Below are 144,179 nucleotides of genomic sequence, written 5' to 3' on the forward strand. Positions count from 1 at the left end.
CACATTGCTGGGATAATAATCGTATTTAATATGTAGAATGTCTATATTGAACCTGATTATTCAATAAAAGAATCACCCTACGCGATATTAGTGTAGGCCTACACGTTGACTGGCATTGTACCTATGGCTGCCTGGCTCGGGCCCGGCGAACGCACTGCATAATCATCAATGTGTAGAATGTCTACATGACTTCATTATTTATTAAAGAATAACGGTACGTGATATTACTGTACATGTCGGCTAGCTTAACCGAGCGGCTGTAGAGCTCTGCAGGGCTTGGGCCCGGCTTTGGCCCGTTGTCCACTGCTACACAGACAGCAAGCCAGGCTGATCTCCCAGCTGCGTGCTCACAGTGAAATATGCTGTCATTGAGACAGTCGGGCCTGAAGTGAAAATTTTTTTTCCACTAAGGTGAAAAAAGTTTCAAAGATATATCGGAAAAAAAGCGATTATTATCGCTTTCTTAATAGCGTTTTAAATTTAGACATTAGCTTTAGTTTAGAAAGTCTGGCCTGAGGTGAAGTCCCGCAAAGATTTCCAAGAATATGTCGGAAAAAAGGTTGACATTCCGTTTCTGTTGTCATCTGTATATTCCCAAGTGTTTCAAAGTAAAAAGTGTGAGCTTGTAGGAGCTTTCTTGTAGAACCCGGAAAATACTATCAGTTTCCCCCAGAAGTAAGTTTTAAAATCCAAAGCTCAAATGTGACTTGTCCAATAGACCAAAAAAATAACCATACTGCCACAGTTCTAATGACCAAGGTGTGTTCCATTACAATCACGTCAATTTGTGCTGATGAAGCAGTGATTCAAGTTAATGCTAATGAGGCATTGATAAGGTTATTAGCACCACAATGGACGCGATCGTCGTGGAACTAAGATAATCTTGGTCATTTGAATTGTGGCAGTATGGTTATTTACATTCGTCTTCACGTCACACTTCTGGTTTATTTGTCATTAATTATATATTCAAAACAGGTAAATCGCTATTTTTGGTTGCCTAAAAACTTTGTTGAGTTATGGCATCATGTATGAAGTAGTGACCATTTGCTTGCTTATTGAAGCAGCTTTTTCAGAGGTAAAAATAGGCGTTGTGGAAATTGTGAGTTTGAGACTAATTGCAGTCTAAAAAAGCCAGATCAATGAGTAATCGGGAAGAAATTTGCAACAAATGATTCTGTTTTATATTTTGCGTGGATATTACTGTAAGGCATATGAAGATTTTCATTGAGGTATAGCAATTAAACCAGAAAATCAACCATATTAGACGTTATGGTGTCCATATACATAACAAGTAAAGAATCTCACATGAATTTCATTATCATGCTGATTATAAAAAGCGGTGGCTATTTCATAGTCTTTGTTTTTGACGGTAAAAAAATAAACATTCACAATTTTTCATCATCAAAAGATATCAATTTTTAACAATGCTTACAGCCACACTTCTCTACTTCATGACATTCAATTCTTGCCCGTTGCAATGATCATTTCAATACGAGGTATTTTCTCTTGGATCTATGAAAAAAGTCACATTTGAGCTTTTTTTAGGGTCTATGATTTGAGCTTTGGATTTGCCGCTTGGGAAAACTGATATAATATTTTCCTGGTTCTTTCCGATATATCCTCGGAAAAATGTTTTCATTAAAGCCCGACTTTGTAAACTACAGCTAATTTCTAAATTTAGAACGCTATTTAGAAAGCGATAATTATCGTTTTTATCCGATGTATCCTGGGAAAATTTTTTTCACTCGAGGCCCGACTTTCTAAACTTCAGCTAATTTCTAAATTTAGAACGCTATTTAGAAAGCGATAATTATCGTTTCTGGCTAAACTTTCTAAGTTTAGATTTAGACAATTCTAATTTAGCTTTCTAAACTTCTAGCTAAACTTTCTTAAACGATAAAAACATAATTCCGCACCTTAATGGAAAAGCGGCACTATTGAGAGGGAAGGAGCCGGGCAAAGTCTGAGAACTTGAATAAAAAAAAACATATCCACCCTCTGTAAACAGCAAAAAGGAACAATTCTGGTCCACATTGATTAGTTTATCAAAGAGCAAGTAGCTGTTAATTTTGATGATCTTTATCCACTTCATTTATTTATTTTTTATTTCAATTGCAAGTTTTTGTTCTCCCAAAAGTATGATAAAACAACAGCTATTTACCTTGCAAACATGGCGTCTTTACACGCAGAATGCTCTGTTGTTTACATTTGAATTCTAGTCCAGAGCAGAATTCACTTCTCAACGATAACAATGCGGTCTACACATGTACAGGCTGAGTTGACTGTGTATATCAGCATGCTTTTGGAGTGGAACTAGGAAGTGTCCAAAAACAAAAACAGTGGACGAATCATCCAGCATCGGAACAGTTACTGCCCAATCAAAATGCCGAGTATTGCTAAGCTGGTTGGCTGGTGTTTTGCAAACATTGGTGACAAATATAAGAGTTCAGTGCAGACTTGTTGTAGTTTTGACTATCATGTAATCCTTAATCTTTGTGCCTATTATATGCATCCGATACAACAGAAGGTAGGTAGAAAGAATGCAGCACAAAGCTGTGTTTGCGACTGCGTTGTCAGGGGAAACCACTCAATCGTTTCATACAGAGTTTAAAAAATCATGTAATTAAAGACTATGCTTGACAGACTGAAACACAAGTATAATGTGGGGTTTTTCACATCTAAAAGATACAGTCAAGGGAATGAGGACAAAGTTTGTGAATTTTGTTTTCGAAATGGTCATTAAAGGGACACCTTTAAATTTTCATCGCCCTTCACTGAGATGACTTGAAGCAAAGTACTATGCCAATGAAAGAGTCCAGCAAATTTAAACACTAAATTGATTTATTAATTATATTAAATTAATACGATGATTATGTATCAAACATTTTATAGTGTCAGTGTTTATAAGTACCCCCTCACTCTCCCATAGTATTTTAAAAGAAAACATTCCACACTTGTTAACAGCGCTTTAGGTAAAATTTAACATTTGAGCTGCTATGAGCTTATGGAGAGTTGATCAGTCAGGGAAAAAATCTCAGTCATCGATTGATGGCAATAATCAATGGAAGATTTAAAGATTGGCAACTATGAAAGATCTAGACAGTTTTCCTCGGAGATAGTGGGGGCAAGAAGGTCCTTTCCTACCTACTTGTTGAGGGGACACCTGAACAGCACGGTCCCTCCACAGAGGGACCGTGACTACAGGCACACGCTCTCTCTTGACGTGAGCCAAATAAAACGAAAGAAGTTACTTATTTCAACTCCGCCGCATTTATGGCGTACGTGAGTAATGTACAGAACTCATATCGTGCAGGGCAACGTGACCTCACTCAGTGACGATAGGCGACTCCTGTATGCACATCGCCTACGACAAGGTCGCGACAAACAGAGAACAAGATGACTTCAATTAACTCGAAGAATTATCGTACTTTCAACAATGTTAACGGTCAGAAGCCTAGTTCACCATCGGACCCTGCAATTGTCAAAATGACACGAGACGACTCCGGTGTGATTTCGGGCAGCAGCGCATCATCAGATCCAGAGTTTCGCTACGAAGAACTTCACGATGGACTGACATGCCTGACGTGTCAGGGAACGGGACGGATTCCTAGAGGTAAAGACTAGAGAGAAAAAAAGGTGCTTCCCTTATTTCTGATGACACGATTCATTGGCAATATACCTTTAAAAAATATTCGTCTTACTCTTTGAAAATAAAACGCGATGAATGTGACTTCGCACAGCCTGCCTTCTCCACCGAGTCTGGGACATATGGCGTCAAGCGCAATTCTTGTTTGTTTGTTACGTAATGTTCAAACTGTCTGCATCAGCCTTTCGCTTCACAGCTGCACAGTTCCCCATGTTATATTGCGCATATTCGAATATTTTGACGTGTATTTACTTTCTTTTCACTGTCCCATATTTTTGCTCGAAAATTGATTTTCAATCGCCATGAAAAACACGGAGTCGTCATGCAGCAGTTAACCGCGCAGACTATGCCATTGGTAAACAATGCAATGCTCAGTCAATGTCGGTCGTTCACTCGAAAGGTCACGGTATTTCAGGTGAACGACCTCCAAATATCTAACTTGCCTAAATTCTACTCGTTTTCATAGAAACACACGGTTTACCGTTGTTTTAATCGAGAATGATTGCTACAAGAATACATGTAATTGATTATGAACTTGATGAATATGCGTCTTTGTTGTGAGACCGTTTGGTATTTATAGACTGTCAATGCCACGTCCTTGCATTGTGGTATTCTATAGCTAGAAGTGTAGTGTAAGCATGGACGTGAACAATAGACGTTCATGGTGTAAGCGATATTTTGAAGCAATGAATGTGTGAACAATGGCGTAACTATATGGAAATGATATGCAGCGTTGTTTTCAGTTGTGGAAGATGTTTGACAATTTAAGCTGCAAATCAGTGTACACTATTCTCGATTTTGCAATCTATTTCGTATCTTGACCGAGTTTAACACATATAAATATCAGGTTATCCAGGCTGAGATGTTTTAAACGCTAACAAAGAGTATCAGGCATATTTAGGTTGTTTCTCTAGATAAATGAGTTTTCGCATACACTTAAACACTTTATTGCATAACAACACACTTTGGAAAGTGCCTGAGTATAGCAAAGTCCCTCCACAATTAGTAGCCGGTGAATTTCTAAAAAATAAAAATCATTTGCAGTTGTTTCTCTTGTGTCTCTCCTATTTCATACAAACCAATTTGGAATTTGGCAGCCCAGGCCAGGTTTTCCTAGCGATTGAACGCGTCACCTTTTAGTCTGTAGTGAGTTTGTTTCTGCATGGTTTCTGCCATTCCGGGAGAAACTCCCCAGTAAATAGCATTTGCCCCACTCATCGCGTTCACCCCACTCACGCATTTCACATGAAAACAGAATGCAAATCATCACATTCACCAGACTTGAACCAAGTCTACTCCACAGTGTGTGGAGGGAAAAAAGCAAGAAAAAGCAAGAAAAAAAACTAAACATTGTATATTGCATTGTACACAGTACAAACACATGCGGGTGCATGGCTTACAGTAATACAGCAATCATTGCTCCTTTCATAGCTCTCCTATTATTGCAAGGAATTTGCATACTGTTGTTTTCTTTTCACTCAAAAATCAAAAGCCAATTTCTCCAGGATTTTTGTGACTGAAAAGCATAGAGACAATTAAACCCATTTACATGTTAAATTCATTGCAATAGGTACTCACACAAATAGCATATCCTGGATATGAAGTGAGCATATGGTATTACTTCATAGCAACAGAAACATTTGAATAACTTTGCAAATTGTGTGACTTAGATAAAGATACAGCGGGCCAGTTGATCATAAAAAATTGACAAGAGTCAAAATTCCTCCTCCTAAGGTGGAGAGGTCAGTTTCAACCCATTGTGCTAAAAATCATAAAAAAGAATCACCTTGCCAGCACAACAACAGAAGACAAGTCACTGTAAAAGTTCCTTAGAAGAGGACTTAGTACCAGTGCTTGAAAGTTTGCTCAGTAATTTTTAATATCAGTGTTGTATGGTCTCAATATTGGCTATGAAAGGGAGGCTTGGAGGACGATATGCGTGACTTTTTGTGTAATACTATCAGTACAGGCATTCATAATCAACAGCCATTCTCAGACACTACTTTCCAACCTTCATGCTGCTACCATTTAAGGTACACTATGGTTTTTCACATCCACAGAAGAAGAGAAAAAGATCTGTTCTATGTCTTTGTCTGTTTTTATGTATTTGTCTCTGGCAAATTCTATCTATTCTTATGTGGTCTTCGAAACCAGTATCATGGTAAACCATGGAGGTACCACAAAATACTTCCATGGGTAAACACAGACGTCCTTGAATCTTGCAAGGTCCACCATGCAGTCATCATTCATGATAGAACCTCTTCTTTATTCTTTAGATAGCATTGTGAATCGAGCCTGTCTGTCAACATGTACATTTTGCTTTAAATTTGTGATTTTTTGACCACATTCGCCCAATCTGTGACTTGCTCAACCATAGGGTTGTCTCCAAACCATTATGTACATCACATTTTGCTTTTCCAGCACAAAAAAAATATTGCAATTGTGAAAATCAAAATGTCCTGGATTGCTGTTTCCCAAATTCTTTTGTGAAGCATGCATTTCCAAAAAACACCAGAAAAACAATAAAGAACACTTTCAGTGACTGAGGACTCTTATAAACAATGACCAGATTTTGTAAAGCTGTTACAACTGGAATTTGTAGAAAAGGGGCGGTTTGCCTTATCTATTTTCACAGTGTGGTCTCAGAGTTCAGTATTGGTTGATTTGATGGTCTGTTTTTGTATTTTCCCAACAGGACAGGAAGATGCACTGGTAGCCTTGATTCCGTACAGTGATAAAAGACTAAAACCAAGGAGAACGTATGTATCATATTCTTCTATCAACTACAGTGTATTAAACCATGGTACTGGTAGCTCTACTTATATCCTGTGGTCCTGTGCCATACTGAGTCATGTGTTCGCCTCTGTTACGTTAGAATAATTATATACAGGCTTATATCCATTATGACAACTATAAGTGACCTCAAAGTTCCATAAATTAATTGTACTTACCCACTAAATCATTATGTAAAGGGCTATAGAATTTTTTCTGCCGATATTGTCACTCTGTTATCTTTGCATGAACTGACGGACTTGTCACATGTTGGTCACATGGTTAGACATATGCCGAGTATATAGCCCAATTCTCAGAACAAATAATTGTCAGTGTATTTAACATTCGTGTTTTATAGGTGTCACGTACTAGCAGAAGTTTCCAGCACTCTAAAGCTTGCCATAATTTAATTCCAAAGGGATGTTGTCCACAGTCTTGGAAATCAAAGGGACAATAAACTGACATAACAAGGCATTATTTGCACAGTCCTTTGTTTTGTTGGTTATTTAACATTTGGATAGATTGTTCAAAAAAGAGGGGTGGCCCACCCTGCTTGGATGTAGTATAATACGGGTGTTGTGTTTCCAAAACGAACCCAATGTCAGATCTGATGTCCAATGGTGTGCGTGTATACAGAGCAAATTCAGTCTTTGCTGCAGTATTGAAAGTGTTCATCAATGATGTGCTTCTGCCATTTCTTGAGATCAAGTCTGACATTAGACAGAAAGATCCGTCGCTCGAGGGTGTCCTCAAGCAACGGATCTTCAGTCAAGTCTGACATCAAAGTGGATTCAAGGGTCTTGTTAGAATCTTTCATTGAAATTGCAAAAATGTAACACAGTCATGCGTGTATTCACAGAACAGATTATATCAAGTTGGATTCCTTTGACATGAAAGTTATTGTACTGTAATTCCAATTTTAGACATCAAATTTACAATACATTTTCATTGTAAACCACACAGCTTTCACCGTTGCCCAAAGGAAATCACAGAAATATTATATTTTTGTATTTTTGTTCTTGGTTTTCTTTCAAACAGGACATTGTATGTGAGCATAGCTATTTTCACAAGTCTACTGGCAGCAGGTCTGCTTTTATTTTTCCTCTTTCCTCGAGAAGTGACAGTGTCCTTGGACAGAGTGGAGACGTTGGCTGTGTCACTTAATAAATCAACAGGCCATGAGTCTCTGTGGCTGAATTTCAAGGTAGGGATATCATAGGCATTGCAGTTTGGTAGAAATTCATGCAAGAAAATTTGCATTATTCTTCAAATTATTTAATTTTCTGCACTATAATGAGAGAGATTTCTTTGAGGATGATTAAGTAATTATGGTGGACTGGATTCTATCATTTTCTTGATAAACACAACACCATGCAACTTCTGATCTTTTGTGTAAATTTTCAATAGCAGTATGTTACTTTTTGTTTCATTTTTTGAAAGTATGTAATGAAAAAAATATGAGGCATTATATAATAGTTTGGTTTTGTCATGACAACCCTGGATTGAGAGAGACTGTTGTAGAGACATTTTCACAACCTCAATGCAGAGAGTGTCATCGGCAAAAAATCACAAATGCTCAGATGTAGAACACCACCATTGCAAACACGTTTACCTTCTACTGTTTATTATACTGCTCTCTGGTAAACCATGAAGGGTACCAATTTTGCCTGTGGCATTTGGGTTTGAAGTCAACAAATATCTTGTGAAATACACCATGGTGACCAATTTCATAGTTATCTTTTCACTTGCTGCTATCGGTCTTTCATAAAAAGTTATTTGGGAATTTTATGCTAAAAAATTGATGTTCGGTTATGCTGACATCACAGGCACAGTCATAGAATGGTGCATTTCCCTCTAAGTTTTGTAAATTACATGGCCTTGTGGTTTTGTTATGTTTAAGTTTATCTCACATGTGAAACGTTAATATACTAGTAATCATATCTGCAAAGAAATCAGGACCAAAACTGCTGTATGTTATTTGGCTGATTCTTTTGTCATTTTCCATCTACATTTGCCCCAGTTATTAATCCCCTGCATTCTAAAGTTTATACTGAAAGACACATGATTTGCATAATATGAAATGTAATTTACTGATATTTGAAATTTATAATTGCCATTTTCCCTTGGATAAATCTCCCACAAATGTTAAATTGCAGATTGTTGCAATAACAAGGCAATTGTAACTTAACTTTCTCTGTAAGTTTCAAAATGGGTGTACATTATTACAAGTAAAATATAAATATTTTGAAAGAGAAAGTAGTAAAATACCCGTTGGAAAATTAATGTTTTATAATGCTCGTTTACAATAAATTTAACCTTATCATGGTATGAACACTAAAATGAAAGCAGCAATAATGTTGTTGTACTTAGCTTAGAGGAAAGTTATTTCTCGGTTTGTTTGCATATTTTAGCTGTTTAAAACTTGTACTTTCTAAAGAAACAATTACATTTTTAGCAGTGTTGTACATGCTTGAAATAAGTAATTTAGAGTTCAAATATGTAACTGTCAGAGTTTGCATGTAGATTGTTAAGATAATACATATAGTTCATGCAAAACAGTGGTTATATTGAAGCCTTTGTTCAACATTTTTAATTGGAAGTGTTTTTTGTGTGTATTGCAGAATACATTCAATATCACGAATACAAACTTCGTATCGGCAACACTGAACACAATTACAATGCAGGCGTTGTATCGCAACACCATACGAGGGACATCAGTTTCAGCACTTGGGAGTGCAGTGCTGCCGAGAAAATCAGCCCAGGTAGGTAAACCATCTGTGAATGATCGAGACCATCCATGCTTTGTCAGAATTTCTTCCTCTATCCATGTCCCTGGTGTTCGACTTGTCAACAAAGCCCATTTGTGTCAAATCTTTGATATCATTGTTGACAACTGAATACAAGTCCAGACTAGAATTCATCTGTCAACAATGACATAACACCCAGCTGTACACGATGCACTTAGTTGGCAATGCGAACATTTTGCATTTCTGCACTTTTCTTGAAGAAGAATAAGAGGATGTAAAATGTTTTACAGAATAAAAATGATCTTACTATTTTCAGAAATTAGAGCTATTGTTCCTTCAAATGTACATCTTAAAAGTAAGGCAAACAAACAGCAATGACAAGAACAATTCTGAATGATAAAGAGCAGAATGTATCATTCACAGTTGTATCTCTTGATATGCATGGCTTAATTAGTCGCCACGGACACCGTCCGGGGGACTTATAGGTTAGGTCATGTCCGTGCGTGTGTGCGTGCGTGCGTCCGTGCGTGCGTCCGTGCGTCCGTCCGTCCGTTCACGCAGATATCTCAGAGATGCCTGGAGCAATTTCATTCAAACTTGGTACAAGGATTACTTCATATGTCATACAGACGCACGTCGATTTGTTTCGTGATACGATCCAATATGGCTGCCAGGCGGCCATTTTGTTACGATTTTTCATGTACAGAGCCATAACTGAGGCCTGTTTCAACTGATTTTATTCAAAGCTGGTACAAGGACATTGACCAATGTCATAGATATGCATGTCAATTTGTTTTGTGATACAATCCAATATGGCCGCCGTGCGGCCATTTTGTTACGATTTTTTCATGTACAGAGCCATTACTCAGGCATGTTTCAACATATTTTATTCAAAGTTGGTACAAGGACATTGACCAATGTCATAGCTATGCACATCAATTTGTTTTGTGATACGATCCAATATGGCCGCTGTGCGGCCATTTTGTTACGATTTTTTCATGTACAGAGCCATAACTCAGGCATAACTCAATCGATTTTATTCAAACTTGGTACAAGAACATTGACCTATGTCATGCACATGCACATTGATTTGTTTTGTGATACTATCAAATATGGCCACCATGTGGCCATTTTATTACGATTTTTTCATGTCCTGAACTACAACTCAGACATGTATCAAGCGAATTTATTCAAAGTTGGTGCAAGGAGATTGACCAATGTCATACACATGCACATTAATTTGTTTTGTGATAAGATCCAATATGGCTGCTGTGCGGCCATTTTGTTACAATTTTTTCATGTACAAGCCATAACTCAGGCATATCTCAACCAATTTCAATCAAATTTGCTACAAGGACATTGACCTATGTCATAGCTATACACATCAATTTGTTTTGTGATACGATCCCATATGGCCGCTCTGCGGCCATTTTGTTACGATTTTTCATGTACAGAGCCATAACTCAGGCATTACTCAATCGATTGTATTCAAACTGGTACAAGGACATTGACCTATGTCATGCATATGCACATTGATTTGTTTGTGATACGATCCAATATGGCTGCCGTGTGCCCATTTTATTACATTTTTTCATGTCCAGAACAATAACTCAGACAAGTATCAAGCGAATTTATTCAAAGTTGGTACAAGGAGATTGACTAATGTCATACATATGCACATTAATTTGTTTTGTGATACGATCCAATATGGCTGCTGTGCGGCCATTTTGTTATAATTTTTTCATGTACAAGCCATAACTCAGGCATTTCTCAACCGATTTTAATCAAATTTGCTACAAGGACATTGACCTATGTCATACATATGCACATTTATTTGTTTTGTGATACGATCCAATATGGCCACCGTGTGGCCATTTTATTACGATTTTTAGCTACTATAGACTATAGTCTATAGAAGCTATTGGGATGGGTATCCGTCCGGCGTCAGTCTGTATGTATGTATGTATGTATGTATGTATGTATGTATGTATGTATGTCCGTTTGTGAGGCGTCCGTCCACTCAAATATCTTGAGAACCGCAGTACTTACTGATTCGATATTTGTTGTGTAGATTAAAAATATGATTTTGAGAAACTTTTTTTTTTAATTTTTTGATATTGTTGAAAATAGGCAAATTAATGCCAAAAAAGGTGTTTTTGGTAAAAAATCTTCTTCTTCATGACCGCTGGTCAGACAGCTTTGTTATTTGGTATACAGGTCCCTAGGGGTAACCCAACTTAGATTTGTTCAAATTGTGATGAAATATGCAAATGTGTATTTTTAAGGAATTTTTTTGTCATTTTTGGTCAAAATTTGACTTGCATTGTATGTAATTCTTGTACTGTATAAACCCTATCAATTCACCCAGAAAAAAATAATTAATATGATTTTAAATAATTGAATTAATTAGGAAATCATCAAAGCCAAAATAATTTTTATGTAGAATTATCAGAAAGTTCAACCTTTTTTGACAGTTCGAAGTGAAATGCTTACCATCTTGGAGGATTAAAACATGTAAACGCAACTTTCCTGAATCCCAACTTTGACATATTCTGAACCGTCATTTATTGTGCCCTGTATGTTATCTAACAGAAATTGCTCAAAATAGTCAATAGAGATAGAGATAGAGAAAGTTCTAATTTCCATTTATGGTTGACTTGGTAAGGATAAAATAAAATTACTTTTTGAGGAAAAAATAGAGTGGTCAATTAAAAGAGTGGTCAAAGTGATAGGGTTTTTATGGTAAAGCTTCGCTGTAAGATTCCTCGTGCTATTTATAGCAATTGTGCAATCTGTGTAAACAGTGCAATGAAAGTTACATGATTCCTTATAATGCTTTTGATGACCTTGAACTTCTTAAGTTTCAAACATTTGTCTCTTCAGTGTGCTTTCTCTGCGTATGTACAGTCTCAACTTATTCAACAGAACTCACTTACAATGTTAATGAAAGATATCCACCTCTTCATCAATACATGTGTCACAAAAGGTTATTCTCTACATATTACACAGCAGAGCTCTGTCAACTGTTGAGTTGCTTGTTTTTTCAAAACCGCTGGTCAGACAGCTTTAACATTTGGTTTTCAGGTCCCTAGGATGACCTATTTTTTCATGTCTGAAGTACAACTCAGACATGTATCAAGCGAATTTATTCAAAATTATTTTTATCACAGACCTAATAAAGAGGACTCTATCCTCTCTGAGGACCTGTAATCAAAGTACCCATTAATAAGTGGGGACTGTGTCATCAACGATGACTTGTTGTGGGTATTGTGTGCTTCTCTCATTATTCTACTCTTTCACTGTGTGCTAATCAGTTCATTCTTTGTCATACCTATGTGAAAAGACAGTTCTGTGATTCATTTTGTTGTGTTTTGATTACAAAGGATACCCATCACTGGATGAAAAAGGCCAAAGTTTCAAGCCTAATGTATTATGTATATGAAGACCATGATGTATTGGAGTTGATTCAGATGTGTGACTGTCATCTGCTCTTTATTAAGATTGCTAAGGATGAGTGCTTGACATGCCTAATGCCATGCCTTTAAATTTTAAACAAGATGTCTGTTTCCACCAACTCTGAAATAGAACATAAAACTTAACCCTTTTCCCCCATTTCCCTCTCTGGAGGTCCAACTGTACTGTAGAAAACAATGAGATTGGTTCAAACCATTGTGGTGAAAGGGTTAAAACAAGGACTGACTGGGAGTGTGTTTCTGAAAACGTAAATTCAACATCCCTTTGAGACTTTGCAGAAATTTATGAAAGTGAATTTGGTGCAGTAAATTCATACTTGCTTCAGAAAGATCCAAACTAGAAGCTGACAAAGTCTACTGAAAGGAGAACTTGCGTTGTCTGTGTACAAGTTTCATGGGAGGTGTCCCAGATAAATTGACAGATACAATCATAGACAATCTTTCCCCTACTGTCTATGATACAATTGAAGTGTTTACTTGAATTATCAATGATTTTAAAATGATCTACCAAACTGTGATTTTATGACAGGTGTCGACGGAACTCAATGTGACTTTTACTGGACCTGATGCCGTTGTAGTGGCGTAAGTCTGTTTTTATCAGAATTAGCCATTTCTCACTCTGCATTGTTAAATGCACCGGTATGTGTATGTTGGCCAATTTTCCCTTGCACAAGTATCTAATTTCTTTTTTGGCGTTCCTGTCGTCATGGAGATGTGAAAATGTATCATCGCTGGAACATGCACAGAGTGTTTCCTGGAAGAAGGAAGCCTTGTAACAACTGACTTGCATACGACTGCGTGTGTGATCACAACTGGCAGAATCGGCGTGGCTTCACTTTTTTAGGTCAGGTTGGGCTGACCTAGTGACCTTGCTTGTAAAGATCAGCAATTGGTGTGTAAGCGTAGATTCTGCATAGAATTTAAAAATTCTTTGGCAGGATATATGTGTGGTAATCTGAGTATTGCAATCAAGGATGGGTTGTGGTGAATAATACCTGTTTTGTTTTATTTTGTCTTCCAGTATTGTTTGTGATCCAAACAGACAGATATCTCACAATCTTTACTTCAAGTTTCAGTAAGTATCATCAAAATTTGTTTCTTTCTCTTGAGAAAAACAAACAAACAACAATTTACTGGGTGTATTTTAGTATCAGTCATTCACACAGGATTAGCATGCAATGTTTATACATGTCTGAACCCAGAAATCTTGTATGCTTGGTAAGGATATTGTTGTTCAGCAAATGTTGTGAACAGATATGCTCCTACGTGTTTGAAATGAAAGAAGTGCTTGCATTTGTCTCATTGACTATAGAGTCTATCATCTACAGTTAGGTACGCTGTTGGAATGGCAATCTCGCTAATATTTCAGTTGCTTGGCAGAGTCTGTTTACCTAAGGCTGTCGATATGAACAACTACTGGTGTTTGTAATGTGTTAGGGTCAGATTTTATGGCAGCTAGTAGCAAATTTATGCTTCTCTTTAATTTAAACACACATGATGTGGTTACTAGCACATGCAAGCACACTGATACATGGTTTTTTGTTTTTTCAGAATCACATTAAACTCCACATTTCTGTCACATTCTGAGGAGTCCACCATCACAGCGGATCTTTTCGCACCGTGTGTGATCAAGAAGGACTGACGAGGACGCCATATGGACATGCCTTTCAAGGATGTTAGACATTCAGTGTCATGAGCGACTTTCCATACCTCACTGACTGGCAAAACAAAAACAGTATTACCAGAAGTGGACTTGATCTTGAACATGTATCACCTGCTGGATGACCGCGATTGTGGTGGAATTAACGTCAGGTGGTACCACGAGACGATTTGTTCTGACTGTAATACAAATACAATACACTGCAATAACATGGGTTTACTTTTGCGAACGTTCAGGTCAATTCAAGACACTTTTGTATGGTCTCCTGTCTGTGCAAAACAAAACCTACCTCTTAATGATGTATTGTACACACCTGTTAATATGATATTGTTGACTTGAAGGAAGCTTTATAAACAAGGCAGATTACTCAATTACTCTACTGTTTATTTTAAGAAAGGCTTTGCCCATTCAGTCTCAATGATTAGTATTGCTGAAAGAGATTTCACAAGAGATGGAACCCTGATGCAATATGTGATTGGGTTAGGTAATACTATTGCTGTTTTGTCCGGACTGTAATTCTATAGGGGAAAAAAGTGATTTCAAGCAAATAATGTATTTAACTACTCCGCATTCTTGGTATTCCAAAATATTTGTGGCTTGGATTTGTATACTGAGAAATTAGGAAAGTGGGTTGTTGAAAAGTCCCCAGCTTCTGATCTCAGCCTTACACTGATGTGCCGTCAACAGTCTAGCCAGGCAAAGTTCACAGTGAAAGTGAGGAGAAGGTTGCCTGAGTTTGGCAAGCCAAGGGTGAAATTGATGATTTTACAAGCTGGCCACATCAGATATCTTACACAAAGGGGCTGTGAAGAAATCTAACATGACACCTGACATGATACGGTTGTTAAAATTAGTCTCTGTGTCGTATTTCGGCCCAACAAATCTTTAGAAATGAGTTATACCTTAGGGTAATTAAGGAAACCTGAGAAGTTGTGTGTGCATGCATGTGTGCTCTTAGCAAAATCACCAGCCATTGCTCCCTTATGTTTGACTGAACATTCCAACCTAGTTATACCGGTATGGTGTAAATGCGCAATATTCTCAGGCTGGTAAATTCAAGTAAATTTATTAACTAACCTCAGAGTCTAACTTTATTAACAGAGGTGAAACTTTCATTTTAACATTATCAAAGGTTAAATTTTAAAATATTATTTTTATTGCATATATATAATTTGTTCATAATGTGTGATTTGTACAAGAGGTAACGGTGAAGACAGACAGTGCCATATAGTATTTGCATTAATTCCATGTTTCATTGTATCTCTTGTCCTCGAGTAAACTTGCTTGACACTTTATGCTTTGCGTGTTTGTGTTGTTAAGGTAGTATGCACCTCGAAAGTGAAAGACTTAACATTTTGCTCTAACTTTCCTCAAAGAATCTTTCAATTATTCTCTTTCAAAATCAAGAATAAAAATAGGGGGTCACCGTGCAAATTTTGGTACTAGAGAAACAAAAATACCCAAGATTTACCGATATTAGAAATTCAAAATGGCCGCCATCCCTGTGTTAACGCTATGGAGAGAATAAAAATTTTCGAATTTTGAAAAACTAAGCCAGTGAAAAGTTTTCTTTCACCGAGAGCTTTAAAATGAACCCCCACATGTGGTATATCAGAAGAGAATTGTAAAAGTTTGAGAGTCCGAATGTCTGTCCCCGAGGTGCATTCTACCTTAAATTTGTCTTTTGAGCCTATGGCTGGAAGCTTATGGTCAGAAAAAGCTGTCATGACATTGGGATTTTCTTGCATTTTACTGTTTTCCCACCATGCCACCAGTATAATTTAACCCTCTATGTGTTGCTGATAAATTTAGTATAGAATCTGTAACGATGTATGTGAAATTAGAAATAGATAATATATAGTGTACTTATGCCTGTAGTGTTGTACTTCTTTTGCCTGTATTTATCAGTTTTAACTCTTTTGTGTAACTGGTTTTATTGCACAAGCTAACTCTTTGTATGTAGTATCTGTGTGACTCTGTACAAATAATTAAGAGCTCTGTGCCCAAAGCAATGTTCTTTGTAAACTCTGCAGTTCCGTTTTTGTGTTCTGTGTATGCCTTCTAGAGGGTCACAGTTGTGTACAGCCACACTAATTAAAAGAATAGTGTTTTTAGTTGTAATCTTATGTTGTGTCTTCATTAACTATATTTGAAGTGGTAAGATACAGAGCCAAAAATGTCTCATTGTTATCAGTTAGGGAGTATACTTTATGTATACATCTTGGCATTTTTTGTAAAGTATGTTTTACATGTCAGTGTATTCACAACCAAGCATTTGTACTTTACTTTGTGTCATTTTGAGTTTCTCTTTAGACTGAAATTTTCAACAGCTCCATCTTTATAGATCCTTGTTTTATTGTCATTTACAAATGTATGGTTTTGAATAATTTGTCATTATTTACGGCAAGCACCCAGAAAAATAAAATCCAATTTTGATTTCTGCCGCAGGTGTTTGAAGTTCTTTTTTTTCAGGCAGGACTGTTGTCAATTCATTATGAATGTCTTAGGAGACTCTCTGTGTTCACGATTACTCTTGGCTGAATAAGTTTGAGGCTTTTATTAACCCTTTGCACCCTGACTCCCTGGTACTCTATGACATCATCGGACATTTATATCCAAGCCGGGTTCAAAGGGTTAAAGCCCCAATAGCTGCAAATTTTATGCATTATTTTCATGATTTTATTTTTAAACCAAAATTGGTTTGTGTGAATGTGCTAACTGAAGGACATGTACAGAAGTATCACTGTTCGCTGATTAGGACCATGCCTAAGTGTTTTAACAGGTTTAAATAATAAATGGGTGCCACACTCATAAAGTGGCATCCCATGGAAAAGTACAAAAGTGCAGTATTTCCTGCACATACACATTGTGATCATAAAAGAAACAAGCATGATGCCATGTACTTGAATGTGCAACACGAGATGGCCAACATAATTGTTGTTGTTGTAATCTTTGTTTTCTCTGTCATGTGATTAGTTTTCGCAAATGGCGGGAAATCTAAAATGAATTTACATGCCACTTGACACTTGTGACAGTGTTATACACTTTTCAGTCTTTAAAGGGTCTTATTCACAGAAAACTCTTGAGTCTCAGAGGATATTTTGAGGTCAGTTTATTACAAATTCGCAGCTATTGGGGCTTTAACTCTTTTGCTTGATCAAAGTATAATTCTAAAAATGTACATGTAATCATTGCCATAACATTAATGAGATTTGTGATTCAATCTTGAATGATTCATAAAATCTTTTCAATATGAGCATATGTTTGTGTAAGTATACTTCAAGAATGGTTTTAAAATTCCCTTTTTTTTAACACAAAAGAGAATGTTAAACTATCATTTTCAGTCACTTTTAATAAAAGATATTTGAAATGTTTGTATTGTCTATCAGTGTGACAGGGTATTATCGGAGTGGTGCCTGCTATATATGTCACAAAACTTGGAGAATGAACGGTGATAATAACAAATGAACGGTGATAAAAACAAAGTAATCAGCAAGCTTGTTTGTAGGTGCGCACTCAGGGCTCGACATTAGCGGTAGTCCCGCGTCCATGTCCACAGACTACCAACTTTTCCCTGGGGCTACCAAAGTCCATGAAATGGTAGCCCACACGGACTACCAAAGCCTTGGACATGAAATACTTGGCGTGCGATGTCCGTCACTTTCGGACGAGCTAAATGCAGTCAAAATGCAGTTTCATTTGTTTGAAGCAATTATCCTTTCATCTGTGAAGAGTTTTTTTTCTGGTCACTATTACAATTTTCACTGCTATGTTGTTGTTTTCACAAGATGCAGAGCGTTTGATACTAGAATGTTGAGTTGCTTTTCCGTGTGCAGTCTTTGCATGCCAGTTCACACTATGCTGTTGATCGGCAGCATACAAGACGTACATGTGTCAAGTTTTAGGGTTTTGATGCTGAAATTTCAAAAAACTGTCACTTCTATATCAAGAGATTGTATAATCAGTTTGAAATAGTAATATAAAATACTGTGTCGGTTAAGCTTGGCTGAGTTTCGCAGTCTTTTGTCTATGGTTGTCGATCAGTATCAATGTAGTACGTTCTGTATAGAGAGACACGGGTGTAACAAGGCATGCAAGTTCATAAAGATCATGAGAATATTTTTTTTCTGTTTTTCTTTACTCAAGTTACAATTTCTTTGGATGTGTATGCCAATTTTGAAAGTGATAGAAAGTGTTAAAATGTAAATACATTAGCAATAGTTAAGCGTTCGTGACACATAACATGGGGTTTCTCGAGTTGAAGCCCCTAGTTTTACTGCTATTTTGTGTTGCTGAACCGGGGCTTATACTCGGACGAGTACAGTATCCCTAAACTAAAATATTCATGGACTACCAGCCATTGTCACTGGGCTACCAACTTCAGAAAATGGTAGCCCAAGTGGACTACCAGGGTAAAAAGTTAATTTCGAGCCCAGCGCACTTGTTAGGTTGTACGGCTGGCCGCTTGAAACAAGTTTCGAAGTATGCTGCCAAATAGCCATACCAACACAATGCATTCCTCACGATACTGCAATATTATTACACCGATGGAATCTAGTCCAAATTTCAATTGTCAACAGTGACAATAGGCAATACACACAGACACACACACTGGGCGTTTCCACATTATTTTCAGGATAGAACAGAACACGTATTTTTACAATTGGAACAAAGGTTCTTAAAAACACTTGAGGTTTCACCGACTGATGCTGAAAGTCTGAAACTGACACCTTTAGGCTATTAGTACTGGCTTTGTAAATCAGACCTGTGCACAATGAAGTCTGACCATGATCCACAAAGCTCAGAAAGATGGATTTGTCATTGGAAAGTGATAATGAAGTGGATGAGCCAAAAACGAAACAGAAACATGATCTTTTACTGTATTATTGATGAACATTTTGGTTGTTTTTAAGTAATATACAGTTTTAAAAATCACAATATCTGTAACTTGAAATCCAAATGTGATGAAAATACAAAATCTAACATTTACGTGATTTGATTTATATAGTTGGACAAAGGGTAATTGTCGATTAGCTCCACAGAGTATCGAAGTATTTGAAAATTTTCACCAGCAGCATACTCGACAAAAATTCCACTGCGTGTATCCCAGGTTAACTGGTATAAGAAATATCACATTGATATCATAATTATGAAGTATAAATATCATCAATAAAACTTTTATTGCATCATGGTTGAGCTTCATTTTTGTCCAGCAATACTTGATAAAATCACTGAACGTATGTGAACTATACTTGACTAGTTTACGGTGTCGAATGTATATCAGTACATGTATACTTTCACCGTATAATAATGCGGTGTATACTACCATGTCAAGCATTATTCATAGACGTTCAGTGATCTGATCAAGTAGTGCTATACAGAAATGAAGATCGACCCTAATGTAATACCAAAAACTTTACCGATAATATTTTAATATTTAATAATTATGATATTGATATCATATTTCTTAGACTATATATTACTAGCTCGCCTGTGACCGTATTGGTAAAATAATTCCCACGGTATTTGAGAGAAGCATAAGTTGTTCAGTTTACGTCTTTTAAATGTAAAAGTATACTCAGGTTTCGAGACTCAGCCTGGCCTCAGACCCTGAGGAGGGCGTAACCAGCGCCCTCAAGCAATATTTGCCCATTTATCAAATTGAGCGATGACATGTGATGCTTCTCGATTATCTTATCAACTATATTCGTACTAAATCTATTATATTTCATTTAAATAATTGCCAGCACATATCTCTGATCAAATAATCAGTGCCACAACTATGAAGGACTTGGCAACAGGAGTACTCAAGGAAGTTTACTGTTGCCGTATGACGTCATCCAAATGCGGCTGATGTCCCTGCTGTTGAAAATGATATACCTACCCGTACAGTGATTAAATATATCACACATTTTGGGAAGGAAGGTCGTACATTAATCGAAATACCATTCTGAGAAATATTTTGTGAATAATAAGACATTTTGCAAGTAATTTTCTGGAAATTAAGCTTGAAATGGTTCGTTTTAGGTCACACTGCTGCAAAATCTTTGGGGAGTACCTTTACATGATACAATAGCCGATCACACAACTTGCGCCTTTGGATGTATACCCTTGATTCTTGGATGGACGCGGACGTTATGTTTAATTTATTTCGCTAACTACACAATGACTGGATAAATCACTATAATTGGCATGATTTCCTGTGAAGGATAAATTCACATAAGGTAAGGTGCAATCTAGGATTGTTAAAGAGACCAAAATGCCACACTTTAAGCGGAGAATTTTTATGTCTTGAAAGACACGCAATTATTCGTTTGATCGACCATGATGGATACAGGACCCGGATACAGGATACCACGTCACTGTCATGGTCTGGAGATTACAACATGACAGTGTTTCGACGGACAATCTGTCAGAGAATTCTACCTTCAAAATGTTTCGGAGAATCTTGGGTTTTATGACTCCATCGCCATTCATCCCGAGGCAAGGGAAGTTGGTTGTAGAATCTGTCAAACGCACCACTGCACTGCACTGTCCCCCAGTATCCCAGGACTGTGAAGGCTATTTATTATGTAATACCTGTTGCTTCATACCTTCTTAGTTTCTGCATTCTTGTTGTCATCTTCGAATTTGTCACATTAGTTACTGTTCATTTTAGTGCGTAATATGCATGTGTGTAGCAAGGATGAGACGAGATGTCATCATTTGTCAGACAGGCTGAAAACTCAAATATAGTCATCTCTCTTTCTCGAGGCTTTGTCAATAGTAAATTAGTTAATTGTACCATTTTACGTTCTGTCTTCACATAGCTCTACGTAACGGACGGTTGACTTGGCTTTAAACATGCAACTTGAACGTTAAATGTTTGAGGAATTGTTAGTTGAACAGCTGAAGTTCTTTTTTGAACACAGTGGCAACCATGGAAAGGCACCGCAGACACAACTCAATATCGTCGTGTGTGTACAGCCCACTGGCATAAACTGCCTCTATTGTTCGCTACACAACTGTGTTGGTGAAGGCCCCTTTACACTGTAACAGACACAAACGCAAACAACCTCCAAAACAAAACTCAGTACGTAACCGGTGTGCGATATTCAGGGGGTAACGAACGTGTAGTTGCTGTGGTGACAGTCTATTTGAGTTCACAGGAAAGTCATGTTCCTCATCTATCTAGATGCATGACAGAGAGATTGAAACTCAAGCAAAGCAAACAAAATATTAACACAAAATAATAACCTATTGTCTACGAAATACATTTATATGCCACCTTGCTGTGAAAGGTACCAGGTCCTGTTGTTATGTAGGTTTTCTACATTGTAAAAATGTCCTCGGCTCTGACACTTCACATATCAGTGTACCGGTACATGTGTTTTATTTTTGATCTAAATTCCATACCATATCCCAGGTGAATTACCACGGTCCCTCCACAATTTTGTGGAGGGCCCGTGGAATTACCAATGAAATAACTCCTGTAATCCCTAAGAGAGAGACTTCAATGAAAGCATGCTCTACTTTTGTTCAGTGTGCTTAAGTCCTGCTTTCTAGAAAGAGTTCTAGGGGTGGGGGAGTGACACTAATTGCTTGTTGATGTCTGTGAATGTCAAAAACAGACAAAACCACAAAATCTTTTGATATCCAATTCCCAAGTTTCATTTTCCACATCACCAGTAAAATTCTTCACTTATCAGATTACAACAGACTTCAGCATCAAATAACCTGCCATGGTAGGTCCCCTCTCTTTCTACCCTCCCCCTCCCCATTCATTTGTGTGACTACCTCTCTGAAAACCATTATCTACAGTTAGGATTCAACCACTGTGGGCCATTGATGCATCAACAGGTTTTTCCTCAAATACTGACTGACCCACCATTCAGCAAATAGGCTTACCATTGTGTGGACACCATGTATTTGCCTAAATTCAGTGACCAGAAATGGGGCCAAGCATTTCATTGCCAGACCATAGCCCTATCGCCTTTTAATCAAGTGTATGACTAGAACCGATTACTAAATGATTAGTTGGCACAGAATAGCTGTCAAAATCTCAATGGTTTTTAGTTACACTTGTGTGTTTGAACATCCAGGATTCCTAGGATACAATCCAAATTATGACTGTCAACACACATCTTCAAATAGCCTAATTTTGACTGGAACACTTCAAAACCTAATCTTGCTATTGTCAATACGTAATAGTGCTGCACGAAGCTGGAATCTATTTATATGCCGACGCCATATTGAAAGTGTGAGTATGGACCAGTGGATGCACACTCACATCAGCTCAGCTGTTGAGAATGTTGCAAAAGAACAATATTTCTTATTTCTCCATTACAGCTGAAAAGAAATAGGGCCACATCAATTATAAGAAACAAAAGAATCTGCCCATAACCAGAATCTGACCAAGTTATAACCTATCGTACCCTTTTTAAAAACAAAACTGCCAATTAAAGATATCAAAAAAATGAGTACTTCATTAAGAAAATTCTAATTTTGCTTTTTTAGTTATGTTGCATGACAACATTTTGTAAAATCATTTATATCAAATTTGACCAAAGTAAAGCCAAACTCGAAAATCATTTAATGTAATGTTAGGAATATTTACTCCGTAAAGGGAAACAGTTGTCTGAACTGCACCTGTGTGAGTTTCTTGTTCACAAACAATGTATTTCGTGCACGGTATCTTGATGCACCTCATCATCATAGCTGCAACATTTAAATTATAAGATGTCCATTATGACAGACATGTTTAACTTTCATCAATCACCATCGTACCTGGGATACAGTGTCGCCATTGGTCATATGGGTCCTATACTACCTTTGAGAGCAGTTGAGACAACTGTATCCCTTTCACCGAACTACTTTATTTCAAATTTGAACTTTGCACAGTAGTGACTTGTTGTGTTTCTGTCATATATAATATCGCAACACAATAGATTTCGTGTGTCAGATTTTTCCAGTTGCTTTACTTTGATACATGACAAATGGTGTACATGAAGGACACTTTGTCATATTGTACTATTTCGTTTTAATCACACTTAATTGTGCAAGTCTTTCAGTTTTGTAATGGTTCTGGTTCTCAGCTTAGTTTTACCTGTATTGAACAGCTTGTTTTGTGACGTAAAATATTGTTGAATTTGAACATGTATCAAAAAGTGATGCCTCTATCAGGTAGTGGTATGAATAATGGTAAAGCAGGGGTCTCTTACAGTGTAAGGATATAAATTAAAACTGTTGTAACAGTCTCGAATATCAGGCAAGGCTATGGTTGGTATGATCCACAGTGTGCCTTGATTGGTGTTCAGTGACCTTTCATAATGCAAGTTAGAGGGTCACAATTTGATTTGCTCTGTCAAGGAGTTCTCAAGTTACAGAGATCATCTTGGAATGTCTGTTCCAGTGTTGCTGTGCTACACAGAACCTTCTATCACAGGGAAAATTTAGATTCAAGATGTGACTGATACATATGTGCAATTTGTATATCACAGTTCTATCATAAAATGCTGAAATAAATATTGGACCTGAAATTTTTTAAAGACTTGTAGAAATAACTAATAGAAAAGAATGATGAAAATGTCACTTTTTGATCAACAGTTGATGTTACGATCAAAATCACAAAAATCACAAGTTAGACGTTGTAATGTAATTGTTGAAGAACAATTCTCAAATTAAAAATGTACTTTCAAATTCAATCGAACACAAAGGCTTTAGGTTTCTAATGACTTCTTTGTAATCACACCCACACTGTGCTTTAACTTTTGTCACTGTCAGTTTCTATACAACAAGCTATTAAAGACACAGCCATTGATGACTAACAGCATTAACCTGCCCACAGTCCCTCTATCCATAGAGGGACTGTGACCTGCCTGTACAGCTAAAAATGCAGCAAATCGTTTCCATTAAATGCTTTTCTTCCAGAACGGCTATCACACAAACAATTTAAAATCCTTTCTCTGAGTGATAACTTTGTTAACTCCAAGCTTCCATATCAGCCATGTTTCGTCAAATGCAAGTAAATTTCTTTTAGGGTAGCCATATCTGACATGAAAAGGCTGTCTGACATTTTACAGACATGCAATACCTGATTGCTGAGGTGTGGGCAGACAACGATTTTCACACTGTTTACAATGACTATTTGTTACTGAAACCTTTAGCGTGATTGGAGCTTGCATACAACCAGCCAATACATTGTGTATATGTTGTTATGAACAGCGACGTTGATACAAAATTTTTCTGTTAAATGTTGTTTGTATGCTACATTGTGCTTTGGTTTCAAGAGCCGTCATGAGCAATAGAATCACATTTTAACTCCTTGCAATGCACAGAATAGGACTTTCTGACGACCAAATTGAAAGGCATTTGAATAGATCCGTCACACTTCACCTTTTTATTGTGCAGGGGCCAAGATACTTCAGTGTCACTCTGTCAACGTTTCAATCTCCATGACAACACCGGCAGTTCATGGCCTAACCTGCAGTGCCTATGGAAGTAACACATTGGCTGTCACTTCATTTTCCCAACCAGTTAACACAATTTAATACCCCACTTGAACTTGTAAATGGCCCTTGAAGGAGAGATACCCAATTGGTTGCCACACAGTGGATACAAAGCCCCGACAATGTTATTAAAGACATGTGCACATAAGCTCCCTGTATTAGATCTATTCTGTCTGTATTCACTTATGTGTGTTTACTGAAAGATATACATGCTGTTACAACTTTTGTTGTTCATTTTGTTTTCACAACAGAACGACCCCTATGTCCCTTAGCTACTACACAATGCCAAGGGACATGTTTATGTGATCTTACAAAGTGAACACCACATGTTTTAAGTGATAGTAGTTAGTATTGCAATAGCTAACAGCTATATTTCAAGTGTCACCTGGCGCAAGCAGTGAATTTTAACCTTTGACCTCTCACGATTCTCCCTTCTGGTGCTATTATTCCTTGAAAAGGTGTGGGAGATTTGGATACACTACCTTTCACAGCTTTGTATGTTCAAATGTGACAAAAGATTTAGCAAGGCAATTTTGTCTAACTCATTGCATGCAACTGACGTAGGTGGCATGTTTCTCATCATAGAAAGCTGTCAGGTGATCACCTAAAGACATGTATGTACATGTTTTGTTGAAGCTTACAATGCTACTTACATGTAGGGCAGGCTATTTTTGTCAAATGTCCCGTGAAAGGTGAACAGTTAATGGCCATGCTTGTGCACTGAAGTAATCTTGATCAATATTCAGTGAGCCATTTTGTTGTTACTGAGATATTGCGAAAGAACCGTATTAATAATAGATATTGATATAGTTTTGATCTTTTAAGCCGGGAAAGAAGTGAAGAATGATGGGAAAATAATCCTAAAAAAACACTGTAACATGATCCGTGATATAATACCAAACTTGCTGATACCCAATGCTGAACACTGTCACGTTGTTGATGTAATAATGAATTCAGTTACCCAAGAATTTCAAACACCCTGGTAGGCATTACAAAGATTGTGAGTAAACATTCACCAGTCTGTAAATCTGACGTACCAAGATATTTTCAATATATCTCCCACACCATTAAATTGTGATACATTACATTGAATTGTTATTATACATTCATTTTGTTTTATTTGTACACGCCACTCATATTTCTCAATGTGTGTTTGGAAGTAGGCAGAAGAAAGTATGAAGGGTGCCATATATGTGCATGGCTCAAGTCAGGTTTTACTTTACAGATATTTTTCTGCTTTGTGTACCGCACACTTGAGATCTTGAATTTAAAATCAAACATCTCTTGTCTCCAGTGTATACAACAGGTCAGCCATTTTCAAGAATTCACTGCATCTACATGTAAGTGCTGGCCACTGATATGTTTGTGCTTCTGATCAATTTTTCAAGGCCAGAAACCCGGCAGTGAGCTTGCCAATATGCCAAAGATCACTTCATTTAATTGCAGACAAGCCATCACTATGGCAACCACCTGTTGATTTCCTTGGTGCCTGCGCATAGCAACTCTGAGTGAAATGGATCGATGCTCTGGCAAATGAATTAAGCAGCAATTTTAAGCCAAAAGAGAACAAAGAAATGAAAGAGTATGTGACAGTATCAAATTTATAGACATAATGTTAAACACATACATGTACATGCATGTGCACTTTAGTTTTAGGTTTGATTTTTGCTTGTTGCCGTTCTCACTATAATATACAGTACTAGTTATTTACATCATGCTGTAAATTGACGCACATGTCAAACTATGTCATTATTTAGCCTCCGGCAAACACTTGAGTGTGTGGGAGGAAAAAGAAATTGTGATTTGCAATTATATTATGGATTTGTAAGTTTTATTAATATGGATGCAAGCAAGGTGTATTGCTACTATGTTAAATATTTGACTACTCATCATGCACTAATATTCAAATTCAATGTCCAGCCATCTTTTAGATTATAATCACAAATCTCTGTGCATGCATATGTATATATGAATCAGTTTATACTGTTATATGTTTAATCCAATTACACCCTGACAATAGTGTCTTTATGATAATATGCAACTTCACAGTGTCAGCTTTAAACTTTGGCTGATGCTACAGTGTATTCAAGAAAACTTAAACTGAATTCTGATTTATAACCACAAAGCGGTCACTGTGCACATATTTAGGATTTGAGTAACACATTACATTTCTGCTTCTTTGCAAAGACAAAATTTGCAATAGCGAGGTTTTTTTTACATTATTTTTTCAGAAAATAAAATTTTTGTTTTCACCGAAAGAAGACGGTTAAAACATAATTTTTCTGTACATGCTGAAAAATGAATTAACACAAGCTGGTTGACAAGCAAAGAACACACCGCTCAACTGAAACATTTATTTATTTCAGAAAATCACATTCTGCCTTACAACTCATGAATTCAGTAATTGTAACCCTTTGAGTGCTGTAATTTTTCCCGCTAAAATTCTAGTGCAACATTTAACCAATTTTTATGAATTTTTCTGTATTTGTTTTCATAATTTTGGAGCAAATAGACATCAAATTTCAAAGGCTACTGTTTTTTATCAAAATTTTGGCAAAAATCTGAAAAAAATTTGACCGCGGTATATTTTGCAAAGGTGACAAAAAATGACTTTGGTGCTCAAAGGGATTTTTATTTTAATCCTTCACTGTGAAAATTATTCTCTGCTGTTTGATTTGAGATATGTCTCAAGGCTAGCCATACTCTGATTTATTATACCATAATTTCAACGCAGCCATTACAGTGCAAATATTTACACACTCAAAAAGGCTGCTTTGTAAAGGAAATAGTTGACAGGACTACTCTTATTGGAGTGTTCATGTCATGGTTGCACTGGCAGGAATCAAGTAATAAATGTCTTGTTTACCACTTTTTGTACAAGTTTCCTCTTGATCTTTGCTGGTGCATTACTGTACGTACAATTTCCAAAGGTCATATGATATTTAAAGCTTGAGAATAATTTTTGTGTGATTTGTCTCAGGTGGCCATTTTCTAGACTTCCTGTTTTTTGCTGAAGATTCAAGTGTTGTAGAGTTGGTGCATTTTTAATGATCTGAAAGTGTGATGTATAGATTTTGGTACAGAAATGCTAAGACTAATGTCACTGGAATGTTTCAATTTTATGGCCTATAAATAAGAAAGTGCAAAAGAAGTTCATTATGCCTTGACAACAGTTTTGACGGCTACTTATATCTCTGATGTTAGCCAGAGTAAACATTGCTTCTACTAGTTCCAGCCAGTGATGTCATGTGTATGCTTTATATGTATCTGCAGTAGGTTGTCAAAACTGGCCTTGGTGTCAACAGGTCAAAGGTCAATCAGCAGAACTGTTTAACAAATCCTGTCAGATTTAAATTTGATCATATTTATGATGATTCCTGCAGCTGTACTATGGTATAGTCTGATGGACTTTCCAGGTTCCATTACAGAACCAACTGGTACAGCATCATTTGACGGTGACTTTCAGGTACATGAAAGTTGTAACCGGGGAGACCTGTACATACATGTATCACAGACATTGTATCACAGAAGTATAGGTGAATTCCCGTCATAAATCTATCTTATATTTGGAGTGTTTCTCATGTTCACAAGCATGCTCCTTGAACATGTACATACTAGCGAGAGACACGAACCAGACATTTCTGTGTTACTAATAGTCCCATAGACAGTATACTTGTACTATGTATGCAATGGTATGTATGTTCAGATCTACATTCAAAAGAATATCACATTAGGTCACTCAAAGAATGATATTCATTTGTTACAGAATTCACTCTGAGAATATTACAGCCACTGTAGTTTTACAGCACAAACATGACAGTGTGAACTAACAGAGAAGGATACACGAGATGCTGCAGTACATTTTTGTCAGGCATTTACAAGTAAAATTGTATAGGTTACTATCATTACAATTGTAGGAAACCCAAATGACATCACGTCATTGCTGTGTGTTAGATATTTTGCCCTAAATGTAAGTAGCTCTCTGAGTCAGATTTGAATTTTACCAAATAGACGTCATTTCTCACTTTTGAGCTTCTGGTTCTCACACAACTTAGTGGTTGATGACAAAAATGTGGTTGTCTTTAATATAATAAATTAGAATCCATACACTCCTTACAAGTCTTTACAAGTCCTTGAATTGTAAAGTCTCCTGAGGAAAGTCTTGGAAAAGTCCTTGAAAATGAAACTGAGTCCTGAAAAGTTCCGGAAAATTGATAATAAGCTGTCAGTTTTCAAAAAATGACAAGATCATTGGTCCTGATACCGTAAAAAAGATATGTAAAACAAATAGATATAAAAATAATATATTGTAAAAACGATATCCGGAAAATGATATTTTGAACCTCAATAAGTCCATGAAAATTGCTGGAAAAATCCTTGAAGGTCCTTTAATTTGAAGTGACTTTGAATGTATAGATCCTGGAATGTTGAATTATATGCAATGGTAATAAAGCAATGTCTGTTCATTTGTTACATGTATTATTATTTATTTAATTGTTTACCTCTAGTTACATCGTGAGCCACTTAACCAATTATTCAATCAATCAGTCAGAAAATGGATCGATTAATCCTCTTTTGTACCAGGCTCCATAGACAAACCATGGACATAAGTACAACTTGGGAGAAAGAGGATTAATTGATTAAATTTTTTGTAAGATTTTCACTGTTAATGCAAATAATTAAACCGGGATGTATAATGTTTTTTCAACCATTCTCTTCCTTTTATTCAGGAATTTTGTTTTGTTGGTCAGTATTTACAAGATGAAGAGGTACTGTGCTGTTGAGCGAAATTTCCATGGTGTCCTGACAGTAATATTGCTGTGTGCGGTCATAACCAGGACAGATGCACAGTGGTATGGGGCAGACTATTGGAACACTAGATACAGTGATCAGGGAATTGACTACGACACAAGTAAGGCATAAGACTTGTAAATTTTATGTTCAATAAATGAAAATAGCTGGAATATCCAGCATTTTCTAAATACATGTTTACCAGCATTCATAGCAATGTTGTGGTGGTGAAGTTTTGCACACAATTTGAACTTTGACCTATTGAACTCATCTTTATAATTATCAACATCCCTTTCGTGTCAAATCATATGAGTACATTTTTGTGCAAAAACCCTTCTCTTGGTACTATTTGTGAATTCTAATATATTTTTGCCTCAATGGCAAGTTAGGCTACACATGAAAGCGTCATCAATGAAATAATGTAAACTGCTACAAAGTTTAATACTTCAACTAGAACAACAGCAAAAATTTCTGTTTAATATTGTGATGACTCAATTCACATAAATCACACAGCTCTTGCCTAGTACTCTAATATTAGATTTGACTGGATATTTTGTACAGGTGATAGGTGGAATGGATTGTGGTCTCACCAATCTTCTCTTAATGGCCCTTATGGAAGATCAACTTCTGACTACTCCGGATCATCGTGTTCTGGGTGTACCTGTAGCGACAGTGATCAGACCATTACATGTACTGGCACATCCATGTAAGTAAATCACACATGAGTTAAAGATGGTGATGTCAATACCCTGGATTGTTCTACAATTTTTTTAAAGACTTTGAGGTTTCTTGGTTTATTTTAGTTATAAAATTTTGTAGTCAGATCAATGTTATTTGATCATTTACTCAATATTTTGAAAATATTGACTGAACTTAATCTTATTATGTGGATCAAAATGCTTTAGCTGTGTCTACTGTTTTTTGTTTTCAAATTAATGGTATTTAAAAGGCAGGATTCCCTCCAAATTAATTATTTGTAATTCTCAGTAAAGATTAAAATCAGGCTTTTGATCAGGCATACATAAGTCATTATAATAAATATTAATCATTATGTCATGACACTTGGGTAAGAGATTTTCAAGTTTCGGTGATTTCTTCTCATATTACATTGTAAGGTATTTGGAAGGTACAGATTATAATGAATCCTTGTTAAGGCAGGTATCGTACTCATAGTACCCTTGCAGAAACAGGAATGATGCGATATTTATGACCAGTGTCTTATTTTTGACACACTGTATAGAGTTATTAAAGGTATTAGGTTCATTGCCACCATTTAGAATATTATGTTTCCAAATACTACTGTGCTGTACAGTGCTGGTATCTGTTGATAGGTAGATATGACAAAGAAGAACACTTCTATTGTTGTCTATTGTGATTGTAAAAACACACCACTAAATAGTGTGTGCAATAGTGCAGACAGGGGTCAATGGAAGTCGTACCGTATTCATCATGAAGCTTTCCTCAGCAATGGTATCGTTTAACTTATTAAAAAAACAGGTAAATTTATCTGGGCCTGTATTCACAGTTACTGTGGCAGTCATTTCTTTCACTGTGAACATTTGACTGTTTTATCAAATTGTGCAAGAGTCTGTTTTGAAAAAGAAGTGTTGAAAAGCACAGCAGATTTGAAGATGACACTGAAGTACTGTTTCAAATCTGTCTGGAATGCAACAGTCGTAGTGAATCAAATAATATCTGATATAAAATATCAAAATAAAGTTTTAAAAAATGTGATACCCTTGAGCTCAAGAACACAGCGCCAGAATTTCCTTGTAAGATAAATAAACTTTTCTTAAGGAGCCTCCCCATACTTGTAGGTTTTTGAAACAACTTTACCCCTGTAGGATTTTGTTGATTTGTAAAATTTTTGCCACCTTTTTAGGCACTATTCATCATAAATTATAAAAAAACCTCTCTTCCAAGGGGCCTCCCTTAGGTTTGTGAACCAGTATGACCCTCTAGCATTATGTTGATTTTTAAAATTGTTCAATGTGGTCCCAGTAATCTTCAGTCTTACCAAATTTTTGTCAATTTTTTAGGCATTGAAAATTACCTTCCTACAAACAGAGGGTCATCCAATTTACATAACAATGCATAATTTGCATATTGTTTCAATGCGGAAAGTTATTCTTTTGTATTTCATTAACATATGAATAGATATCTCCAGAAATAGAGGGGTGTCCCATCCGTAAAAATCCCCTTTTTGAGAACCCTGGTGACTGATGAAATTTTTAGGCTTTGAGAATTACTTACTAGTGACTGATGATTGTCCAACAATGTATAAAATAGAAATGAGAAGAGATTTCTTTGACATCCCAAGTTCACAGCCACTCTTACTCTTTAAACACTTCTTTGTTTTCAGTACAATCAAAAACAAAAACTACCTGACAGAGTTCTCCTCTGACATGTTCAGCAGCAACCTAGCGTCTATTACTGATATGTAAGTATCATGCACTTATTTTTATTTCAGTATTGTCTTTCTGTGAAGTTCATATTTTTTACCTCAGAGTCATCACATATCACATGTCAAATATGAGTACCTGGGTATACTCTGTCATGGCCATTTGCAAAGTTCGGTGTGCATGTATTGCTGGTTGTAAGATCACCTCAAATTTACCTGTCCTCCACTTCATGTCCTGTTACTTCATTTACTCTGAGAATCATTATAGTCACAAAAACGCTGTACCAGCAAGATGCCAAGTCCTTCACTATTCCTTCTGTGTTGTTCTCTTGTAAAAATTCAAAGTGTTTCTCTTTTCTTCCATCCAGTACCATCATTGGAGGTGGATTGAGTACTATCGAAAACAATACATTTGACCAGATGACATCGTTACAAAAATTGTAAGTAAAAAGTGAATTTTTTAATTAACACCCTCTGAAAAATGGTGAACTGTAATGGCAGACGGTGATAGAGTGCTTTCAGATAGTTTTGCTGGATCAGTATACCATACTGCTGTAGTCCCTCTATAGACATCCAACTTTGTCTCAGAGAGCAGTAGGTCATACCAAACCAAAATCCATTCTTGAATGATTGAAGTGTTGGTGAAGCAGAAAAACAAACTTTCAATTCTCTTCGTGAAACATAATAAAGCTTCAAAAACATGATTGTACTGTACCTCTGGCAGCTGAAATATGCCTGCTCCATTGATTGACATCTTTTCATTTTCTTTCCATTTTCAGAACCATTCACAATACAGATTTAGTTGAAATACCAGATCTGTCGTATTGCACTTCCCTGGAACAGCTGTAAGTCTGCTCTTTTATTTGTCCATCAAATAAATTCTTTCGTGAACAAAGATGCTGAGAAAATTTGTGATTAACTTGTAGATCTTTTGGTCATTGGTGATGTGATTCACATTGGAAGAAGAGTAAATTGCTTTTGAAGTTCTCAGTCAGATCTCCTGTTTACCCCCCCCCCCAATAAAAAATAAATAAATAAAAATATGATAAATGTCTTTGCTTCTCTGAATGCAACTAGGTTTTCTATTTTTAAATATCAGTTCATCATTTATTCCATAACTCTTGGTACAGCATAGATGTTTGTTTCACAGAAGACATGCCTTCCTTTATGTAAATTACTCATTAAGTATGCATAGCCGACATGATGTTGGTGAATGTTAGAGCGTGTGGAAGAATTATTTGTGTATTTCTACTTGTCAGGGATCTCACCCGGAATAAAATTCAGTTTTTCACCGCCAACTACACAAGACTAAGCTGGCCATCCACTCTTACCAGGGTGTAAGTATGCTGTACATGTACTTTGAAAATCTGGCTCTGCCACGCTCAAATATGATTCTATTATTTTTCTTTTGAAGAAGTTTTGAATGATTGTGGTGTTTTCAGTTAAAATTTACCTCTGGGGCTTTTTTCCAGATGTGAAAATATGTACAATACCTGAACGTTGAACCATAGTGATCTAGTGATCTTTATAATACGTGGTTAGGGCGACTTTCTCTGTATTTCTTTTCATTGAAATATTAAAGATAGGATTGTTTCCATAAGTTCTATAATTTTCAGTCCACCAAAAATATTTGACACTGACATTGAAATTTGAAAAATCAATCGTACCTCGCAAAACTGTTATCAGCTTACCGGAAGTATGAATGCCAATGATATTCTGTAAGTGGAAACTTTCATCAGTGCTGATAAGAAATTTTATGCTAGACTGTATGTTGAACAAAACCACACTTTAACATCATTATTATTACAAGGTACATGTAGTCACTTGAGCTGAAAACAATCAAATTATTTTGTCATAGTGTGCACGATACATCTCAATTTCATCATTTGTTTTCATATCTTTTGTGTAGGAGTTTGATGGAGAACAACATAGACTGGGTTCCAGATAAATTATTCACAGGCTCCAGTATTGAATACCTGTAAGTTACGTCTACGTATAACATCAGTTTGCATCTTGGAAATAGATCCACACTTCCCTGCCAATCCTTGATGTGTAAATGGTTGTTAAAGCAAAAAGTTGGGTGGAGGGGGGGGGGGAGCAATAGCAAATGTTTATATCTTGGCACCAATAAAAAATTGTCAGTCAGGAATTGAAGTTACAATGCATCCTTGTGGAAAACCTTCAAGTTGGTGATCTTGTAAGCTTACATGGTTAGGGATTTGGGTTTAAGGTATACATGCAACTATCGGTAACTACTCTTACCCTGTGGAGCTGATAAAATGCCAACCAATATCCTTGTTGACACACAGCATGTCATGTTTTGACATAATGATACAGCATATTATTCATCATGGTTCATTGTACTTCAACTGCTTTTCAAAATGATACAGTCTGTTATCAAAAAATTCTCCTCACTATTTTTTTTTATTTCAGTGGTTTAAGTATGAACAATATTCCAAGGTTTCCAACTGCGGCTTTAGAAAACATGGACAGCTTGGTCTTCCTGTAAGTTTTTCCAGACATTCGTTTTTCTTGCACTCAAGGAGAACCTTTCTTGCAAGCATATACAAGGATAATGCAATACAGACTTTGATGAGTATTTTCAATCAGGCTATATTTGTATAATTGCACATATAGGCAGGGAGAAACGTAGACGGGATTAGTTTTGAATTCAGTTTGTGTGGAGTGTGTGATGTACAGGTACATCTTTACTTTGCCGTATGTTACCGATAAACGTATTTAGTAATCAAAGCAAAAATCAGGATTGTGTTTTATGCTAATGATTTTCTGACATGTAAGTACATACCCACAAAAACTTACGACATGTTGCTCACAAAATTAATGCACACAAGTTGTGTTATATATGTGGACTGCTCCTGTTTAATTGACCAGCAGGGCAGTGTGTGGCAAGCATAATATATCTTGTACTAGTCTTATAATAGTTGTATTCTCCTGGTGTAAGCTCTTTCTGTATGTTCCTATATGTTTATCGATTCAGATCTCTGGATGACAACCAGATAGAGACAATCTCAAAGAAGAACCTGGGTGTATTTTCAGGGGGACCACTGCAGCACTTGTAAGTAACACAAGCAATCTTGAAGTACAGAAATGAATTACTGTGTCTGAAATGGAAATCATGTTTAAAGCTCATCATACTTTTTAATTATTTTTTTCAGAAATCTGAGTAACAATGCCATCAATTACATTGGTATCAATGCCTTGAGTCAGCTGAAGAACTTGAAGATATTGTAAGTGTTTCTTGAAAAGATCCACAACATGTATTAAATTACCTAGCAATATTGTAATATATCCATTCTACTGATACTTCCTGACATTATGGGAGCTAGTGAATAAAGAGCTATGCTACATTTTATGCAAAACATTTGGCAGCAAAGTAAAATAGCAACATCTTGTTCACAGTCATACTGTGAAAGACTAAATTCAGCACTTCCCTGTCGCTCCAGTACTTCTGTACTTTAGTTCTTGTCTTTTGATATGATCATGCAGGATAAACGTTTTCCTTTGATCACTGCTAGGTGCAATGTCAATACCATTTTACTGAGTAATGATTAAATGTGTAGTATGGTACTATTTAATGATTGATGTCATTCATTCAATGTGTAATCTCTGTCTTTTTTTGTATTTTTATTTTAAAAAATGATATTTAATCGCCTTCAGGCATGACAACATTAAGCTTTACAAGAGTCCCTTTGTACAAAGCCAAAATTTTGTATCTGTTTTCAACACATTTCATGAACAATATGTCGAACTAGAAAATCATTTAATGCTCAATTTCCTAAATAATTGTGTGTGACCATTGTTTTAGTATGCAAATCAACTTAGAATTGGTCACCATCGACAGAGATAATCATTGGCTACAGAAAATAACATAAACCCTATAGGACTGCTAGTGGATTACTGTTGCAGCTCAGGCAATATCATCTTTACTGTATTATAGCCTCCTAGTGGTATTTTTGTTTATTTTATTTGTTTGTTTGTTTATTTTCAGGGAGTTACACAACAATGAACTGAGCAGTCTGCCATGGAAGACCATGAACAACATCCCAGAGTTGCTTCACATGTAAGTTGCTTTTCTATGCTGTATAATGGATACAGTTCTCATTTTTGAAATCATTTCTCATCGTGAAGTCATCGCTACGAGTATGTCATCAAGACTAGCGATTTCAGTCCAAGTATTTCACATTTAATTTTCACTAACAAAAACATATGCAAGCGAACAGTTCTGGACAGCTGAAAGCTGCCGTATATTGTATATGTTTAAAACCTTCAGCTAAATCCTAAGCCAAGTTTGTCTTTCAATAATGTTTCCGTATTTGACATTGTAGGAATCATTTCATAAATGGCATATTTTTGATAGCTTTTCTATGTTAATCAGTCTACGTTCTGTTTGCCAATTCTGCAACATTATCATATAAGATGTCAGTTTACTGAGTTTTTGAGTTTGCAGCCCTTAAAATGAAACAAGTTTCCTGACAAAAGTAAACATTTATACATGATGTCTATTGTCAGCATTTCATATATTTTCCTCAGTACGGGTCAGTGTTGCTTTTTCCCTCTGTACATAATATTGTCACACACAAGAGCTATAAACATATTACATAGGTAATCCATTGGCAATTTCTGGCTGAGATTAGCACAAAAGTGCAAGCAGCTGAAGGCTTTCTGTGATATATATGTTTTCCTGTCCCTAGGCATTAATAAAATATAAATCTAATGCATTCTTTGATTGATAAATTAACGTATGATATGCAATAATCCATTATTAAAGCCACACTGTAAAGCATTCATTAATAATTCATAGAAATGGCTTCAGTCATGCGAGAGAGTTGTCAATAGGAATTGAAAATCTCAAGCTGTGTATTGTGATAGTAAGTCACTCAGTCAGGTCTCACATGTCACAGGTTAAGCACGGCTGTCCACATTCAAAGGAAATGAAAGTGTACCAGCTTACAATGTGACTTACAATTGATGTAGTGGTTTAGTTTACACCCAGCATACAAAATTAAACATTATTAAGCAGCCATGTATAGGACTTTATTACTATTAGGGAGAGCTTAATTTTTGCCTCCCCTATTTGCATCAAAATACATAAAAAATTCTCAGCTGCATTAGTAGGGCTGGATTCCTTAAACTGAAGTGTAATGACAGGGAAAGCAATACTGAAAAATGGATGTTCTTTGAAGATCATAATAGTTATTGATATCACAGTACTCCTGAAGTGCCAAGCATAGCTGACAAATCTGCCATCAAAAATTACTTTCCAATTTTATTGTTTCACAAGATTTATACCAACACATAATAGTCTCTGTCATCTGTAAAACTCTCACTTATTTTAGTGCATATGGCTTGATGTGCATTTTAAAGAGGCACTCCCACTTTGTAACATTTTTAAAACACATTTTTTTAATGCCAACGGTCGATATTTTACTTGGCGACTGCGGATCGCGAGATATCGATAAAAACATGTCATTTCCCGAGCGTATTTTTCACATCCCGAAGTTTTACGATCGTTCTAATTTTGACTCGAAATCCCCCGAAGGTTTGTTGTTGTGCTGATTGACGATATTCTAGGGAGTCTACAATAAGTTCGAACGACGCAATTAATTTACTTCCCACTGCAAAGACTTTATATACAGCATTATGCCTTTACCTCAGGTAAGTTTTTAAAAACTTCTCCTTAGTTTTTGTCGTTTTCATTATTCTAAATCGGTTGTACTATATTTTTAACCAATACCACATAAACATCAGTTTTTACATGTCAAATATTAGCCGCCTCCGATGACTACATTTTGTCGTCTGCCACACAGTACGCCGCGCGCGTGGTATGCGCGCGTGGCATGCGTCTATGCATATCACGCGGCGGCCGCTATGTATCAACCGCACGTAACTGTGCTAGTCACCTTTGCCAATTCTGGTGGAATCAGCAAAAATTGTTTTTCGTTTATACGCGAAGTCAGTAAGACTCAGCTTTCTCCCACAGGCCATGACCGATCACCGACGGGAGTGGTACTGTGGCGTACAGCAGCATCAGCGTAGACTCGTACTCCATAGCTTAGTTGACAATGGCCCCATGGCCCCAGTGCCGAACGTTGATGTTCGGAAGCTGAATTTAGGTGGGCCACCGGAATTCAAACTTTTACTTTTTTGAAGACATGTTTTTATCGATATCTCGCGATCTGCGCGCAGTCGCCTCGTCAAATATCGACCATTGGTATTAAAAAAATGTGCTTTAAAAATGTTACCAAGTGTGAGTGCACTTTAAGCTTTCAGAATGAGTATTTTATTAAAATAGGTAATGATTGTTTCAATGCAATTTTTTCTCATCAAAGAGCATCAAAGAGTTCTCAGTGTTTTAAAATCACAAAAACGTCACTGGTCATTGTGCATTATCTTCACCATTAATTTAATAATGCCTTCCATTTTAAGCAAATATGATATTGTAAGTAGTTGCCATTGCCTGTGTGAATTCAGTTAGGCATAAAGACATCATTGATTTTTTACCATATGGATACAGTGAGCACTGTGCTGGATTTTCTGGTCTGGTTTCGAGATATCTCCACTAACAGTAAGTGAAGCAAAGATCATTTTAGATTTTGATGACAATTTTCCTGGCAGTCACTCTCCATGTGGCGCAATTCTATCTCAAAAGATATTATCCATTATATGACTTTTATTTTCAGTGACCTGAATCGCAACAACCTTAAGACCCTGACTAGTAAAAGTTTCACCAATCTGCCAAAGCTTAGAACTTTGTAAGTAAAGATTTGATTGATATTCATAAACAAGTGTAACAAGTTTAACAAAAAGCATAATATTCTTCTTGTCAAATCTTTATATTCAAATGTGTTGTAGATTATAGTGCAATAGCTCAGGGTTTACCGTATAAATGTCATAAATTTAAAGGAACATATGAGTTTGATCCGAGTTTGAAATCCTGTTAATTTCGATTACTTTGTGTAGCTGTTACTTGTGTCACTGAGCAACTTGAAATTGTGTTTAAATGATTTTTTCAAATTATATGATTCATACCCTTCTGTAGCTCATATATTAGGCTGATCTGAAAGGTTTTTGGATTTGCGGTGAATGAATGTTCTCCACTAGAAAAAAAAATGTTCTCTTCTATTTTCAGGATATTGCACTCTCAGAAAAATCCCAACGAGATGACAACAATAAAGTATGACGCATTTCAAGGCATTGGTGATGAACTTGTCACACTGTGAGTTTCTTCTCATGTTGCTTCTTCTCTCCATTTCAGTGAGAAGTATCTCATTCTTATGGCCTCTTTCACAACAGGAGATTTAGTCACGACTTTATTTCTATTTACTATAACAAAACACCTGCCTGTATTGAGGCTGCTTCAAACATTTCCTGCATACAGCAAAAGTTTTCAAAGACATGAACAGTATTGAAGTATGATGGAAATACTTCAGTTCCACGTGTATTTACCTTGGATACTTTTTAGAAACACATCAAAATTGATAAAGTCACGGCAAATTAGTCATCATAAGTAATATTCATATTCAATTCATGATAATACCACAATGCATGGAGAATATCCACAAATTTCATATAGTAGTTCCAGGCTTAGGGTAAAACCACCTCAGACAAATCTGTTTACCCATAACGCAATCAGATGGAAGGGATACCGTACACCTTACACTTTGCCAAAATTACAGCTTTGTCTATCATCCCATGGAAAAGTATCATTGTTTTGTTACCTAGTCACATTATATATTTGCATCTTGTCACAGGTTCATCAGTGATAATTTATTGCCGTACTTCCCACATGCTGTCTTTGAGGAAGAGTCCTATCCAAACCTACAGTACCTGTAAGTCCAAATTAGAGTGTATACCTATACTAGTCTGTTTTGCCATAGCATCTGTCTGATTTGATGCTATTAAATGCTTGGAAATGTTATGGGAAACAAATCCAGCGGCAGACATATATACATGTGTACGATACATGCAAGAAAAACAATACCAAAATCAATCAATACTAACAATGCTCCTTTTCAGCAGTATTTATTTGGTATCTTTTTCTACTGTCGTTCATCTGCAGTTCTCTTTGCTGTAAAATTATTTGCAACTGCTTGATGAAAACTTTGGTTACATGGAAGATTGTTATTTGGGGTAAATTCATGCACACAACATAATCAAAGACACAGATTAGATCTCTGTAATGTCTGAACATGTCTATCTTTGTTTCAATTTTGTTGCCACAACTTTGTTGGGCAATTGAAAAATATCCATGCTGTACAGGTATTGAAATGTGTATTGTATTGTGCATAAAATATAATTTTCCAATATTGCCAGAATAAAAGAGGTGAAAGATAGAGAACTTGCACAAGGTGTACCATCTCCCATGTTCATTTGATGATTCAAAGATGCATATCTTGTCAAGCCCAAATTTCAAATGTTGATATTTAAACCTTTGTTTGATAAGTGCTTGTTTTGAATTCACACCATAGAAACTCGTCCTGTTTTTCATTAATTTTTTTTTCTAGCTTTGCTGACCACAACGTGATCAGCAACATCACAGAATTTTCTGAGGATCAGTTCACGGCCACCACCCTGATATACTACAACATCAAGAAGGAACAGTACGATCCATTCTCAACAATGCCCAATGTTTTACAGCTGTAAGTGTAGCTAGCTTTCTAAATATGACATTTCTCAATGCAGATTTTCAAAATGGAGATGATGCCAGAAATAATCCTCTGAGCTGGCAAACCTCAATGCTAACATAGAAAGTTTTTAATGAACCAATTTAATATTTTTACCCTTGAGTGCCCAAAAAAACTTTTGTCACCTTTATAGAAAACACATAGCCAGCAACATTTTCTAGATCTAAACAATTTTTTCCAGATTTTACCCGAAATTTTGGTCAAAAATTGTTGTATTGAAAGGCTGTGTCCATTTGATCCAAAATTATCATGAAATTACCTAAAAAATTCATAAAATCAGTAAAATGTTACACTGAAATTTTGTTGGGAAAAATTACAGCACTCAAAGGGTTAAATGAATACAAATGTAGATTAAATGAGGTGCAACTCGTGAATTTATTCAAGTGTATGATTTGGCCAAGTGGTGTGAATAGAGGGCGTACAATAACCTTTCCCCTACCTTAATGTGAATTGAATCACAGATGAAGTAAATGTGGTCTCTTTGATGTTACTAAATTGCAAGACAATATTATATCAGTGGATGTACCTTGCTTGTCTTGTGAAATATTATTGTGACCATTCCTTAAAAATTTTTCTTACAAGTTGACAAGTTGAAGTTTATTTTGGATCAGGCATTTTGCTCAAACTTGCGCAGTTTATTTTCTGATCAAATATTCAAATTTTTAAGTTCTTTACTTCTGTAATTTCAGGTATCTTGGGACCAACACAATAGACCATCTGACTGAGACATATCTGTGCAACTTTGAAGTAATCCAGGATTTGTACCTTGAAGAGAATCAGCTCGATGAAACCACTTTACATCCGGAGACGTTTGCCTGCATTCCAACCCTCACAACTCTGTAAGTTTTCTCATTTCAACATTGCTTTTGTCTAATGTTAGATATTGACAACAGGAATTTCTGAAGCAAAATTTTGCAAATTATTACCTTGCCACTATAGGAAATGGTGTTACCATTAAAATGTGTAATTTTTTCATTGTCTTTTACACTGCTGCAAATGCAACCACCTGTGAAATCAATGTTTGATGGAATGTTGCAACACCAGTAGCGCCCTCTAGTGTCAAATCTTTGAAGAAATTATTATACTTTTTTAATTTATTATACTTTTAATCTAGCTCTCATCTCACATGATTTAAGGAAAACAAGTAAATTTATTTACCATGCAAACTTGTTTTTACCTCAAATAAGTTAAAATGTGTTTTGATGTTACTCATTGTTTTTTCCGAGTAATATTGAATGCATAGAAGCAAAGCAAATTCTATGCACCTGTCAAAAATGTTTTTATGCAAGTGAACTATCACTTTTTTGGCATTAAGGAAGAAATTTAATGTAAATTAATTTTTCTCTAATTAAGATACATTTTCTCTGTTTTCACAGATGCCAAATCAGCAAGTGTATGAATTCCCACTGATTATTTTGTAAAAATCAAAGATAACAAATAGTCATTTTATTTGAACACCAACAATAACTGGTGACGTTTCTTCCATGTGCAGATCTTTGACCAGTAACAATTTCCAGTATGTACCTGATGCAGTCAAGAGCGACAGCTACCTGCCTTCTATTGAAAACTTGTGAGTAAATGGACAGTGCACCAATTTCATTGGTTTTATCATACTTGATAAATGCAAAATCTCCATACTGTGTTGACACCATGGCAACATGTCATTCAAATTCTAGAAAGCACAGTGTAACAGACTGACAAGAGTCAGAATGTTTTTTCTGTAAATAGTATATATTATAGCCCAAACATGGGACTGTGTGCCCGAGGGTAGGTGACCATTTGCCCGATGTAAGGAGGGCAAATTGTCTCCTGCCTCGAGGGTACATAGTCCCTTGTTTGGGCTATAATATTTTTATTACATGCCTCTCTTACACAGTTTTCACTCAAAATTTTTAGGTTTATTGACAAATCATATCAAAATGCTTTATTTCCATTTTAGACGAAAGTCCGTTAAAAAATGGAACGATTTCATCATCGAATGGTGCAATGATATATTTAAACTACTGTTCTGCAGTTATCAATTTTTTCTGCAAAATTTTCAAAAAAACCTGATTCCTAGGCAAAACATGAGATTTCCAACATATTTACATCAAAAAGTTGTCGAGTTGAAAATAGTTCTGGTTGACTTTAAGTCCAATGATGACTATGCGGCCCACGACGTCATCGATGAGTTACCATTGAATCCTATGGAGCGCGCGACTTTTGATATGCGAGGCATGTAATAGAGATTATTGCTGGCGCAATAAAACTTGGAACACCGAAGTCCTATATACATAGGGAAACCACTGGGAAATCCCTATATCGGCAAGTAATTAGCCAACAGCGCTATCGCTAGTGCATAAGATAATCTTACAGTTTGTTTATCAAAAACACTGCGGGGTGCCCATGCTGTGTCTCATAGACAAAACACCATAGCAGAGGCCATTCATTTTGTGTGAACGATGGTACAATAAAGGATTCATGTCTTTTCGTTGTCTTTTCTGTCTCCGTATTTTGTGGTCATTGTTCTCGATGAATGCGAAGGTAGTTTGCGTTCTCGCTGCAAAGTTGCACTTCGAAAACACGCACACAAAACAAAATGAGCTTTTACCCCCTCCCCCCTAAACGAAAGAATTATGTTTGTCATGTGTCAGCTTTTTTTATCGACGGCCCCTAAGAGTGACAGTGAGGAATACGGTAGATGGTTATGTACATAACCAATGGTACCACTATGTTATTGGCCGTGCACCGATGTAGTTTCTAAAAAAGTTGCTGGGTAAAACTTCCAGGCTTCGACGTGCTTTTATCAGACATGTCGTAGCAAAATTCTGTGAGAACTAATACAGACAAGGTTTCAGTTTTCTGACAGTTTCAGTGTATCAGCTGATTATCAAGTTGAAATAAAGTGCAAGTGTGGATAGTCCGACTCGTTGCTGCTGGCGCACGGCATGGCGGGGAATCTATGTTACAAACATCAACCTCTACAGTTGTCATCGACGGCTTTCATGATTTTGAAGAATAAAGTAAACCGTAGATAAAGCCAGACCTTTTTCTCGGCTTTATTTCTGAAAAACTCTCCTCAGAGGCAAAGACGATGTCGTCTCGTACACCCTGTCCGAGTCTTGGCCTTGACATAGTGCATGACACAAGAAGTCATAGTTCAGTTACATTTATTTGCGTGCGTCATACAGATGATATCATTATTCATAGGGGTATCCAATGAAGTGGGCACATGGTATTCTCAAGAAACGTACGATGAAAAAAGACAATCTAAATAATAATGATTCAAGAATAAATGAATGCAAAGAACGCTGAAATGCTGCAGCTTTTAATCGCTATGGCAAAGTTTGTTTTTTGACCTAGACGTATGCGATCGAGAAAGTAAACTTGGTTTGACCCAAAGTTTGATAACGTGCTTTCTAATCTCCTATGGCCTGGCCAGCAGCCAGTGACGTCGACGTTTCGTACTTGGAATTCTGAGAGCTACATCAAATCGCCACGATCAGCGGAGGAGAAATTTCTATTTTTGAATCGCCATCACCCAAAAATTACAGAGAAATGAGACAAACACAGTGAGAAAAAAGGCATATCATCAATGATGTTGATAATCTAAATCTACCCAGTGCAAAACGGGCACCTTTTCAAAACACCAGGAACCAACTGCCCCGATTTTAGCTCGCCTGATACAAACTCGCCCAAAGTCAATTTGTTGGACAAGGCAACGATATATAGCTTTTTCCTGCAAACGTAGACAGACTTGCACTGTGCACTGAAAGAAATAGTTGGCAATATCTTTTCCGAAACTGTAAAAATAGCTTAAGAAGTAGCCATCTCTCGGGCAGTACGGCCAAGGCAAACCTGAGCGTTCATACCGAATAGTGGAGCATTTTCAATGAAAACGGGCGATGTCAAGGAAAGGGGATGACTTATTTTTTTAATTTGAAGAAAATGCTTAAAATTTTGGTTGTGTTAGTCATATTGAAATATTTTTGTTCCAATTGATAAAATCATAGACAGTCTCGATTCTACCATCCAAAATTGGTATTTACAGACTCAATCGACAACCGGGGGGGGTAAATTTACAACACAAGGTACGCGGTACGAACGTGTAATCTCAAACAATGGGCGAGTTGGTTTCGGGCCAATCTGATTAAAATCAGATGTAGGTTCCCTGGTCATTGAAATTTACCAATGTAACTTTACTCAAAACGTCAATCCTTTATTGTACCATCGTTCACGCAAAATGAATGGCCTCTGCTATGGTGTTTTGTCTATGAGACACAGCATGGGCACCCCGCAGTGTTTTCGATAAACAAACTGTAAGATGATCTTATGCACTAGCAATACCGCTGTTGGCTAATCACTTGGCGATATAGGGATATTCCCAGCGGTTTCCCTATGTATATAGGGACTTCGGTGTTCCAAGTTTTATTGCGCTAGCATTAATATGGCATGCATACTTTGTGATTCAAAGTTGTACCAGCTCACAAAGTAGCTGTAATAGCGAAATACATGACCTGGTAAATTCAATGGAAATACCAACCTTGATAAAAGAAATAGTTATTATATTGAAAATCATAGCTGCTTTTATTAAAAAAATCACCACAAACAAATTTAGAAAAGAACAGTATTAGCTTACCATACTGCTAGTCTTCCTGGTCACCATGGTAACTTGCCTTTGTATTGGATGTACTGTCTAATGTATGAGTGTATTTGTGTGTGTGTGTGTGTATCCCTCTATCTATCCGTCTATATTGTGTAAGAGAGTGCATGTCTTACTGCTCTGACTGTTTCCGGTACTTACCAATGTGATGCTTTTGCAGGTACATGGGCAGCAATGAACTGACATTCTTGCTTGCTGAAACTTTCACCAACTTGACAACACTGAGAACGCTGACTTTGAATAACAATGGCATTATCTCCATAGAGGATGGAACTTTCCCCGCTGACATCCAAAGCATGTATGTTATTTGACAAATGGCTTTGTACATTTATAAAGGAGGAATTTATCTTGTTACACAAATATGGAATTCCCATGATAAACTTTTTTCTCAGAAAACAGTCATATACGTACCCTGAACTTATCATGTCTTAATGGAAGGCCATTATGTTTTGTCTGTATCGATCAATTTCCTTGTTATAAGGATATTTTGTAGTAGAAAGGCTATCACAATCAAACCACAAGTACTTTGTGGGGTTTATTTTGATAATCAGGCAAGTGTCATCGCAACATGTTTAAGTTTGTGTTAAACAATTAGGTTTTCTGTACTTCTCTTAATAAATCATATTTATCAACTTGAGCATGCTCTTTTGACTCAATGGTAATGCCGAGCAAATCTATGGAAATCTATGGATACAAAATCTGGGCCACATCTCATTGTTTGATTTGATCTGCTCACTTGATGGCATCCTACTCTCCCAGTTTTACCATAAAAATATTTTGTTAATTCTACTGGTCAGCTAGGAATTCACAAGGAAAACAGATAAAAAGTAGAGTCTCCCATGTTGGCTGCACTCGCAACATGTATAGCTCTGTTCCACTCTCAACAAGCTAAGAGTAGCCTGGCCCAGCAAATCGTCGCAGACAGAAAGAAGCAATGATGGTTTTGCTTTGCAGCAGTGGCAATGTTCATCTGTTGGCGTAACTGTTCTTTCCAGTGTACAATGCAAGATGGAGAATGCCGGTATATGATGTATGGCTTCAAGAAATTAGTCAGTTACAAAAGCAGTCAGTTTTCCAATGATAGTCTTATTTGTGAATCTGAATTTGGTGACTTTCCAGCAATAACTAATTTTATTGCCGCACTTTTGTAATTACAGACAGCTGGGCACCAACAGCTTCCACTTTCTGCATGAGAATCCCTTCAGAAATCTGACCAACCTGAACACCCTGGGTCTGTCCAGCAATGTGATCACCCACATACCAGACACTGCGTTTGACAACTGCACAAGTCTGAATAACCTGTAAGTATATTTGTCCACTGAGAGAAGGAAAACCCTTGTGGATAGAATACTGTTGTTAGACCAGGAAACATTTGCATGCATGACTCTCCGCACGATGTGTACCATATTGCTCCATAGCCATACAGCAGCTAAGAGCAGATAGGATTTGCTGAAGCCACAGATGCTTGAAAACTTCTCTAATGTGCACAGCCATTTGGATCATCAACAGATAACATTTACACCTTTTTCGGTAGGAATCTTGGAAGTAACCAGATTGGCAGAATCTTGGTAACCACACTTGAAGACTGCCCCCTGGGAACAGCTCTGTACTTGGGAAGTAATGAGATTGCGTACATTGAAGATGGTGCGCTGGCCCACCTGACATCATTGAACACGCTGGACTTGTCCGACAACGAACTGACAGAATTACCCAATGGTGGAGATTTTGTTAATTTGACAGTCAACAGCCTGTAAGTGTCAATGTATCATAAATTCAAAACCGTGGTTGATTGCAACATTTAAAATCCTATCGTGTCACATTTCTCGAAGACACTGCATGTGCATAAAGAGTGGAGCATGCTATCACATCATGCATGAAATGCATGTGAAACTTTAATTTCCAAATCAGAGTACACTCGGCCCAGAAATAATTGGTACATATTTGGGTGATTATAAGCAGTATCTTTGAAATCCACTGCCAGGGAAGTTTCCTTTCAGTGAAAGTGGAGCATATTCCAGGCAGTGTTGTGTAAATATGATAAAGTTCATGTTCTTGACATCCTGTTGTCAGTTGAAAATATCCAGCTGTAAATATGAGAATATAGAGAGGAGTTTAGTTATCTTGTGTTGTAAGCGTGTTATGATTTCAACATGCAGTCATAATAAATGACCCCTGCATACGTACAGTGTAAAGAAGCTACAATTTTGAATTTGTCTAGAAATTTTCTGATCCGGGGAATGACATCATTTAAACGTGTGAAAATTATTGAATTATTGTTCATCAAATGTCAGATATACCAAGTAATTTGTCAGAATAACTGGCATTTGATTATTTTTTCTCTGCACACACTTACATCTCTTTCAATTGTAAGATTCAGCACTTTTGCCAAAACAAAACTGAGCAACCGCTTCGTGGAAATTTGTCTGGGTATGCTTTCTGTAGTGTGAGAAGATTACAGCTAGTTGACAGTGTTCTTGACAACACACATGACAAATGATTGTTTTACTTCATAAACATGATGATGTAGTTCCCCTTTCTATGGCAATTATGCTGCTAGCACGTGATGTTTAATTTAAGCCGCTGTCACACAGTTAAAAAACGTTGTATACCAAAAAACATCCTGTTCATTAGTTTGGTACGTAATATGTTAATCTCAAAGTCATGTTGGCTCTAGCTCAAGAATAAGATACAAATATTTGATCTGTACAGAAACATTTTTGCATTGAACATTTTAACTTCTTGCACCCAGTTTCCAGGATGGAAATCAACAGATGATGTGCCGTGTTATGAGAGGGGTCAGAGGGTTAAAGTTCATGTTCCCATACAATTTTCAATGTTTCCATGCAATTTTCAATGTTTCCATGCATTTTTCTTCCTCAAATTTCACCTGTCACAAACCCCACCACAGTAACATACCACCCACTCAACATACACCACGTGTGGTAGTGAAGATGACTCACTGAGGCCCTCATGCTTTACTCCACACAAAATCACACAATATGTGTTGCTACAAATGCTAACATCACAGCGCCTACATTGTTGTTGCTGCCATTTTTTCAGGTCATTATCCAATAATCGAATCACCTCCATTGCTGCTGGTACATTTCAAAATGTGCAAGGTGTGAATACATTGTGAGTATTTCAAGGGATAATAAATAGCCATAGTTTTTGAATATTCTTTCACCATTTTTGTTTTGTTAAACATTTTCTAATTCTTCATTCTATACATGTTGAAATACCTAGCACTATAAAATGCGCACACGAGATGCAGTGTACAGTATGTAAAGTAATTGTTGACAGTTAAAGTCCTGCCTGGACTAAAACCCAGTTGTAAGCAACAACCTGCGCATTACACATAATACAGACTGTGTGAACAAGTTGAACACTTGGTAATTTGATTTAATTTTGAGAGTAGAACAAGAAAATATATGGTGTTGCCAGCACAAAAATGTTGAAATTATGTGGAAATTATGTCATAGCTAAAGAGGCATGTATCATTACAAACATAATTTCACAAATTCTTAGCTGGCAAAAGAACGATGCAGTTTTATTCTGTTATTTAAATGTAGTTCTTCATATTAACCCTTTGAGCGCTGTAATTTTCTCCCACCAAAATTTTATAGCAAAATTTTACCATTTTTAAGAATTTTTCTGTAATTTTTTGATAATTTTTGACCTAATGGATATCACATTTTATTTGCAACAATTTTTTCTCAAAGATTTGGCAAAATCTAAGAAGAATTGACTGGGGTTTATTTTATAAAGGGGACAAAAATAGACTTTGGCGCTCAAAGGGTTAAGTATGTCTTTACATCTTACCATAGTGTAGAGTGGCTTCTTGGCTTGGCTGTTTAATTAATAAAGTACATCACAGCTACTATTAGTGCAAGATATGGGGCATATTAGTTTTAATTTATGCAAATTATATTAATGAGCATTGTTTTGGTATTGAAATTTTATGCTAATGATTCTTTATGAAAGGAATATTGATGTGCCCTGTATCTTGCATTGTATACACAGCTAAAGAGGCATGCATCATTAAAAATCATAATTTCATAAATTCTAGCTGCCATAGAACGATGCTATTGTGTTCTGTTAATTAAATGAAGTTCTTCATATTAAATTATTTCTATACCTCTTACCATAGTGGCTTCTTTGCTTGGCTGTTTAATGAATAGAAAGTAACCCAATTCCTTTTCAGAATAAGATCATGACATTTAACACCTTTTGCTTTTGTATTATATTACAAACAACTTTAGCAATCTTTCTCAGCTATATGAAAGGATAAAAAATTTTGAAGCTTTACCAAGAACAGCTGATTTCAAGTTACGATTTTGTTCTGTCACAAAAAAGTAATCATTGATGTGAAAAATATTTGTTGATATGATACAAATTACTACGCCAAATTCTGACGGTATGGTTACACCATAATGTTGTGTGATTGACGTTTTTAATACTTTCATTTCTTTTTGCAGTAACTTGCAGGGAAATTCCATATCTACCATTGGTTCATATGCCTTTGACACCATAAGTGCCACTCGTTTGTAAGTCATTGAGAATTTTGATTTACACTAGTTTAATTTTGTTGGAAGTGGATTTAGGAAGGACTGATTCTTGTCTTTTTCATGGTTTGCATTCAACTTGATGAGTATTTTCGAGATCTTATCTGTCCATATGGTTTTGCTGTGATAAGTACCATTTTTGGTGGTTTTACACTGTTTATATATCTGGCCAGCAAAACTGTGAAATCAAATTATAAGCCATATACTGAGACATTGTGATACATATCTGGCCTGCTAAACTGCCAAATCAAAATATAAGCCACACTGAGAGACTGTGATGCAGAACGATGACATTGCATAAAGACAATATTGAGTGTACAAATCAAGACAGATTGCCACTTTGTATCGAAATCGGGATGTAAAAGCTATTCTGTAGATCAGAGCTGGTCAGTTTCATGCTGGAAACTGACCAGGCACAGTCTCTATGCACAACAAACTTGAATACATTAACTTTGATGAGAAACATTAATCCTCTAGTAGAAAACTGATGCCGTCATGTGGTACCCTCTTAAAATTTTTTTCCTTCTGTGCTTTCAGCTACGTGAATAACAATCCTTTGAAGTCAATCTCATCTTATTCATTCAACTCCATTACCTGCCAATATTTGTGAGTATATTCAATGTGTAATATGAAAATGTTTCTTGTTTTCATAGTGCAATTTAAAAACATTATTGATGTCCGTCTTGGTTTCAGATTTATTAAAGTCCATCAAGTTCTTGAAAGATTTTATTTCATCCTCATGATCCAAGACGCAAATGAATCATGACATACAAGTGCTTGGCATGGTACAGTATGGGGTGGGGGTTGAGGATGGGGAGGGGAGGTAGTGTCCCTGTTTACATAGCTTTACATTTGGAAGGGGTGTCATTGCCTATGACTGTCACGTCCTGCTACTTCATTTATGTAATAAATTATGCATTGATACCCTCCCCCTCAAAAAAATAGACACACACACACAAACTCATACTCTTGTCACATTTCATCTGCATATTCATGGATCAAAGTGACAGTCAGGGGTGAACGCATCTCTCAGTATTGATGCCTTGACCAGTGTTGGCTTACATCCAGTGAACTTGCACTCTGGTTTACCAGTCCTGCTTGTCTTCTGTATTGTACAAGTCCGTTTTACCTTTGGTCATATTGTACTAACAAATTAACCAGTCATTGCAAAACATTCCGTAGTCACTGACCACTGGAACCACTGGCTCTGCCCATCCCCGGCAATGGCTTTATGTGTAATGACTGCCTGCAGGAAACAAATTAATCCATTCTCACAATCCTCGGCAAAAATATTTATTTATTCATTCATTTAATTTATACCTCTCCAGGGTTTTCTCTCAACTGAGCGATTGCACAAATTCCACATTTCGAGCCATCGTCTGCCCTGAAAAAGTTACTGACAGCGCGGAAATCGTGCAGAAAACGCAGCAATCAAAGACGTCCACATATACTGATTTATGAGGGTGACCCAAGCACAAGGTGTAGCGAACTGTTGGGAAAAGTTTAGCTTTAGCGTTGTGTAGGCACACGTATCGCAATGCAACACAATTGTTTGATCGGCGCAGGGGACTGGTGCATATTTTCATGGATGTAAACCCCAAAATTCGGACCGAATCATGTCCAAGGGAACAAGTAGTCAAAGTCTGAGTCAGGGAACTCATGGGTCACGAATCGACAGAAGATTCGAGAGCAGCCGAGCACATTACAAGCTGACAAACATCATGATGTTGATGTTAGTACAGGTGCTGCATGCTACATATACCCGGTACAACGCAATTGAACTTGGTGACGATCGTAAACATATCGAGGAAGCACTTCCTAGGAAGGCAACACGGCTTCCCCAGAAAATGTCAAGTCTGCCCCTCATTTTGATGAATGGGGCAGAAAGTGCCCCTTTCAATGAACATGAAGAGAAAACACTGACTATCTTCTTAAAAGTCAAGACTTAAAGTAGACCGAATCGTAAACGTTACCTCATATATATGAATGTGTATTATTTTGCAGCTACATCGATAATATGGACCTGACAGAACTGCCTTCCTATGGGTTCCATGATATATCAGTTTCCTATTATCTGTAAGTATCAGGGTCCTTGATTCTTCTATTTCAGTTAGGGGACTAGCTCTGACTTAAAGTGGCACTCCCATTTGGTAACATTTTTAAAACACATTTTTTTAGTGCCAACGGTCGATGTTTGACTTGGCGACTGCGCGCGGATCGTGAGATATCGATAAAAACGTCGTTCAAAAAAGTAAAAGTTTGAATTCCGGTGGCCTACCTAAATTCAGCTTCAAACATCGAACGTTCGGCACTGGGGCCATTGTCCAACTAAGCTATGGAGTACGAGTCTACACTTACGCTGCTGTACGCCACAGTACCACTCTGCCTCGGTGATCGGTCATGCCCGTGGGAGAAAGCTGAGTCTTACTGACTTGGTGATAAAACGAAAAACTATTTTGCTGATTCCACCAGAATTCGCATAGGTGACTAGCCATTACGTGCGGTTGATACATAGCGGCCACCGCGTAGTATGCATAGACGCATACCACGTGCGTGGCGAACCACACGTACTGTGTGGCAGACGACAAATGTAGTCATCGGAGGCGGCTAATATTTAAGACATAAAAACTTATGTTTATGTGGTATTGGTTAAAAATATAATACAACTGATTTAGAATAATGAAAACGACAAAAGCTAAGAAGAAGTTTTCAAAAACTGACCTGTGGGTAAAGGCATAATGCTGTATATAAAGTCTTCGCAGGGAGGTAAAATTGCGTCATTCGAACTTATTATGGACTCCCTAGAATATCGTCAATCAGCACAACAACAAACCTTCGGTGGATTTCGCGTCATAATCAGAAACGATCGCAAAACTTCAGGATGTGAAAAATAGCTCGGAAATGACATGTTTTTATCGATATCTCGCGATCCGCGCGCATCGCCACGTCAAATATCGACCGTTGGCATTAAAAAAATGTGTTTTAAAATGTTACCAAATGGGAGTGCCTCTTTAACATGCACTACTGGTGACCTGTATGTCTGTGTATATATTTTTCATATTTTGAATTCAGAGTAGGCAGTTCTGTTTACTTCCCCGTCTTGGCAAAGTTGTAATGTTGAGTTATTTGTGCTGATACAATGTAGCATCCCATTTCTTCTGATGTTATTTGTCTGATTTTAAATAAAACAAGTTTAGTTGAATAGACAGTTCTATGTCTTTAGAAACAGACCATTCCCATAACATTGTTCAACCAAATATATGACTGCCTTGCTGTAGTATTTTCTTAATTCTAGGTCAAAGTAAAAATTTGCTTTTGCATTGTAACGGAAACAATGGATGAAGAAATTTCAGAACTGTTAAAGTACATGCAGCTACTGTTTTGTTCATTTAAAAATCATTGAACATAATGAACTGAAGGTAGTTTACACCTTGAAAGTGAAAGACAAACTTTTGCTCAAACTTTCCTCAATGAATCTTTCAACCATACTCTTTTAAAATCAAGAATAAAAATCGGGGGCCACCGTGCAAATTTTTGTACAAGAGAAACATATTACCCAATATTTAACGATATTTAAAATTCAAAATGGCTGCCATCCCTGTGTTAACTCTGTGGAGAAAAGTAAAATTTGTGATTTTCAATAAACTAAGCCAATTAAAAGTTTTCTTACTTCAAGAGCTCAAAAATGAACCCCACAAGTGGTAGATCAGAAAAAAATTGAAAAAGTTTGAGAGTCCGAATGTTTGTCCCCGGGCACTTTCTACCATAAACATGTGATTTACATGTATGTTTCTTTTACAGATACTTGAACGGAAACAAGATTAAGACTATTTACAGTGAGGCCATCACAGGCACCATTAGCAGTGGCTCTACTACGCGTGGCCTGTAAGTATAGACTAATAAAAGTGCCAATACAACTGTAGCGTTGCTTGGTTTGTCAAGCCAATGATTTTTATAAATTCAAAGACATGTGTCAATCATATTCTTTTGATCCAAAATCCAGCTTTATATTTGTTATTGTCAGCTTTATCCTTAAAGGCCAGCTCGAAATGGACTGGGATCAGGCTTAACACCATGTTTGAGTTACTAAGGTGGTTATTCCATGGGCATGGTTGTGCATAATTGGAGTGTACATAACAATTTGAGAGTTGGTGATGTATCTTTGTAATCTGTTTGCTAGTCAGCTGCCATTCTTGTAGAAGTATTGCAATAGGTTCACACCGTACCATAGGCAGGATCAAATTTCTCAAAAGTGTTAGGTGCTCTTTGACTGATTGTCGCATTATTACAAATTGCTCATAACAACAAGTGTGTAACTTATATAAAGAAAGCAGATGAGCTTACATTTGCAGATCAAACAGGCATTACTTCACCATCCAATTATCCCAAATTAGTTCCAATCGTGTTGTGTGCAGATACAGTGAAGAACAAGGGTGATAAATCGCTGCCCGGTCGTACGCAGGCGAGACTCGCGTCTTCGACACTCGCCCTCAGCCATGAGCTCTCGGCCGCCGGGCCGGGGCTCTCGGTCGTCGGGAAAGTCTTATTCCCAGGACCCTTGCCACAGTGGCTACATTTATAGTTATATAGACAAATTGGACTTCACTCTACCATGGGCCTGCAGACTACAAAGCAGGCTGAAGTCGCACCGAGTAAATCAAGCTCGTCCATAGAGTGGCGCTCCGTAGTCAGTAGGCTAACCCTGCAGGTTTCACGCTATGCTAATATCGTCGTCACTTTTATGATTTTATTTGCTCATGTATTTCTTTTAGCACTTTTGTCAGTCACACTGGGTCCAGAATGCGAAATTACTGACAAGAGCTTCGGCCTCAGCGAACTTTATGTCCACTTGTTGTGGATATATCGGCCTGTCAGTATAACAGCGTAGGACTGTGTGTTTAATAGTACTGTTACCGGCCTCCCACCACAGCTAGCGCCGCGGACTTGCGGCGCGCGATTTCTCCACCGAAAACAGTCGATTTGGAATCCAGAACTTGCTTTGGTCTGCGTTTTCGAGCACACTGACCTCGTCTAGGTACATGATATGCTAAGCTGCGCTTGTAAACTCATGCAAAGCCCACTTTTCTCCCTATATGCGAGGGAAGCGTTCGTATCGCCGCCATTGTGGATCTCCTTCCCGAAAAGCATGCTGGTATACTATGACAATCCTCGGCCATCGCCAAATTGTGATTTTTTTCTTTTTGAAAATTTTTGCTTGTGACACGACGGCCGAGGATTGTCATTAGACTGCATGTAACTCTATGGGAACCGAAAAGGATGCTGGTCTACTATGACAACTGTCGGCCATAGTTGAAATACATTTCATTTCGTTTTCATTTTACTTTGAATTTAATTTTCTTTTTACTTTGAATTTACTTTTATTTTCATTTTACTTTGAATTTTTATTTTCAATTTTACTTTAATTTTTTTTCATTTAACTTTTAATTTCTTTATTTCACGTGAAATGTTTTTCATTTTAATTTCACCTTATCATATTTTCATTTCAATTATGATTTTATTTTTTTGTTTCTTAAAAAATGTTTCAAATGAAATGTTCCTGCTTTTTTAATCAAAATAAAATCATAAAACAAAAAAATTTTGTTGCCAATGTCTGTTTGATTTTTTCCTTTTCAAGAAACAAAAAAAATATTTTTTTCAAATTTATTTTGACTTATTTGCGATAGTGTTTCGTTTTTGTTTCGATATCACTTACTACGCACGAATTCGTTTGTTAAAAAAATCGCTTTTTAAATAATATTTGACATAAAAACAAAATACAATAATAATTTAGACGTATTTTTATTAGTGACAACTCCAGGCCACCATACACATGGTTATGAACATAAGAAGTTTACATCAGTAATCTGAAATCTATCTATCTATCTCCCAGCATTATATGTTGAAGTTCAACTCAAGAAAAATGATATTTGTCAAGTGAATTGTTCTCTGAATAGATTAATTTGCATATTCTATATTTCAGTCAACTTGAAAACAACATGATTGAGAGAGTTGATGGACAAATGTTTGGAGATGGCTCTACCATTGGATTACTGGACTTGGAGTACAACAGACTGACAGCTTTACCGGCCGCAGCTTTCTCTGGGGCTACCATGAGTGCCATGTAGGTTACCTTTTTGAAATGTAAAGACCCACTAATCAACGGTTTTGGTTTCATGTGGACAATAATTTTAAAAAATGTCGTTGGAAATTGAATGATTTCTTGTACAAAATTGTTTGTTCAGGTACATTATTAAAGGAGCTACTTGGATGAGTGTACATCGATTGTCTTTGTATATATGCACGTAACATCTGTTTATGTATTACTTCAGCATGTCTGTCTGTTCACTATAAAAAACTGAAAACAAGTGTTGTCTTTGCGTTTTGATATGAATATGGAGGTATGTAAGAGTGCCTTCAAAAGCATACTCCGAGTTCCAAAACCGAGTCGGACTTCATGTCCGAGTACTCGGACTTGCATACTCCGAGTAAAACTGCTTACTCGGACTTGCATACTCCGAGTAGGCCCTCAAACTGCTTTACTTGGACTTGTATACTCCGAGTACATGGTCTACTCGGAGTTGAATACGCCGAGTTACACATGCTTATAGAAAAAACAATGCTGGAAAAACACAGGAAATATTCGATCTTGTGATAAAAATTTGCAAACAGCGTATGTAAGAGTATACACACTGCAGTACTTCCAGTCGCTCAGAGAAAGAGTTGTTTAACGCGATCAGCCTGACCTCTGATCTAGCTGTGTATCTTGTTAAACACGCTCAAGTCATTGTCGTTGTCGAGTGTAGCTACCGTCACGCAAATTATGAGTTTGTCTTGTCTTTTCGCTTCATTATCGGATCAGATCTTGATTTGATACATGACTTGAATTGGGCCCAACAACGTTTCATGATCACCGAGGTGCAGCGCAGCGAGTTATTAGAACATGGACGCCATAATTGAATGACCTGTCAACGTGTGACGTCATGGCCTTGGTTTGCTAGAGTGGCAAGGCCATGATAGACTTGCACAAGCATTTTAGGCATATTTATGTCTTGATAAAATAATTAAACTAATAATTTTTCAAAATAAAATGAGCACAGTGCGCTCGTGTATGGTATGAACCGAGTGCGAGTGACCATTTGGTCGTAAATAATGACCCGACTTGACCTGTGATGTCATGCATTGATTTCGCTAATTAACGATGGTGCGATATCGGACTGATCCATGCTGTATCCTTCTATTTTTTACATCCATGGACTGAGTAACTGGCTGGACTTGCTGAAGTTTATTGGTTTTACTGTAAATGTTACGTCGGCCCGCTGTCGAAGTCATCTTTCAAAAAACTTTGGTGTCGGCCGTGATAGCAGCTTTCTTCTGAGGGTAAAATCACGGTCTCTCCTTGTGGAGGGACCGTGGTTAAATATACATTGCACAACAGATTTATCGTGAAAATGATTGTTTTTTTCAAAAGAGCAGATTTTCGACATATCAATCAGCGCTAGCCGTAATCTCTGTTAGTAATAAAATACTTTTTTTTCGACGATCGTTTCTTGTCTGGCATGGCAAAATGTGCATTTCTAGGAACACATATTACTCGGCGTATATTCAAGTCCGAGTAGGCCATGTACTCGGAGTATACAAGTCCGAGTAGGCCATGTACTCGGAGTATACAAGTCCGAGTAAGCAGTGTTACTCGGAGTATGCAAGTCCGAGTACTCGGACTTGCAAGTCCGACTCGGTTTTGGAACTCGGAGTGTATGGTTTGAGATACTCTTACATACCTGGAATATGCACAATTGGTTGAAGATAGTGTTTCTTATGAATGCATATAACCAACGTTTTACTTTCATTTATCATATACCACAGTACTGGCATCATTTTGACATGATTTTATGAGTTGAAAAAGGAACTGTATGTTACAAACAGAACAAATGCACTGGAAAATGTACTGAAAGTAATGGCCAATAGAGCTTTAATACCATGTGGATGTACTTTTCTTCTACAGTGTTTTGCAGAACAACTTGTTCCCTGCCTACCCTGGTGCAGCTTTGGCCACTCAAAACCTGCAGTCTCTGACGCTATCAGACAACCAGATTGCAAAGATACCGGACGGCGCCTTCACAACCCAGACAAACCTGCAAATTTTGTACGTATAGAAATTAGTGATATCATTGAGAAATATGTCGTTGCAACAAACCAAATGTATATCTAACACCTGCAATTGGCATTGTGCCACTGAATGTTTTAAAATAGGAAACTTAAGCTCCATGCTACTGTGGTGGCCTATGGGAAATCAATCACAGGTCTTGTGTCACAGTAACAAAATTGATCTATTGCAAAGATCATGGTTGATTGTTTTGTGTTTGTTTCCTCCAGGTACTTGGATAATAATCAGCTTTCAGAGCTTCAGGCAGATGTCTTTGATGGGCTGAGCAGCTTGCTAACATTGTAAGTGTCCATGATTTTTCATAGACAAATATATCTTTGATTGTAGTTGCTGGTTTGTATTTGTTGACTTTTAAAGAGATTTTAAAACTTTTGGGGTTTCTGTTTACCTGAATCTTTTTTCAAAATCAAAGTTAAATTTTCTCTTTAATGACTTTACTTTTGTTCAAATTGCATTTTCTGTGTTGTCTAGTGCAATCTCCCATATTATTGATGAAATCTTAAAAATTTTTATCTTAAATTTTGTATATTTCACTTATTTCAATACAGGAGCATAGATAACAACAATCTGTGGTATATTGACCCTGAAGCCCTGTCAGGACTCAGCGTCATCAGATCTCTGTAAGTTTTTGAATTTACCCTTTGCTTGACTTTATACATTCTCATTTTAAATTCAACAGACTATCTCACTGTGAAATGTTTAATAAAGTAACAGATTACATTTTGTAGTATCAAAAGGATTGACGGAGGACTTAATGACTGTGTTTACTTTCACCTTTGAAGTTCCTGTATGAAAGAGGGAAAATTTCTTCGCAAGACATTGCCCCAGTTATTATTATAAATTGCTCTGATTTGTGGAAAACAATATCTGTTACTAATATATTCTATGATTTCTCACAGGTCCCTGTCTGATAATGCATTGGAATACTTTCCTCCTCTACCACAATTCACACAGCTGAGAACGTTGTAAGTATGGACGGCTACAAGTTCCTTGCCAAAGGCAAAATTCTGTATAAACACTCCTAAACATCTGAATGACACAGAAAGCAATTGCCAGTATTTCTTCCAACAAAACTAGACTTAATACTGGATACATGTACAATTAAAAGAGTTCTGAAAAGGGAAAGTGTATATTACTCACCTCATACAATAATAGGTTTTGTACATGTACTCTGTCAAGTTCATGAACATCTTACCTTTAACTTTCTATTTTAAGTGTCCATTATTTAAAATATCTTTAGCATAGTATCAAGCTATGATCACTGTAGAAAATGTTTCTGTCACACAGGGATTTGTCCAATAACGACATAGAATCCATCGGTGTAGATGCATTCATTGGTGTGGACATCGACAAATTTAGTACTCTGTAAGTATTGCATTAAATTGTGTATTTTTTTCAAATGAAAAATATGATGTTGAACATTGTAAAGATAAGAAACCAAATTTATTTCAATTTACAATATGGGATGAGTATCTATTGACATCGTTTTTATAAAAAAAGATTACATTTTCAATAGTAGTCAACAAAATGATAGAAATATCCAGTATAACAAATGAAGTCGGATGATAAAACCTCAGGTATGACTATCTCAATGTGTATGGACGATTGACAAACATCTGGATTTTCATGCAACAGCTGCCAATCACCATCCACAATAATATGACCATCTAACATCAACTCATCAAGAGTGCACAACTTTTGCAAAATGTAAGATGAATTAATATATTTTGGTTTCACTCACACACACACAGGAACCTCGGCACCAATCCGCTTGGCTGTGACTGTGAGCTGTACTATGCCCTGGCCTACATCAATGACACCATCAGTGCTGCAGATTGTGACACGCCGTCGGCTGCCAATGGAGTCACCTTCCGATATGCCGATAAAGATCTCTCTACTTACTTTGGTGCAGTTAGCAAATCTGTATTCCAGTGTGGTGAGTTAGAAAGTGTCCAACGTCAAAACATGTGACAGAAAAATTAAAATTCATATTTTTAATGTGGAACAGCTTTTCCATTAACATGACATTGCTTATACTAATGTGTCAAATGGCTAGGACATTGTACAGAATGAAAAAAATTATTAGAACAAAGAAGTTTCTCGTAGCAATTCTGATGATCAATAAAGAGTGGTATTATATTTTTGGAGAGATATAGAATTTGACAAATTTCAGCTAAACTTTGTTGAAATCACTCTACAGGCGGAATCACTATACATGTATGATAATTGGCTTTCATCAGCACCAATATTGCTCAGGTGCTTATGCAATACTCATCACTTGCATATATGAAGGCCAAAGGGAGGATAACCAATGAGCAGAGATCCACGATTTAGAGAGAAAGTCCTTTGAAAGTAAAAATGTGAAAAAAATGATAACTTTTATGGTATCAGATGTAATGTATTCATGTAATCAATGGCATAGTCAGATAGTTCTTTTGTTCCCAGTAATCTTTTAATGACAGAAGGTCATTAACAAAATTCTGCAACATATAAGGACATAACCACAGTGTGTTACCTGATGTAAGGTGGAGGATAGTGCACTGTGGTAATATGTCAAAGTGCGTAATTTGTGGCATTTTCATAACAACTTTATCATTATACATCTCACAATCATGACTTGGGTGTGAGGTTGACCTAGTTGTGTCCATTTTAAAAGACTGCCTCAACGATACTTTATCCAATTTCAAATGCCAATATGAAGCAATATGATCAAGTACGTGCATTGGACAGCCTTTGAAACTATATACAAAGCATGAGACAAATACTTGCATCCCTATACCATCCACAGTGAATGCACATAGGCACCTACTGTGCCTGAATACAGAAGTTATAGAACAGGTATACCATTTTTAGCACGCTGAAAGTTCTTTTTATTCTACTTGATGTTTCACACATCAGCTGGAGCCAATGTCACAGCAAGCACCCCAGCTGTCAATCGGTTGCTAGTGGAATGGAGTGAACCAGTAGAACTCTACCCGGGAGGACCTGATAGTGGTTCATCATCCGCAACCTGGTGAGATAATAAATCATTGTTATTGTCCATTCTTTGACAATATAACCCTTACAACCCATTTCCATTGTAGGGGCCTACATTTGCCAACAAATACAATAAAATTGGACAAAGCTATGGCATTAAAAGGGTTCTTTTTATTTACGCTTGTTGTGTGATAAAGTTATCACCATATTTGATGATCGCGCTGTTTTGCAGCTTTTGCCTCTTTACAATTACTTAACCCTTTGAGTGCGTTATTTTTTTCCACCAAAATTTTAGTGCAACATTTTACCAATTTTTATGAACTTTTCTGTAACCTTTTTGATAATTCTGGACCAAATGAACACAACATTACATTGGCCACAGTTTTTTATCAAAATTTTGGCAAAAATCTGACAAAAATTAACTTAGGTATATTTTTAAGGGTGACAAAAATTGACTTTGGCGCTCAAAGGGTTAATCAGGGATACTGTTTGGCTGGCATGCATCAAAGGGTAGCTCATATCTATGAAACACACATCTCACAGAAGATAGAATTCATCGTAGAATGGCCAGCATGTAGCATAGACTAGCAAATAATACATCACAGATCATCTGTATACACAAAGCATACTCTATGCACCATCTATATACATCTAGCATAGATCACAGACCAGGCATATATAGCATACATCACCTATGACCATTACCAGCATCCCCTGGGAGCTACAACGTATAGAATAGCTATAATATGCCACAGTAAGTGGCAAACATGCATTCTAAGCAAACTTGTAAACATCTAAACAAGTGATCTTATGTGCCAGCCAGGCTGGTGTATATTAGTACTGTAAGTGTACAAAGATCATCCATGAAAACTGAATTGCCAAACAATTTTTTATCTATGTTTTATGCTCCATGAGACACTTGAGGGCTAGTGGAATGCCATTACGCTAAAATTACCTTATAATCCAGGTATGACTCCGCTTGTAATAATAACTGATCATGATTCTATCATCCATTGCAGGGAATATGATGTCAGCTGTGAGGATGAACATGACACTGTCTTGACAGGCACGACAACGGACTTGACGTACTCCTTCACGGCCAATGCTGATAACTTACTAGCAGGCACACTGTACACATGCACAGTTCAGTTGAGCGTTAACTCTTCTACCAGTGCTATTGGCCAGCCAGTTTATATCTCCACCCTGGAGGACCTCTCAGGTTTCAATGGCACTGTTGACCCCATGGATTACCTCCTACCCGTTACCTACTACGACTTCAGGTGAGGGCATTGGCACATTACACTCCTCACCATTCACAATGGTATGACCCATGCACTTTCAGTATGGATTGTACCATTGGTGCATGTAGGGGAGTAATGAATGTTTTGTGCATCTGAATGTTACCATTTGTAATGTGAATAGTGCTTGTCTGTAGTCTAAATGTGTAAAGTCTATGTAATGCATTACCATCTAACCAGCACTGGCATAACACACTTCCACTGCACTTTTCTCTCTGTAGCTGCATGCAACTCATTCTAACTGTCATAACACAGCAAGCTTGTAAGTTGTAGATTTAAATATTTAAGTCTTTAACAGTGGTATAATTACTGCAGGTTGTCACTTTTGATAAAGCCCGCAGGCAATGACTCTTATTTACTCTAAATGCAGCTTTGACATGTTAACAAACAGCTTACAGGGGTAAAAATGTTGCTGACTTTATGATTACATGCCATCAAAAACAAATCTTACTCTATTTGCAAGCGAAAACAAAGCAACAACTGCAATTCAATTTTCTTGGCACTGCTCACTCTATTACTTAAATGCTTGGATGGATAAATTTCAGGTTTTAATTTGCTCAATTAAAGGTTGCTATGGTAAAAGATAGTGGTATTCAATGCATTGCCAACAATTAAGCTACAATTGGCACCCGCTATTGAATTAAATTGCACAGGTAGAATGAGAAAAGGGCTATAAATGTGCATTGATTTCAAGCTTGCTGTAGTGTATCCACTGGCAAATATCTGCTACATTGTGGCAACATTCTGAAGTTCAAAACCATAATTTGTTGTGTCAGTCCGTCATCACCAATCATTGTGCACTGTTACAGAGTTAACATCAGCCTGAAATGTACATGCCCGTGTCAATCATGACCAATGTTTGTCCGCTATCATGTGTATGCTACTTATTCTAAAATCAACAGGCATCTAATAATAGAAACAAAGTTGAAATATCACACGGGATATAAACACACCTTCACCACACATATCAGTAACCATGACTAATGTCTGATAACCATAACATTGCGACTATAGATCCAGATGTCCAATAACTGAGAAATGTCCAATAATTATGAAGGATGGCCAATAACCTGTTGGGGTATACCATCAATTCAGCGTATTTGCAGGCATTGAAAGCAATGACTGATGTCCAATAACTTCTCTGAGGCATCAAATAACATGGAATAATGTCCTATAACTACTTCCAGCCAACCAATAACCATAAATCAGTATTAAATAACCATTTACAGATATTCACCAACTGTCACTTATGACCATTATAAAGTATCAGCAAAGCCTTTGTGAGAGAAAGAAGCTTGCTGAGTTTGTGTTCTTTGCATTGTCCAATGGCAACTGAATGATGATGATGATAAGCAAAATACCCCTTGAATATAGGATCAAATAATTATGGTTGACCCACTGGTCTAATGCTGGTATCTGGTATAATCTTGCATCACTGCTCAACAGCCAATGGCAGACATTTAGTGGTCAGTGATTAGTGTACAAAGTGTAACATACAAATTCCGCTGACCAGTAAAGCAAAGTCATCTTTTCAGTAACAAAAGACATTCACAATTCCATTCCAAGTGTGAAATGTATGTAACCAGCATATATCCATGTGACTTGCAGTGTCATTGCACTTCAGTGTCTTTCTGTCATCCTGTCCATCTGCCAACCAGTTCATATTTGCATGTGATGTTTTTTTTCCCAAAGAGTGTACCATTTGTTCATCTACACCTTGGTTTAACCCTTTCACCCCCAGTTCCCTGTATACAGGTCCAACTTTACCATAGAAAACAATGTCTTTGGGACAAACCATGGTGGTGAAGGGGTTAAAAAGAGTGTATGCATGCACTTTGTGTTTCTTTTTTGCATGTTTCTCTCTTTAATAGCAAGGTCTCCTCCAGCAAAATAAACAAAACTGTTGAGAGAATATATGCTTCAAGTGGTACTTTACAGCATGGAGAAAGTTATACTAATAGTTCAAATGTATTTATACTGACATGGAAACTAAACTGTGAAGGTCTTCTTTGTACAGTATTTTGAAAGTTCAGATGAAACTCATCAAGCTAACGCAAATTAAATAGACATTGTATGGCATATGATTGTGATTAGTGTGATATTGCCATGGAGATGTGACTGTTATAGTGAGATAGGGTCTTCTGTCTCTTCAATCCGAAATTTTTCATCCTTTCAAGTGCAATTTTAGAAAAGGATATGATTTTACAGTTAGGCAAAAAAGTTATGCTAAAAAATTATGTTAGTTTTATGAAATTTTTATCATTCCTTCACTGTAAAACATCGTGTGACCTTGTGATTTCTTTCGGCATTGATAAGACGTATCTTCAAGGAATTGCATGAGATGGTTTAAAGTACATATTCATTAGCCTGTGTAGTGTCTCAGCTGTTACTGACCTGTCCAAGAAACTATTCATTGCAGTGTAACGCACACAGACTTCACAGGCAGTGACAACACAAAGGTTGACAGACCTGACTATGTAGCAAGTCCCTACGGCTGTTGGCTTTCCATGTCTGACAATCCTACTGGGGATACGTTCTCTGAGTGGTTCAGAGATGTTGATGACAATTACGCCTTTGAAGATGTCTTCCACTTGCCTTGGAACGAGAGTTCTGGAAACTCAAATCCAATCAATGTGTAAGTATGGATATATACTCTGTTAAGGTTCAGCACACATGAATTATAATTACCATCAGCTTTGCCTGTTTTTCTTTGTGAAACGATACAATAGATCATATTCTATATACCTGTAATTTCACATAGGGGTCAGGAGTTGGCAGGTGACTGCCAGTGCGGTAGAGTTTGTTGGAACTGTTTCTGTCCAGTAAAATAAAATGACATAAATTATTGATGTTCATCACTGTGACCACTTTCATTCCTTGTATCAAATTTGTCTGTCATCTGAAATTTGTGTGAACTTCCATCCATCAGATGGATTCATGAATTAAATGTATTCTCTAACAGGTAAATTGTTGTTGGATTTTTACACATTGATAGACCCTGTGGTTATGACAACAGTGTATTTGAAATTTGCATGTTCGGGTGTTTCCACACAGCTGATAAATATTTGATAAATATTTCAGATCTCAGCACATGTTGGTATGTACGGGAATATACTTTTGTTTTAATTTAGTTTACAGACATGTACTGCATCAAATTTTGTCAATAAGGATCTATAATATATATATATATATATATATGTGTGTATGTCTCTTTGTTTCAGGTACTTCTCAGATTCCTATTGGCCGGTAGATGGCAAAGGATACAAAGCAGAGTTACAGAGAGACTGTGATTTACATCTCAGAAATCTTGGGTAAGTAGACAAACCTGAGTTTGTTCCTGATTCCCTGTAAACAGGTCCACACTCACCATTTGTAACAGTGAGGTATGACTTAACCATGGTTTTCGGGATGTCCACAGCAGGGAACCTCACACAGTAGATTCTGATCTGATGGTAACATGAGTTAATTGTGTAAAACAACAGGTTTTTGGTCAATTGGTGTGTCATATTGCTGTAGAAACGGCTATCTTGAAGAAGTGATGACTGTAGCGCACAAGAGGTTGTATCTGCCAGTGTGATCTGTATCAGGGAAGACAGGCCTTAAAAATAAATATAATATTTTAATGTTTTATTGTTTTGCAGGTTTACACTAGCAATCCGTGCTGGATTTAGGTTCAGCGGCACAGAGCGCATTGTCATAGGTGGAGGCGATGAAGTGTGGCTGTACATCAATGGTGTGTTGGTCCTTCAAGTCCATACTGATGCCCAGGCCACTAATGTTAAATGTAAAGAGATCAGCTTGGCCAATGCTCTCGGTGGGTGTGTCATTATCAGTGTGCAGTTTTATATCAGAACCATAAATTCATCAAAGTATAAGTGATTTGTTGGTAGTTGGAGTCTTGAATATGCATGGTTTGAATATCAGCATCCAATCTTGCCAGTGTGTTCTAGAGCCTAATGGCATACCGGTATGTGTTTGGTCACCGTAACTCATATTGATTGAGTTAACCCTTTAAGCGCAAAGTCAATTTTTGTCGCCTTTACAGAATATACCTAATAGTCAAATTTTTCAGATTTTTGCCAAAAATTTCATGAAGAACTGTAGCCAAGGAAATGTGATTCCATTTGGTCCAAAATTGTCAAAAAACTTACTTGGTAAAATGTTGCTCTAAAATCTTTTGGTTGGAAAAATTACGGCACTCAAAGGATTAATTACTCTTTTCTAAATCTCTTGATGTTTGATTTTCAGACAGCAGCAAGCTTGTTCCTGAACAAGGCACCGTGGTGGGCAACAAGTGTGTCATCACAGAGGTGACCAGTGGGGAGAAAGTCAATCTGGAACTTGAGGTGAATGGGAAATATTTCACTGCTGTTTGTCACAGCAATTTGTCTACTCGTGATATTTTTTTACTTTCCGTATATATTTTTATGTGTTTGTGGATGTGCTTTTCTTGCCACAAAGCCATGATAAATTGCTCTGCTTGAATTCAATAACAACTTACATTTGATATAAAAAAAAAATCAATATTGGATTATTCAATCATGAGGTGGTAAAAAGTAGACAAATTTATTACTAATACATGATAAAGTTGTGTTTGTTTGACAGTCGTATACTGGTACCAATACACATTTTGTCAAGCAGGATTCTCTGCACTCAACTTTCTCATTCCAGACTATGAGTAGAATTATTTATGGAAATTATTAGATCAGTGTTTAGATACATGCAAATATAGGAAACCTGATAATTAAGAATGATATGTTGTGTGCAATTGTAGAAAAAAAAATGCCTAAGTTTTTTTCCTGGTGCCTGGTTTTAATATTAATCCTCAGCAGCACCTTTCATCAAGCTTGTTTAGTTTGCTCGGGTACTGGTCCAAAGATAGTAGGAAAGTTTCGGTCCAAATGTCAAACAAGTAAAATTTTGGTATATACCAATCATCAAGACTACATAATGATACTGGTAATAATGCCCCATACCACTAACTATATTAGTTCAAAAAAAGCCTGTATATCAACCTAACAGTTAGGCGTAAATATTTTATCTCGAGTTCAAGAGATATTTGCTGTATCTTACAGCTTGAAATGCTAACTTTCCCTGCAACTTATTTCACCCCCAGACTGGCAACGTCTACCACTTTGATCTGTTCCATGTGGAACGCGAGGGCTGTAGTTCAGCTATCTACATAGAGACCCAGGGAGTGGAGTTTGTGGACACCGACGTTGAACCACCCCTGGATTACCTCAGTAAACCGGATGAAGATCTTCACATCGATGCAATCTTGGAAACACTCACACTGACCGATGCCTTCTCCACTGGTCCAAGTTACAATGTTACCATCCTAGAAGGTGAGTCTATTTCATTACACTTAACGCTTTGTGGAACCTCTGTACAATTTCATGTGTGTTGTCATAGTAACAAGCCAAAAAATAACACCAGAATGATGGGTATGTGGAATTATTGAGTGAATTCAGTGCAAGGCTTATTATAACAACAAAGCATGGTCAACTAAATCTGTCCTTTAATGATAATCAGGATTCATGTATTGCTTCAATGATTCACAGTACCAATACATGTTGAGACTCTTTCAAAATTCTGATGGTAGATATGTCCAAAATTGGATAAGATTGAAGTTTTGTGGACACAGACAACAGTTTTCATTTATTGCAAGCAGTCTGTCGGGAGTTGTCGGTGAATTATGTTTACTGCAGCTCAAGGCCTGTGAGGAGTTGTAAATTAGAGTTTAATAGGGATGGAGAACACAGCTTGAGGCCGCCCAGGAAAATGGTTTTGGTTAGTGTAAGTGTGTATCCAAAGGTCCATGAAATTAAACATCTTCACTTGTTCCTGAAATTATTATCATTTGTCATGAAAAGAACTATTTGCCGTTTTTAGTTTGTTTAGATACCAAACAATGCATTACCGTTGTTTACACATAATTAAGCATTCAATACTATTCAGTACATGTAGGCTTGTAGTAACTCTGAATTATTCTTGAAGAATAAATGTTACCATATTGCCATTTACTTTGTTCAGGTAATGAAGCAAGGCACTTTACACTCAAGGACGACACCAGTGCAAACAGACAAGCTGGTCAAGCTCCAACCACTGTATCACCACCGCCAACAGACACTGTCAATGGAACAACATTTTTACTCTGCACTGGCCCAGTGGTTATACGTGAGTATAGACCAATAAAAAGCTGATCTTGTTCATCTCACACACAACAAAAACAAACTTTAAAATTTAGCAAAATTATCAGGAGACTTGAATCCTGTAGTCTCGGTACTTTTCAAATGGTTTTTGCAGATATTTTTATCCTGCAATCGCGTTCACTTTAATTTTATATAAATAAATTGTTTCAGTGATATTTTATGAAATGTATCCATAGATGTTCAACATGCAGTCTATTGTACAAAAACCCTCCTTGAATATATGACCATGTACTAATTTTGATTGTAACATTGCATATGTGATATTAGTTTCTGCTGGCAGAAATTCAGAAAAAATGAGATTCGCTTTGTGTTTTTTGCCAGTGTTTGTTGCTGCTTCTGATGGTTTTAGGTCCTCATGAAATTTTTTTATAGTTCCCCATAGATGACAGTAGTGGTCCCATCTTTTAAACAAATATTTGAAATCCTTGTTAGAGCTTTTTTAACAGTTATTTATGATATCATTAGACATTGGCAGCGTTAGCAGTAATGGCACGTTTTAATATTTTGCTCAGTAGTACCTTTCACCACCATGGTGTGGCCCAAACCCATTGTTATAAAGCGTGAGTGTGGACCTGTTTACAGGGTATTGAGGGTGAACAGGCTGAAAGAAATTGAACTTTCGTATATCTCACTGCAATCCGACTTAAGATTTGAGCTGGTGTTGTTCATATTAACTGTTTTTTAAATGTTTAGATATTTTATACTCATCTACTTGTGTCTTATTTTTTGTAACAATAGCAACTGAACCGTCACATTCAGGGGGTCAAGAGTTCACCATCACCACAGACACAGCATTGTTTACCTTAGATACAGCTCTAGACTACGAAGTCGAAACTGAGTACCTAGTTGTGATTGGAGTTATTGATACCAATGCGTCTCCCGCTCTTACAGGTCAAATAGTTGTCAAGGTAGGGAGGGAATAGTCTTTGTGATCTTGTTGACGGAAGATAATTTTCATATTACATGACAATATTTTGATAGGTATTGGTATGCGGTAGACCAGGGCAAATTCAAGAAATCTTCCTAATTGTCTTAAAGAGTTAAAAAATCTCAAAGGTTGGAGTGAAAACCTGTCATCTTTTCTACAGTTCACTTTGAATAGTTATGCTAATGCCTACAGAAGTTGTTCATGTGTCTCTTGACACTTTATTTAATATCAGGTGAATAGATAACCACTGATCATTGACCCAGTATTCTTTCAAATGTTGTCAACATAGGGGGTCCATTTTAGGTAGGACCCCTTAGGAAAAGCTGTAAGTTCATTTACTGTTCTGTTAATGTGATAATGTTTTGGAGTCTGTGCCAAATATTTATGACTAATGTAAGTCAAAGTTCTGGAGTAAAATCAGGAAGTGTTATTCAGTTATGCTTATCTCTATAATCAGACTCGCATATAACTGTCTACTTGGCTTGCCTCTGCAATTTTCCTACAGGTACAAGTCCAAGATATCAATGACAACTGTCCGGTGCTGAGTAACTCCACCATCAGCTTATATCCACAGCCAGTCCTGCAGTTTGCTCCACTGTTTGAAGTCAATGCTACTGACCAGGACTCAGGAATCAACGGAGAGATCACATACCATGTCTCAGAGTTTACAGAACGGTACTGTATAAAAGTTCATTGGCATTCATCAGGAGATCTTGATATGCCCTTCCCTGGGCTTGACTTGAGATCTTGTAGTCATGTGGTTTTTGTAAGACAGTTTGTCACAAAAGAAGATAGACCTCACACCTTCTACTTTTGTGAACTGATCAACAGTTACTAACTTACGTTATACCATACTTGTACCATACTTTCCCATAAAAACTTAATTTGTTTTTCATTAGAGTTGTATATTGCATCCTATACTCTAGGATGAAATTGTTAGAAATATTGTCAAATATATCAAATATTGGGAAAGTATATTTCCTTCCCAAGAAATTTCAGAGCAAACCTGTATGTCATGATGATCCAACTTAACACGAGCCAAAATAAACTTATGCAACTTTATTTATCCTGATATTTAGGTACCACAGTAACGATACCACTGTTTTGGAGTTCACATTGGCTGCTATAGATGCTGGCACACCAACAAAAGGTGACACTGCAACCGTTGAGATCATCTTGCATAACAGCTGTCTCTATGACACCAGGGAGTGGCCGATACAGGTTGAAGTGACAACTGGTTACACCTCGGGTGAAGTCTACCTCAGAGTGCCTAAGTACTACATGCTGGAATTCAGTACGTTACATTATATTGCAATAAGTTGTGTTATTAATCATTTTAGCACTGACATTTTTTCCCACTAGAATTTTAGTGCAACATTTTGCCAATTTTTACGATTTTTTTTGTATTTTTTTGATAATTTTGGACCAAATGGACATCACTTTTCATAGGCTACAGTTTTGGATCAATATGTTGGGAAAAAATCTGAAAAAAATTGACTAAGGTTATATTTTAGAAAGGCGGCAAAATTTGAATTTGGCATTCAAAGGGTTAAAAATGGATGTCTGTAGGTAGAGAATATGTATTATGGTGAGAATGTTACAGCCTATCCCAGTCAATCTATTCAAGTGGCAGCCATCCATGCTTACATGATGATAGCATGTCCTGTCGTTAAAATGGACACAGCAATCTCAGAGTCTCATGTTCAATTTGTATGTCATGTTAGATGTTAGCGATTGTTGGACTTAACAACAAAATATCTGAACTTGATAAAAGAATTAAGCCAGATATGAATCTCTGCGATGATGGTAAATGTTGTATGTGATATCCTAACAAAACTTTTCTGATGGTTCATTTGTGTATAGTATCAGGAGAGAGTTAGTTTCACGTTGTACCTATTTAAGCATTCTGAAAACTGTCAAAATGCTGCCAATTCAGATCTTTAAATTTACAGAAATAGCTATCGTATCGAAGACATCTAATAAGTATAAACAATTCAGTTTTATAAGAAAGACTCTTGAAATTAACAATTTTCTAACAGAATGTTGACATGATTTTATGATATTTGTTTGTGTTCAGACTGTCAGCTGGAGCTTGGAATGAGGACGTACGTGATCCGTGATGAGCAGCTTGATGCATCATCTGAACTCAATGATGAGTTTGGCATGCACAGAGCTAGACTGACCATCACCAGAGATGATACCATACCAGCTGGTACAGGTATGTCCACAGTCAGATAGACGTTGGAAAATTGTGCTTCCTTCTAATGATCTTAGTCAAAAAGGCCAGAAAGAACCAATTGGGTGCACTGCAATGTACTGCAATTGCGTCTCTGCAAATTAAATCATGCAAACTCGTTTTTCATATTGACAAGAGGACCAGATTGAAGAAAATGTAGACTCGAAGGATCAAAGAGTCAGTGACTTGTATGGAAATATTCAACAATAATCCATTCTGTTTTCATGATTAAACTAATCAGTTTATTTCATAATGGCAAGTGAATTTTTAAAAAAGTAAAAAAATCCAAGTACACATTGAAGAAAATTTTCAAATCAGAGTCAGTGAACATAAGAAGAACATTGTAAGGTTTATATGAGTTGTTTATGTTTATGATAAACAATAACAAAAACAGTGTCAGCTTTTTTCTTATCTAAACAATTTTTCTATGACATGTATCATGGTAAAATACATCTCAAGTAATTTACATAGTAATCTATTACACCTGGTTAACTCGATAAATGTGCATGTACTACCTTTGTGCATTGATAAGGCCATCGTGTTGACAATGTAGCACTTGACTATTTCAGGTTGGGTGCCTGCAACAACTGATGCCAACCAGTGGGTGTTGGTCAACATGAATGAGCCTCATATATTCACTGGTATTGTGACCCAAGGCAATCCAGATCAATCGTCCTGGGTGAAGACGTACAAAGTTCAGTACAGTGGTGATAATTCTACCTGGTTGACCGTTCAGAGTGGTGGTTCTGATGCTGTAAGTCAAGTGTCAATATTTTAAGTTCCTGTCGCAGGGGAAGATTATATTGGAATTACATTTAATAATGACAAATTTAACAGATTTTGCGAATCTGTGTAAATTTTCAAACAATTTGTCATGAACAGGTTTTTTCTGAAAAAATGTAATTGGCGATCAAGGAAACACAAAGTGGTTTTGAGAATATTTGCTTGAGATGCTCATTTGTGGCATGAACAGAGTAAAGACAAAAAATTGGAAAATGAAAATTTGAAACTGACATAAAACATAATATATTTTCAGGAAAAAGAGCGTCTCATGCATTTATAAAATAGTAAACAATTGAAGTAAAGTACAAGAACTGTAAAAAAAATTTATATTCTTCAAAACTGTTACACCTCTTAATTTTCAATGTCTTCTGTAGGTTTTTACTGGAAACACAGATACCAATGGATATAAGAGAAATCTCTTTGATTCTCCTGTGATTGCTCAGTACATCCGTGTCAATCCACAAACCTGGGAAAACGACATTGGATTGAGGTTTGAAATTCTTGGATGCACTCCAGCCAGGCGACTGTTGCGTAAGTTTCCCACTGTTAAAATCAGGTCATGTTCTTGTTCAGAAACTAATAACCACATCAGTGTAAGTCATTGATTTTTTGAAAAGTTAATTTATTCCTTTATGTAAAACAGAAAATGTACAGTTTATGAGAGGGTGATTTTTTCGTACTCCTCAAAAAGCAGGATTTTTGTGTATTTAGTTGAAACACTCAGTGACTCAGCAAACTTCGTCTATGCAAATTTCCCAATTACAGTTGACCTGTTAAGTTTCAATGATGGGCTGGGACCTGTCTTATCAAAACTTAAAGAAAGTGGAAGATTTAAGTTTATTTTCTTACAAATATGACCAAGAAATAGTTTCAAATATGAATGTGAGGACATTTGTCAGAGACATTTTATGTAGACATACGGTTACTACAACTTAAAACATGTTCAAACACAGTCATTTTACAACTACATCTGGGCTAACAATAATATATTGTGACAGAGTATAGCAGCAAAATTTTCCCTCCACAGTCAATGACAATTGGTTTAAAGTGATGCTGCCACCACTTGACCCCATGTTGACCTTCCTTATAGATGACACTGAGTGTGTGAGGTGTGAAACCACATACTACTGTCTTGGAGATGGCATACAGCGTCCCTGTGGTCGATGTGACCCCCCTGACAACAACTGTGACAGGTCACCAAGTGAACACTCCTTTGGGCATGCGTCAGAGTGTGTCCCTTGTCCCGTTGGTTGGGTAAGCTTTTGACTCATTTCCAAACTCAATGGAAAAATGGATAATATTTTGTTTCTGACAAATTTATGACAATAATTTGGAAGCTGTTCAACCCAAGTTTTAGAAAGATTACAGGTATGTAAGGGTAGCTCAAACCCCTAACTGGGACCGCCAACTGGGACTCCCAGTTGGCTTAAAATGCACTCTGGGACCGGTCCCAGTTCACTTCTGGGACCGGTCCCAGTTCACTTCTGGGACCGGTCCCAGAAGCGAACTGGGACTGGTCCCAGTTGGCCTCTGGGACCGGTCCCAGTTGGCTTCCAGGACCAGTCCCAGTTGGCTTCAAAATTAACTCTAGGACCGCGGCCGCGGTCCTAGTTGGCCTCCAGGATCAGTTCCAGTACACTTCAGGGACACATCCAATTTGTGAACTGGGACCACTATGAAAAAACCCAGTTACTGGTACTTAATACTAACAATCTGTTAATGTTTTCATCTTTTTACTCTGCCATAATCGTAGGTATACGCCACATTTAATAGATCCCAACTATTAAAGGCCAAAGTAATTTAATTCTTTGTTTTGTCTGTGTGCACATACTAGGGTTTTTTCTACTGCCAATGGTTTGAATAGGATTTTACTGAGTAGCTTTCCTGTTTACTAAATTTCACATCTTGTAGTGTAACTTATGATGATCACGATGAAAGGAAGTTTCTGATGATTTTTGCATAGACACTTATGTTGTTACATGGAAATAATCAAGAAAATATAAGGTGTGTTTTGATTTTCTTGTATGTGTTTTAGTACTGCCTTCCCGCTCATGTTTCGAAACATTTGAGTGGGCGCGCTAAACAAAGAATTTGATTACTTTGGCCTTACTGCGATGTACTCATTCTTAGCACTAGTAAGTCCTGTGCTATGGTGTGTGTTGAAATCTTACTGCACGGATCACGTTGATAGAGAGACTGTGTACTGAAGCAGATGAAAAAGGAGATGAAAATAACTGTGCAAGACTAGCAATTAACTCATCAAGGCTTTCATTACATTAAAAACAGCAAACAAAACATTTAACGTAAACCCGCTGTGTTTTAATAGAATTGCAATTCACTTGCAGTATATGACTGATATCTTAATTTGGACTAGATAGACACAAATAGGAGAGGGGCAACCATTAGTGCATGCATGTACTGTTACAGCAGAATCATTTCATTGTTATGCGAGGAAAAAATAGACATCAATGAGGTGATAACAGTCCCATTACATTTTAAGACAAAGGGTTTTGAATACATATACAAGTCAACAACATGCACTGCTTCAAAACTTCATTGACAGCTAGTAGCTATATGTAGTATATGCTGTCTCAGTGTTTTCTATTTCAGTCTGTATGTCTGTCATAGCTCTATGGAGCTACGAGTCCCAGAATTGAAATGAGACCTGACTGTCCTTGAATGAAACTGGGAGATGTTAGCTTTCCCACACAAAAAACATAATTTTCACAACAGTACAGAGAATATGAATAAAACAAGTGCATACAATTGCTACAAAAGGCATATAGTGGGATGGGAAACTTCTTTCCCATTAATATTATGATTTCGTCATTACAGCATGGAGGTACCTTACCTCCATGGTACAGTTCATTAGATACAAGTGTGTTTCCCAGCAATCATAATGGTCCCAGTTCACTTCTGGGACCAGTCCTAGAGGCCAACTGGGACCGGTCCCAGTTCGCTTCTGGGACCGGTCCCAGAAGTGAACTGGGACCGGTCCCAGAAGTGAACTGGGACCGGTCCCAGAGTGCATTTTAAGCCAACTGGGAGTCCCAGTTGGCGGTCCCAGTTGGGGGTTTGAGCTACTCTTACATACCTCAAAGATTATCATGAATTTGTAAATGTGCCGATCTGACTGGCAAACTTTCACTGTTTTATAAAATTTGTGAAAAAAATCACAGACAAAATGACAAAGAAGGTTGAGTTTTCTTGTGGACAGTATTGTCACATCTGATTTACTGGTCATTGAAACTACAATACTATGATGGAAAATTTGTCCTGGAGTTTTCAGCTCATGAACTGATTCTCTGAACAACAAAAAGGTATATCTTTTGACAGAATCTGTTTGTCTAAATATTCACAGTTGTGTGTGGACGGATATGCCACCAAGTGCCCAACCTACCACCATGCCCACTGTAATGAAACATCCGCATGCCCATCAACATGTACACTGTGTGAGCCAGGTACAGCTTGTTTCAATGGCGTACCGACAGTGTGTGGGCGAGGTACCTACTCAAAGGGTTACGACACAGGTATGGATAGTACAAGATTGATAACACATATTATGAAAGATTGTGAACACAATTTATGAGATGCAGCTTAATACACTAGGTGATATCTTGCATCTTTCATCTTATTCTTAGATTACGGAAAATAATGTGAAGTTGTTGTCGTAAGCTTTTTTCTTCCTTTGTGAAGTTCATAAAGGTGCTCATGCTAAAAACAAAAGAATGAAAACAAGATGTACAGCTTTCCAGAAAATCAGTCCTGATGATGTAATTCAGACACATGGAGATAGCAATGTTCAAAATGGTACAAACCACACAGGAAATAGTAAAAACTTAATTTACTCAAATCTTCAATTGCAAAATCTTAACAGAATAATAAGGTTGATTAGTTACAGTGCAAATAATTTTACTTTTTAGGGCCTCCATTTTAGCCAAATGTACCTCTAATGAGTATTGAAAGTCATACCAATTTGGATTGCATATTTTCTCTTTTTTGTGTGGCGTATAGAACACTGTATTCTATGTGAGCCAGGCTCTTACAATAACCTGACTGCCCAGGCAGAGTGCCAGTGTTGTCCATCTGGTTATACCAGCACCAGGGCCAAGGTGGAGTGCGCCCCCTGTGAGCCTCATGAGTGGTCAGCTGGAGATTGTACACTTTGTAGATCATGTAGCTCTGTCTCACAGTGTAAGTCATCCCCCACTTCAGTCTCCCCCTCCCCCCATGTACATGTAGATGCCCCAACTGTAGTACATGAAGCAATGGCTTGAATCACTTCGTTATTGGGGTCTGAGAAGTAACACCATAATTTGTTAATTGTCTTGTAACTACCAGTATGTGAACCAATAATGTGTGCCAATTATTTGGTAAGTTTACTAACGGTTTTTATCTGTGAATAAAATGGAAAAATTTCAAGCAAAAATGTGAATTTATAGTGCATATATGGCAATTAATTCAAATAAAATATTCCAGCAGGTGAATATTTTTTATCAGAATTTTCGTTGCTTTGCAATTTATCATTTTGACAAATGCTTATCTATTCTTTGCATTGCTGCTTATGGCATGGCTGAACTTACGATTAGAAAGGCAAGTTTAATCAAAATAAGTATGATGTGAGACTGCCCAGTATAATTAATTTCAATGAAACAATAGCAACCAACTTACATACATATACTGTGTGCTGTATCTATAGGCCCGTGCCTGGCAGACCCTGGTCCCTGCTTCGATGAGACTGTTGTCTGTGTGAACACTGGCAGTTCATCGTACCTCTGTGAAGGCTGTCCAAATGGATTTACTGGTGATGGTGTCAATTGTAATGACATAGATGAGGTAAGGAAATCAGAGAAAGAGAGAGAGAGAGAGAGAGAGAGAGAGAGAGAGAGAGAGAGAGAGAGAGAGAGAGAGAGACAAGAGGCAGAAAAACAGAGGGGGAGGGGAGGGAGAGAGTGAGGGGAACATTGGGATATGGGGGCATGGGTTGGGAGGGAGACCGGCCAATAGCTGAGAGAAGAGGGAGAGGTAAATTTTTCCATATTTTTACAGTTTCTTTCACATGCTGTGTTTTGTTACAGTTAACCCTGAAATGCCCTGATCTGTGTATTTTAGTCTGACTATACGTACCATAGTCACCAATAGTACCAGATAACATGATGGTGGTGACTGGGTCATAAACCCCAAATTGGTCCTGTATAATTTTCTTGTAATGTTGTATTCTTACAATTTCTCTTGTATTTTGTATTTACCCAGTGTGCTTATCACAACCCATGCTGGGATCCATCTACTTGTACCAACTTGGCTCCAGGATTTGAATGTGCTGGATGCCCTGATGGCTATGATGGCTACACCCCTCATGGTATTGGATATGAAGATGTTATGGCTGGTGACCAGGTAAAGTAACCAAAAAATCTGAGGATGCACTTTAAATCTAATGAGAAATCATGAGTGATATCATTGAACCCTTCTAAGATTTTTTAAGGCATATTGTCTAAATCTGGAACTTTTACTGTGATTGGAAGTGGTTTCGTGTATTAGGTACTCTGCTACATGTTGTGATCTTTATGTGAAGTTTCAGAAATTTCTCCTCTGTGTTCCCAATAGCTAGAATAACAGTATTTTTGTAATCTTTGTATTTGCATGTGTAAATTAATATCAAGATTTTATTATATTTGAATTAAACACCTCTGTGAAAGTCTCATTTTCAACTGAAAAGTTTACATTTTAAGGACAACAGTTTGTGCAGAGATACCCGTACCTGTACAATACTTGAATTGCAAAGAGACCTGTTGAAATGCATGCAGTGATTATATCAATGGTTGCTGTGTTTTTGTTCTCACCAACAGAACTGCACTGATATTGATGAATGCACCAATGGTAACAATGCATGTGATGGATTATCTATCTGTACCAATACAATAGTAAGTCATCATTTGTCAACGTCAGTATCTTTTCTCAAGTTTTCCTCTTGTCCGATACAGTGTTCACATCAAGTCAGTATAACCATTGAATGATAAGTGTTTTATCTTATATGCCTACATGAGAACATTAATAACAGGAAAATTCATACCTAACAGTGGTATACCTGTTGTATTAACTCAACAACAATCAGCTGTATATCATTTGTTACCTTCGGACACACCTCCCTAACTTGCTGAATATTTAAACATTGCACTGCAATCGAATATAGCATTTACCATCAACCTGTTAATTTCACAAGGCATATACCAATGCATTTCTGATCTTTGTCTTCCAATTCTGATTTGCAGGGCAGTTACACATGTGGTACATGTCCCTATGGATATCTGGGCAATGGCTACATCGGCTGTATCCCTGGTGATTACTGTGAGTTGGGTCAAAACAACTGCGATGTCGATGCTACTTGCATATCAACAGGGCCTGGCACATTTGTTTGTGAGGTAACCATTTTAAATATTCAACTCATGAGTCACATTTTATCAAGTGTCGTTTCATCGATGGATCGGAGAGGATAAGGTATAAATTTCTTTCCAGCGTTAACTCAGAAAACCCAATTTATACACTTTGCAGCACTACGAATCAAACATAACAGATACAAACCAAACTTAAGTTTTAATATGAAAAGTTTTATAGGGTAGAAGAGGAAAATGTACCTAGGATGTTAATCACAGCTGGTGCAGGCCTGAACATGTGGAAACTCTTCCCTTTCAAGGTTTTGTCAAACAGCGCCATCTAGTGGTGGTCACTGACAATGAATTTAATGAACAAATCATTTCATGTTCAGTCCGTGATGCATGTTGATTTCAACTTCTGAAAAGAAATCATTTGTAACCTTTTCCAGTGTAATGATGGCTACGCTGGTAACGGAGTCTACTGTAAGCTGGACACAGACGGTGATGGTTACCCGGATGAAGCTCTGTTCTGCAACGATGAAGGATGCCAGGCTGATAACTGTGGAGTCATTCCAAACAGTGGACAGGAAGATAATGACAATGACAAGAGGGGTGACATCTGTGACATTGATGATGATGGGGATGGTATATTTGACATTTCTGTAAGTGGACTGCTGCCAAATTTGTATGAACATTATTTTGAATTTCATGTTGAAATATTATTGACATGTGTCTCTTATGCCTTTCACCTCCATTTCCCTGTCTAGAGATCCATCTTTACCATAGAAAACAATGGGATTGGTTCAAACCATGGTGCTGAAAGGGTTAATGCAGCTTGTTTCTAGTCGTCACATGATAAAGCTGCATTTTTTCCCAAGCAGCCTGCCTCATTTCTGAACTCTTTGCGCCAGTTTTGAAGTTTGTGTGTATCAGGAGTGTACCAGTACATGCAATATGTAAAATTTCCTTGAATCAAAAAGATCTTTCTTGAGTTAGTAGCAAGTCTTTACAAGCTTTAAGATGGCCCATTGCTCTCAGTGTGTGTTTTCTCTCATCACTTTTTACACTGTTTCACTCTCTCCTTGATCAGGACAATTGCCAGTTTGTGAAGAATTTTGACCAGACTGACACAGATGGAGACGGCGTAGGTGATGCTTGCGACAACTGTCCAAATGATGAGAATCCAGATCAACTGGACACGGATGGTGATGGAGATGGTGATGAGTGTGATACCGATGATGACAATGATGGTTAGATTTAATGTTACCATAGTTATTCTGACATTTTCTTGCCAAGTCAGACATTGTTACAACAGACACAGTATTCTTTGCAATTGGTGATGTTACAGTTTTTAATTGTTACATGTGTTAATTACAAGTGCTGGTAGTGCTTGACAACATTCACTTCATAGATCTGTTACCATGTATTTCTATCTCCAGTGACATCATAGTGCTTAGGCTGTTGTGTTTACTGTCTTTGATCAAGGCAAGAGTAAAGACTAATGACACAGGAAGCATTGTGCATCACTCACTGGTACCCAGGGTATTTAGGGCTATAGGATCAGGGATAGTACATATCTTGAGACCCTTCACAAATCACCTTGTAGTAATTCACATCCACAGATCAATGACCACTTATCTGCACTCATGTCTTCAATAATATCATAACATGCATTTATTGCTTACAATAGTCCTGCAATACAGTGTACTGGTAACCACACCGCTTTCATCCGCTTTTAACCCCTCCTACACCCTGTTTATGCAGGGCTTGACAATTCCTATTGCCCGACGCCCGGAACAAGTGAAATTTACGTTCAGACAAGTGAAAAATAAAATCTGGTCGCCCGCCGGACAAGTTGTTTAAACAACTTCTGGCGCGATCAGCCTGAACCTAAGTTGCGGTTTGTGCACGTGTCGCCCGATTGCGTTGTAGTACACACAACATAAATGTCAATCACGTTTTTTTAGATACAACTGTTACGTTCTTCTGAGATTCACTTTCTGACTCACTCAATGTTGCACTTTTTTGATGATCGACATGAAAGTGTTTCATCGTCCAATTAAAATAGTCGCGTAAAATTTGGCGTAAGCAGCATTTCTTTGTTGTATGCTGACTACTCCGCCCCAACAAATAGGTAAAAAATTGCAAAACCCAATCATATTGCTTATCGACGATCGACTATGTTGTACTTGAAAATCATTTATGCGGCCTCGCGAGGTAGAAGAACATTGTTGGCAGACAGTTTGTTGAATGATCGCGGTAAATGTGAATATTTTATGGTACTTTTCCACTAACGCCAACAAAGCATTGTGCATTCTCACAAGCCAGAGCATGATTTCTGCTCCATTGACCCCGTGCTGACCTACGCAAAAATCAAGCAAAGCTGTTGCTGTAAAGAGGCATGTGGTTTACGATAATTGGCATTGTGTAACTCTGAGAAACGACGCTGTGATGATTTACGACGGTGCCACAAGTGCCAGCGTGAGTCAGAGTGGGATCATCTGAGAATCGATGACTCGATGTGATGATTAGAACGATGTTTCTGACAAAAGATCTAAACATAAGCGTTATGATGAGAAAAAACGCTGTAGATGTTATCTCCCGAAATGGAAAGTACATTGGCCTTGGTTGAAATATGTGTTCTGTATGTCGTGTCTCAAATACCCATCATTGGAAAGCGAAATGCTTTTCTTGACAGATGCGACATATTGTTTCGCGTTTAAACGATAAGGTCTCACGAGTCCAGTCAACCACATTTGGACTGTTTGGCACATCATAGATGTGATCGTGATGGGGACAATGATTGTGGAAATTTTGTGGGTCCCGGTGAGCCCAATACGGTTTCACTTGCCAACACCCTGATCACATGCACTTGCAATGCATAAACTGAATTAAAATTACCAAAATTACCAAAATAAGAAAGCCCTGAAATCTGCTACAGAATTCGTCGCAAGTATTGTGGCTGTCCTGATTAATACAAATAGAGGACAAGTAAAATTTTTGTGAGGACAAGTGAAATTGTAAATCCTCTTGTCCCATGGGCAAGTGAACTGAAAAAAAAATTGTCAAGCCCTGGTTAATGTCATGGAGCTCATGTGGAATGATTGTATCTCTCATACCAGGAATCTTGGATGCTGCACCTGATAACTGCATTGTCGTTCCCAATGCTGACCAGGCTGATGGGGATGGCGACACTGTTGGTGATGCATGTGACAACTGTCCGGACGATGTCAACACTGATCAGCAAGACAGCGATCACAATGGCTGGGGTGATGTGTGTGATGACCCTTCAGCAACCAATAGAGACAGGTGAGAGAGATGTTGTTGATGGCCATGATGGACTATCTATAACAAAGAGTATACCATATCACATACAGGTCTCAAATGTCAACATTTATCATTACTTTCTATCTTCAGAAAAAAGTTGTATGTACACATTTATATAGTACATATTTTCATCTACCGCTTATGTGTACATTTTATTACAACCAATTATGGTGTCATAACTATTTCATTCCTAAAGTTTGGTATAGACCTATCCTTTTTGATTCAAAACTGGTCTTCTCTATAAAAGCTGAGGTACACATTCTGAATGAAAGACTTGAAATCCCAATTCTGTCATTTTCAATGTTTTGTTGGAGGATTTAACAGATTCAATTCTTCTCAAGTTCTGTACCTATTGACCTACTAGTGAGTCTTTGGCAAAGATTCTCACTCACTCATACAGGGTTAGTATTTACTTTTAATATTTGCGACTATACACCCTTTTACCACAGGGATGGTGATGGAATTCTAGACTTTGTGGACAACTGCCAGGATGTTCCCAACTCAGATCAACTGGACACAGACGGTGATGGTGATGGAGATATGTGTGATGATGACAAAGATGGGGATGGGGTTGCCGACAGCTCTGATAACTGTCCACTGGTTGCTAACCCATCACAGACTGATTACAATGGTATGTATTCAACTTTGAAATGATACTATTGCAATGAAAAGTATGTTACCTTCATAACACTTTCAGCTTTACCATAAATACAAAAGTATGTGCCAAAACTTTGCGTTATCAAAAAACTTGATTATGCAGTGTTTACCCAACTTTGCTTTAACTCCTCCATCAGCTGACTGTGTCATAACCCTGCATTTTTCTCGCATTCGAATGAGGAGGTTGCAACACTTCAGTATGCTTTTACCATAACAGGTGAAATCTAGGCAGATCCTGTCTACAGCTTGATGTCTATATGTGTTTAAGTTGGTCAGATACTGTTGAGAGACAGTAAACCCAGTACTGTGGACTACCTACATGATTGCCACGCTTTCTACCAAGATACCAAGATAATGTCACATAATTCTCCATATTCTGTTTACAAAACACGAATGCAACTTCCTACTATTTGCATGTTACTTTAAATGTGAATGTATAATATTTGTATATATTTTTGCATATTTGTACGTCTATTTTACTTTCCTATATGTATCTGTATCTTATTTTGTCACCAGGCAATGGAATAGGAGACGCTTGTGAAGACGACACAGATGGAGATGGAGTGGTTGATGAGAATGATAACTGTCCTAAAAACAAGGATTATAACACAACCAGCTTTGAAGATTACATCTCTGTAGATCTGGACCCTTCACTGACTGATGCCAATGCTTCCAGCTGGTACATTGCTGATCAGGTAACATATTTTATACTGGTTTCGTGGATTTTTTACTGCACAATTAGAAGCAGTCACTAGGAAAGTAGTACCGGACATGTGTTTGTAAATTGATTGCAGGATTCCTAGATATACTGCACAGTTGTGAGAATGCTTGATGTATTTAAATATGTAAGTTTGTATTATTTTGCGTTGGATGACCAATTCGAGAATAATCATACACTGGTCACTGAACCAACCTTTCCTCTCTGTGTTCCTGTGTACAAGGCTGATAACACCATTGAAAATGATAGGGCTGGGCCAAACAGTTCTAAAAGTAACATGTCAACAAATCAATAGGTTGGATGACCATTAACCAGGCTACCTCAAATAACTAAGATTTCTGCCTTTAGTTGATATGGTTTCAATAGTTCTAATTTACAAAACACAACAAAATTCATCATCCAATCATTTTGATGCGATGCCTTTAACTTTAACAATAACATTGTGTCTCCTGTGTCAATCACTACAGGGTAAGGAAATCCGGCAGTTAGTGGACACGGAAATGCCAGTCATGCTGATAGGAACTGACTCCTTTGGTCCAGTGGACTACTCTGGCACTATGTTTGTCAATACGGACAGTGGTCAGGACTACATGGGATTTGTCTTCGGCTATCAGAGCTCCTGGAGGTTCTATGTTGTGATGTGGAGACATGAGAATTTGAATTATGTTGATTATAGGGCTGGTATCAAGGGATTGCAAATCAAGGTGAGAGAAAGCTATCACTGTTCATTAATCTGATACCAAAAGTTGAGAAATCCATTTTGACCATTCTGATTGCTTACAATCAAGACTACATGCATATACGGATATAAACATATGCATAGTCTTGTGTGTACTATTTATGTTTGCTGCCGTTTTGTACTGTGGTCACAAGATTTCTCATAGATGATTCTATTGGACACTGCATAAGCTGCATTTCATATCATAATTGGCTGAAGCAAGGCTTATTACAAATTTTTAAGTGTGATTTCATTCAGAATTCAAAATCAAAAGACAGGAAGAATGGAAATATTAGCAAATTTCCTAGTCCAGCACTTTTGGGTTCATTCCTAATTTCCTCATCTGCATATATGTATATTGTTCCATTATAATTAACATGTTCATCATCTGACTTGCTAAGGTACCAAAAATGTGGTGTTACACACAGATATCGAGCAATCGACTGGAATAGAGAACAATGTGAACAATCACTCATTATGGCATACCTGAGAATTGAAATATTTAGAAAAAGTATTTAGTATAGGCTTAATATCCAAGCAAGCATATCAAAGATTAGATTCTCTGACTTGATTTAAATAGAAATACAGTATTCATTCAGTTGAGAGCTTACTGTACTTTTTACCTTCACAAGGTATATTTTGATATGTCTGTGGAAAGAATGTGTTACTGTTGTGTTTAAAACTTGAATATATGACAGAACTTTTTTTGTTTTGTGTCTTTGTCATCAACAGAAAGTGATTTCAACAACGGGACCCAGTAAGGACCTTGGAGATGCCTTGTGGCATTCCTATGACACAACAGACCAAGTGACAATGCTATGGCATGATCCGGCTATGAGAGGATGGGAACATCACGTAGCTTACACATGGAGACTGACACACAGACCTTCCACTGGACTCATCAGGTGAGGCAGCGTGGGTGTCTCTGTAGCTCTGAAGGACACCATTGTATCATGAGGATCTAGCTGACAAGTTGGTGTGATTTGTTTCTGTATCTTGTGAATTTATATGACTATTTTATGACTATCATGTGAAATCATTATAGATAACTCTACAATCTTTTTGTAGAGTATACTTCTATTGATCAGTTTCATCTATTTCTGCTTGGCTGAGAGGAAAAGAAAATTACTATGGCATTTTGGACATTTGTGGTAATATTTCACACCACAAACATGGTATCTGTTGCAGAATTTCTTTTCCATACTTGTCACAATACATTGTGCTTTCTGTAAAACAAAAACATTGATATGATATTAATAATTATCAAATTATGGCGTTCTTCATATTTCCCATACCTTTGTTTCAACACTATCACTTGCTTATGTGGCGGTACCATTGTTTATCAACTGGTCAGTCTTTATTAGTCTAGCTTTCATACATTGCACATATTTGTAAAAATTAAATTTTACGAATGAAACAGAGGATATGATGAAATATTTTTACTTGATATGCAGACACTGACTTGTTCTGTACTATTGACAGGGTTGTAATCAAAGTAGCCGGAGAGACCATCACAGATTCCGGCAATATCTATGATACATCCATCTCAGGAGGTCGTCTCGGAGTGTTTCAGTTTGCTCAACCTGATATCATCTGGTCAAATCTGAAATACAAATGTGCAGACAGGTAAGTGTTGCAAAACAGAGTATCTTCATCATGCAGAGCTGTAGAGCAGGGCAAGTGAAAATATCACACTTGGTAATTTTAACTTCATCCATGAGTTGATCCAGCCCAAACTGTCTGAACCAAAAAGTGGTTTACCCTGTAAAACCGGTACAATATAGTTCATTCCCATTTATTTTGGGGCTTACACATTAGAGAAAAGGGAACGATGAAAAGGGTAATCATAATCTCTCCATCATGATTAATTGCATTAATATTCTACAACAAGTTACAGTCAGCTCATCAGTATTTAGTGAAAGCTGGGTAAGTGCCTAGCTAATTCTGGTAACCCTGCAGTCTAGTTTGCTTGTTTTACGCTAGCTATTTATCATGCGAGTGAGAATTTTCTGGTCCATCAGACTTGTCAAATTGAATGGCAAAATTCACCTACTGAACAAATGCATTTGGATGTCTGGGACCTCGGACCACAGGATTTGTTCACTCTATACAAGTTACCCACATTGATCTATTTGCATTGTTGGGATGCTGTATTTAAAAGTGGTTGATATCATGAATGCTCTCTGCATTGTAAACTTGAACAACAGTCAAAAATCCTGATTGTGTTATCAAAGTTTTTGGCTCTTCCTGACCAACAGAATCAACCAGGCATTGCACTTTGATGGTAATAATGATTATGTAACAATGAACACAGTACAGGCATTGCAAGTGGAGCTGAGTTTTACCATAGAGGCATGGATCTACCTACCTGACAACTATCCCAGTCGTAAACTCCCAATAGTCTGTACCGATGATGATACCATCTGCTTTTACATTGAAGACAGGTCAGTTCCGTTCATTTCTATATTGAGGAGAGGAAAGATATATCTATATTATTCCTTTAACTGTGTCAAAAAACAAATTTCACTCCCAGGCCCTATATCAATGTGTATTTCAATTTCAACACATTTTAATTTGATATGTGAAAATAGCAATGGCCTTTCCTTAATAAGTTGGAGGTTTATGTATGTACATTGATTCACCAAAGTAATTTGAAAATGTGGTTGATCCACTGCAGAGTGTGAAAGCATCAAAACAACGATACCAGATATTACACTGTGTCTCACTGTCAAAATGACTGGCATTAGTTGTGAACTTTTTGTGATGTTTACAACTGGAGTATCCCTTTTCTGTTTGTGTTTCTTCACAGTGTTGTCAAAGGCCAGGTTGGTGATAACTATCTGGGCAATGCAACCACACCTGTACAAGCCAATACTTGGAACCATGCAACAATGAGATATGATGCACAGAGTAAGTTACTACAAATTACAGTGTTTAACAGTGGACACTTTCATTCATCTCTGGACTGTTTTCCATGCAGTGTACTGGTGTAGAACCAAGAATTACAAAATCAAACAAAATCACTGTCATTCTGATATGTGATGTCAAACATCTCCTGATTGGCTCAATTCTTACCTGTGTGTAAAAAATTTGGATTTCTGACCAATTAGCATGTGCCCTCTGTAAGGTATAGCTTTCCAAGTATAGTTCAACAAATTATTCTAGTTCTCTCAGCTGGATTCATTTTACTCCTTTCCAGACAATCAGTTGGATTTATTCATCAATGGTACAACTCTTCCAAGTCCTGGCGCAGAGGCAACACTGACTGATGCATCACCGTATGTTTGGGTGAGTATTCCACTGAAATGCATGTAATAGAGTACACCAGAATGTGACAGCCAGTCATAAACAGAATGACTAGCAAAACAGCAAGTAATTCAGTGAGATTTTGATTAAGATGGCAAATTATTTGCCTGTTGATGCAGTCAGTGCACAACTGGAAAAAGCAAACAGTGATTCTCTGTACTAGATAAGCATCCAATAGAAAGGACTCCAGAAGTGATGTCCGGTTTGGTGGTGATTGTAGTATCAGCCAAATAAAGTGCTAGTCATTTGCCTTTTCCACTGCCTGTTAACTCAATGTGGTCTCTGTAACACCTTAAGAATTAAGTTTCTACCAGAGAAGACATTACTATGGTACCTATTACTTCTGTGTTTTGTGTGGATTAAAGGTCACGGAACAAGTCAGATTATCCTGAAGATGCTAGTAAGGAGTCAGCCAGAGATAAGACAGTGATATCTTAGTAAAGAAAAGACTTTAAAATTAAATTAAGGGTCATGAACTTGATCAAAGCATGTTCTGCGCTAGTTTGAAAAATATTTTAAATTCCTTCTATTTCATTTTTTAATTTTCACTGCAGAGTCAGGACACCATGCTGTACCTTGGTAAAGGAAATTATAGTTACTTCAAAGGAATAATGGATGAAGTGAGTAACTTGTGTCTTTCAGTGTACAGTACCAGCATATGTAATATGATAGCATTAGATGATCTGTCCCTATGAGAGCCATGAACCATTGTGGCTTTGTTCTGACAGGTGAACTCTTCAAATGTGCATGGGTTATGTGAGAATGTGAAGCTTAACTGTCACCCCCTAAATTTTGGTATAACTTCATTGTCTTATTTGATATCATATGAAACTTTACACAGGGAAGGTGTAAGATGACAATAACAAATACACTATGCAATAATGCATGGAATGAATATTCATCTGTGGATAAAATCTCAACAAAGTCATTCACAACAAGTATTGCCAGAGTGAAGCTTATGGAATTTCACTCCCAAGAAATTTTCAAATTCAGAATTACAATTATCTTGTGACACACATCATTGATGAATCTATTTCAGAGAGTTCACCATTATTTCATCAAGTCTTGCTCTCTGTTCCGACTTTTTCCAATTGGAATATATAACTCATCAGTTCCTATGTCTTCTTGAATAAATCTTGTTTTACCAATTTTTTAGACTCTTTAGGTAAACAGTGTCCTTAGTCAAGCATTGAGAAAAGTTGTCTCAGTAGGAAGTAGTTGCCATATGCCATAAGTTTAGTAAACCACAGGCAAAACCCTGTTTTCATTCACTTACTCCATTCGTTCCACTGTTTATACTGCATGCCTTTTCTCATATGTCGACAGGTACGTATTTGGGGTTTGGCCTTGTCTGATGAGGAGATTGATGAACATCTGCAGTTGGCCGGCCTGGAGAGACAGAGACACAAGAAACTGCTAGAGGCACACTACAACATGGACTCAGAAAGTGATGGTAGGATCTTTGTGAATGACGTCATCAAATATTTATGTACTTTTTCTGACTTCATGGCATAATGCATGTACAAGTTGAAATTTCAATCATTTCATGAACGTTATTCATGAGTTTAGAACAGTTCTAGATGTAAGGATTGAAAATTGCATGCAGACATTGTGCAATGTCCATCTATGAAGGTTTTTGTTCACAGCATTCTTGGGGAGCTTGAAAAATACAAATAATGAGTGTCTTTAACAAGTAATGAGCCTTTCTCACTCAGAAGTGGAAAGAAAAATGAAAAGATTGAATAAAATGTAACAAAATGTTGAAATAGAAACTTCACAAGTTGACATTTAACACATTTGACACAAAAAATGGAAAGTTAAGATACATGTAGTAAATAATGTAGCTTTTGTAGGCAATGTTTGTATTTCAGAAATCATTCTGTAAAGTATACCATTTCTCGTTATTATAATTGTGATGGGAGAAGATGTGTTTAATTCATTGTAGAGATTGACAGGATGGCATTGAGAGATTTTGTTTTCATCATGGTGGTGCTATTCTGTCGCTTGTTAGGTCTGAAGCATGACCTCATTTGATAATAATCTGTGTCTGTCATTTCTGTTCAGGTGATACAGTTTTAATTGACAGTGGACTCTACGGCCATGATGGAACCATACAAGGCAACGCATTGTTTGTGTCAAGTAGCCTGGATCAAGGCAGATTCCAGCTCACCTATCCTGACGCCCGGAGAAGACGGCGGAGAAGTCTCTTCTATGATCATTCTGAACTTTAGAGACAGTGGCCAGTGCACATCAATTTTAGTTACCTTGTTGAATCAAATGAGTGTTCAAACTTTAAAAAAAAGATAATGTTTATGTTTGTGCATGATCAGAGAGAAATGTGAACGCCATGTCCTGTTTTCAGTAATATCTGTTTACAGCTTGCATGGTATAAACGAAAAATAATCTAGAATACTAACTAGGTAGTGTAGGAAAATCTTCATTCTAATCAAGGAATTATGATATACAGGAGTAAAGAAGTACATGCTTAAAGATACGTATAATTGTTTATATGTACATATCATGCCAAACAAGATTTTTGTATCAGAGTCTGATTGGACAAATTGCCAATGTTGTATATAGTTGTATATTTTCTCAGTGTAAAATAATGGAAGTGTTTTCTTGCTGTTAAATTTATACCACAGCATTTTACCGTCTTCATTCAAAAATTACCAATTTTTTTTCCTGATGCAATATTCCAAGCGTTTTGTCCTTACAGAGAGGGTTTGAGAGAGACAGGGTTATTTTTATGGCTTAATTACAGTACCATTTTGTAGAATTGAAAACATTATTGTATTGAAGATACAGAGATGTATATTTTACAATAGCAATACACCATCATTGTTTCTGTCCAGTTTTTGACACATTTTCCGTCCCATATCAATCAGAGATCTTTGACACTTCAAAGTTTTATTATCTGTAGTTTTACCAGAATATGGTGACAAGAACTTGAAGAAGGGTTGTTAAATGAAAGTACGTTATCACCACACTTGTTTCTTCTCTCAACAAACTTGAAAGCGTCCATCACAGTTTTTGAGTTCTTTCTGTCCAGTGTTCAGATGGCCAACTCTCACATTCCAAGGGAAATTCTATTTTTTATCGTTTAAGTATGTCCTTTTCTGCAATAAATTTTGTCTTTTAACTTTTTTGTAACATCAGTTAAAGAGATGGAAAATATACATACACAGAAACACACACACACTCACACACACACACACACACACACACACACATAAAATTGAACTTGTATGTATGGAACATGTCCGTTTGAACATTGATTCCACTGAAAGTCAGTGAAAGTTTTCCAATGTTGTATTCATGAACCAAAACATTTCCAAGATTGTCAGGTACATCCAAAACCCTTGAGTTCCAAGCTGTATCCATATGACACGCATGTATACAGACATGAAAGTTAATAACTCAGTCACTGGGAATTTGCATTTATCCATATTTGGTAAAAAGAGGGTGTCGACCACATTTATCTTATTGAACTTCAATAAGCACCAAATAGTTTAAGTACAATGGTTTTTGCACAGTCTGCAAATGGAATTCATTATTGGCTCCTACAGAAGAAGTCCTTTTACACTACAGCATGCAGTTCAGTAGATAGCAATGCAATGCCAAGATTCACAACCCAGACGCAGAAAGGATAGCAATTTCATTTCAGAAAAGGGAAAAAATGTTTCTTCGACAATACAGTTTCAGTTTGAAAGATGAAAAGTCTTTTGAAACATTTACTGTCGTTAAATGCCAATATTTAGTATGTAGGTAAAATGATTGCCTTTGCACAGGAAAACCACACCTAACAATATATTCACTACTACCTACAAAAATGAACTAGAATTCCTATCACATTACACACATAGTCTGCTGTCCTCTGTTTTAAGGCTTTGTAAATATACTTTTCTTTTTTGAAACACTTTTTGTCACCGTCCCAACTTTGTTCAATCTCTATCATTTACATGAGACTACTTTTTAAATGACAACGCACACCCAGGAGGTGTGTCAACTTTAAAAATTTTATGTTGTAAAGTAAGGAAACAATCTGTACTTATTAAGGGTAATGATTTTTGTACTATTTTGAATGATAATAATAAAATAATTTGTCACCTTTCAAAACTGAATATTCTGTCATTGATTGACAATGTGGATAGTGCATGGTGATGCTAGGTTGATGTAATTGTAATTATTTTGTTGGTATGTTTTTATGACGTGCACTTTTGTTTGTTTGTTTTGCCTACAGAAGTAAATTTGAACTTAAAATCCACTTTTGTAAGATTTCATGCCTTCCATCCACACAATTCACCACTCTGCCTATCTCTACAAAAACCTAAGAAATCGTGTGAATTACTCATATACAACATCACAGTAGCATCTGACAGAACAACATATACTTCAAAGTAATTCAACAGAAAATAATAATTCTAAGTCAACATTTTTCAACCTGTAGAAACAAAATATAGGGTGTCAGGGCAGGGTGATTGTATCTGATATAAGGGACGGGTCAGTTTCTTTGGCCTGGGGGGGGGCAGGTGGATTATTTTTTGACGACATCAAAAAGTGGCAGACCCCCCCCCATCCCAAATTTTGAAAACAGGGTGAACCCCCCCTGCACGCGACAACTGTAAAACAAAAGGTGGACATAAAATATATATATATATATATATATATATATATATATATATATATATATATATATATATATATATATATATATATATATATATATATATATATATATATATATATATATATATTTTACATACATTTATATTTTAACAGTCATTCTGTGTTTTAATGAAATTGTTGACATGTCAGTTGTAAGATAGGAATTTCAAAGTGTCAATCTTGAAGTTTGAATACAGTACATTTTGAATGAGTTGTGAATGTATTTCCCAGTTTCTATGCTTAACCAGATGTCCTGAACAGAAATGGATGTCAATCATTAATATCAAAGAGGAACAAACATCAAAAATTTTGATGGGTGTTAAGACTTGCCAGCCATCCAATTAAATCTCCTGAGGAGCCATAGAGAGGCATTTTAGCTAAATCTGATGTGTGCAGTGTCTGAGATGACCTTTTCTTGTAACATTGAAACCATAAAAGCACAGCTAATAATGACAAAAACTGCCTTTTTAACTGTTATTTTGGTCATAAAAAAGCATCATTCTACAGAAAACCTGAGACACAAAGGAAAACAGTTGCATCAATGAGAACGAAAGATATCTTGTCATTTTTCTATCTCTAAAATAAGTCACTGTATCAAATATATATTGTGAAATATTTGTGCATGTTGCTTTCTCATACTGAATTCTCATAGAGAGAACAGAAAAGTATCAGGAATTTGTCATGCTTTTCATATGAAATGCAGAGTTCATAACGGTACACTTTCACTTAGCAAAAATCAAGATATCTTTGGCGTATATCTCTGATTTATCAAAGTATGGCGCCCGAAGGGCGCGGAGAAAAATATGAAACATCCTGATACCTCTGATATATATTTCTTGTATATTAAAGGACATGCTGAAAAATGTCTGATATATTAAATATAATGTGCTCGAAGAGCATGCTGAAAAATATTGAACATACAGATATCTCTGATATATGTATGCCTGATATGTTAAAGTTGGGCGTGCTGAAAATATGTCTGATTATTAAAGTTACGCGCCCAAAGGGCGCGCCGAAAAATGCAACTGAATGATGAAATTTGTGGCTGACACGATGCATTTTAGGCAATGATGAGCCTGTGTCGAAATTCAAAACACACTGACCCCCCTATTGGGCATTTCAAAAACATGGTGACCCCCCCCTATCACCAAAGTCAAAAACAGGGTGCCCCCCCCAGGTCAAAGAAACTGACCAGTCCCTAAATATGTTTGCATCGCCTGCAGACTGTCTACCGCCGTCGCCTGCGGGCGCTCTTTCGCACTTTGCGCGTTTGGCATATGCCGGCAAGTTCGACTTGGACTCGTACCCCCGCATAATTTTACTATGCGAAAACTCCTATCTGTCTGCAATGACTAAGAACTCGGGATCTGGGCTGAGAAATACTGTATAAAATAACAATAAAGTTTTGGCTTCTTTACGAAAGAATGTTCTGGGAAGATTGGTGAAGATTCAACATTTTTGACAGCGGCTAAATTTATGTCCGCATGCAGGATGGAACACTGAACATCCCGTCACTCACAATACAATAATCGTGTCCAGGGTTTTCGTTGTATGAAATTTGCATGTGTTCGATTGTTCAGTTCTCACCGCCGCTGCCTCCATTGCATCAAAACATTGCCTGTAACGAAATTAAGCAACTTCTCTGCCGTCTCGTGTCTTTGAAGTAAACGATGAAGCAGCCATCATTTGGTAAGAATTCCAGTACAAAACAATTTATTTACTTATTCTACTTTATATTATTTTCAAATTACTTCTTTTCATTAATTTACATGGATTGCGCTGCCGTTTATAGAGCTTAATATACCCGTCTGAGATCTAGTAAGTCATTTCGATAACCGGTAGCCGGCCCGTATGAAAGGCGGAATGAGCGGTGGACACATACAGATACTCTTCAATGGTACAGTTTGTAATTAGATTGTTTCATTTCTAATGTTGTTGATGGCACGAAAGAATCAAAGAAACCATGAGAGTGAACGGGAAAAAAGTAATGCGATCGACATGTAAGCCAGGCTGATGACTATAAAGTGAGACAACCCCTCAAAATACAATTATTTCTTATTACGAAATCAACTGGTACCCTATCAACTTTTACTATTGCTCGTCTAAGAGTAGTCTTTAAACTTCCACAAAACTCGTTTCCCATCACTCTATTGAAAACAACTGGAATTTTCCCAAGTCAGGTGGTCAGTGTGATGGGACTTTAATAGCTCGGTTAGCCGAGTGGTTTTGACCGTGATGTCTTTGCCAGGTGATTATAGATGCCGTATGTTGCGAGTTAGAATCCCATCGAAAAATAACTGAATTCGCCAATGATCCCGTACTCATACTGATAACGATGGGTTTCAGCTAAACCATGTTAGTGAATGGATTAAGCACTATCACTATCATCTCGAGAACACGTAGACCATTCACTTTCACTACTACCATTTCCATGATCGAGATAGCACAAGTCTTGAGATAGAATGTGTCTTTGGGACAAATATTGGGACTTGTAAAATTTTACAATACTTTTCAATACTTCTAGGTCGACTCGTTTTTTGAAGTTTTCTCTTGTACTTTTATCTGTTATTGATTAAAATGGCACTATCTGGTTTTCCTTGGTATTTCTTGGCGGGCTACTAGAAAGATACATCGTAATTGGTAACTAAACTCTGGTCTACTCTTGAATTCCAACTGTTAATAAATAACATAATATTTGTACAAAATGCATTGTAAAGGTAAGGCTGATACCTCGTGGTTGAAAATACCGTCGGAGAAGAGTGAAAAAAGTACTTGTTTGTCGAACATAAATAATAATATGATATCAAGAGTTATGGCCGTCGTTTATTTCATTGTTTCATAGTTTTCATATTTAGACAGCAATTAATCCAATGCTACAGACGATGTAAAGGCGATGTTAACTTATTGGGATGCTTGTTTAATGGGACTGGTGCATGTACCAGTGACGGATGTACGATTTTGGTGGCTACAGGCTCGGATCATTATTTCACAGGAATAATGAAATATATTTTCTGTGGGTGAGGTCTTGTGACACATATACTCAGTTGACAGACAGCTTTGACAAAAATGAATATATATATATATATATATATATATATATATATATATATATATATATATATATATATATATATATATATATATACATATATATATATATATATATATATATATATATATATATATATATATATATATATATATATATATATATATATACTTTCACATAAAGATGTATCACGAAATTGTCACGTCGGTAAAACAAACGAAATTGTAAGTTACAGATACGTCGACCTCAGCGTTATTTATCAGTCTTTTAAATTTTATCGGCATGTTTATTTATTTGTTTATCTTATTTGTTTATTATGTATTAACGGTATTTATTTATTTATTTATGGTCATCATGACCAAAAATATCATACAGATATGAACACATTTTAATCCTTTGAGAGCTGTAATTTTTCCCGCCAACATTTTACCAATTTGTATTAACTTTTCTGTAATGTTTTTTTGATGATTTTGGACAAAATGGACAAAACATGTCATTGGCTACATTTTTTTGAATCAAAATTTTGATGAAAATCTGAGTAACATCGACTTGGGTATATTTTAAGAAGGCAACAAAATTTTATTTTGGTGCTCAAAGGAATAAATGAAAACAAGCTTTAAAGATTATAACAAGAACACATGCAGGCTCAAAGTCGAGAATTTCATGGTACTTGGTAGCATAGTTCTGTCAGTATTCGACAGCACTGGGAGCTCTGGATGTTTCCCATCATGCTTTGCATTGACAGTGAGATCGCGAAAGCCAGAAATATTCGAATGTTATGTAGTGACGCAGTCGATTCGCCGCTAGAAACCTTCGTACACACATAACCACAGGCGTTCTCTTGCTGTCCATCGATCGTCCGTTCCGGAAAACACACTACTTGCATTCAGGTGCACCGGCCGCATCATCTACGACACCGGTATAAGTGTATAAGGGGCGCGCCATCAGGTAGGCTTGGTTTAGTCCATTTTTAGTGACATATGAGCACGCTGCGGTACAAATCTGTTTTGTTCTACCCCTCATACCGGTCTTTTGAATAATATGGTCTTGCCACGGAATATATTTCTCGGCTCTCCTACCACTTTTTGATTCAAATGCAGACGCCATAAGACTGATCTCTATAAACTTTAACAAGAATTGTTTTTGCGACCCTTCCACGGTACAGAGCTACACATGCACACACTATCGGAAACAATTGGAATCCAGGACTGTACCGAAGTCTGGAGCTGAAAGTGTTTATCTACTTATCCTAATTCTCTGTAAATAGGTCCACGCTTACATTGAAAAAATAACTTTTAGCCAAAAAGTAGTGAAGATGGGGCTACTGCCACACTTACTTTCATTTTGAGAATTCCAGACTGTTTCGTTTTATTCCAGATGTATAGGTTATCAAATTTTCTACCACCACATCAGGGATGTCAGTTTCTACATTACTTTTTTGTCGAAGTTTACAGCCGTTCGATATTGGAAACTATAAAATATAGGTAGCTGTTCTTTGTCATCTTTTGTACACAATAACATTTTTTTTGTCTTTCGTTTCTGAAGCAATACACTTCAATTTTGAATGATATCTCTGTCTATATGATTTGTCTATATGATATCTCTGTCTATATGTCTATATGTCTATATTTGAAAAGTGAACATTACTGATTTTTTTGTGTAGTGAAGCGATCATCTGTACATAAGATTCCTATTAAAGATTATGTTGTTTACTTGAAGCACATTCTTTTAATTAGATGCACATCTTATTTTTTATCTTTTTGAGGTTTTGGACTTTTTTCCCCTTGTTTAGATAAAGAGGCGCTATCGGATTTCCTGTTATTTTCAGTGGTGGGTTACCAGAAAGATACAACAAAACCTTTCTTAAAGCTAGAAAGATGCATGCTGTACGAAAGCTATGGTAAGTTAACTGAGTGATACTCTTCCAATCCGTTAAAGTAATGCGGTCAAACTCGGCCCTTTGGAATAAAACAAATGTAGCCCTATGAAAATTTGGATCACCCTATCAAAGAATGGCCGAAGAAGATGATTAAAACCCTATTATCCTTAAACTTTTATATATTTCTCATATTTCTGGTATTTTTGTCTGTCTCTATAATACACTTTTTGGTTATTTCCACACTCACACTAAATCATTTGGTGTGAAGAACTGGTCAGTATAGCCTGTACGTGTGTCATATCCGATTTTATGGTTGACAACTAAACTCTGGTCCACAATAACATTTTTTGTCAAAAAGAATTTAATGTAAAGAAGATATATAGTAATGCGCTGATACTTTGTATTTAATATATCATCAAAAGAAGAGAACAAATGAATTTGTTTCGTGGAACATAGATAATGAAAATACTATCAAAAGTCATGGTAGTCATTCATTTAATTGATTGATTTTCAAAATTAGAGACTGCATTAAATCCCATACCACTGACAATGTAAAGGCGTTAAACTTATTAAAACGAATGTTCAATTGAACCAGATAAACAGGATGTATGGTTACGGACTCTTATTTCTAAGGAATGATTCTTTCTCTGGGAAAAGTATTTGTGTTACAGGTTCTCAATTGACATAGAGCCTTCAAGAAAATTATACAACAGATATTATATGATTGTACTTATATGTCTTTATATGGTACGCCCCTATCATATAAAACCACATCAACCATAATATAGATGAGATTTTTTAGAACCTCTGTCTGTCTGTCTGTCTGTCTGACTGTTTGTCTGTCTATATATCTATCTGTCTGAAGATTGCAGGATGCATGAAATTTAAGTAACAGATATTACTACTTTGCACTTGAAATATTATGTTTTATTTTTTATAATACTCTTCTTTTATATATATATATATATATATATATATATATATATATATATATATATATATATATATATATATATATATATATCTTATAACGTCTCAATCAACAGGCAATGCGAATGCATGATTGCTCTGAGTTATAGCATTATACATGTCCAAAACAGAAACAAAGAAAGCTAGTTTCGCCAATGGTTCATCAAGAAAATGTCACAAAATTGGAGGAGTCGGAGCCAAGGTAGATAAAATTCAGTTTTAACAAGTAGTACAAAAATCATGCAGATTTATAGACACAAAGTCGAAGAATTTAGTGGTAGTTCAATCATGTCAAGATGAACGACGCGTGCTTCGTAGCAAAGCAAGTGTTACTTAGCCAACGCTGGAGAGTAAACATCTCGCGAGATTTCCCATCATACTAGTCTTTCACAGTGAGAGAACAAGAAATATTCGAATGTTCTCTGGTGACGCAGTCGCCACTAGAAACTTTCGTACACATAATCAAAGGCGTTCTCTTGCTGTCCATCGATCGTCCGTTCCGGGAAAAAGACACTAACAATTCATTGTACTTTCCGTTCAGCTGCACCAGCCGCAACGTCTACTACACCAGAAAGAGTGTATAAAGGGCGCAGCCTAAGGTAAGCATGATTTAGTCAATTTGTCCACAGACAGGGAGAAAAACTCCTTGTCCGTGATTTGTCAGTACAAATGCACGCTGTAGTATATACATGTCTGTTTTGTTCTATCACTAATTCCGGTCATCTGAAGACCATATTCTTGCAACAATGCATTTAAAAAATTTATTAATATTGCTTCAACTTTAATTCAAATGCTGATGCTAAGGGTAATATTTATAAACTCCCACAAGAATTGCAATCCCCCCTCCCCCCGGTTGCGGCACTCGGATCTAGGAAAGGCTGGTTACCCATGCTTGTTATGCAAAATTTCCAAACATCCCCTATCTGGGATTTTTCAACAAAAAGACATCCTTGTAAACCAGGATATATCCGTTAATTTACATAATCTAGCAGTGGGTGAGATAATTACATAAACAGTTACAATCATGCTGATCGTGCCAATGCTGTATACTGCAATATTGTCAAGACACATCAATGTAGTCCTTGTTGTTGTTGTCTATCGGCTGACCAGTCAGGAGCAACGCAATAACTTTTATGAAAAAAGTGTATGTGATGACATCCTTATAAAAACAATCTCATTTTCAAGCGCTTTTAGCGCTGACATGGCTGTGTAATGCTTTCATGGATAGATTTTGCAAACAGTTACCCCTTTTCATTGACCTAGATGATGAACAAACTTCCACTTTTCCGTGATTTTAAGAACAGGCATAGTATACATTCCCATTTTCCTTGAGAGAGCCACTGCCGTGACTCTACCGACGTCTGCTGGTGAAAAATTTGCTATCTTACTAAAGCTTTCGAGCGTGGTTTTTGTTTAGATATTAGAAGCGATGTCGGGTTTCGCGGGTGTTTTGTCTGGCGGGCCAATTATGATACAACAAAAACTTTTTTTAAGCTACAAAGATACATGCATGTTCACATAATGTATGAAAACAACGGTAACTAATGGTAGATACTTCTCGTACCGTTACCGTGTCTAAACTCGCCCGTAGAGAGTTATACAACCCTGTCAAATAGGGGTTGAACGAAGATGCATTCTGGCTCAAGAACCTAAAACTCTATTATCGTTAACGTATTTCTCAAGTTCTTGTTAAAATAAAGAATGTTTAGTTACCTCTACAATCAAGCTCAATCACATAAATTCTAGACTTGGTATATAGCTTTTGTGTGTGTTTGTCCTAGCTTGTCATTGACAACTGAACTCTTGTCCTGACACGAATGCTTCGTGCTGGCAAGGCTAATACTTTGTATATAAACATATCTTGGAAGTTTGGTAAGAAAATGTAATTTTGTAGAACACAAATAAATTAAATGTTACCTTATTTGTTCAATAATTGATTCAAAATGTCAAAATTTAGCAGGATAGTACCAATTATAATATTATACCGTGCAGATTCACAATTTGAGGCACTGTCCATTGTCAATATTACAGCCTTGTGTCTGACAATAGACATTTTCAAGCCCGTGACCATGTGTAATGATAAAACAAAGATATTCACAGATATTTGCACAATATGACCTTCAGCCTAAACTTGCATTCATTTACTTTTCTACACGGACTGCATGTGATAAATCTGAACTAATATTGGTCACCTTAAATCGTATGTTTTTTCATTTCACATCACTATAGGAGCAGCAGATAACGCACTGTAATCCTACACTGAAGCGAATAGAGAGCTTTTCCAATGTATACTAAAATACCTACTGTACAGCATGATATCCTGCCAGTTATTTTGTTCAATTTTAACAACTTTAAGTAGTGTGGTCGAGTTGACAATATTTACGGTTTTCATGGGACACTTGTACAATTGACAGGCGACTAAAGTGCTTGGATTTGAATCCAGTGGTTTGTGTTGAACCATTGACAATACATTAACTAGGTATACATACTGTCTAAATTGAGGACTTGCCAACGCTTTCAGGAGTACAGTCATATCACAGGGACCAAAAAATCTGGTTGTTGTTGTTGTTTGTTTTTTTGTTTATGTTTACATTAGTCGTATTGTTGTTTTGTTGACCACTGAAATGCAACGAACATAACTATTGCGTTGTTGTTGTTTCAAACCACGATTCATATATGGACCGTGTTCAAACGTACTGTAGATGTCATAAGAAACAGTATAAGGACTCACTGACCGTAGAGACTGACCAGTCCCCAAATGTTTACCTTTGTCCCTATCTATTACCATATAGACAATGCAAGATGGAACGCAACATGTTTCGAAACAGAAACAAAGACAGCCTGTTTGAACAGTAAAATGTCTCATCATTGAAGGGAAAATGAGCAAGACAAGAGAAAAGGTAAGTTAGACTCAAGCAATTTGTCGTCAGTCAGTTTTCTTTTAATGTTATTTATTTATTATTTTTCATTTATTTATTTATTTATCTTACTTATTTTTATCTATAGTTTGTTTTGTTTGTTTGTTTGTTTGTTTATATCCAGAACAAAAAGTCACATCACTAAAAAATTAAACATACATATTTTGAATAAAAATAAGCTTTAAAAGGAGTACATTAAAGCATGCATACACGAAGTCGAGGAATGTCGTAGTACTAGTACTTCAACACAGTCAGCTAGAACGATCACGGCGCGCGCGCGCTTCGTAGCATAGAAACTGGTACGTGAGTGCATGGAGGTAGTAGTACTACCTATACCTCCCACAGGGACGCGTTATCTTTCGAATGACGAATGTTGGTACTATGAGTACCCATTTTCGAACATTATGACTCGATCTTTTACAACATTTGTTTTCCGTGTTTGCTTGTTCACAATAACATATCAATTAGTAATGAATATTTATATTTCCGTCTGATTGTAAAAATAGTATTTTCAAGATTAAGTGCTTTGCCACTGTTCTTATATAAAACACCAAGGGTGGACACAAACCGGACACCTGAAAGAAAACTGCTCTGTACGTCAATCATTTCAAACGGAAACTGTCATTGGACAGGTGGCGCGTGGTTCATCGGAACGCGTACGGTCTGTGTGTACGTTACCACGTACGACTCGCGCTCGAACCTTAGTAAAAATCACTGAAATATGAAAAAAATGACCCAAAAGATATTCCACACTTCGCATATTGTTAGACAGGCACTAGGTTTAATTAGTTGTACGCATATGTCTTACTTTAATGCCATGAAACAGTCGAAAACTGTGCGAGATTCACACTTCCGGGTTGAAACACTGGGACGTCGTTTGCAATGTTTGTATTTGCACATACTTACGTCATAGGAAAGCCGGCACTTCATAGCCAATCAGCACTCGAGAAATCTATTGCGACATCGCGACCTGTAATTTGCATACAGAGCAGTTTTCCCTTCGTTCAAGCAGTGAAATTACACTCCGTTTCAAATGACAAACGCACTATTTGGTAATGTTACCGGAAAAATTATTTATTTGACGTAAGAAATGGCCATAACTATTGGTTTTGTTGGCATATAACCCGTTACAATGTAGATTTTCCCAAACGGTCTTGTTCGGTGTCCACCCTTGGATTTCTTATGAGTAAGAGTGTGTGTACAACTATTCATAGTACCCAAATTCGCAAGAGGTTGCAGCGTGCGCATGACACAGCTGGGAATATAACGCGTCCCTGTGATACCTCCATGGTGAGTGCAAGCGAGAACGCATCTCATGGAAATTTCCCGTCATGCTTTTCTTTGACAATGAGAGAACCAGAAATATTCGAATGTTCTGTTGCCACGAAGTCGCCGCTATAAAACTTCGTACACAGGCGTGCACTTGCTGCTCATCGATCGTCTGTCCCGGAGAGAGACACTATTCATTGTACTTTTTACGTTCAGGTGCACCGGCCGCAACATTTAACTGCACCGGCAAGAGTAGTTATGAAGGGCGCCGCCATCAGGTAGGCATTGTCAGGATGTATGTATTCAGCTGTATTTAGAGTAGTCCTGTTTTTGTTTACCCTACGCTTTGATTTCTCGAAGAACATGGTCTCGCAACAACGAATAGATCTCTTTGCTTTTTTATCACTTTAAAAGTTTTCAATCAACTAGAAGTAATTACTTTCTAAGACACAATTAGATATAGGATTCATGGTTTGTCCGTCGAATTATTTTCACGTTTTCAAAGTTCGTGATTCGATTGACGTGACGGCCGCATGCCGTCATAATACTCTCGCTTACTGTTCTGTTCCTAACGACAGTTTCATCTTATCCACTAAAATGAAAACGCTGTCACTGAAACCAAATATTTCGGTATTCCCCGTTTTACAAAATTTTCAATGTGGTCAAACTCCTTATGATTTTTCAATTATCCGCTAAGTTTTTGTAAAAGCGCAATGTGATCACAACTGCATGCGTGCAATGTCTGTCTGTGTGTGATCGACCCATACCCCGGCGAGAGAGGCGTCAATCTGCGATTTTATCGTGCCGTTATTCGTTCTCCCTGCAGTGATTGAATGAGACAGTTTCTTTGATATTTTAAATAAGCATTTTAATTTCAAATTGAGACACTGACTATTGAGTTGCATTGAAAACACGTAGTGTGGTAGTCTTACATTTAGATAGAATAATATAACGGTTTATTCTTTACTTGCTCGAACAACTTCTTGGTTACACCAAGTTTAACCTACCCCTTAATGTGAACCCGCACACACACCTTAAGAAAGTTCGTCAACATTACCGAGCCTGTCTGTCAGTGTCTTGTTGTTTGCTCAAATATTACAAAACCTTGATTTTTTCCGGGCAAAATAACGGTGCCAAACGAGTCCAAGCTATAGCCCTGTAGGCAGCTGTGGAAAGCACAGCAGTAGTGAACAGGTCGGTGCAGGGGTTGTTTGAGCGACTGACCTAATTTACCATATTTGTTATTTAAATGACTTGTATTCCTGTATGTTTACCTATACTGTCTATGGTTAACTCGATAGGGGAATTATTTTTTCATTTTTGAAAAACAAGACGGTGAAAATTCGGATAGTTTTCAATCGGATTCGAACCCACAACATACGGCATCAGTCGCCTAGCTGAGAGGCCACAGACAGAACCACTCGGCTAAATCTCCACTCCCAAGAGTGGTTCAATAGCCGGCTAAGTTGTAATATTCACCCCGGGTGTATCGCACAAGTAGACATCTAACCATTGGCCTGCATTGTGCTTCAAAATTTGATCCAACGATAGGGAATTTCTCGATAACTTTAGGGATTTCAGGTATATAAATTTACCGATATGCTTTTGCATTTGCGAGTTTTCCTGAAGCATAGGGACATTTCCTTATCCTTATCGACCCATGTTCAGAGTTTTTGGGATAAAAAGTGGGCCCGTGTTGTGTTTATCGTGAAAAAGTTACCCATTGGAGCGGGGATCAGTGGTCAGATTTCATACGCTTTCCAGAAACACAAAAACTTTATTACTGATGATGCGATTCAAATTATCCATCTTGAAACGCTCAAAACATGATGTCTTTCTGATCTTGACGATGTCTGTGACGAAAAGTTTTTCAAAATCGGGACAAAGGTCTGACACAGGGATTGCTAGATGAAAAAATATGTAACACAATATTCTTGACAGGAAAAATATATGAGTTGAATCCGATATAGATTCATCGCGTTTTACGTGTAAAAAATCAAGCTAATGCGCGTACGGAAATATGGGCCAAACACTGACTGGCTCAATGAAAGGACGCATTATTTTTTTCACGACACTGTTTTGAAACAAAGTTGCAGACAGCAAATTATTGCATGCACCATGAGTTTGATACGAAAGCGGGGGCGATTTGTGTTTTTCAAATACCGTACAATATACACAACCGCTCAAATGTGGTTTTTGAAAATTCTTAAAAATACGACGTAAAGATACTTCCCACCATGCACCAATATTGTAGTCTCGGTTGAGTTTTTAGCGATTTTTCAAGAGTTCGATCGGCCGGAGACATACTCCATAACGAATCAAACGTACACATGGGCGCGGCGGCTGGGTCACTAGCCCCGGCTACATCGGCTGTAGCTGCGAGCCGTACGCGTGTACAGTTGCGTAGAAATAACAAATTTTAAACACCAGACCAACAAAGAATATTATTTTCCCGTTGTATTTTCGCTACATGTGCTTTGGTAGTAAGAAAGCCGAATAATGGATCGTTAGTCCCTCTTGTAAAATGTCAACTATGTGATCGTATGTTCCCCCGTCCCGCGTGCAACAAATTTCGTAATAAAGTGTGACACAAAAATGTTCCTTTGGATCCAAAGGCAAAACTAACCTGAAACCTATCGTCGTAGTACATGGTACACTGGTCGTATAATAATCCAAGTAAGGAATATGCGCACAAATTTAAGCGAAATGTAAACATGGACAGCGCGAAACAACGCTGAGCAGCAGACGACACATGATGAATGACGTTATTCAAAAGCTAACGTCACATGATCATTTGAGCGCGCCGAGTCGAGTCTAGTGCCCTGTAGCTGTGAACTCTGCTGGCTGCATACTGTGCGTGAACTGTGGCATGCTATTATAATTTGCTTGACTTTCTGCTTCCATGCAAGTCATCGTGCGCGTAATCTGTGGTCTGAAAAATGCCCCAGGCGTTAGATATAACGGAGACGAATTATAATTATATATATATTTCCATAATATAAAGATAACGTTACGACCAGACCATGAAAACACTGTAACGGTATTTTATCTAATACCTAGAAAGCCGTCATTATTTATGGCCTGGAGGGGGGTCGGAGGAATCTGAGGGGGGTCACTTAAAAAGTCGAAAGCTACAAGGGGGTTGCTCAAAAGTGGAGAACAAGAAGGGGGGGCTACTCAATTTTGTTGATATGTACTGAAGCATTTAGTGAAGTTATGGATTAATACAACAATAGTAGTAAAGAACAGCAATATATATGCTTGAGATATGTATATTCATATCCGGTATATGTACACACACACACACACACACATATATATATATATATATATATATATATATATATATATATATATATATATATATATATATATATATATATATATATATATATATATATATATATATATATATATATATCAGAGCCTGTTGCAGCAGCAATCCATTTTACTGTAGGCCCTACAGATATTTAACTTTCCCAATCATTTTTTTTTGGAGGGGGGGGTCACTCAAAATTTCTGTAGCAGAGAGGGGGGTTACTCAAACACGTCATGGTTGGCAAGGGGGGGGGGGTTACTCGAAATGTTTGAGTTTCTAAAGCAATTCCTGCGACCCCCAGGCCGTTAATAATGACGGCTCCCTTACCACAACGAATTTGTCAGTTAACATTTATAAATAGGCTGCTACCATTGTGATGGTGCATATTTTATTAATTTATTATTTTAATCACTATAGTCAACGCCGGTGGACTCACATCATGCACCTACGGTGAGGTGTGTTCTGCTTAGTTGCATAAATTGTTCCCTGAAAATCAAGGGCACGTTCAGAAACTGGACAGAAACTAGGGGGGTTGAATGACGCTGTGCGAAAAACTAGTTACCCTCAAAAAAGCGTTTGCACGAAATCAAGTGACCCTCCCAATTCTCCAAAAACGGACCCTCCCCCGTGTGTCAAAGTTCATAAAATAATACTTTAATTAATATATACGTTCTCATTCGACCTTCGAACTTTACTTTTTAACATGTACGAATGATCACTGTTATGCAAGGTTTAAAGCAATTCGATGAAACAGAGATCACATTTAAAAAATAAAAACAAATCTATCAACTACTTGAAGTACGATTGGCTATTCAAAATTGAAAGTGAGGCGCCGTAAAATAAATTCTTTGTTTGCCGTCAGCGTGCGGGTAGGTTTTGGGCCGAAATCTGAAAACAAACACTACACAGATCGTCTGCTCGAAAGTACGGCGCATTGTTTACTTCCTTTCTCCGCAATGACACATTCAGAGTGCCATCACTCAGCGGTTTACTTAAACGTCGCAAAAACGCAAATGTCGTAACATTTACATATATTATCAAACATATATAAATGTACAGATATAGCTAGTTGTATGGGGAATAATTGTCAAGAGTTTGCCTGATAGACTCCCATGTATTATGATTTGAAATATTTGGTGAAGCACTATATCAGCCACATCTTGCCGCCTTAGGCCTATAGTTGCGCAAAATATGGTGACCCTCCTACAAATGTATAACCTCCTGCAAATGTAAAACCTTCCAGAACACTTGGGTTGATAGCTCTGCTGGTGGACAGAGATGACCCCGAGGCTGTCTTTTGCCCAGTTTAAGATATATATTAATTGATTCGATAAAGTTTGTGTGCGTGATGTGTGATAGTGAGTGTACAAGCGTGAGTGCTTCTTGAACTCTAAAACGTGTGGCGCGTTCGCGGGGTGAAAAATGTAACAACTTGAGCCCGTTTATTGAATCACTCTTTTTGAGTGTGGGAGTTGGCCGAACGGTTTTGTCGGTTGCCTCCCAGCTAGGCGACTGGACTCCGTATATTGTGAATTCGAACCTGATTGAAAACTACTCGTACCTAGTACCCTACCTCCCACAACGCTAGGTCTCTCCCCTGTAATTTAACTGAAGTTACATAACAATATAACCAAATGTTATGTAAATTAGCTGATCATGTGTCAGTTATTCCCGGGAGGATAGTGCAGTGAGTTTGGGAAGGAAGGGTCAAGTTTTAGAATATCAGACAAGGGGAAGGTCACATTTCAGACACAAGGTTAAGGGGGTCAAATTTAACATTTGTGACCGCTTGCTTAGGTGAGAGACGAAGTAAGTCAAGGAGGCTCTACATATAATGGAGTGCTCTTTGTAAGTGTACATAACTGGTATCTGATGATCCCGCCAAATCAGTTTCAAAGAGAAAGCGTAGATTATCGGTGAAAATTTGCCATGATGATAATAATGATGCTTATGAAGATTGAAGAGGATGAAGATGCCAACAATTGGGAATAAGAAAACGTCATTTGCTAATGGAATCAACTTTTTATGCGATGTGAACTCTGAACGTTTCTAATCACCAGACCACAAGCACTTGGAAGGATGTGGTGAATACAAAGAATATATATGTAAACTTTGTTTTTGCAAAAATTCATACTTTTGCAAAATACAAAGATATAATTTTTCTTAAAGTAATCCTGTCCGTCCTGCAAATAGTAAAACATCTGTAAAGAAACTATTTCCGAGTAAATTATGACATAAATGGGTCCTTTAAGCTAAGCCGCGTGGGTAGCTGTGGAAAGTGCACTTGCAGTGAACATATCCTAGGTGAAGGATTTGGCTGTTGAACTGCCCCATCGACGCCGATCAATCGCTGCTTGAAGACTTTGTTCAGGGTAATACGCATTTGTATGAGTACTCAGTGAAGTTTTACTGTGAAATGCCCGGCACAGTAAAGAAACCCCAGAGCTGTTTGGAGGACTCGCTCAAATTTCCATTCATGATTGTCGTAATATAATAAAATACTGCAATTGACACGTGTAAAAGCTCATGACTGACAGTGTTACATCAAACCATATAACATCAGTTATATTGAAAAAAGACGGTGTGGATAAAGTACCACCACATTTTAAATTCAAGCCTGATCTATAGTATCCTTCAGCTATACAAAGATCAAACACAGAAATGTATAGATCACTAAAGATGTACTAAACATTGCAGGTTACAGTACTAAACATTGCAGGTTATCTCTCCTGTGCGGATCATAATATGGCCTGTCTGTTTCTCTCAGTCACAACTTTTCTTGATTTAACTCACAGTACAAGTTTGGATGATTGTGTTGCCGAATTCCCTGGATTTGTCACTTTGGGTCAATCTTGACGGGTGTAGCATGCTAGCAGGGTACACTTACCCATTCCGGACACCTGGTACCACCACTTAGCAGTGGTTCAAGATGACCTGACTTTATTGTCATTTTCTTTTTGCTTCCTGATTCTGGTAAAATATTGACCTGCAATGTTATTGATCACTGGGCAAGTATTGATGTCATATTGCCACGCCAACTAGATATGTCTACTGGTGGATTTGAAGTCTGTCTGGTTATCCGTTCAGTGTGTATTATAAATTGCAAAATTTGTTTCTCAAATGGTGAGTGACAGCATTCCTAGCTTTAACTTGTTAATTATTAACCCTTTAAATACTGGTTAATTATTAACCCTTTAAATACTGATTTCCTCGACCAGTTTTGATGTCTTTTTGTCAGTGGAGACAAAGGGAGATAAAAAGAAGCACTTGTATAATATGACAGAACTAATAGAACGGCCTGTAAAATGAAATACCTCCAATTTTACGAAACCAAATACTAATGATTGTATATTATTCCTGTAGTTGAATCACACATCACAATTGTAGAAAAATCAGATAGGACATGAATCATACTACCTGTCGAATATCTTGTCTGTCTATAAGAAACTAAATTGCAGTGAAGCATCTCCGGGCAAAAGATAGAACTTATCCCTTAAGCTTTAGCCACGTGGGTAGCTGTGGAAAGCACACCAGTAGTGAACAGGTCGAGGCAGGGGTTGTTTGAGCGATAGGGGAGAGAGTGAACCAACCCATCGCCGTTTGGAGACCTTGTTCAGGGTCGAAAAGACCCACGCCTCCGCTGGTGTGTGCCTACACGGTGAAGTTTTACTGTGAAATGCCCGGCACAGTAAAGAAACCCCAGAGCTGCTTAAGAGACTCTCTAAACTTTCTGTAACAATGTTCATGCCATGTTTGAAAATACAATACCGATACGGTTATCATGACAGACAAGATTTCATTGACATCTTCTTAAAAATGTTCTAAACTCTGCTGCATATGCACGAAGTCTCGAACGACAATTCAAATGATGACTTTCATACTATATTCTAAAAATTCCGAAAATAGTAATGATAGGTTCATTGATAAGGAACGTTGAATGTTGGATGATTAATGGCAAAAAGATTTAAAGCGGGAATCGGCTATATATTAGGTTGGATCTCAATAATCCGAATTAGTCGTAGTTATTCCTAAGATCACGACAAAATCTAGTTACATTCGGTGTATGCAAACACTTTGCCTGTGTGTCTCAGAAAGCAGGGCTCGAAATTAGCGGTAGTCCCGCGTCCACAGACTACCAACTTTTCCCTGGGGCTACCAAAGTCCATGAAATGGTAGCCCACACGGACTACCAAAGCCTGGGACATGAAATACTTTGCGTGCGATGTCCGTCACTTTCGGACGAGATAAATGCAGTCAACATGTAGTTTCATTTGTTTGAAGCAATTATCCTTTCATCTGTGAAGATTTTTTTCTGGTGACTATTACAATTTTCACTGCTATGTTGTTGTTTTCACAAGATGCTGAGGGTTTGATATTAGAATGTTGAGTTGCTTTTCTGTGTGCAGTCTTTGCATGCCAGTTGACACTATGCTGTTGATCGGCAGCATACAAGACGAACTTGTGTCAAGTTTTTGGGTTTTGATGCTGAAATTTCACAAAATTCTCACTTCTACATCAAGAGATTGTGTAATCAGTTTGATTTGAAATAGTAATACAAAACATTCTGTCAGTTAAGCTTGGCTGAGTTTCGCTGTCTTTTATCTATGGTTGTCGGTCAATATCAATGTGTTACGTTCTGTATAGATAGACTCGGGTGTAACAAGGCATGCCAGTTCATAAAGATCATATCAATATTTTTTCTGTTTTTCTTTACTCAAGTTACAATTTCTTTGGATGTGTAAGCCGATTTCGAAAGTGATAGAAAGTGTTAAAATGTAGATAAATAAGCATAAATTAAGCGTTCGTGACACATAACATGGGGTTTCTCGAGTTGAAGCCCCTATTTTTACTGCTACGTTGTGTTGGTGAACCGGGGCTTATGCTCGGATGAGTATAGTATCCCTATACTAAAATATTCATAAACTACCAGCCATTGTCACTGGGCTACCAACTTCAGCAAATGGTAGCCCAAGTGGACTACCAGGGTAAAAAGTTAATTTCGAGCCCTGGAAAGGTAGGAGGAAAGACATTATTGTGAAGCACTGTCCTGTCTATCGAGCCCATTGAATAAATAGTAATGAGACAGCAAATGATGTCTGCTATTTGCTTTAAAATATACGGAGAAAGAGTCTCTTGGTGAGAGGCTGGTCTCTACCAGAGTGAGGGGTTAAGCGTCCTCTACCTCCTCAGCTATCTTTTGGCTTTTCTTCTTTCCTGTCCATTCAATGTGCAGTCGTATTCTTGGTTTTGCTCTGCAATTGCCTTTTTTGTGAGCCGGTGGTGAGCTCCGGTTATCGTCAGTTCCCCTTTTACAGATATTCTGTCGACCTTTTATAATACCTTCCATCGAAAAATTATAAAATAGTACTTCTAACTATAAAGTAAAAATAAAATCAAACTTTTAATCGATAACATTCTAGATCAAATCACCTGCATTGAAAGGAGTAGAAAGACAACTGAAATAAGCACAACTAACTATTGTGAGTTGATCCTGAAGTTGCTTTACAACAAAGTCCAACTGTGAAACAACTTCAGAAAGTGCATGCGTCATACTACCAGAGCAACATCTTGTCTGTCTACGCATATAAGAAATTAAATTGCAGTGAACCAACTCCGGGTTAAAGATAGAACTTATCCCTTAAGCTTTAGCCACGTGGGTAGCTGTGGAAAGCACACCAGTAGTGAACAGGTCGAGGCAGGGGTTGTTTGAGCGATAGGGGAGAGAGTGAACCAACCCATCGCCGTTTGGAGACCTTGTTCAGGGTCGAAAAGACCCACGCCTCCACTGGTGTATGCCTACACGATGAAGTTTTACTGTGAAATGCCCGGCACAGTAAAGAAACCCCAGAGCTGCTTAAGAGACTCTCTAAACTTTCTTTTACAATGTTCATGCCATGTTTCAAAATACAATACCGATACGGTTGTATGACAGACAAGATTTAATTCAGACCATCATACCCTTAAATGGCTGCGTCATTTCGACGATGTCAGCAACAACTATTATACGAAAAATATTCATGCCAAACGTTCCATGTTACTGGGCTAATGGGACAAAATTGACAATAGGAGTCATCTTCATCTCAGGTTGGAAGTTTGTTCCTAAATAAAGCTAATGCATTTTGGGCATTTCCTAATTTCACAACAAAATATAGTTAGAATTGGTGTATGCCAACACTTTATCTGTTTGTCTCAGAAAGGTAGAAAGAAAGGTGTTATTGTGAAGCACGGTGCTGTCATACATGCACAATTAAAAATGGGATGCAAGGAAGGAAATGATGTCCTTTGGTGAGAGGCTGGTCTATACCAGAGTGAGGGGTTAAGCGCCCTCTACCTCCTAAGCTGTCTTTTTCGTGTTTTTTTTTCTTTTGCTGTACATGTGTCATGCACAATTCTTTGTTTTCTTTTGTCTTTCCAACTCTGTTTTGGTCTTTCGGTGAGTTCGTTCGGGCATGGTTCCTTTTCAATATGACGACGTGTTGCTAGATGCAAATGGATGCAGTGCAAGATAAACAATCACCAACGATAGAGGAGGTACATTCGTACACACAGATTCTCCTGTTTTGGTAAGCTGTGCCCATGTTCTGAGGTGTATTTGCTAGTTTGGAGCTCTGATTTTCGTATAATCTCCATTTTCAGATCTAGTATTCATTTCTTAAATTTTGATATAAAGTGGCTCTGAGCTTTAATAGTGTTGTTGGTGTTAACAGGGCACTACCAATGAGAATATCCGCGATGATGTGTCTGGGTGTTACATTTCCCCATCAACGCCGACTTTCTTACAGTACAATAATCGGCACAAAAAGACACCCTAGAGCTGCATTCAGGACGCCCAAAAATGGTCTTGCGTCTTTTATACGCCATAAAACATTACGAACTGGCCCGTGGCCAAAATAATGATTGACAGCATCACATCACATATCACATAGATTTCTTAACAACATCATTCCCAAGGAAGATATAGGTCCTTTAGATACAGCCGATGATATTGAGCTGCAAGAAGGATAAGCAAGCACAATGACTGGAATTAATCATGAAGGACGGAGGTTTAGCAGGGACGACAAGGATTTAACTCCAAAAAATCAAATGTTTTGTAAAGAGGGCAAGGTTTGTCTATGAAGACGTGGCATAACAAAATTAGTGATATCGTGTTAAGAATTGGAAAGTACTTGGTAAGTATCTTATATTTGCAATATTCTTTAGATTTGCGGAAGTGATTTATCAATTTACAAATAAACAACATAATACGTATGCCCTCTTCTTTGTTTGACACATTATAGCTCGGCAAAGCGATGTGTTAAGGGGCGACGTCAAAAGATCGATGTTTGAAAAAAAACTTAATTGCTTAAGTTTGGGGGTGGGGGGTTTTTGGCCAAATTAATTTCTGTGCAGTCAAAAACGATTTAACGTCTTTTAGGCAAATTTTACGATTTCAAGGCTGTTTTTTGTACGCTAAAACCGATCGAGTCACCCGTATTTTTGTTACTTTATAATGGTTTTCAATTTTTATTTAATTCAATGGTACATTGGTACGTCGTTTGAAAGAATTAGTACAGGATATGAGTCCGCAATGTTTTTCAATTTTAGGTCAGTTAAGTTAGAAGGGGGGTGGGGGGGGGGTCTGAGGCAAAACTTAAGCAATTAAGTTAGATTTATTATGTTGAACTTTTGATGTTGCCCCTAAAAGGTCTTCAGTTAGGTGGACACCAATGCTTGCTGAAGTGACAGACGAAGTAAGTCAAGGAAGCTCTACATATAATGGAGTGCTCTTTGTAAGTGTACAGAACTGGTATCTGATGATCCCGCCAAATCAGTTTCAAAGAGAAAGCGTAGATTATCGGTGAAAATTTGCCATGATGATGATAATGATGCTTATGAAGATTGAAGAGGATGAAGATGCCAACAATAGGGAATAAGAAAACGTCATTTGCTAATGGAATCAACTTTTTATGCGATGCGAACTCTGAACGTTTCTAATCACCAGACCACAACCACTTGGAAGAATGTGGTGAGTACAAAGAATAAATATGTAAAGTTTGTTTTTGCAAAAATTCATACTTTTGCAAAATACAGAGATATAATTTTCTAAAAGTAATCCTGTCCGTCCTGCAAATAGTAAAACATCTGTAAAGAAACTATTTCCGGGTAAATTATGACATAAATGGGTCCTTTAAGCTAAGCCGCGTGGGTAGCTGTGGAAAGTGCACTTGCAGTGAACATGTCCTAGGTGAAGGATTTGGCTGTTGAACTGCCCCATCGACGCCGATCAATCGCTGCTTGAAGACTTTGTTCAGGGTAATACGCATTTGTATGAGTACTCAGTGAAGTTTTACTGTGAAATGCCCGGCACAGTAAAGAAACCCCAGAGCTGTTTGGAGGACTCGCTCAAATTTCCATTCATGATTGTCGTAATATAATAAAATACTGCAATTGACACGTGTAAAAGCTCATGACTGACAGTGTTACATCAAACCATACAACATCAGTTATATTGAAAAAAGACGGTGTGGATAAAGTACCACCACATTTTAAATTCAAGCCTGATCTATAGTATCCTTCAGCTATACAAAGATCAAACACAGAAATGTATAGATCACTAAAGATGGGAAACAACAGTACTAAACATTGCAGGTTATCTCTCCTGTGCGGATCATAATATGGCCTGTCTGTTTCTCTCAGTCACAACTTTTCTTGATTTAACTCACAGTACAAGTTTGGATGATTGTGTTGCCGAATTTCCCTGGATTTGTCACTTTTGATCAATCTTGACGGGTGTAGCATGCTAGCAGGGTACACTTACCCATTCCGGACACCTGGTACCACCACTTAGCAGTGGTTCAGATGACCTGATTTTATTGTCATTTTCTCCTTGCTTCCTGATTCTGCTAAAATATTGACCTTCAATGATATTGATCACTGGGCAAGTATGATGTCCTATTGCCATGTCAGCTAGATATGTCTACTGGTGAATTTGAAGTCTGTCTGGTTATCCATTCAGTGTGTATTATAAATTGCAAATTTTTTTTCTCAAATGGTGAGTGACAGTATTCCTAGCTTTCTCTTGCAACAATGGATTGGTTGCTTTGCCAACTTACACTAAATTTGTCACTCTGGGCCAATCTTGACAGGTGAAGCATGCTGGCAGGGTACGCTTACCTTCCGGACACCTGGTATGGCCACTAACCAGTAGTTCAAAACTCTTATTGTCAGTTTTCTTTGTGCCACGAACCTGCTTAATTAACTTATAGTACTGATTTCCTCGACCAGTTTTGATGTCTTTTTGTCAGTGGAGATAAAAGGAGATAAAAAGAAGCACTTGTATAATATGACAAAACTAATAGAATGGCCTGTAAATTGAAATACCTCCAATTTTACGAAACCAAATACTAATGATTGTATATTATTCCTGTAGCTAAACATTGCAATTGTAGAAAAATCAGATAAGACATGAATCATTCTACCTGTCAAATATCTTGTCTGTCTATAAGAAATTAAATTGCAGTGAAGCATCTCCGGGCAAAAGATAGAACTTATCCCTTAAGCTTTAGCCACGTGGGTAGCTGTGGAAAGCACACCAGCAGTGAACAGGTCGAGGCAGGGGTTGTTTGAGCGACAGGGGAGAGAGTGAACCAACCCATCGCCGTTTGGAGACCTTGTTCAGGGTCGAAAAGACCCACGCCTCCGCTGGTGTATGCCTACACGGTGAAGTTTTACTGTGAAATGCCCGGCACAGTAAAGAAACCCCAGAGCTGCTTAAGAGACTCTCTAAACTTTCTTTTACAATGTTTATGCCATGTTTGAAAATACAATACCTATACGGTTATCATGACAGACAAGATTTCATTGACATCTTCTTAAACATAGGGCCAATGTCCCTGAAGCTACTATAGACATGGATACAAAATTAAGTATTTCCTGACTGTATGAAATTATCTCACTAAGGTCATCCTCTAAACTTTCTTTTAGGGACTTGTAAACCAAATATTAAAGCTGTCTGACCAGTGGTTTTCAAAAAAAAACAAGCGACTCAACAGTTGACAGAGCTCTGCTGTGTTATGTAGAGAATAACCTTTTGTGACACAAGTATTGATGAAGAAGGTGGATATCTTTGATAGCTCATATCAGGATGGCCTGACCAAAAATGGGAAAAAAAATTCCGTAAAAATACAGATTTGCATATTTCATCACAATTTTAACAAATCTAGATTTGGTTATCCCTAGGGACCTGTATACCAACAAAGCTGTCATTCATTCATTCATTCATACATACATACACACACACACACACACACACACGCACACAAAAACATACATACATACATACAGACTGACGGTGCACGCCGGGCAGATACCCATCCCAATACCTTCTATAGACTATATTAGTCTATAATAGCTAATAAACGAGAGTTGATTACATTCTAATTAAAGTAAGACTTGCTGAAATCAAGATATACCTCATAAAAAAACAGCATATCTGTCAGGTTATAAAGAATCTTAAGCTGGTTATCTTTGTCAGTAATTTCATCCATTAACCAAGCACATTTTAACTCTCAAATTAACATTGCAAGTAAGTTCTGTTGAATAAGTTGAGACTGTACGTACTCAGAGAAAGCACACTGAAGAGACAAATGTTTGAAACTTAAGAAGTTCAAGGTCATCAAAAGCATTATAAGGAATCATGTTACACTTTCATTGCAGTGTTTACACAGGTTGCATAATTGCTATAAATAGCACATGAGGAATCTTACAGCCCAGCTTTACCATAAAAACCCTATCACTTTGACCACTCTTTTAATTGACCACTCTATTTTTTTTCTCAAAAAGTAATTTTATTTTATCCTTACCAAGTCAACCATAAATGGAAATTAGAACTTTCTCTATCTCTATTTATTTAACCACCCTATCATGACAAACTATTATGAGCAATTTCTTTTAGATAACATAAATGGTGGTTCAGAATATATCAAAGTTGGGATTCAGGAAAGTTGCCTTTACATGTTTTAATCCTCAATTCACTATGAACTGTCAAAATAAGTTGAACTTTCTGATAATTCCACACTAAAATCATTTTGGCTTTGATGATTTCCTAATTAATTCAATTATTTAAAATCATATTTTTTTCTGGGTGAATTGATAGGGTTTATACAGTACAAGAATTACATACAATGTAAGTCAAACTTTGACAAAAAATGACAAAAAAATTCCTTAAAAATACACATTTGCATATTTCATCACAATTTGAACAAATCTAAGTTGGGTAATCCCTAGGGACCTGTATACCAAATAACAAAGCTGTCTGACCAGCGGTTATGAAGAAGAAGATTTTTTACCAAAAACACCTTTTTTGGCATTAATTTGCCTATTTTCAACAATATCAAAAAATTAAAAAAACTAGTTTCTCAAAATCATATTTTTCATCTACACAACAAATATCAAATCAGTAAGTACTGCGGTTCTCAAGATATTTGAGTGGACGGACGCCTCACAAACGGACATACATACATACATACATACATACATACAGACTGACGACGGACGCCGGACGGATACCCATCCCAATAGCTTCTATAGACTATAGTCTATAGTAGCTAAAAACTGTTCTAAACTCTGCTGCATATGCACGAAGTCTCGAACGACAAATCAAATGATTACTTTCATGCTATATTCTAAAGATTCCGAAAATAGTAATGATAGGTTCATTGATAAGGAATGTTGAATTTTGGATGATTAATGGCAAAAGGATTGACAGTGGGAATGGGCTATATATTAGGTTGGATCTCAATAATCCGAATTAGTCGTAGTTATTCCTAAGATCACGACAAAATCAAGTTACATTCGGTGTATGCAAACACTTTGCCTGTGTGTCTCAGAAAGGTAGGAGGAAAGACATTATTGTGAAGCACTGTCCTGTCTATCGAGCCCATTGAATAAATAGTAATGAGACAGCAAATGATGTCTGCTATTTGCTTTAAAATATACGGAGAAAGAGTCTCTTGGTGCAAGGCTGGTCTCTACCAGAGTGAGGGGTTAAGCGTCCTCTACCTCCTCAGCTATCTTTTGGCTTTTCTTCTTTCCTGTCCATTCAATGTGCAGTCGTATTCTTGGTTTTGCTCTGCTAATGCCTTATTTTTTTAATGAGCTGGTGGTGAGCTCCGGTTATCGTCAGTTCCCCTTTTACAGATATTCTGTCGACCTTTTATAATACCTTCCGTCGAAAAATTATAAAATAGTACTTCTAACTATAAAGTAAAAATAAAATCAAACTTTTAATCGATAACATTCTACATCAAATCACCTACATTGAAAGGAGTAGAAAGACAACTGAAATAAGCACAACTAACTATTGTGAGTTGATCCTGAAGTTGCTTTACAACAAAGTCCAACTGTGAAACAACTTCAGAAAGTGCATGCGTCATACTACCAGAGCAACATCTTGTCTGTCTACGCATATAAGAAATTAAATTGCAGTGAACCAACTACGGGCAAAAGATAGAACTTATCCCTTAAGCTTTAGCCACGTGGGTAGCTGTGGAAAGCACACCAGTAGTGAACAGGTCGAGGCAGGGGTTGTTTGAGCGACAGGGGAGAGAGTGAACCAACCCATCGCCGTTTGGAGACCTTGTTCAGGGTCGAAAAGACCCACGCCTCCGCTGGTGTATGCCTACACGGTGAAGTTTTACTGTGAAATGCCCGGCACAGTAAAGAAACCCAGAGCTGCTTAAGAGACTCTCTAAACTTTCTTTTACAATGTTCATGCCATATTTCAAAATACAATACCGATACGGTTGTATGACAGACAAGATTTAATTCAGACCATCATACCCTTAAATGGCTGCGTCATTTCGACGATGTCAGCAACAGCTATTATACGAAAAATATTCATGCCAAACGTTCCATGTTACTGGGCTAATGGCACAAAATTGACAATTGGAGTCATCTTCATCTCAGGTTGGAAGTTTGTTCCTAAATAAAGCTAATGCATTTTGGGCATTTCCTAATTTCACAACAAAATATAGTTAGAGTCGGTGTATGCCAACACTTTATCTGTTTGTCTCAGAAAGGTAGAAAGAAAGGTGTTATTGTGAAGCACGGTGCTGTCATACATGCACAATAAAAATGGGATGCAAGGAAGGAAATGATGTCCTTTGGTGAGAGGCTGGTCTATACCAGAGTGAGGGGTTAAGCGCCCTCTACCTCCTCAGCTGTCTTTTTAGTTGTTTTTTTTTCTTTTGCTGTACATGTGTCATGCACATTTCTTTGTTTTCTTTTGTCTTTCCAACTCTGTTTTGGTCTTTCGGTGAGTTCCTTCGGGCATGGTTCCTTTTCAATATGACGACGTGTTGCTAGATGCAAATGGATCCAGTGCAAGATTAAGAATCACCAACGATAGAGGAGGTACATTCGTACACACAGATTCTCCTGTTTTGGTAAGCTGTGCCCATGTTCTGAGGTGTATTTGCAGGTGCAGCCAACGAACAATGCACTTTTAAAAAGGTCCTTACTATGATAAGATATATTGTGCATGACAAATAATGTGAACTGACTAATTTTAAGTCAAGAGGGTAATTAATTAGCTGTTCATAATTTGGCACTCCCACAGAAAATTTTCGACTTACCCTCCCACAATCAAACTTCATTTTTACCCACTCCCCACTTATTTTTGTCTGTTCCCCTCCCCACTATGAATTTTTGAAGCTCCCTCGCCCTGTGGCGAAAAAACTTGCCAATTTCCCCTGCCCTGGAAACATTTCGCCTCAAAAAATTTTTCGCCAAGCCCTGTCCCCAGGACAATCAACCGATATCCGCCCTGCCCTACAAAAAAAACTAAAATTTGCTCCCCTACCACCTAAAAACATTTCCCCTGCCCTAGCAAAGTAAATTTCCCTGCCCTCGAAATTGCTCCTGGAATAGCTTTTTCGATGAATAGCTCCGTTGGCTGCACCTGTATTTGCTAGTTTGGAGCTCTGATTTTCGTATAATCTCCATTTTCAGATCTAGTATTCATTTCTTAAATTTTGATATAAAGTGGCTCTGAGCTTTAATAGTGTTGTTGGTGTTAACAGGGCACTACCAATGAGAATATCCGCGATGATGTGTCTGGGTGTTACATTTCCCCATCAACGCCGACTTTCTTACAGTACAATAATCGGCACAAAAAGACACCCTAGAGCTGCATTCAGGACGCCCAAAAATGGTCTTGCGTCATTTTATACGCCATAAAACATTACGAACTGGCCCGTGGCCAAAATAATGATTGACAGCATCACATCACATATCACATAGAATTCTTAACAACATCATTCCCAAGGAAGATATAGGTCCTTTAGATACAGCCGATGATATTGAGCTGCAAGAAGGATAAGCAAGCACAATGACTGGAATTAATCATGAAGGACGGAGGTTTAGCAGGGACGACAAGGATTTAACTCCAAAAAATCAAATGTTTTGTAAAGAGGGCAAGGTTTGTCTATGAAGACGTGGCATAACAAAATTAGTGATATCGTGTTAAGAATTGGAAAGTACTTGGTAAGTATCTTATATTTGCAATATTCTTTAGATTTGCGGAAGTGATTTATCAATTTACAAATAAACAACATAATACGTATGCCCTCTTCTTTGTTTGACACATTATAGCTCGGCAAAGCGATGTGTTAAAAGGTCTTCAGTTAGGTGGACACCAATGCTTGCTGAGGTGACAGACGAAGTAAGTCAAGGAGGCTCTACATATAATGGAGTGCTCTTTGTAAGTGTACAGAACTGGTATCTGATGATCCCGCCAACTCAGTTTCAAAGAGAAAGCGTAGATTATCGGTGAAAATTTGCCATGATGATGATAATGATGCTTATGAAGATTGAAGAGGATGAAGATGCCAACAATAGGGAATAAGCAAACGTCATTTACTAATGGAATCAACTTTTTATGCGATGTGAACTCTGAACGTTTCTAATCACCAGACCACAACCACTTGGAAGAATGTGGTGAGTACAAAGAATTAATATGTAAAGTTTGTTTTTGCAAAAATTCATACTTTTGCAAAATACAAAGATATAATTTTCTAAAAGTAATCCTGTCCGTCCTGCAAATAGTAAAACATCTGTAAAGAAACTATTTCCGGGTAAATTATGACATAAATGGGTCCTTTAAGCTAAGCCGCGTGGGTAGCTGTGGAAAGTGCACTTGCAGTGAACATGTCCTAGGTGAAGGATTTGGCTGTTGAACTGCCCCATCGACGCCGATCAATCGCTGCTTGAAGACTTTGTTCAGGGTAATACGCATTTGTATGAGTACTCAGTGAAGTTTTACTGTGAAATGCCCGGCACAGTAAAGAAACCCCAGAGCTGTTTGGAGGACTCGCTCAAATTTCCATTCATGATTGTCGTAATATAATAAAATACTGCAATTGACACGTGTAAAAGCTCATGACTGACAGTGTTACATCAAACCATATAACATCAGTTATATTGAAAAAAGACGGTGTGGATAAAGTACCACCACATTTTAAATTCAAGCCTGATCTATAGTATCCTTCAGCTATACAAAGATCAAACACAGAAATGTATAGATCACTTAAGATGGGGAACAACAGTACTAAACATTGCAGGTTATCTCTCCTGTGCGGATCATAATATGGCCTGTCTGTTTCTCTCAGTCACAACTTTTCTTGATTTAACTCACAGTACAAGTTTGGATGATTGTGGTTGCCGAATTTTCCTGGATTTGTCACTTTTGATCAATCTTGACGGGTGTAGCATGCTAGCAGGGTACACTTACCCATTCCGGACACCTGGTACCACCACTTAGCAGTGGTTCAAGATGACCTGATTTTATTGTCATTTTCTCCTTGCTTCCTGATTCTGCTAAAATATTGACCTTCAATGATATTGATCACTGGGCAAGTATGATGTCCTATTGCCATGTCAGCTAGATATGTCTACTGGTGAATTTGAAATCTGTCTGGTTATCCATTCAGTGTGTATTATAAATTGCAAAATTTTTTTCTCAAATGGTGAGTGACAGTATTCCTAGCTTTCTCTTGCAACAATGGATTGGTTGCTTTGCCAACTTACACTAAATTTGTCACTCTGGGCCAATCTTGACAGGTGAAGCATGCTGGCAGGGTACGCTTACCTTCCGGACACCTGGTATGGCCACTAACCAGTAGTTCAAAACTCTTATTGTCAGTTTTCTTTGTGCCACGAACCTGCTAATTAACTTATAGTACTGATTTCCTCGACCAGTTTTGATGTCTTTTTGTCAGTGGAGATAAAAGGAGATAAAAAGAAGCACTTGTATAATATGACAAAACTAATAGAATGGCCTGTAAATTGAAATACCTCCAATTTTACGAAACCAAATACTAATGATTGTATATTATTCCTGTAGCTAAACATTGCAATTGTAGAAAAATCAGATAAGACATGAATCATTCTACCTGTCAAATATCTTGTCTGTCTATAAGAAATTAAATTGCAGTGAAGCATCTCCGGGCAAAAGATAGAACTTATCCCTTAAGCTTTAGCCACGTGGGTAGCTGTGGAAAGCACACCAGCAGTGAACAGGTCGAGGCAGGGGTTGTTTGAGCGACAGGGGAGAGAGTGAACCAACCCATCGCCGTTTGGAGACCTTGTTCAGGGTCGAAAAGACCCACGCCTCCGCTGGTGTATGCCTACACGGTGAAGTTTTACTGTGAAATGCCCGGCACAGTAAAGAAACCCCAGAGCTGTTTAAGAGACTCTCTAAACTTTCTTTTACAATGTTTATGCCATGTTTGAAAATACAATACCGATACGGTTATCATGACAGACAAGATTTCATTGACATCTTCTTAAAAACTGTTCTAAACTCTGCTGCATATGCACGAAGTCTTGAACGACAAATCAAATGATTACTTTCATGCTATATTCTAAAGATTCCGAAAATAGTAATGATAGGTTCATTGATAAGGAATGTTGAATTTTGGATGATTAATGGCAAAAGGATTGACAGTGGGAATGGGCTATATATTAGGTTGGATCTCAATAATCCGAATTAGTCGTAGTTATTCCTAAGATCACGACAAAATCAAGTTACATTCGGTGTATGCAAACACTTTGCCTGTGTGTCTCAGAAAGGTAGGAGGAAAGACATTATTGTGAAGCACTGTCCTGTCTATCGAGCCCATTGAATAAATAGTAATGAGACAGCAAATGATGTCTGCTATTTGCTTTAAAATATACGGAGAAAGAGTCTCTTGGTGAGAGGCTGGTCTCTACCAGAGTGAGGGGTTAAGCGTCCTCTACCTCCTCAGCTATCTTTTGGCTTTTCTTCTTTCCTGTCCATTCAATGTGCAGTCGTATTCTTGGTTTTGCTCTGCTAATGCCTTATTTTTTTAATGAGCTGGTGGTGAGCTCCGGTTATCGTCAGTTCCCCTTTTGCAGATATTCTGTCGACCTTTTATAATACCTTCCGTTGGAAAATTATAAAATAGTACTTCTAACTATAAAGTAAAAACAAAATCAAACTTTTAATCAATAACATTCTACATCAAATCACCTGCATTGAAAGGAGTAGAAAGACAACTGAAACAAGTCATCGTTGATGACACAGTCCCCACTTGTTAATGGGTGCTTTGATTACAGGTCCTCAGAGAGGAAAGAGTCCTCTTCATTAGGTCTGTGATAAAAATACTTTTGAATAAATTTGCTTGATACTTGTCTGAGTTGTAGTTCAGGACATGAAAAAATCGTAATAAAATGGCCACATGGTGGCCATATTGGATCGAATCACAAAACAAATCAATGTGCATATGTATGACACAGGTCAATGTCCTTGTACCAACTTTGATTAAAATTGGTTGAAATATGCCTGACTTATGGCTTTGTACATGAAAAAATCATAACAAAATGGCCGCACAGCAGCCATATTGGATCGTATCACAAAACAAATTTACATGCATATGTATGACATTGGTCAATCTCCTTGTACCAACTTTGAATAAATTTGCTTGATACATGTCTGAGTTATGGTTCTGGACATGAAAAAACGTAATAAACTGGCCACATGGCGGCCATATTGGATTGAATCACAAAACAAGTCAATGTGCATATGTATGACATTGGTCAATGTCCTTGTACCAAGTTTGAATAAAATTGGTTGAGATATGCCTGAGTTATGGCTCTGTACATGAAAAAATCATAACAAAATGGCCGCACGGCGGCCATATTGGATCATATCACAAAACAAATTGATGTGCATAGCTATGACATAGGTCATTGTCCTTGTATCAACTTTGAATAAAATCTGTAGAAACATGCCTGAGTAATGGCTCTGTACATAAAAAAAATCGTAATAAAATGGCTGCCTGGCGGCCATATTGGATCGTATCACAAAACAAAGTGACGTGCATATGTATGACATAGGTCAATGTCCTTGTACCAACTTTGAATAAAATCGGTTGAGATATGCCTGAGTTATGGCTCTGTACATGAAAAAATCGTAACAAAATGGCCGCACGGCGGCCATATTGGATCGTATCATAAAAAGAATTGACGTGCATATCTATGATATTGGTCAATGTCCTTGTACCAGCTTTGAATAAAATCAGTTGAAACATGCCTGAATTATGGCTCTGTACATGAAAAAATCGTAATAAAATGGCCGCCTGGCAGCCATATTGGATCGTATCACAAAACAAATCGACGTGCATCTGTACGACATATGAAGTAATCCTTGTACCAAGTTTGAATGACATTGCTTCTGGCATCTCTGAGATATCTGCGTGAACGGACGGACGCACAGACGGACGCACGCACGCACGCACGGACGGACGCACGCACACACGCACGGACATGACCAAACCTATAAGTCCCCCGGACGGTGTCCGTGGGGACTAATAAGCACAACTAACTATTGTGAGTTGATCCTGAAGTTGCTTTACAACAAAGTCCAACTGTGAAACAACTTCAGAAAGTGCATGCGTCATACTACCAGAGCAACATCTTGTCTATCTAAGCATATAAGAAATTAATTGCAGTGAACCAACTACGGGCAAAAGATAGAACTTATCCCTTAAGCTTTAGCCACGTGGGTAGCTGTGGAAAGCACACCAGTAGTGAACAGGTCGAGGCAGGGGTTGTTTGAGCGACAGGGGAGAGAGTGAACCAACCCATCGCCGTTTGGAGACCTTGTTCAGGGTCGAAAAGACCCACGCCTCCGCTGGTGTATGCCTACACGGTGAAGTTTTACTGTGAAATGCCCGGCACAGTAAAGAAACCCCAGAGCTGCTTAAGAGACTCTCTAAACTTTCTTTTACAATGTTCAAGCCATGTTTCAAAATACAATACCGATACGGTTGTATGACAGACAAGATTTAATTCAGACCATCATACCATTAAATGGCTGCGTCATTTCGACGATGTCAGCAACAGCTATTATACGAAAAATATTCATGCCAAACGTTCCATGTTACTGGGCTAATGGCACAAAATTGACAATTGGAGTCATCTTCATCTCAGGTTGGAAGTTTGTTCCTAAATAAAGCTAATGCATTTTGGGCATTTCCTAATTTCACAACAAAATATAGTTAGAGTCAGTGTATGCCAACACTTTATCTGTTTGTCTCAGAAAGGTAGAAAGAAAGGTGTTATTGTGAAGCACGGTGCTGTCATACATGCACAATAAAATGGGATGCAGGAAGGAAATGATGTCCTTTGGTGAGAGGCTGGTCTATACCAGAGTGAGGGGTTAAGCGCCCTCTACCTCCTCAGCTGTCTTTTTCGGGTTTTTTTCTTTTGCTGTACATGTGTCATGCACATTTCTTTGTTTTCTTTTGTCTTTCCAACTCTGTTTTGGTCTTTCGGTGAGTTCGTTCGGGCATGGTTCCTTTTCAATATGACGACGTGTTGCTAGATGCAAATGGATGCAGTGCAAGATAAACAATCACCAATGATAGAGGAGGTACATTCGTACACACAGATTCTCCTGTTTTGGTAAGCTGTGCCCATGTTCTGAGGTGTATTTGCAGGTGCAGCCAACGAACAATGCACTTTTACAAAGGTCCTTACTATGATAAGATATATTGTGCATGACAAATAATATGAACTGACTAATTTTAAGTCAAGAGGGTAATTAATTAGCTGTTCATAATTTGCACTCCCACAGAAAATTTTTCGACTTACCCTCCCACAATCAAACTTCATTTTTACCCACTCCCCACTTATTTTTGTCTGTTTCCCCTCCCCACTATGAATTTTTGAAGCTCCCTCGCCCTGTGGCGAAAAAAACTTGCCAATTTCCCCTGCCCTGGAAACATTTCGCCTCAAAAAATTTTTCGCCAAGCCCTGTCCCCAGGACAATCAACCGATATCCGCCCTGCCCTACAAAAAAAACTAAAATTTGCTCCCCTACCACCTAAAAACATTTCCCCTGCCCTAGCAAAAGTAAAATTTCCCCTGCCCTCGAAAATTGCTCCTGGAATAGCTTTTTCGATGAATAGCTCCGTTGGCTGCACCTGTATTTGCTAGTTTGGAGCTCTGATTTTCGTATAATCTCCATTTTCAGATCTAGTATTCATTTCTTAAATTTTGATATAAAGTGGCTCTGAGCTTTAATAGTGTTGTTGGTGTTAACAGGGCACTACCAATGAGAATATCCGCGATGATGTGTCTGGGTGTTACATTTCCCCATCAACGCCGACTTTCTTACAGTACAATAATCGGCACAAAAAGACACCCTAGAGCTGCATTCAGGACGCCCAAAAATGGTCTTCGTCATTTATACGCCATAAAACATTACGAACTGGCCCGTGGCCAAAATAATGATTGACAGCATCACATCACATATCACATAGAATTCTTAACAACATCATTCCCAAGGAAGATATAGGTCCTTTAGATACAGCCGATGATATTGAGCTGCAAGAAGGATAAGCAAGCACAATGACTGGAATTAATCATGAAGGACGGAGGTTTAGCAGGGACGACAAGGATTTAACTCCAAAAAATCAAATGTTTTGTAAAGAGGGCAAGGTTTGTCTATGAAGACGTGGCATAACAAAATTAGTGATATCGTGTTAAGAATTGGAAAGTACTTGGTAAGTATCTTATATTTGCAATATTCTTTAGATTTGCGGAAGTGATTTATCAATTTACAAATAAACAACATAATACGTATGCCCTCTTCTTTGTTTGACACATTATAGCTCGGCAAAGCGATGTGTTAAAAGGTCTTCAGTTAGGTGGACACCAATGCTTGCTGAGGTGACAGACGAAGTAAGTCAAGGAGGCTCTACATATAATGGAGTGCTCTTTGTAAGTGTACAGAACTGGTATCTGATGATCCCGCCAACTCAGTTTCAAAGAGAAAGCGTAGATTATCGGTGAAAATTTGCCATGATGATGATAATGATGCTTATGAAGATTGAAGAGGATGAAGATGCCAACAATAGGGAATAAGCAAACGTCATTTACTAATGGAATCAACTTTTATGCGATGTGAACTCTGAACGTTTCTAATCACCAGACCACAACCACTTGGAAGAATGTGGTGAGTACAAAGAATAAATATGTAAAGTTTGTTTTTGCAAAAATTCATACTTTTGTGCAAAATACAAAGATATAATTTTCTAAAAGTAATCCTGATCGTCCTGCAAATAGTAAAACATCTGTAAAGAAACTATTTCCGGGTAAATTATGACATAAATGGGTCCTTTAAGCTAAGCCGCGTGGGTAGCTGTGGAAAGTGCACTTGCAGTGAACATGTCCTAGGTGAAGGATTTGGCTGTTGAACTGCCCCATCGACGCCGATCAATCGCTGCTTGAAGACTTTGTTCAGGGTAATACGCATTTGTATGAGTACTCAGTGAAGTTTTACTGTGAAATGCCCAGCACAGTAAAGAAACCCCAGAGCTGTTTGGAGGACTCGCTCAAATTTCCATTCATGATTGTCGTAATATAATAAAATACTGCAATTGACACGTGTAAAAGCTCATGACTGACAGTGTTACATCAAACCATATAACATCAGTTATATTGAAAAAAGACGGTGTGGATAAAGTACCACCACATTTTAAATTCAAGCCTGATCTATAGTATCCTTCAGCTATACAAAGATCAAACACAGAAATGTATAGATCACTAAAGATGGGGAACAACAGTACTAAACATTGCAGGTTATCTCTCCTGTGCGGATCATAATATGGCCTGTCTGTTTCTCTCAGTCACAACTTTTCTTGATTTAACTCACAGTACAAGTTTGGATGATTGTGTTGCCGAATTTCCCTGGATTTGTCACTTTTGATCAATCTTGACGGGTGTAGCATGCTAGCAGGGTACACTTACCCATTCCGGACACCTGGTACCACCACTTAGCAGTGGTTCAAGATGACCTGATTTGTTGTCATTTCTCCTTGCTTCCTGATTCTGCTAAAATATTGACCTTCAATGATATTGATCACTGGGCAAGTATGATGTCCTATTGCCATGCCAGCTAGATATGTCTACTGGTGAATTTGAAGTCTGTCTGGTTATCCATTCAGTGTGTATTATAAAGTGCAAAATTTTTTTCTCAAATGGTGAGTGACAGTATTCCTAGCTTTCTCTTGCAACAATGGATTGGTTGCTTTGCCAACTTACACTAAATTTGTCACTCTGGGCCAATCTTGACAGGTGAAGCATGCTGGCAGGGTACGCTTACCTTCCGGACACCTGGTATGGCCACTAACCAGTAGTTCAAAACTCTTATTGTCAGTTTTCTTTGTGCCACGAACCTGGTTAATTAACTTATAGTACTGATTTCCTCGACCAGTTTTGATGTCTTTTTGTCAGTGGAGATAAAAGGAGATAAAAAGAAGCACTTGTATAATATGACAAAACTAATAGAATGGCCTGTAAATTGAAATACCTCCAATTTTACGAAACCAAATACTAATGATTGTATATTATTCCTGTAGTTGAATCAAACATTGCAATTGTAGAAAAATCAGATAGGACATGAATCATTCTACCTGTCAAATATCTTGTCTGTCTATAAGAAATTAAATTGCAGTGAAGCATCTCCGGGCAAAAGATAGAACTTATCCCTTAAGCTTTAGCCACGTGGGTAGCTGTGGAAAGCACACCAGCAGTGAACAGGTCGAGGCAGGGGTTGTTTGAGCGACAGGGGAGAGAGTGAACCAACCCATTGCCGTTTGGAGACCTTGTTCAGGGTCGAAAAGACCCACGCCTCCGCTGGTGTATGCCTACACGGTGAAGTTTTACTGTGAAATGCCCGGCACAGTAAAGAAACCCCAGAGCTGCTTAAGAGACTCTCTAAACTTTCTTTTACAATGTTTATGCCATGTTTGAAAATACAATACCTATACGGTTATCATGACAGACAAGATTTCATTGACATCTTCTTAAAAACTGTTCTAAACTCTGCTGCATATGCACGAAGTCTCGAACGACAATTCAAATGATTACTTTCATACTATATTCTAAAGATTCCGAAAATAGTAATGATAGGTTCATTGATAAGGAATGTTGAATTTTGGATGATTAATGGCAAAAGGATTGACAGTGGGAATGGGCTATATATTAGGTTGGATCTCAATAATCCGAATTAGTCGTAGTTATTCCTAAGATCACGACAAAATCAAGTTACATTCGGTGTATGCAAACACTTTGCCTGTGTGTCTCAGAAAGGTAGGAGGAAAGACATTATTGTGAAGCACTGTCCTGTCTATCGAGCCCATTGAATAAATAGTAATGAGACAGCAAATGATGTCTGCTATTTGCTTTAAAATATACGGAGAAAGAGTCTCTTGGTGAGAGGCTGGTCTCTACCAGAGTGAGGGGTTAAGCGTCCTCTACCTCCTCAGCTATCTTTTGGCTTTTCTTCTTTCCTGTCCATTCAATGTGCAGTCGTATTCTTGGTTTTGCTCTGCTAATGCCTTATTTTTTTAATGAGCTGGTGGTGAGCTCCGGTTATCGTCAGTTCCCCTTTTGCAGATATTCTGTCGACCTTTTATAATACCCTCCGTCGAAAAATTATAAAATAGTACTTCTAACTATAAAGTAAAAATAAAATCAAACTTTTAATCGATAACATTCTAGATCAAATCACCTGCATTGAAAGGAGTAGAAAGACAACTGAAATAAGCACAACTAACTATTGTGAGTTGATCCTGAAGTTGCTTTACAACAAAGTCCAACTGTGAAACAACTTCAGAAAGTGCATGCGTCATACTACCAGAGCAACATCTTGTCTGTCTACGCATATAAGAAATTAAATTGCAGTGAACCAACTACGGGCAAAAGATAGAACTTATCCCTTAAGCTTTAGCCACGTGGGTAGCTGTGGAAAGCACACCAGTAGTGAACAGGTCGAGGCAGGGGTTGTTTGAGCGACAGGGGAGAGAGTGAACCAACCCATCGCCGTTTGGAGACCTTGTTCAGGGTCGAAAAGACCCACGCCTCCGCTGGTGTATGCCTACACGGTGAAGTTTTACTGTGAAATGCCCGGCACAGTAAAGAAACCCCAGAGCTGCTTAAGAGACTCTCTAAACTTTCTGTTACAATGTTCATGCCATGTTTCAAAATACAATACCAATACGGTTGTATGACAGACAAGATTTAATTCAGACCATCATACCCTTAAATGGCTGCGTCATTTCGACGATGTCAGCAACAACTATTATACGAAAAATATTCATGCCAAACGTTCCATGTTACTGGGCTAATGGGACAAAATTGACAATTGGAGTCATCTTCATCTCAGGTTGGAAGTTTGTTCCTAAATAAAGCTAATGCATTTTGGGCATTTCCTAATTTCACAACAAAATATAGTTAGAGTCAGTGTATGCCAACACTTTATCTGTTTGTCTCAGAAAGGTAGAAAGAAAGGTGTTATTGTGAAGCACAGTGCTGTCATACATGCACAATAAAAATGGGATGCAAGGAAGGAAATGATGTCCTTTGGTGAGAGGCTGGTCTATACCAGAGTGAGGGGTTAAGCGCCCTCTACCTCCTCAGCTGTCTTTTTCGTTTTTTTTTCTTTTGCTATACATGTGTCATGCACATTTCTTTGTTTTCTTTTGTCTTTCCAACTCTGTTTTGGTCTTTCGGTGAGTTCGTTCGGGCATGGTTCCTTTTCAATATGACGACGTGTTGCTAGATGCAAATGGATCCAGTGCAAGATAAACAATCACCAACGATAGAGGAGGTACATTTGTACACACAGATTCTCCTGTTTTGGTAAGCTGTGCCCATGTTCTGAGGTGTATTTGCTAGTTTGGAGCTCTGATTTTCGTATAATCTCCATTTTCAGATCTAGTATTCATTTCTTAAATTTTGATATAAAGTGGCTCTGAGCTTTAATAGTGTTGTGGGTGTTAACAGGGCACTACCAATGAGAATATCCGTGATGATGTGTCTGGGTGTTACATTTCCCCATCAATGCCGACTTTCTTACAGTACAATAATCGGCACAAAAAGACACCCTAGAGCTGCATTCAGGACGCCCAAAAATGGTCTTGCGTCATTTTATACGCCATAAAACATTACGAACTGGCCCGTGGCCAAAATAATGATTGACAGCATCACATCACATATCACATAGAATTCTTAACAACATCATTCCCAAGGAAGATATAGGTCCTTTAGATACAGCCGATGATATTGAGCTGCAAGAAGGATAAGCAAGCACAATGACTGGAATTAATCATGAAGGACGGAGGTTTAGCAGGGACGACAAGGATTTAACTCCAAAAAATCAAATGTTTTGTAAAGAGGGCAAGGTTTGTCTATGAAGACGTTGCATAACAAAGTTAGTGATATCTTGTTAAGAATTGGAAAGTACTTGGTAAGTATCTTATATTTGCAATATTCTTTAGATTTGCGGAAGTGATTTATCAATTTACAAATAAACAACATAATACGTATGCCCTCTTCTTTGTTTGACACATTATAGCTCGGCAAAGCGATGTGTTAAAAGGTCTTCAGTTAGGTGGACACCAATGCTTGCTGAGGTGACAGACGAAGTAAGTCAAGGAGGCTCTACATATAATGGAGTGCTCTTTGTAAGTGTACAGAACTGGTATCTGATGATCCCGCCAACTCAGTTTCAAAGAGAAAGCGTAGATTATCGGTGAAAATTTGCCATGATGATGATAATGATGCTTATGAAGATTGAAGAGCATGAAGATGCCAACAATAGGGAATAAGAAAACGTCATTTGCTAATGGAATCAACTTTTTATGTGATGTGAACTCTGAACGTTTCTAATCACCAGACCACAACCACTTGGAAGAATGTGGTGAGTACAAAGAATAAATATGTAAAGTTTGTTTTTGCAAAAATTCATACTTTTGCAAAATACAAAGATATAATTTTCTAAAAGTAATCCTGTCCGTCCTGCAAATAGTAAAACATCTGTAAAGAAAGTATTTCCGGGTAAATTATGACATAAATGGGTCCTTTAAGCTAAGCCGCGTGGGTAGCTGTGGAAAGTGCACTTGCAGTGAACATGTCCTAGGTGAAGGATTTGGCTGTTGAACTGCCCCATCGACGCCGATCAATCGCTGCTTGAAGACTTTGTTCAGGGTAATACGCATTTGTATGAGTACTCAGTGAAGTTTTACTGTGAAATGCCCGGCACAGTAAAGAGACCCCAGAGCTGTTTGGAGGACTCGCTCAAATTTCCATTCATGATTGTCGTAATATAATAAAATACTGCAATTGACACGTGTAAAAGCTCATGACTGACAGTGTTACATCAAACGATATAACATCAGTTATATTGAAAAAAGACGGTGTGGATAAAGTACCACCACATTTTAAATTCAAGCCTGATCTATAGTATCCTTCAGCTATACAAAGATCAAACACAGAAATGTATAGATCACTAAAGATGTACTAAACATTGCAGGTTACAGTACTAAACATTGCAGGTTATCTCTCCTGTGCGGATCATAATATGGCCTGTCTGTTTCTCTCAGTCACAACTTTTCTTGATTTAACTCACAGTACAAGTTTGGATGATTGTGTTGCCGAATTTCCCTGGATTTGTCACTTTTGATCAATCTTGACGGGTGTAGCATGCTAGCAGGGTACACTTACCCATTCCGGACACCTGGTACCACCACTTAGCAGTGGTTCAAGATGACCTGATTTTATTGTCATTTTCTCCTTGCTTCCTGATTCTGCTAAAATATTGACCTTCAATGATATTGATCACTGGGCAAGTATGATGTCCTATTGCCATGCCAGCTAGATATGTCTACTGGTGAATTTGAAGTCTGTCTGGTTATCCATTCAGTGCGTATTATAAAGTGCAAAATTTTTTTTCTCAAATGGTGAGTGACAGTATTCATAGCTTTCTCTTGCAACAATGGATTGGTTGCTTTGCCAACTTACACTAAATTTGTCACTCTGGGCCAATCTTGACAGGTGAAGCATGCTGGCAGGGTACGCTTACCTTCCGGACACCTGGTATGGCCACTAACCAGTAGTTCAAAACTCTTATTGTCAGTTTTCTTTGTGCCACGAACCTGGTTAATTAACTTATAGTACTGATTTCCTCGACCAGTTTTGATGTCTTTTTGTCAGTGGAGATAAAAGGAGATAAAAAGAAGCACTTGTATAATATGACAAAACTAATAGAATGGCCTGTAAATTGAAATACCTCCAATTTTACGAAACCAAATACTAATGATTGTATATTATTCCTGTAGTTGAATCAAACATTGCAATTGTAGAAAAATCAGATAGGACATGAATCATTCTACCTGTCAAATATCTTGTCTGTCTATAAGAAATTAAATTGCAGTGAACCAACTACGGGCAAAAGATAGAACTTATCCCTTAAGCTTTAGCCACGTGGGTAGCTGTGGAAAGCACACCAGCAGTGAACAGGTCGAGGCAGGGGTTGTTTGAGCGACAGGGGAGAGAGTGAACCAACCCATCGCCGTTTGGAGACCTTGTTCAGGGTCGAAAAGACCCACGCCTCCGCTGGTGTATGCCTACACGGTGAAGTTTTACTGTGAAATGCCCGGCACAGTAAAGAAACCCCAGAGCTGCTTAAGAGACTCTCTAAACTTTCTGTTACAATGTTTATGCCATGTTTGAAAATACAATACCTATACGGTTATCATGACAGACAAGATTTCATTGACATCTTCTTAAAAACTGTTCTAAACTCTGCTGCATATGCACGAAGTCTCGAACGACAATTCAAATGATTACTTTCATACTAAATTCTAAAGATTCCGAAAATAGTAATGATAGGTTCATTGATAAGGAATGTTGAATTTTGGATGATTAATGGCAAAAGGATTGACAGTGGGAATTGGCTATATATTAGGTTGGATCTCAATAATCCGAATTAGTCGTAGTTATTCCTAAGATCACGACAAAATCAAGTTACATTCGGTGTATGCAAACACTTTGCCTGTGTGTCTCAGAAAGGTAGGAGGAAAGACATTATTGTGAAGCACTGTCCTGTCTATCGAGCCCATTGAATAAATAGTAATGAGACAGCAAATGATATCTGCTATTTGCTTTAAAATATACGGAGAAAGAGTCTCTTGGTGAGAGGCTGGTCTCTACCAGAGTGAGGGGTTAAGCGTCCTCTACCTCCTCAGCTATCTTTTGGCTTTTCTTCTTTCCTGTCCATTCAATGTGCAGTCGTATTCTTGGTTTTGCTCTGCTAATGCCTTATTTTTTTAATGAGCTGGTGGTGAGCTCCGGTTATCGTCAGTTCCCCTTTTGCAGATATTCTGTCGACCTTTTATAATACCCTCCGTCGGAAAATTATAAAATAGTACTTCTAACTATAAAGTAAAAATAAAATCAAACTTTTAATCGATAACATTCTAGATCAAATCACCTGCATTGAAAGGAGTAGAAAGACAACTGAAATAAGCACAACTAACTATTGTGAGTTGATCCTGAAGTTGCTTTACAACAAAGTCCAACTGTGAAACAACTTCAGAAAGTGCATGCGTCATACTACCAGAGCAACATCTTGTCTGTCTACGCATATAAGAAAGTAAATTGCAGTGAAGCATCTCCGGGCAAAAGATAGAACTTATCCCTTAAGCTTTAGCCACGTGGGTAGCTGTGGAAAGCACACCAGTAGTGAACAGGTCGAGGCAGGGGTTGTTTGAGCGACAGGGGAGAGAGTGAACCAACCCATCGCCGTTTGGAGACCTTGTTCAGGGTCGAAAAGACCCACGCCTCCGCTGGTGTATGCCTACACGGTGAAGTTTTACTGTGAAATGCCCGGCACAGTAAAGAAACCCCAGAGCTGCTTAAGAGACTCTCTAAACTTTCTGTTACAATGTTCAAGCCATGTTTCAAAATACAATACCGATACGGTTGTATGACAGACAAGATTAAATTCAGACCATCATACCCTTAAATGGCTGCGTCATTTCGACGATGTCAGCAACAACTATTATACGAAAAATATTCATGCCAAACGTTCCATGTTACTGGGCTAATGGGACAAAATTGACAATTGGAGTCATCTTCATCTCAGGTTGGAAGTTTGTTCCTAAATAAAGCTAATGCATTTTGGGCATTTCCTAATTTCACAACAAAATATAGTTAGAGTCAGTGTATGCCAACACTTTATCTGTTTGTCTCAGAAAGGTAGAAAGAAAGGTGTTATTGTGAAGCACGGTGCTGTCATACATGCACAATAAAAATGGGATGCAAGGAAGGAAATGATGTCCTTTGGTGAGAGGCTGGTCTATACCAGAGTGAGGGGTTAAGCGCCCTCTACCTCCTCAGCTGTCTTTTTCGGGTTTTTTTTTCTTTTGCTGTACATGTGTCATGCACATTTCTTTGTTTTCTTTTGTCTTTCCAACTCTGTTTTGGTCTTTCGGTGAGTTCGTTCGGGCATGGTTCCTTTTCAATATGACGACGTGTTGCTAGATGCAAATGGATCCAGTGCAAGATAAACAATCACCAGGAGGTACATTCGTACACACAGATTCTCCTGTTTTGGTAAGCTGTGCCCATGTTCTGAGGTGTATTTGCTAGTTTGGAGCTCTGATTTTCGTATAATCTCCATTTTCAGATCTAGTATTCATTTCTTAAATTTTGATATAAAGTGGCTCTGAGCTTTAATAGTGTTGTGGGTGTTAACAGGGCACTACCAATGAGAATATCCATGATGATGTGTCTGGGTGTTACATTCCCCATCAATGCCGACTTTCTTACAGTACAATAATCGGCACAAAAAGACACCCTAGAGCTGCATTCAGGACGCCCAAAAATGGTCTTGCGTCATTTTATATACCATAAAACATTAGGAACCGGCCCATGGCCAAAGTAATGATTGACGGCATTACATCACATATCACATAGAATTCTTAACGACATCATTTCCAAGGAAGATATAGGTCCTTTAGATACAGCGGATGATATTGAACTGCAAGAAGGATAAGCAAGCACAGTGACTGGAATTAATCATGGAGGACGAAGGTTAAGCAGGGACGACAAGGATTTAGCTCTAATAATCCAATGTCTTGTAAAGAGGGCAAGGTTTGTCTATGAAGACGTGGCATAACAAATTTTGTGATATGGTGTTAAGATTTGGAAAGTACTTGGTAAGTATCTTATATTTGCAATATTCTTTAGTTCGCGGAAGTGATTTATCAATTTACAAATAAACAACATAATAAGATATGCCCTCTTCTTTGTTCGACACATTACAGCTCGGCAAAGAGATGTGTTAAAAGGTCTTCAGTTAGGTGGACACCACTGCTTGCTGAGGTGACGGACGAAGTAAGTGAAGGAGGCTCAACATATAATGGAATGCTTTTTTTTAAGTGTACGGAACTGGTATCTGATGGTCCGGCCAACTCAGTTTCAAAGAGAAAGCGTAGATTATCGCTGAAAATTTGCCATGATGATAATAATGATGCTTATGAAAATTGAAGAGGATGAAGATGCCAGCAACAGGGAATAAGAAAACGTCATTTGCTAATGGAATCAATCTTTTATGCGATGTGAACTCTGAACATTTCTAATCAGCAGACCACAACCACTTGGAAGAATGTGGTGAGTACAAAGAATATATGTGTAAACTTTGTTTTTGCAAAAATTCATACTTTTGCAAAATACAAAGATATAATTTTCTAAAAGTAATCCTGTCCGTCCTGCAAATAGTAAAACATCTGTAAAGAAACTATTTCCGGGTAAATAGTCCAGTCAATCTACGAGATTTTGGCACCTAACCCACCACAAATTGCAACAGAATTTTTTTCTTCAGAATGCATTTCAGAGAGGTACCCTGAACAACATATTAAAAGTTTACTCGAATCCACCTTGGGGAAATATGTCTAATTTGCATAAATCAAATATGGCTGCCAGCCATCCGACAAAATAGCATAATGACCATATATCACATATTAAACAAGCTATTTCAGTGATTTCGAAGTCTGACACTAGCTATTTGGCTCAGAGAATCATTTTGGAGGTATAATGTTTCATATAGGCATTTCATTAATTTGCATAATTCCAATATGGCGGCCAACATTCCTACAAAAGACATTTTCGGTCATATACGACATATTAAACAAGCTCTTTCAGTAATTTTAAAGTTAAAAGTACATTTCTTAGGCATGGACAAACGTTTTTCGAGATGCAATGATTTGCATAGGTAATTTGTTAATTTGCATAAATCCAATATGGTGGCCAACATACCTACAAAAGACATTTCTGTCATATACCACGTATTAACCGTTTGGGCACCACGGTCCATTTTTGTCATCTTTATAAAATGTACCACAGTCATTTTTTCTGCTTTTTGCCAATATTTTGATAAAAAATGTAGCTAATGAAAAATGATATCCATTCGGTCAAAAATTATGAAAAAACGTACAGAAAAGTTCGCAGAAATTGGTAAAATATTGCATTAAAATTTTGGTGTGAAAAATTACGGCAGTCAAAGGGTTAAACAAGCCATTTCTGTGATTTCAAATTAAAAGTATATTTCTTTGGCATGGACAAACAATTTTCGAGATGCAATGATTTGCATACTTAGGTATTTCATTAATTTGCATAAATCCAATAGGGATGCCAACATACATACAAAAGACATTTTCTGTCATATACCACGTATTAACCCTTTGGGCGCCAAAGTCTATTATTGTCAACTTTATAAAATGTATTACAGTCAATTTTTCTGCTTTTTGCCAAAATTTTGATAAAAAACTGTAGCTGCCGGAAAATGATGTCCATTTGGTCAAAATTTATGAAAAATCGTTCAGAAAAGTTCACAGAAATTGGTAAAATATTGCATTAAAATTTTTGTGTAAATAATTAAAGCAGTCAAAGGTTTAAACAAGCTATTTCTGTGATTTCAAAGTTAAAAGTATATTTTTAGGCATGGACAAATGATTTTTGAGGTGCAATGATTTGCCTTGGCACTTCGTTAATTTGCACAAATCCAATAGAGCGGCCAATATACCTACAAAAGACATTTTCTGTCATATATCATGTATTGAAAAATCTATTTCAGCCATTTTGAAGTTTAAATATATTTCTTGAGCATGAAGAAACACCTTTTGCGGTTCAATGTTTTTAAAAGACACTTTGATAAGTTTCAGAAATTAAATATGGCTGCCAAATTAATGACCAAATAGCTTCTTATATAAATAAGGTTCTGTAGAGTTTTTAGCAACCGGAATATCAAGAAAAAACTGTTAAGAGGGCATTGCACCCAATGCAGCGTATTTTGCTCACTTTTTTTGCAAATATTCATCCAATTTGATTAATTTGTTAACCCAAGATTAAAAATTGGTTAGGATTACCTTTTAGCTTGGCAAGCAGTCGTAAGTTGCATGATATAGAAGGGGTAATTTATGCAAATTTATGCAAATCACCCGATTTTCTGCTTCCCTTTTATCCGAATTTCAAGATTTGCTAAGAATATAACTCTAGTCTGGCTGGGTCAAATTTTCTAAAATTTTCACATTGTTTTTTAAATGCTATATAACAAAACAACTATTTTGTTTTGCAATAAAATTCTGATGCAAAAAATTTCAGACTCTTAAAAACTTGATCAACACGTAAACTCACGAAAAATTGGAAATTGCATGCTTAGGAAAGGCTTAAAATTAATTCAAACAACTCATCAGCCCCACAGAATCCAACTGTTACACGATACAAACATGTACATCTGGAAAAATGACACTTGGAAAAATGACTCAAGATGTATTTGTTTGTATTGTGTAATAGTTGGATTCTGTTTTTGGATTAATTGTAAGCCTTTGCTAAAGCATGCAGTTTCAGATTTTTTTGAGTTTGTGTGTCCATAAAGTTTTTATGAATCTGACATTGTTTGCAATAGTGCTAAGTTTCAATTTGTGTGTATTATGGCATTTTTTATTTTGGTCATATCATTTTTTCTGTATTTTAGCTTTGTTGTGTTTATTGTATTTTTGCTGTTATGTGTGATGACTTCTTGCCTGTCATCTAGGGGATCTTATAAAGATGCACCCATCCATAAGAAGGGGGTTCAGTCTAAATTAAAAACAAAAGATTTTGAACACGTCTTTGTTTTACCAGTAAACATTACAGATTACATGTTTAGATACTGTACAGTGTTAAACACCCATACAAATTACGAAAATGCCTTACACAGATGAATCCAATGTTATATTCAGAAAGAGAATATATTATTCAGAAGACTAACAATCATTAACAGTCGAATGCATTTCAGAGAGGTACCCTGAACAACATATTAAAAGTTTACTTGAATCCACCTTGGGGAAATATGTCTAATTTGCATAAATCAAATATGGCTGCCAGCCATCCGACAAAATAACACAAATTAACAAATTAACAGAAAAATTAAAATTTTAAAAATACTGCAATTATACAGTGTCGCTCAATTTTGATCAGAATTGGTACATACCAAAGATCAACAATAAGTTTGTTTTCTATCTGTTCAGTGCAGGAAAACTCTACGTTGATGTATTGACAATGATTTCTGCACAACCAGAAAAACAACAAGGAATATTTAAACCAGAAAAACAAGAATGACAAAAGAAAATAACGTCTGAAACTTTAGGTACTGGAGGTCAACTTTAGCAACATGCATAGAAGAGAATCTTTCAACCATGGATGTACAAAAATAGACATCCATGGTTTGAGCACAGGCCTGGTTTGAGCAGGTCTGTTAATATGTCACAGTTCATTAACAATCACGGGAAATGACTAATAAGCTGTTTCAGTTAATGCCACCACTCCCGCACATAATAGGTACCCTGCATACAAATAGGTTGAAGGTCAAAAACCTCTTACTCAGATGTGTGCGCTGTTTCAGTTATTGCCACCACTCCTGCACATTTGCAGGATTTCCCCCTTTTCTTACCTCGTTTGCATATTTTTGACACTGAAACAACGTCACAACTCAACCCCTGCATCTACCTGTACACCAAATACTGAGATGGTAGCTTTGGCGGTATGGGAGCCTTTGCGTGTGACGGACATACATCCGCACATACATACCTACATACATACAGACATACAGATGCCATTGACTCACCATATAAGCTCTTTTTGGTATTTATATCAATACCACATATGAGCTAAAATGAATGTCGAAGGACTTAACAGTTTCTTCTTGATAGTTTCCTAGTGCTAAATACTATACCAAACCCTTATTTATATTATAAGCTATTAAGCTATGGGGCATTAATATGGCAGCCATATTTAATTTATGCAAATTATCAAAGGTTCTTTGTAAAAATTGAACCACTTAAAGTGTTTCTTCATACCCAAGAAAAATATTAAAAGTTTAAAATCACTGAAATAACTTGTTTAATACGTGGTATATGACCGGAAATGTCTTTTGTAGGAATGTTGGCCGCCATATTGGAATTATGCAATTAATGAAGAGCCTATATGAAACATTATACCTCCAAATGATTCCCTGGGCCAAATAACTAGTGTCAGACTTTGAAATCACTGGAATAGCTTGTTTAACATGTGATATATGGCCAATTATGTTATTTTGTCGGATGGTTGGCCGCCATATTTGATTTATGTAAATTAGTCATATTTCCCCAAGGTGGATTCGAGTAAACTTTTAATATGTTGTTCTGGGTACCTCTCTGAAATGCATTCTGAAGAAAAAAATTCTGTTGCAATTTGTGGTGGGTCTAACCCTATTTTGACTGGACTAAAAATTAATCATGAAGACTGTGACATAAATGGGTCCCTTTAAGCTAAGCCGCGTGGGTAGCTGTGGAAAGTGCACTTGCAGTGAACATGTCCTAGGTGAAGATTTGGCTGTTGAACTGCCCCATCGACGCCGATCAATCGCTGCTTGAAGACTTTGTTCAGGGTAATACGCATTTGTATGAGTACTCAGTGAAGTTTTACTGTGAAATGCCCGGCACAGTAAAGAAACCCCAGAGCTGTTTGGAGGACTCGCTCAAATTTTCATTCATGATTGTCGTAATATAATAAAATACTGCAATTGACACGTGTAAAAGCTCATGACTGACAGTGTTACATCAAACGATATAACATCAGTTATATTGAAAAAAGACGGTGTGGATAAAGTACCACCACATTTTAAATTCAAGCCTGATCTATAGTATCCTTCAGCTATACAAAGATCAAACACAGAAATGTATAGATCACTAAAGATGTACTAAACATTGCAGGTTACAGTACTAAACATTGCAGGTTATCTCTCCTGTGCGGATCATAATATGGCCTGTCTGTTTCTCTCAGTCACAACTTTTCTTGATTTAACTCACAGTACAAGTTTGGATGATTGTGTTGCCGAATTTCCCTGGATTTGTCACTTTTGATCAATCTTGACGGGTGTAGCATGCTAGCAGGGTACACTTACCCATTCCGGACACCTGGTACCACCACTTAGCAGTGGTTCAAGATGACCTGATTTTATTGTCATTTTCTCCTTGCTTCCTGATTCTGCTAAAATATTGACCTTCAATGATATTGATCACTGGGCAAGTATGATGTCCTATTGCCATGCCAGCTAGATATGTCTACTGGTGAATTTGAAGTCTGTCTGGTTATCCATTCAGTGTGTATTATAAAGTGCAAAATTTTTTTATCAAATGGTGAGTGACAGTATTCCTAGCTTTCTCTTGCAACAATGGATTGGTTGCTTTGCCAACTTACACTAAATTTGTCACTCTGGGCCAATCTTGACAGGTGAAGCATGCTGGCAGGGTAAGCTTACCTTCCGGACACCTGGTATGGCCACTAACCAGTAGTTCAAAACTCTTATTGTCAGTTTTCTTTGTGCCACGAACCTGGTTAATTAACTTATAGTACTGATTTCGTCGACCAGTTTTGATGTCTTTTTGTCAGTGGAGATAAAAGGAGATAAAAAGAAGCACTTGTATAATATGACAAAACTAATAGAATGGCCTGTAAATTGAAATACCTCCAATTTTACGAAACCAAATACTAATGATTGTATATTATTCCTGTAGCTAAACATTGCAATTGTAGAAAAATCAGATAGGACATGAATCATTCTACCTGTCAAATATCTTGTCTGTCTATAAGAAATTAAATTGCAGTGAAGCATCTCCGGGCAAAAGATAGAACTTATCCCTTAAGCTTTAGCCACGTGGGTAGCTGTGGAAAGCACACCAGTAGTGAACAGGTCGAGGCAGGGGTTGTTTGAGCGACAGGGGAGAGAGTGAACCAACCCATCGCCGTTTGGAGACCTTGTTCAGGGTCGAAAAGACCCACGCCTCCGCTGGTGTATGCCTACACGGTGAAGTTTTACTGTGAAATGCCCGGCACAGTAAAGAAACCCCAGAGCTGTTTGGAGGACTCTCAAAATTCTCCTCCCATCATGACTTTAACAAATTGGAATATAAAATACTGCAAATGGTGTGCACAAGAAATTTCGACTGACAGTATTACGTCAAATGAACTGCTTTGTTGAGACCCTTATGTAACACAGAAGATAAAGGACTGGTCCTCTAGATCCAGCCGATGGTATTGACTGAAAGAAGGATAAACTATCACAGTTACGGGAATTACTCTTTAAACATGTGACAATGTGGGACAACAAGGATTTACCTGAAGAAATTGCATGACTTGTAAATAAAGTCAAGGATTGTTAATAAAGTGGCATGGTGTTCAGAATAGACAGCGACTGGGTAAGTACCCTATATTTTCAACGTTCTTCGAAACCGTGCAAGTGGTTTTTCCAATTCACGAATAATTCACAGTATAAGCTGGTGTGCTATGACAGATAGAGAAAGTAACAAAATGATGATATCATGAAACATTAGAAAATAATTTACCTGTACAACATATTGAATTCAAAAAGGGGCATACATTAACCCTTAAGGGGCTGCATTATCTAGTGTTATGTAATACCCAGCCACTGCATTATTTTAAGGCAGGTAAACAATTTGTGCATGTTACCTTTTCAACCCATAGGAATTTTTTATTCCTGAATAAAATGTGGCAAACCCTATATGATTCATGATCCTTATAAAATATCCTATCTGATTATGGTAGTTATGATATCATATTTATACAAATTTAGCAGAAATTTGGGGTAAAATCTCAGGATTTCGGTCAAAAATTAAAATTTTTCAAAATAAACCTGAAAATTCCCAAAATTTACATGTAGATGCGGAGTGGATGTTGCTGTGGTGGTTGAAATGAGAGTTAAACATTACATTGACACAAAATGACCAAAAATATTGAAATTTTAGAACTCATTTGCATATTTATTGCATATAAGTATGCAACTGAAATCTACTCTATCTGTGAAAATACAGACAACTTTCTTCTGCAAATGACACATTTGTTTCAAATAAAATAAGTAAATCATCGAATATTCCTTTGAGAAAATTTAATATACGATGTTATGAGACTACTCTGACATCACTTTGTTACAAAATTGGATGTAAATTTGGGGTAGAAAATGCCCTTTTCGGTCAAAAAAATAAAATTTTACAGAAAAATTGATTACATTGAAAAGAAAACCAGAAATGGGGATGGAATAGTATTGTGGATCGCAGAGAGTATACTGGTACTTCACTCAAAGTGTGTGTGTAATTATAAAATGTGAAATTTACCAAAAAAGGTATAAAATACAGAACTAATTTGCATATCAATTACACAACCATACCACAGAATTGTACTTTCTGTTACAACTTGGACAGCTTTGCTCTGCAAATGACACATCTCTATCTCAATGAATACTGCAAAGTATGAACTATTTCTCCACATAGATGAAAAATTACTAATTTAGACCTATTTTGAGATCACAATATTACAAAAATGGACAGATATTTGGGGTAAAAAGACGGATTTTTGGTAAAAAACAAGAAATTTCACACAGAATTTCAGGTAAGTTCAAAAAAAACCAGAAAAGTAAGATTGAAAGGCTATTTTTGTTTCCAGAGAGCATACTGCACTAAAAATGTGTATAAACTGTCAAAATACACCAAAAAGCCATAAAATACAGAACTAATTTGCATATCAATTACATACCATTCGTACCACTGAATTGTACTTTTCCTGTTACAACGTGGACAGCTTTGCTC

General features: G+C 37.3%; 3 protein-coding genes across 4 annotated transcripts in view; 2 read left to right on the top strand and 1 right to left on the bottom strand.

Annotated features, from left to right (window-relative positions):
- The first annotated feature begins 3,301 nt into the window (after positions 1–3,301).
- Positions 3,302–17,681, top strand: LOC139140316 (transmembrane protein 106B-like). Of its 2 annotated transcripts, XM_070709475.1 has the most exons (7): positions 3,307–3,613; positions 6,342–6,405; positions 7,457–7,622; positions 9,040–9,180; positions 13,168–13,220; positions 13,660–13,713; positions 14,190–17,681. In XM_070709475.1, exons 1-7 carry the CDS (start codon positions 3,397–3,399, stop codon positions 14,278–14,280), a joined length of 786 nt encoding a protein of 261 aa, XP_070565576.1. In that variant the 5' UTR covers positions 3,307–3,396; the 3' UTR covers positions 14,281–17,681. The 2 variants fall into 2 exon arrangements, with proteins under 2 accessions (XP_070565577.1, XP_070565576.1); XM_070709476.1 differs by lacking the exons at positions 13,168–13,220; positions 13,660–13,713; positions 14,190–17,681 and adding an exon at positions 12,549–12,844 and having other exon boundaries at positions 3,302–3,613.
- Positions 17,682–20,362: 2,681 nt separating this feature from the next.
- On the top strand, positions 20,363–91,696 carry LOC139141211 (uncharacterized). Its single transcript, XM_070710834.1, has 68 exons — positions 20,363–20,522; positions 29,516–29,697; positions 30,138–30,282; positions 31,939–32,016; positions 32,346–32,417; positions 32,757–32,822; positions 33,237–33,314; positions 33,887–33,955; positions 34,411–34,482; positions 34,976–35,053; positions 35,154–35,225; positions 35,987–36,058; positions 38,679–38,750; positions 39,128–39,214; positions 39,750–39,827; positions 40,503–40,637; positions 41,372–41,521; positions 42,175–42,252; positions 45,485–45,622; positions 46,482–46,625; positions 46,859–47,074; positions 48,385–48,456; positions 49,800–49,868; positions 50,424–50,492; positions 51,891–51,962; positions 53,688–53,771; positions 55,867–56,007; positions 57,889–58,029; positions 58,260–58,331; positions 58,599–58,670; positions 58,950–59,015; positions 59,338–59,415; positions 59,802–59,986; positions 60,949–61,063; positions 62,046–62,306; positions 64,744–64,959; positions 65,546–65,635; positions 65,966–66,138; positions 66,573–66,670; positions 67,441–67,669; positions 68,358–68,501; positions 69,275–69,444; positions 69,970–70,139; positions 70,544–70,758; positions 71,542–71,682; positions 72,270–72,454; positions 72,858–73,014; positions 73,574–73,737; positions 75,845–76,013; positions 76,498–76,677; positions 77,183–77,319; positions 77,737–77,877; positions 78,330–78,404; positions 78,753–78,902; positions 79,304–79,516; positions 79,945–80,104; positions 81,977–82,163; positions 82,631–82,812; positions 83,355–83,533; positions 84,024–84,260; positions 85,007–85,179; positions 85,757–85,900; positions 86,533–86,718; positions 87,084–87,184; positions 87,474–87,562; positions 88,135–88,200; positions 88,907–89,033; positions 89,645–91,696. Exons 2-68 carry the CDS (start codon positions 29,547–29,549, stop codon positions 89,809–89,811), a joined length of 8,763 nt encoding a protein of 2,920 aa, XP_070566935.1. The 5' UTR covers positions 20,363–20,522; positions 29,516–29,546; the 3' UTR covers positions 89,812–91,696.
- Positions 91,697–143,330: 51,634 nt separating this feature from the next.
- Positions 143,331–144,179, bottom strand: part of LOC139140317 (piggyBac transposable element-derived protein 4-like) — a 7,587-nt gene continuing 6,738 nt past the window's right edge. The window contains exon 2 of the mRNA XM_070709477.1: positions 143,331–144,179. This exon is cut by the window's right edge and continues 3,313 nt beyond it. The gene's annotated coding sequence lies outside the window, so the exon portion shown is untranslated.

Source organism: Ptychodera flava, chromosome 9 (genome assembly GCF_041260155.1).
Source record: "Ptychodera flava strain L36383 chromosome 9, AS_Pfla_20210202, whole genome shotgun sequence".
Taxonomy (NCBI): domain Eukaryota; kingdom Metazoa; phylum Hemichordata; class Enteropneusta; family Ptychoderidae; genus Ptychodera; species Ptychodera flava.

Coding starts and splice junctions, on each gene's coding strand:
- LOC139140316 (XM_070709475.1), top strand. CDS start 3,397: ATGACTTCAATTAACTCGAAGAATTATCGTACTTTCAACAATGTTAAC. Junction 6,406..7,456: donor AGACTAAAACCAAGGAGAAC/GTATGTATCATA, acceptor TCTTTCAAACAG/GACATTGTATGTGAGCATAG. Junction 13,221..13,659: donor CCTGATGCCGTTGTAGTGGC/GTAAGTCTGTTT, acceptor TTTGTCTTCCAG/TATTGTTTGTGATCCAAACA.
- LOC139141211 (XM_070710834.1), top strand. CDS start 29,547: ATGAAGAGGTACTGTGCTGTTGAGCGAAATTTCCATGGTGTCCTGACA. Junction 65,636..65,965: donor TTACATCTCAGAAATCTTGG/GTAAGTAGACAA, acceptor ATTGTTTTGCAG/GTTTACACTAGCAATCCGTG. Junction 89,034..89,644: donor CATGGACTCAGAAAGTGATG/GTAGGATCTTTG, acceptor ATTTCTGTTCAG/GTGATACAGTTTTAATTGAC.